The following is a 144,179-nucleotide window of genomic DNA, read 5'->3' as shown; positions in this document are numbered from 1 at the left end:
AAACCTCGAAAAAAAGCTGCATACTCCTGGAACCAGATGCTGTTTACAGATGTAACCAAGATGTACATATACCAGAATGACGTGAAGAGAATAGTATGGAGAAGATGGGCTTCTGAATCAAATCATACCACATCAAACACTGTGGAGGCGGTTTCCGTGAGCCCATAGACCTTGATTGGAGTGGCAGGAGACACGTGACCACCGCTCTATTCAAACTCCTCAGTGCACTTGTGCAGGGAGGAGGAATGGGGAGCCTCTGACCGGTTCTACTGATGGTGGGGCCCTGAGCTATAAGACGTATCACCTAAATGTTCATCGTGGGATAACCCCTTTCAAAGCTGAAACTTTGGACTTTAACCCCTTAGTGACCAACAATACGCCTTTTCACGTTGGTCACTAAGGGGCCTTAGGCTAGGCTGACGCCTTTTCACGTGAGCCTAGTCTAAGTCCTGCACGGGTCTCCCGTGCAGGCAGGAGCCGGGGCTCTGCTGTCTGATGACAGCTGAGCTCCTGCTCCAACGTCCGCGATCGCAGTTTACTTGATCGCGGCCGTTTAACCTGTTAAATGCCGTCGTCAATTTCGCGGCTTTTAACTTGTTTACAGAGGGAGTGAGCTCCCTCTGTCACCCATCGGCGGCCCGCAAATGCAATCGCGGGTCTCCGATGGGTTGTCATGACAGCCGGGGGCTTGATAAAAGCCCCCAGGTCTGCCCTGGACATATGCCTGTTAGGACGCGCCGGAGGCATGTCCTAATAGATTGCCTGTCAGATTTACACTGAAAGGCAATAATGCTCTGGTATACGAAGTATACCAGAGCATTATAGCAGCGATCTGAAGATCGCACAGTAAATTCCCCTAGTGGGACTAGTGAAATAAATAATAAATGTGAAATAAAGATTATTAATAAAAATTACAGTAAAAAAATAAATAATTTTTTTTCCATAAAAAGTGGTTTTATTTAGTAAAAGTGTAAAAAATAAATAAAAGTACACATATGTGGTATCGCTGCGACCGTAATGACTCCATTAATAAAGTTAACATGTAATTTAAACCGCAAGGTGAACACCGTAAAAAAAAACGCAAAAAACAATGGCGAAATTGAAATTTTTTTTTCATTGCCCCCCAAAAAAGTCATAATAAAAATGAATCAATAAGTCTCATGCACCCCAAAGCAGTACCAATCAAAACTACGTCTTGTCCCGCAGAAAACAAGCCCAAAAAATCGCTACATTGATGGAAACATAAAAAAGTTACGGCTCTTGGAAAGCGACGATGCAAAAACAAATTATTTTAGTTCAAAAGTGTTTTTATTGTGCAAAAGTCGTAAAACATAAAAAACCTCTACATATGTGGTATCGCCGTAATCGTACCGACCCATAGAATAAAGGTAACATGTTATTTACGCCGCACAGTGAACGGCGTCAATTTAAAAACGCATAGAACAATGGCGGAATTTCAGTTTTTTTTTATAATCCCCCCCCCAAAAAAGTTAATAAAAAAAATATGTACCCTAAAATGGTGCTATTAAAAAGTACAACTAATCCCGCAAAAAACAAGTCCTCATACAGCTATGTAGACGAAAAAATAAACAAGTTATAGCTCTTTCAATGCGACTATAGAAAAACAAATAAAATAGCTTGGTCATTAGGGCCTAAAATGGGCTGGTCACTAAGGGGTTAATTACATCTTGATTACTTTTGCTAAATTATAAAAATTGTGTCCCTGTCAAAATAGTTCCCAATAGCAGAGAATCAAGACCCTTTAAAGCCTACATACACGTTATTTTTTTTTAAAATTGCCTATCAAAAGGTTTCAGTGTGTTTTGTGTAACTTTGTAAATACTTTTTATTAAAAATTCATTTTACTTTTTTAAATACAGCTACTCTGTATTCTCTACATCTATCACACCTAAGTTCATAACTTAGATGTGATAGTTTACAGGTGGATCCTGCGTGTAAGAGACACGCAGGATCCGCTGACACTGAACCCGTCAGGTCCGCGGGACTGACTGATTCAGTGAATAGCAATAGATACCGCTGCTCTGTATAGAGAATACAGAGTAGCTGTACCTATAAAATAAAAAAGTAAAACTCATTTTTTACAAGTATTTACGAAGACACTGATACACCTTTTTATGTAAAAAAAATTGCCTTTCAAAGGTTTACATAGACTTTAAAGAGGCTCTGTCACCACATTATAAGTGGCCTATATTGTACATGTGATTGGCGCTGTAATGTAGATTAACAGTGTTTTTTATTTAGAAAAATGATCATTTTTGATGGAGTTATGACCTATATTAGCTTTATGCTAATGAGTTTCTTAATGAACAACTAGGCGTGTTTTTACTTTTTGGCCAAGTGGGCGTTGTACAGAGGAGTGTATGACGCTGACCAATCAGCGTCATACACTACTCTCCATTCATTTACACAGCACATAGCGATATAGCTATATCGCTATGTGCAGCCACATAAACACACTATAACGTTACTGCAGTGTCCTGACAATGAATATGCATTACCTCCAGCCAGGACGGGATGTGTATTCAGAATGTGGTGAAATAAAAAATTATTTTTTTTAACAAATAGTTTTTACTTTGTAAAACAGGTAAAATATAAAAAAATATATAAATTTGGTATCACCGTATGTCGCAGAAGTTGTTGTTTTTACTGCATCGTGAAAGCATTAATAACAAAACCCAAAAAACAAAGGATTTTATTTTCAGTTTCCCAGTACATTAAATGGTACTTTATTTTTTTTCTTTATCAAGAATTTTATTAGAATATAAAACAGAGCATATAAAACATCTCGCGAAATTTCAAAAGTTTGCACGCAGTGCAATAATGTCAAACTGTAGAAAATGTTACAGAGACATAAGAACAATGGTAGGAGGTAGCCTCCCAAACATCAAAAAATAAAAAGGAAGAAATAATAAAATGTAATGGTAAGTAACAGTACAATAACCAAAGCAAAGTAGTGCAATATGTAGGGAAACCAGTCCCAAAAACGAGTAGTAATGACATTTTTAAGTGTTAATTTCAACACAAAGTTACACAAACACAAGACAACAGAGGGAAACACAAACAGAGAAAAGCACACAAAATTGGCGATATGAGCGTTCAAAAGAGGCCATCCAACTAGAGAGACAGATCAGCGCCACCCCAAAATCCAGACCATACTGACCATGTTTAAACAAAGATCTTGGATTTACCCTGATCAGCAGACATCAACTCCTCCATTCTCATAATCCCATTCATTTCAGTTACCCATTCCTGTAAAGAAGGCACAGTACTGGACTTCCAATGACGTGGGATTACCGTTATAGCTGCAGTCAGAAAATGCCTAAAGACACCCTTTTTGATGTGTGGGAGTGATCCAGGAACCATGGAAAGCAATCCAACAGAAGGCGAAGTAGGAACGTCCGTGTCAAAAACATTGTTTCCAAGATCAAAAATTTTCCCCCAAAAGGGACGGAGCTTTGGGCAATCCCACCAAATATGCAACATAGTTCCAGGAGCCTCCCCACACCTCCAACAATCAGCAGACACATCAGGAAATATCTTATGTAAAAAGGAACCACAACGGTACCATCTGGTAAGTATTTTATAGTTTTTCTCCTGAGCAAAACAAGAAGTCGGTAACTTAAGAACCAAGAAGAAAGAAGTCCCCCAATCCTCAGAGTGTCGAACCCCCATTTCCTCATCCCAAGCTGTAGTGAATGTCAACTGAGAATAAGAGTAACCAGGTCGGAGGATCCCATTTAAATAGGACAGCATATGAGAAGGAGCAGAAGTCAAAGACAGATAATGTTCCAAAGGAGTCTTATCCTGGAGCAACACAAGACAATCACCCATGGAAGAGAAATATGAACGCAGCTGAAAATAGGACCACCATATTGAACGTCTCTCCGGGCAAGCCTCAGAGACCGCAGTAAGCGACAAAATTGCACCATCAGGTGTAAGGGTCTGAGACAAATATCCGTCGTCCTGTCTCCCCCAACAGAGGAATGTGTCCACACCCACCGCCGGAGGGAAGGAAGGGTTATCAAAAAGAGGAGTCAAAGGACCCGGACGGTGAGCAAGGTCCAGAGTACCAATGATCCGTTCCCAAACTACAAGAAACTGATGTGTGAGGAAAGGCAGAGAAGACGTTGGTCGCTGGGAGCCAGTCAACCAAGGCAAAGAGGACAATGCAAGAGAAGACATACCTTTCTCAATGCGCACCCATTGCTTACCCGCCTCTGAGCGGAACCAGTCCACCAATCTCATGAGGATCGCAGCTTCATGGTAACGTATGAAGTCCGGCAAACCCGCGACCCCCTCCACTTTCGACTGGCTAAGGACAGAAAATCTAATGCGAGGCTTAGAAGAGCCCCACACAAATTTGGTTATGGCCCTATGTAAAGTCTGGAAGAAAACCGCTGGCGCCACAATAGGGATGGTCTGAAATATGTACAGAAATTTGGGCAATATATCCATTTTAACAGCGTTAATACGCCCAAACCATGACATGCGACTCCCTCAATACGCCACCAACTCCCGTAAGGTACGCTGTAGGACAGGTGTGTAATTCAAGGCAAACAAATCAGACAAATGTGTGGGGATATGTATCCCTAAGTATTTTAACCTCTTCCCGCGCTGCTCCGCAATAGTACGTCCTGCAGAGGGGTTAGTTCCCGCATCCAGACGTACTATTGCGGAGTAGTTCCCGGCGCACACTGTCCTAACGGACAGTGTCCGGGAACCGGGACGTCAGCTGTCCCCGACAGCTGACACTCCAGCCTTGCCGGTCAGTGGACCATCGCCGCTGATTTCGGCAATTAACCCCATAAATGCGGCGACGGATTGCCGTCGTCGCATTTAAGTGGTTTGAAGCACATCGGCAGCCTCCACGAAGTGATCGTGGGGGCTACCGATGCTTGTCGTGGCAATCGGAGGTCAGACAATGACCTCCGGGTTGCCATGTACGGAAGCCTCGGAGGAGCAGCCTCCTGCCGCTCCTCCGAGACTTCCTGTCAGTGTGACTGTCACGTCACAATGACAGTTGGAGTGCATTACACTACGTGTGTAGTGTAATGCATTCCAGTAGCGATCAGAGCTGCAAGTCTAAGTGTCCCCTAGTGGGACAAGTGAAAAAAGTAAAATAAAAATAATAAAAATGTTTTAAAAAAGTGTAAAAATAAAAGTTATAAGTTATAAACAAACACTTCATTTTTTTCCTATAATGAGTCTTTCATTATAGGAAAAAAATGAACACGTTAAAAAAAATACACACATCTGATATCACCGCGTTCGTAACGACCCCAACTATAAAACGATAATGTTATTTTTCCCGCACGATGAACACCCCAAAAAAAATCAATAAAAAACGACACCAGAATCGCTATTTTTTGGTCACCACCCCTCCCAAAAAGAGAATAAAAAGTGATCAAAAAGTCGCATGTACCCGAAAATAATACCGATAAAAACTACAACCCGTCCCGCAAAAAACAAGCCCTTACACCGCTTTTTTGACTAAAAAATAAAAAAGTTACGGCTCTCAGAATATGGTGACACAGAAAATAAATTATTTTATAAAAAAGATTTTATTGCGCAAACGCTGCAAAACATAAAAAAAACCTATATACATATGGTATCGCCGTAATCGTACCGACCCGCAGAATAAAATATAATGGTCATTTATAGTGCACGGTGAACGCAGCAAAAAATAAAACTAAAAAACATTGTCAGAATTGCTTGTTTTTAGTCACCCGGCTTGCAAAAAACTTTAATAAAAAGTGATCAAAAAAATCGCATGTATCCCAAAATGGTACCAATGAAAAGTACAGATTGTCCCGCAACAAATAAGCCCTCACGCAGCTCCGGTGGTGAAAAAATAAAGAAGTTCTGGATCTCAGAATATGGCGATGCAAAATGTGCAGTGTTTTCTAAAAGCGGGTAACATCCGACACCATTTATCAGTGCGACACCAGCCACACATCTATCAATTATTATTTATTTACCACATTTTTATACCCTCTTATTATGCCCTGATGTTCTCCGCACAGATTACATATGCCCCCAAATTATAAACTGAAATACCTGCAAAACCCAAAACAGAAAAACTACCAAGCAAAATCTGCGCTCCAAAAGCAAAATGGCGCTCCCTCCCTTCTGAGCCTTGCAGCGTCCCCAAACAGCAGTTTGCGCCCACATATATGGCATCGCCATACCCGGAAGAACCCGCTTAACGTTTTATGAGGTATTTGTCTTCAGTGGCACAAACTGGGCACAACATATTATGCACTAAAATGGCACATCAGTGCAAAATTGCAATATTCACTCCATCCGCTGTGCATTAACCCCTTTGAGCACTATGACTTAATAGCACATCATGGTGCGGGGGTTGATGTATGGAGCGGGCTCACGTGCTGAGATCGCTCCATACGTTGCGGGCGTCGGCTGTGTATTAGAGCTGACACCCAGGACTAACGGACAGGAACAGCGATCGTGCGGTTACAGAAGCCTGTAAGAATAACAATATACTGCAATACATTAGTATCGCAGCATATTGTACCCGCGATCCAATGATCGCTGGTGTAATTCCCTTAAGGGGACTAATAACTTTAATTATTCTACACATTTTATTAGTAGTGAGAAAGAAAAAAAAAAGTTAAAAAAAAAACCTTTTCCCATTTTTCTTCAAAAGTAATGTAAAAAAATAAACAGAATTGCTATCGCTACGTCCATAAAAGGCCGAACTATTACAATATACCATTATTTAACTCGCACGGTGAACACCGTAAAAAACGTAAATAATTTAAACCTCCAGAATCGCTGTAGTTTTCGTTTTTACCGCACGGCGAAAGCTGTAAAAACGAAAACCCCAAAAAATGTAATCAGATTTTTTTCCTATCTTCCTATATTTTCCTATTTTTTTTCAGTTTCCCAGTACTTTTTATGGCACTTTAAATGGTATCAATAGAAACTACAATTCCTCCCGCAAGAAATAAGCCCTCACATCACTCTACTGATGGAAAAAGAAAAAAGTTATGGCGGGTAGGGAAAAACGAAAATAAGAAAGCAAAAAATGGATCAGTCCTGAAAGGGTTAATTAATTTCTAATGAAAAAAATGTATGACCCCATGTGGGGTATTTCCGTACCCGGGAGAAATTGCTTTATAAAAATTGGTTGTTTATTTCTCCTTTATCCCTTGTGAAAATGAGAAAATTCAACATTTTAGTGGAAAAAAATTGTGATATTAATTTTCTCCGCCTAATTCTAATAAATTCTGCAAAAGATCCGTGGAGTCTAAATTCTCACTATACCCCTAGAAAAATTCCTTGAGGGGGGTTTCCAAAATGGGGTAACTTGGGGGGCTTCCACTGTTTTGGTCTCTCCTGGGCGTTGCAAAGGCGGCATGGCACCGAAAAACAATCCATCAAAATCCATGCTCCAAAATCCAAATGGCGCTACTTACCTTCTGAGCGCTGCCGTGGGTCCAATCCGCAGTTTATTACCACATATCGGGTATTGCCGTAATCAGGAGAAAATGCTTTACAAATGTTGTGGTTCTTTTTTTCCTTTATTCCTTGTAAAAATTTAACATTTCTATGCTTTTTCAGAAAAAAAGTCGATTTTCATTTTCACTGCCTAATTCCACTAAATTCTGCAAAAAACCTGTGTGGTCAAAATGCTAACTATACCCCTAGATAAATTCCTTGAGAGGTGTCGTTTCCAAAATGGGGTCACTTTTGGGGGGTTTCCCCTGTTTTGGTCTCTCCATGGCGTTGCAAACGCGACATGGCACCGAAAACCAATCCAGCAAAATCTGTGCTCCAAAATCCAAATGGCACTCCTTCCCTTCTGAGCCCTGCTGTGGGTCCAATCAGCAGTTTATTACCACATATGGGATATTGCTGTAATCAGGAGACATTGCTTTACAAATGTTGGGGTGATTTTCTTCATTATTCCTCGTGAATATTACAAATTTCTTTGTTTTTTCAGGAAAAAAAGTAGATTTTCATTTTGACAGACTAATTCCAATATATTTAGCGAAAAACCTGTATGGTCAAAATGCTAACTATACCCCTAGAAAAATTCCTTGATAGGTGTCGTTTCCAAAATGGGGTCACTTTTGGAGGGTTTCCCCTGTTTTGGTCCCTCCAGGGGGTTGCAAACGCGACATGGAACCGAAAACCAATCCAGCAAAATCCATGCTCCAAAATCCAAATGGCGCTCCTTCCCTTCTGAGCCTTGCTGTGGGTCCAATCAGCAGTTTATTACCACATATGGGATATTACCGTAATCGGGAGACATTGCTTTACATATGTTGGGGTGCATTTTCTTTATTATTTCTTGTAAATATTAAAAATTTCTATGTTTTTTCAGAAAAAAGTAGATTTTCATTTTTACAGACTAATTCTAAAAAATTTAGCGAAAAACCTGTGCGGTCAAAATGCTAACTATACACCTAGATAAATTCCTTGAGGGGTGTAGTTTCCAAAATGAGGTAACTTTTGGGGTGTTTCCACTGTTTTGGCACCACAAGACCTCTTCAAACCTGACAAGGTGCCTATAATATATTCTAAAAAAAAAGGAGACCCAAAATCCACTAGGTGCTTCTGAGGCCGGTGCTTCAGTCCATTATCACACTAGGGCCACATGTGGGATATTTCTAAAAACTGCAGAATCTGGGCAATAAATATTGAGTTGCAATTCTCTGGTAAAACCTTCTGTGTTACAAAAAAAAAATGTATTAGAAATTAATTTCTGCAAAAAAAATTAAATTTGTAAATTTCACCTCTACTTTGCTTTAATTCCTGTGAAACGCCTAAAGGGTTAAAACACTTTGTGAATGCTGATTCGAATACCTTGAGGGGTGCAGTTTTCAAAATGGGGTGACTTCTGGGGATTTTCTAATATGCCCTCAAAGCCACCTCAGACTGAACTGGTCCCTGAAAAAATAGCCTTTTGAATTTTTTTTTAAAATAAGAGAAATTGCTGCTAAAGTTCTAAGCCTTGTAACGTTTTAGAAAAATAAAAGGACGTTCAAAAAATGATGCAAACATAAAGTAGACATATGGGAAATGTTAACTAGTAACTATTTTGTGTGGTATTACTATCTGTTTCACAAGCAGATACGTTTAAATTTAGAAAAATGCTAATTTTTGCAAATTTTTTTCTAAATTGTTGTGTTTTTCAGAAATAAATACCGAAATTATCGACAAAATTTTTTCACTAAAATAAAGTACAACATGTCACGAGAAAACAGTCTCAGAATCGCTTGGATAGGTAAAAGCATTCCAACGTTATTACCACATAAAGTAACACGTCAGATTTGAAAAAATCGGCTGGGTCCTGAAGGCCATAACAGGCTGGGTCCTGAAGGGGTTAAGGACGTGGATTGCCACTTAAACGGGAAAACCCGAGCGAGATGATCAGCAAGAGGGGCGTCTAGAGATATATTCAATGCCTCCGATTTAGAGTATTTAACTTTTAAATTACTCAAATGACCAAATCGCTCAAACTCCGCAGTCAAAAATGGCAAGGAAATCATAGGAGTCGTGATGTACACGAGAAGATCATCAGCGTAGAGTGCTAGTTTGTGATGCTGTGCACCAACACAAATGCCATTGATGCTAGGGTTATTCCGTAGTGCCACATCCTGGTGCTCCAAGACCAAAACATATAACAGAGGCGAGAGTGGGCACCACCTGTCTCGTACCATTTGTAATAGGCAGAGTCAGACAAAAGACCATTAACTCTAACTCGAGTTGTAGGCCCGTGGTATAATGTTAAATGGTACTTTAAATGGTGTCAATAGAAACTACAACTCCTCCCGCAAGAAATAAGCCCAAACACCACTCTGTTGACGGAAAAATAAAAAAGTTATGGCTCTTGGAAAGCGGGGAGGAGAAAAAGAAAAAGCAAAAAATGGATCAGTCCGGAAAGGATTAATTAATTTCTAAAAAAATAAATAAATTATGACTGCATATGGGGTATTGCCATACTCGGGGATAATTGCTTTACCAATGTTGGGGTGCTTTTTACCCCTTTATGAAAATTAAAAAATTCAACATTTTAGTGGAAATAATGTTGATATTCATTTTCACGGCCTAATTCTAATAAATTCTGAAAAAGACCTGTGGGGTCTAAATGCGCACTATAACCCTAGATAGATTCCTTAAGTGGTGTCGTTTTCCAAATGGGGTCACTTTTGGGGGTTTCCACTGTTTTGGTCCCTCAAGGGCTTTGCAAATGCGACTTGGCACCGAAAACCATTTCCGCTAAATTTGAGCCCCCAAAGCCGAATAGCGCTCCTTCCCTTCTAAGCCCTTCTGTGGGTCTAAACAGCAGTTTATTACCACATATGGTGCATTGCTGTAATCGGGAGAAATTGCTTTACAAATGTTGGGGTGCTTTTTCTCCTTTATTCCTTGTAAAAAATTAAAATTTCTACGTTTTTTTCAGAAAAGTAGATTTTCATCTTCAAAGACTAATAACAAAGAATTCAGCAAAAAAACAAAAACAAACAAACAACCTGTGTGATCAAAATACTCACTATACCCCTAGATAAATTCCTTGAGGGGTGTAGTTTCCAAAATAGGGTCACTTTTGGGGAGTTTTTACTGTTTTGGCACCACAAGACCTCTTCAAACCTGCCATGGTGCCTAAAATATATTCTAAAAAAAAAGGAGGCCCCAAAATCCACTAGGTGCTCCTTTGTTTCTGAGGCCTGTCTATCAGTCCAAAGGATACTTTGAGGGGTGCATTTTTCAAAATGGGGTGATTTATGGGTCTTTCTAATATATAAGGCCCTCAAAGTCACTTCAGAACTGAACTGGTCCCTGAAAAAATAGCCTTTTGAAATTTTCTTGAAAATATGAGGAATTGCTAAGTCCTAGAAAAATAAAAGAATATTAAAAAAACATTGCAAACCTAAAGTAGACATATAGAATATATGAAATAGTAACTATTTTTTGTGGTATTACTAGCTGTCTTACAAAGAAATACATTTAAATGTAGAAAAATGCAAATTTTTGCACATTTTTCAACATTCAATATTAAATTTATCGACCAAATGTTTTTTTACTAACAAAGTACAATATGCGAGGAGAAAATAATCTCAGAATCACTTGGATATATAAAATCATTCCAAAGTTATTACCAAATAGAGTGGCACATGTCAAATTTGAAAAAATCAGCTTCGTCCTCAAGGCCAAAACAGGCCAAAAAATGACTGTCGAAACCACCAAATATGTAACTAACAAACCTAAAAAGGAACAGTTATATTATTTTCCAATCAATAAAGACGGAGTTGTTCCCTCCCATCCTGTTGTCACAGATTTGTTACAGAAAGATTGGGATAAGCCAGAGAAACGAGTGGAACAAGGGGCCAAGTTTAAGAACATCTATAAGACGGATCCAAAATTCAGTGCTGACTGGGATTATCCGCCAACCGTTGAACTCGCTATGGCAAAATTATCAAAAAAAATTGTGTTTTCATCAGAAGAATTCTCACTCTTAAAGGATCCAATGGATCGCAGAGCCAACTCTACAGGGTGGGCCATTTATATGGATACACCTAAATAAAATGGGAATGGTTGGTGATATTAACTTCCTGTTTGTGGCACATTAGTATATGGGAGGGGGGAAACTTTTCAAGCTGCGTGTTGACCATGGCGGCAATTTTGAAGTCGGACATTTTGTATCCAACTTTCGTTTTTTCAATGGGAAGAGGGTCATGTGACACATCAAACTTATCGAGAATTTCACAAGAAAAACAATGGTGTGCTTGGTTTTAACGTTACTTTATTCTTTCATGAGTTATTTATGTCATTATGGGTGTCAAGTCCGAGCATTCCTAGATGAACAGTTTCCTGGATTGGTCGTCGTGGGCCAGTTGAATGGCCCCCTAGGTCTCCCGATCTGACCCCCTTAGACTTTTATCTTTGGGGTCATCTGAAGGCAATTGTCTATGCTGTGAAGATACGAGATGTGCAGCAACTGAAACTACGGATACTGGAAGCCTGTGCTAGCATTTCTTCTGCGGTGTTGCTATCACCAAGCACATCATTGTTTTTCTTGTAAAATTCTCGATAAGTTTGATGTGTCACATGACCCTCTTCCCATTGAAAAAACTAAAATTGGATACAAAATGTCCGACTTCAAAATGGCCGTCATGGTCAACACCCAGCTTGAAAAGTTTCCCCCCTCCCATATACTAATGTGCCACAAACAGGAAGTTAATATCACCAACCACTCCCATTTATTTAGGTGTATCCATATAAATGGCCCACCCTGTATATTAAAGAAAGCACATTTATCCGCTGCAGCGGCTTGCAAAGTGACATCATCCTCAATCCCTCTTGCCAGAGCTCTCCAAACTCCCTCAAGATTTGAAGGATGGAGTGCCCAGAGTAAAGATTTTAGATAACATTCCTCTCATGAAGACAGTTGCTGAATTTTTATGTGGTGTACCTCTGGATGTCTTGAAATTTTCTTTCAGATCACTAGCACTCTCAAATGTGGCTCGCAGAGTTCTTTGGCCCAAACAATGGACAGAAGACCTTCCATCCAAGAATCATTTTTGTTCCCTACCGTTCCATCCTTCCTCCCGGTTTGGTCCACAATTAGAGGTAATCCTAAAATATATTAATGATGAAAAAGGAATATCATTTCCACGCTCTTCAAAGAGACCACCATTCAGATCCTTTCTAAGCCGTTCAAGAAGGTTACCTAAATTACAGAGGAATTTTTTGTACCAGACAAGTAGCGACGATTTAAAAGCAAGCAGGTGTCCAATCCTCCTTTCAAGAAAAAGTATCCCTTTCGAAAAAAAAATCTAACATGACGCCGAGATACAGAATTTTCCAGTAAGCGGAAGTCTAAAAGAATTTGTTCATCTATGGTTAAAAACTTCCCTAGATACCTGTTTCGTATCCACCATCCAGAATGGCTATTCGCTGGAACTAAACACCATTCCAAAGAACCGATTTTTCATAAACAGTGGAGTATAATCTATAGTACTCAATCTCATTCAAGACTTTATAAGGAAAGAAGCATTAGAGGAAGATTCTTATCAACGAGGTCAAGGGGTATCGCCTGTATTAGCTGTTCCAGTAAAAGTAGACAAATAGCGCTTGGTAATAGACCTAACGTACTTGAACATATTCTTTGTGAAAAGAAAATTAAAAATGGAATCCATACAATCAGTAATAACTATTATTCAAGAAGGAGATTATTTGGGCACTATCGTCCTGCAAGACACATACCTGCACATTCTGGTACTAAAAGCAAACATTAAATTTCTACAGGTTACTATTCTTCTTCATCATCAAGTAATATATCTTCAATTCACCTGCCTACCTTTTGGCATAAAATCAGCCCCTCAGGTTTTTACGAAGGTGGCAGTGGTCCTTTCTGCAGCCCTGCGTTTTACAGGGATCTTCATATGTCCTTACCTAGACAATTGGCGGGTGAGACACTCTCATGCCAATATCTTCAGCTGTGAAACAGGATCTACAGTGGTGGCTGGTACCATTTCAAGCCAGGCATGTCTCTGAGGCCAGCTCGTCAGATTCACCACACTACGGATGCCTTAGACTCAGGCTGGGGTACACATGTAGGAACTTCATGGATACAGAAGAAATGGTCCAAGTTGGAGAGTCATCTGTTGTCCAACATGAAACTACTCTGGGATATCAAATTAGCCCTATTTCACTTCCAGAATCTCCTTCATCATCACGTAGTCCAAATTCAGTCAGAGAATCTCCCCGCTGATTTTTTATATAAACAAGCAGGGAGGCTCCAAGAGCAATTTTTTGAAGAGAGAGTGCAGAATGCGCTGTGTAGAGTGCAACCTGAAGTCCATTTCTGCAGTCAACTTCTGAGGAGCTATGAACCTGAAGGCAGATGTGCTGAGCAGGAACCTTGTCCACCCGGGAGAATGGAGCATGAAAGTCTTACTTCAAATTACCAAGAGAATGGGCAGGCCAACTCTAGATGTCATGGCAACAGCAGAGAATTCCAAATTCAAAAAAATTCTGCTCCCTTAGCAGAGCAAATCACACATATTATGCCATAGACCAGGGGTGTCAAACTCATTTTCACACATGGCCACATCAGCCGTAGTGCCAATTGGAATTGTAAGACTGTATAAATGTAACAGCTCGCCTAACTGTTAAGGAGTAGTTACATTTATACAATTACAATATGTGTATATATGTGTGTGTGTGTATATATATATATATATTACACCAGGGCTTCTCTCCTATACACGGTGATGGGCTCCAAGTGTCATACAAAGCAGGAGGAAAAACCACATTGCTAGTTTTTCTCCATGTTGTGTGTAAGGTATGGAAATTGGAGCTCAGAGGTGTTGTAGTGTCCTGGGTGGGATGAAGCCTCCATTCCTAGTCCAGTTCCTATTTTCCTCTGCATTGTCCTCATTAGTAAATGCAGCTGTAGTGAGGCCTATTTAACCCCGCGCTGCACTGTGTAATTCTCTCTGTGCAGAGCGGTGTTGCTGCTCACAAGCTGCGTACAAGCGGAAGGTACAGGTTGATGCTATATTGTCTGTAAGACAGAGGGGGAACTTATACTGTTTAGTCAGTGCTTCCACACGCAGGATTTTATTTGTTTTGTTTTATTTTGTGCAACCTGTATATTTCTTCACACCTACGCTGTCAATATAAGCCGGAAAGGACCTGAGCTTTGGACATTTGAAACCTGTCTGTGTCTTTGTAAAGTCTGACTTCGCTCTGGTTAGTGAGCTAAATTCCCACATATGGTGTTTTGGATTTGGGCAGAATCCTTAAAGAGACAGTGCACTTAAAGGACGGGTTTCGCGGAAATTTTTTGTGCGTTTGTGTTTTACTTTTTTCTAACTTTTTTACTTCACTATGGGGGCTGCCATTTTGTTTTTCATCTCTGTATGTGTCGATTAACGACACATACAGAGATGGAATACGGCAGCTACAATGCATAGGAGTCAATGAACGGGAGCCGTTCCATTGACTCTGCTCTATGGCTCTGTACTGCGCAGACGCAGGTCAGAGTCACACAGCAGTGCAGCTGTTTGCAGGGAGATAGCAGGCGCCATACTGAAGACCAGCTGCACTGCAGGTAAGATGTGTGTCTCTGTCTGTCCCTCTCTCTCTCACACAGACCGCCGCTCTCGTGACCCCTAACGCCCCCCCTCCCCGATGGGCCCCCCCTGTATGAAGGACACATGATGCAACTGTACAGGGAAAGCCCTGAACGGTAAATCTCTCTAGTTGTGCTGAGACTGAGAGGTTCATTAGTCACATCCCCAAACAGCAAAACTAGAGAGATTTACCATTCAGGGGTCTGGGAAAGCTGGGGGTGACCACCATTACCCCTCCTACTGGAGTGTGAGAGGTTCATTAGTCACATCCCCAAACACACTCCAGTAGGAGGGGTAATGGTGGTCACCCAGCTTTCCCAGACCCCTGAACGATAAATCTCTCTAGTTGTGCTGAGACTGAGAGGTTCATTAGTCACATCCCCAAACAGACTCAGCACAACGAGAGATTTACCGCTCAGGGCTCTGGGAAAGCTGGGTGAACACCATTACCCCTCCTACTGGAGAGTGAGAGGTTCATTAGTCACATCCCCAAACACTCCAGTAGGAGGGGTAATGGTGGTCACCCAGCTTTCCCAGAAGCAGATATAACCAGGAAAGGGCTGGATGGACAGTCTGAGGGTGCACAGGGCTTTTGGTGATCCCCCTCTGTCATGTGATCGGACCTAGGTTACCGGTTCATCAGATGGGGTTCATGTGACTATAAATCTGTCCATAACAAGAGACAGTGCACTCAGGACAAGCCCTGCCCTCATGCCGTAGTTTGTGGTTCTGTCTGCAGTGATGGCGGTGGGTGGCTCTGACACCCGCCTCCCCCGTCGGGTCATCTCAGGACAGAAGGGCTGTCCGGATTGGAGACACAGCGCCGCACCTGTCCTCAGGTTGTGTCTGGTATTGCAGTTCACATCCATTGAAGTGCATAGGACAGAGCTGTAATACCACACACGACCTGAGGACAGGTGCAGCACCATGTTTTCCTGGACGACCCCTTTAAGACTTTTCCCGTGTGTGTGTGGCAGAGCGGAGTGTGCACGGGCACCGCTGATACTTCATAGCCGCTTATCAGCTGCTTTGAAGAATCAGCGGCGAGCACCCGCCCCCCCCCACACACACAAACACACAAACACACAAATCCCCCCAAACACACAAAATCAAGTGTGATCAAGCGTTTTTTTTAATGTGTTTTTTTGCACGTAAAATGTGCAAAAAAGAAAAAACGTATCAAATACACAGCGTGTGAACCGGTCAACTGAAAAGTCATTCACTTCCCTTTCATCATTCTAAGGGCTCATTTACACGAGCGTGTTATACGTCCGTGCGACGCACGTGATTTTCACGCGCCTCACAGGGACCTATATTAGTCTATGGGGCCGTGCAGACAGGTGCGTGAATTTCATGCATTGTGAGTCCGCTGCGTAAAAGTCACGACATGTCCGTTCTTTGAGCGTTTTTCGCGTATCACGCACCCATTGAAGTCAATGGGTGCGTGAAAACCACGCATGTCGCACGGAAGCACTTCCGTGGGACGCGCGTGATTCGCGCAACAGCAGTGAAAAGGATGAATTAAAACAGAAAAGCACCACGTGCTTTTCTGTTTACAAACATCCAAATGGAGTGTCATAAAGATGGCGGCTGCGCGAAAATCACGCAGCCGCGCATCATATGCGGCTGACACACGGAGCTGTTAAGTGCCTTTTGCGCGCGCAAAACGCACACGCTAGTGTAAACCCGGCCTAAGGCTGGATTCACACGAGCGTGTGCTTTTTGCGCACGCAAAAAACACGCCGTTTTGCCTGCGCAAAAGGCACTTAACAGCTCTGTGTGTCAGCAGCGCATGATGCACGGCTGCGTGATTTTCGCGCAGCCGCCATCATTATGACACTCCGTTTCGATGTTTGTAAACAGAAAAGCACGTGGTGCTTTTCTGTTTTCATTCATCCTTTCACTGTTGTTGCGCGAATCACGCGCGTCACACGAAAGTGCTTCCGTGCGACATGCGTTGTTTTCACGCACCCATTGACTTCAATTGGTGCGTGATGCGCGAAAAACGCTCAAAGAACGGACATGTCATGACTTTTACGCAGCGGACTAACGCTGCGTAAAAATCACGCAACTGTCTGCACAGCCCAATAGACTAATATAGGTCCGTGCAACGCGCGTGAAAATCACGCGCGTTGCACGGACGTATATCCCGTTTGTCTGAATAAGCCCTAAGGGTGAGGCCACACACAATGTTTACAGCTGAAAAATCGGAAGCAGAACGCCTACAAGCATCTGCCCATTGATTTCAATGGGAAATACGGCATTCTGTTCCGACAGGGCGTTTTTTACGTGGTCGTTTTCCAAAACCGGCACGTAAAAAGACGCCCACCAAAATGAAGTGCACATCACTTCTTGGGACGTTTTTGGAGCCGTTTTTCATTGACTTTATAGAAAAACAGCTCCAAAAATGGCCGTTAAAAAACGAGAGTTTGATTAAAAAATGGCTGAAAATCATGAGCTGGTTTCCCTTTGTTTAGTAAGCGTGTGAACATACCCTTAGCCTTTTGGTGTGTCCTATAACACACCCAAAATGGCTGCCGGACACTGCTTAGCAATTTGAAGACACCTTTTCCTGGCTTGTGGGAGGGGGGGGGATGATATTCCCTCCCACATTTACAGCAGCTGTGAGTCAGGTTGCTTTGCCTTATTCACCTTGCTGTAATTCTGGGAAGTGCTCCCCCTGGTGGCCAACATAGGAAAACATGTCAAATTATTATTTGATTTTTAATACTTTCCACCATATGGAAGAAAAAAAAAATACAGCAAAAAACTTAAATGAAATAAGTAACGACACTTAAAAAAAAAGGTTTAATTCACGACACATTCCCTTTAATAGACAGAAACCTGTTTATGTGGCAAACATGGAGGAACTTATAAAGCAGCTTGTGCAGGCTAATGTCAACCTTCAACAGGCTCATGATGCTTGGCAACAAGCTAATTACCAGGTGCATGATGAAGCCATGAACGCCCAAAGTGAGACTAATCGTTTGTTGGTTAAAACTCACCAAGCCTCTGTAAAAGAACAGCAGCAGGTGAACAAATCTCTGCAGCAGCAGTTACAAGCCTTGTCAGAGAGACCTGAAGTGTCTCCAGGACCACAGCCTTCCCCCCGGCAGTTGGTGCAGAATGCCTTGAGAAAGATGGTTAAAGAAGATGACATAGAATCTTATCTGGGTACCTTTGAAAGGATTGCGGAGAGTGAAAGGCTTCCTGAGGAAAAAAATAGAACCAAGATCCAGCGCTGGGTGTGGGTTAAAAAGGAACTCCTGTTCCAATTTTATTGATATAACAAAAGTTAAAATGATTGAACTATATAGAATAGTTCTGTGGCAGAGTACAGAAATGAATGTTAGGTGAAGGATTGCAGTAAGCCCTGTTCAAATGTGCCTACGCGTTTCTGACACGTCTGTGTCCTTATTCATGGCATGCATGAATGCATCCTGAGGACCAGTGGGCGGAGGTGCTGGCCCCCTTCCTAACAGGGGAACCCAAAAAAACTTACTTTCACCTGAGGGTGCAGGATGCCAAGGTGTATACCAAGCTCAAAGCTGAAATTCTAGCCAGGCTGGGGGTTACCCTAGCAGTCCGAGCGCAGAGATTCTACACTTGGAAATATGATCCTGACAAACTAGCCAGATCACAAATGTATGATCTCTTCCCCCTCACTAGGAAATGGTTGAAACCTGAGGAACTCACTTCAGCCCAAATTGTGGAACGAGTTGTTTGTAACAGTTTTATCCGTGCCCTGCCTGTGAGGATACTGCGCTGCATCAGGTACACTGACCCAAAAAATGTGGATTAGCTGGTGTTCGTTGTGGACACTTCTGTATACTTCTACAGAGGAGTACCTCCAGGAGTTACACTCCACATGGTCAGCCCCTAGAAAAAAGAAGAGAAGACCATCTATGGGAAAGACTGTTCCTTCTTCAAAGGGGTGATACTGTATCCTAAAGAAGAGGTTGGGACACACTCAGGTTGCAAATATGAAAGGCCACCAAGTCCAAAAAGGGGCATTTTACTTAATGCCCGGGGCCAAGTAGTCTGCTAGCGATGCCAAGGACTGGGACATGTGGCTGATAATTGCCCGGTGCTAGCAGAACCTATGGAATTTAACTTGGGAAAGCGTATGTCATTATTTGCTAAGCCTTCTTATACAGCTCACGTGGACAGTATGACCGAAAGACAGGTTTGTCCGGTCTAAATAGAAGGACATTCTGTAATGTCATTGCTGGACTCTGGGAGTCTGGTGACTTTGGTACATGCCAGTCTTGTGGACTCTGACAGACTCAAGACCCACCGGTTGGGGGTTGTGTGCATTCATGGCAACACTAAGGACTATCACACTACATTGCTAACAGTGCAAACTCTTTGTGGGTCAGTGAGCCATGAAGTGGGCTTGGTTAAAAGCTTGTTACAGTGTTATAATTGGCTGTCATTTTCCATTGTTCTGGAAAATAAGAAGCCCATTGGATGTGACGGTAAACATAATGTAGATGTAAGTGAAACTGTTAATGCTGTAGCACTGGTACAAGGGGAACCTGATAATTTCCCTTTAGAAGTCTTGGCTGGGGACTCAGCGGAGACTCAACCTGAAATAGGATTTTCTAACTTGCAAGTTTCTAGGGGAATCTCTGGTACAGAACAGCTGTAGGATCCTAATATAGTGAATGCCTGGAAAAATTTCAAAGTAATTAATGGTATTTCACAAGATCTAGACAGTGATTTGCAGTATCCCCACTTTCGGTACATAATGATTTACTTTACAGGGTAAAGAAAACAGAAACAGGGTTTATAGATCAGCTTATCGTACCCTAGTTTCATGTCCACATAGTATTGGAACTGGCTCATTCACATGTTCTAGGGGGACATTTAAGGGCAGAGAAAACAAAAGAGCGTATTAAGCAAAGCTTCTTCTGGCCAGGCATCTATAAAGCTGTAGAGAATTTTTGTCAAACTTGTCCAGAGTGTCAAGTTAATACACCTCGGCCACATTTTCGTAACCCTCTAATCCCGCTACCTATAATTGAGGTTTTGAGCTCATTGCTATGGATCTGGTTGGACCACTTCCCAAGTCTGCCACGGGCCAGCAGCACATCTTAGTGGTCCTTGACTATGCCACCCATCCTTTATACAGAAGCAATACCTCTCAGGAACACCTCTAAAGTTATTGCAAAATAACAGTTTCAAATGTTTACCGGTACAGGTATCCCAAGAAAAATTTTAACAGACCAGGGGACACATTTTATGTTAAAAAATTGCTAAAGAGCGGTGTCGGCTATTAAAAATTACCCATTTACGTACTTCAGTATACCACCCCCAGACCGATGGTCTGGTGGAAAGGTTTAACAGAACACTGAAAGGGATGCTAAAAAAAGGTGGTTGGTAAAGATGGAAAGGACTGGGATTCTCTTTTACCTTGTTTTAATGTTTTCAATTCGAGAGGTTCCACACGCAGGGTTTTCCCCATTTGAACTTTAGTATGGTCGACATCCCAGGTGGCTCTTGGACATAGCTAAAGAGACATGGGAACAAGAACATACACCTCACAGAAGTGTAATTTAAAATATTGCTCAAATGCAGGACAGAATTGCAGCAGTTATGCCGATTGTCTGAGAACATATGCAGCAGGCCCAAGAAGCCCAGGCCAGAATTTACAATAGGTCTGCTAAGGTCAGAACCTTTCAACCAGGCGACCGAGTGTTAGTTTTGGTGCCAACAGTTGAGAGGTCGTTTTTGGCAAAATGGCAGGGCCCCTACGAGGTCCGTGAAAAAGTAAAAGAGGTAAATTATAAGGTTTTTCAACAAGGGAAAAAAAAGCCTCTTCAACTATATCACGTCAATTTAATCAAACCCTGGAAGGTCTGTGAGGTTCCTTCTGCTATAAATCAGCCCAGGGAGTCATCTAGCAATAGTTTACCAGACGTTCGTATCTCAGAAACCTTATCTGCAGTCCAGAATCAAGAGGCTAGAGAATTTGTACAAAAAAATAGAGAAACGTTTTCTGAAGTACCAGGCAGGACTTGTGTCATAAAGCATGACATTGTGACTGAAAAGTTGTCTCTAGGGGGAATAGAAAAGTCACAAAGCAGCTGGTTAAGACCAATAGTACTCATTCCAAAGCCAGATGGCAGTCTGAGATTTTGTAAAGATTTCCAAAAGCTAAATTAAATATCAAAATTTGATGCCTATCCTATGCCAAGGGTTGATGAGTTGATTGAAAGATTAGGAACTTCCAGGTACATAACTACTCTTGACCTCACAAAACGCTATAGGCAGGTCCCACTAACTGAAGAGGCTAAGGAAAAAACGGCTTTTTCCACACAAAGTGACGTTTTTCAATACGTTGTTCTCCCATTTGGCCTACATGGTGCCCCGGCCATTTTCCAGAGGTTAATGGACCTTATTTTACTGCCCCATAAAGAATATGCAGCCGCATATCTAGACGATGTGGCTACCTTTAGCTCAGATTGGGAATCTCATCTGGCAAACGTACAAGCAGACCTGGACTCAATTCGGGAGGCTGGCTTAAACGCCAACCCAAACAAATGTGCCATAGTCCTTGAAGAGGCCTTTTACATAGGTTATAACATTGGGCGAGGACTCATTAAACCCAAAATTGAGGCTATTAAAAACTGGCCTCAAGCAGTGTCCTTCTTAGGGATAGCTGGATATTATAGAAGGTTTGTACTTAATTTTGCCACGATAGCGGCTCCTCTCACTGACCTGGGGTCAAAGTCCACCATGGTAAAATGGAGTGAGAAGGCAGAATAGGCTTTCCAAAAGTTGAAAGAGACATTGTGTAAGAGACCTGTATTGATTGCTCCCAACTTCCAAAAATAATTTTTGGTACAATTCGATGCCTCTAATGTTGGGCTAGGGGCTGTCCTCTCTCAGGTGATTAATGGGGAAGAACATCCATTAAGTTACCTCAGCAGAAAGTTGAGTACCGCAAAAAATAACTATTTAATTTTTAGAAAATGAATGCCTTGCCCTTAAGTGGGCCATCGAGTCACTAAGGTATTATCTACTGGGGAGACAATTCAGGTTAATTACAGATCACTCGCCATTAAAATGGATGGCCCAAAATAAAGGAAAGAATGGAAGAGTAACTAGGTGGTTTTTGGCCTTGCAAGACTTTAGGTTTTATGTAAATAGGTTCTCAGCAGGGCACTGCGGATGTGTTGACAGGTGTTCACTGTTTAGGGGCGCAATGTGCTCCTCCCCACAGGTCTGAGCAGAGGGGGGGGGGGGTATGTAGGGAAGTGACTGGAAAGGTGGTAGATGGTGTCTATACTGTGTAACGTCTCTCTGTGCATTGCGGTGTTGCTGCTCACAAGCTCCGTACAAACTGAAGGTACAGGTTGATGCTATATTGTCTGTAAGACAGAGGGGGAACTTATACTGTTCAGTCAGTGCTTCCACAAGCAGGATTTTGTTTATGTTTTGTTTTACTTTGTGCAACCTGTATATTTCTTCAAAAGCACCTATGCTGTCAATAAAAACCGGAAAGGACCCGAGCTTCGGACACTTGAAAACGGTCTGTGTCTTTGAAAGTCTGACTTCGCACTGGCAAGTGAGCTAAATCCCCACAATACACACACAAATTATATATATATATATATATATATATGTATATATATATATATATATATATATATATATATGTATATATATATATATATATATATATATATGTGTATATACAGTGGAGGAAATAAGTATTTGATCCCTTGCTGATTTTGTAAGTTTGCCCACTGTCAAAGTCATGAACAGTCTAGAATTTTTAGGCTAGGTTAATTTTACCAGTGAGAGATAGATTATATATATATATAAAAAAAAAAAAAAGAAAATCACATTGTCAAAATTATATATATTTATTTGCATTGTGCACAGAGAAATAAGTATTTGATCGCCTACCAACCATTAAGAGTTCAGCCTCCTCCAGACCAGTTACACGCTCCAAATCAACTTGGTGCCTGCATTAAAGACAGCTGTCTTAAATGGTCACCTGTATAAAAGACTCCTGTCCACAGACTCAATGAATCAGTCTGACTCTAACCTCTACAACATGGGCAAGACCAAAGAGCTTTCTAAGGATGTCAGGGACAAGATCATAGACCTGCACAAGGCTGGAATGGGCTACAAAACCATAAGTAAGACGCTGGGTGAGAAGGAGACAACTGTTGGTGCAATAGTAAGAAAATGGAAGACATACAAAATGACTGTCAATCGACATCGATCTGGGGCTCCATGCAAAATCTCACCTCGTGGGGTATCCTTGATCCTGAGGAAGGTGAGAGCTCAGCCGAAAACTACACGGGGGGGACTTGTTAATGATCTCAAGGCAGCTGGGACCACAGTCACCAAGAAAACCATTGGTAACACATTACGCCGTAATGGATTAAAATCCTGCAGTGCCCGCAAGGTCCCCCTGCTCAAGAAGGCACATGTACAGGCCCGTCTGAAGTTTGCAAATGAACATCTGGATGATTCTGAGAGTGATTGGGAGAAGGTGCTGTGGTCAGATGAGACTAAAATTGAGCTCTTTGGCATTAACTCAACTCGCCGTGTTTGGAGGAAGAGAAATGCTGCCTATGACCCAAAGAACACCGTCCCCACTGTCAAGCATGGAGGTGGAAACATTATGTTTTGGGGGTGTTTCTCTGCTAAGGGCACAGGACTACTTCACCGCATCAATGGGAGAATGGATGGAGCCATGTACCGTCAAATCCTGAGTGGCAACCTCCTCCCCTCCACCAGGACATTAAAAGTGGCTCGTGGCTGAGTCTTCCAGCACGACAATGACCCGAAACATACAGCCAAGGCAACAAAGGAGTGTCTCAAAAAGAAGCACATTAAGGTCATGGAGTGGCCTAGCCAGTCTCCAGACCTTAATCCCATCGAAAACTTATAGAGGGAGCTGAAGATCCGAGTTGCCAAGCGACAGCCTCGAAATCTTAATGATTTACAGATGATCTGCAAAGAGGAGTGGGACAAAATTCCATTGTGTCGGCCACATCGGCACCAGAGGCTAGAGTTGATTATGCAGCAGCATCAGCGTTTGCAGGTAAGTAGCTACATCGACTTACCTGCAAACGCCGATGCTGCTGCAGAATCATCTGTAGCCTCTGGTGCCGATGTGTCCTCGCTCGTCCGACACGATGCAGGACCTGGGGCAGGAAGTGAGTGACGTGACAGCGTGATCTCTCGAGAACACGCTGTGTCTGCACTGCCAGAAGCTGGGCGTTCTGGAGAGAAGTGGATGATACTTCTCGTCAGAACGCCCAGCTAGTAAAAGTAGTAAAAACGCCCCGATGTACGCACATAATACACGCCCAGTTGGACTTTTACTTTAAACACGCCCACTTGGACTTTTGCAAGCCTCATTTGCATAAATACAAAAATGGTCATAACTTGGCCAAAAATGCTCGTTTAAAAAAAATAAAAACGTTACTGTAATCTACATTGCAGCGCCTATCTGCTGCAATAGTAGATAGGGGTTGCAAAATCTGGTGACAGAGCCTCTTTAAAGGAACAGTGTCATCACAAATTTATTTTTAATATGTTAAAGATGTTAGTGCTTTATTAAAAACGTTTATATTTATTTGTGTGTTTGTGTTTTACTTTTTCTTATTTTTACACTTTTTCTTCCCTATGGGGGCTGCCATTTTTTGTTCCATTTCTGTATGTGTCGATTAACGACACATACAGACATGGAATACGGCAGCCACAGTCCCATAGGGACTGCGAACGGCTCCCGTCCCATCCACTTCTGTGTACGCCGTCTGTGTGGGAACTGCGCATGCGCCGCTCCCACACAGTCCAATTTGAAATTGGCGCCGTCCGGCGCCATTTTCCTGTGGACCGGAAGTCGCGGCTGGACAGTAAGATTACTACTTCCGGTCGCGGCTTCCGGACTTGTGCACTTGGACCAGCGGCAGCAGACGGAGCGGACGGGCCGGAGGGAGCCGCGGCGGCAGGAGCAGGTAAGAGATTTCAATGTATGTTCGTGTTTGTGTACGTTTACTATTGTATGTTAACCTTCTACACTGTGTGTTAGCTAAAAAAATGGCGACACACAGTGTAGGAGGTTAGACCGTTCAAACCCCTCGTTTATCCCGGCACTAGCCAGGATAAAGGAGGGGGGGATGCTGAGAGCTCACTAGAGCGAGGGCTTTTTACCCAATTTTGCAGCATAAAGCAATGTGGTTGCTTTACCACATGCAATGCTGCAATTTTGGGAATAGCTCCATCTAGTGACCAGCAATGGGAAATATTATAAATTAGAATCTAATTTATAATATTTCCTGACTCGTGAAAAAAATTAAAAAAATTTGAACAATGTTTAATCACCTACACACTAAATGCTTAATTAAAAAAAAACAAAAAACATGTTTTTCTGGCAACACATTCCCTTTAAGCATGTCCCACATCTCTAGGGAGGAGATATTTGTGTTTCTTTGTTCAATAAAGTTTAGTCTTTACTTCCTACTTCACGGAGGGAGGATCTGTACCAACATTTGTCTGCCTGGTATAATTCTTCCACACATGCCCTCAGTTTCCAATTTACAGAGGTGGCTATTCGGTGTGAAATAACAGGGAAAAGGAAGTTTACCCTAACAGCACTATATAGGGGCACTATCTACAGGGGACACTGGCACTATCTACATGGTCACTGTGGGCACTACGTGGATTCTGTGGCACTATCTATGTGGGCACTGGCACTAGGGGCAGCTAAGGGGCATTATACTGTATGGGGGCAGGTATGGGGCATTATACAGTATGGGGGAAGCTATAGGGGCATTATACTTTATGGGGCAGCTGTGGGGGAATTATAGTGTATGGTGGCAGCTAAGGGGGATTATACTGTATGGGGGCATTATAATGTATGGGGGCATTATGGTGTATGGGGGCAGCTATAGGGGCATTATGCCGTATACGAGCATCTATTCGGCATTATGATGTATGGAGGCATCTGTGTGGACATTATACAGTATGGAAAAATCTGTGTGGGCATTATACTGTATGGGGGCCTCTGTGTGGGCATTATACAGTATGGAAGAATCTATGTGGGCATTATGCTGTATGGGTGCATCTATGGGGGCATTATGCTGTATGGCGGCAGCTAGAGGGCATTATACTGTGTGGGGGCAGCTATTTGGTATTATACTGTGTGGGAGGCACTATGGGCGCTGTGTGGGCTGAACCAGGTGTGTATGGGTGGGGATTGGAGGCGTGGTTTAAAAGAAATTTTTTTTCGACGCGCATGACATCGGTTGTCCCTCTTTGTCATACTTGGAAGTTGGGAGGTATGATGAACCACTTGCCCACAGCCCACTACAGTAGAGCACAAGAGTGGTCAAGAGGCAGAAGAGTTGCCCATAGCAACCAATCAGATCATTGATTTTATTTTCCAATCTCCACTAGTAAAATGACAGCTAAAGTCTGATTGGTTAGTACACGGTCTTTCTAAATGTTTACATTAAAGAAACCAGGAAGTGTTACTAAACAGCAGCTTTGCCTTTGAAAATTCTTCCATTTCAATAAAGATAGTCTGAAAGTTCTCTGCACAAGTATTAACATTCTACAAAATTAAAAGAGAAATCTCAAAAAGTTGTAAACACAGAAAAACCGAAACATTGCAGCATAGAACAAATCTGCAACAAAAGTGCACCTATTACGCATGCGCATTGCAGATGCTCGAAATCAGGCTTTTCCTAAGTCGCCTATGTTGTCCGAGTGCTTGCAGCTACAGGCATTGCGCAGAACAGCTCTTGTACTTGGGTCCTCACCAGGGACGAATCAGGCGCTTTCCTCAGTCTGCTCTTCTGGTGGGGTCCTTGATGCGGCCGAAGCAGTCAGGAGGAGGAGGAGAAGATGGCGGACGTGCTGAGCGTTCTGCGTCAGTACAACATCCAGAAGAAGGAAATTAACGTCAAGGGAGATGAAGTTATATTCGGAGAGTTTTCTTGGCCGAAGAACGTCAAGACCAACTATGTTATCTGGGGGTGAGTGATGGCGGACGGCAGAGAAGGCGCTACGTCTGTGGAAATAGTGATGGCTGTGACATGTGGTTTGTAATTGTAAAGTACAGGTGAAGTTGTGTTCCCGTCTCTGTACTTAGCCTGTTGGGTGTATTGATTTGCACTGGTTACTTATGTGTCCTTTACGGGCTAATAGGAAATTGTTTCTGTGCTGCTTTCTTCTGTAGTCCGCTGGACAGTCACCGGAAGGGTCCTATATATGAGTTGCACAACTTGTTTTGGTAGTGTCGTTTCCATTGACTTCTATGGATTGTGTAGGATAGTGCTAAGATGACGGTCAGATGAGGCTCTCGGTTGATTTCTCTAATCTATCACTCGTTGTGTTATTGGTCCTGCCTGTAGATGACCAAGCTGGAGATTTACTATGGCTGCTTATCTGAGAGCAAGTACACTGAATGTCTTCCTCCCCGACAGGTAGCACAAATGGAGAACCGTGGTAACAGCTGGTGTCATTGGGGAAGAGTTATCAAAACTAGTGCTAAATGTGGGGCAGTTGCCCATGGCAACAAATCCGGCCACTATGTTCATTTGCCAGCAGGTCTTTGAAAAAGGAGCTGAATCTACGGTATATGGACCGCTCCGCTTTCCTTCGCCATAGTGTTTTTTAAAAAAAAACTACCGCAGTAACAGATCTGTATCCGTACGTGGCACGCTATTGTATTTGCTATTACAACCGTTTCTGGGGTAGATGTACCGCAGATGTAGGATCACGCAGCAATTTTAAAATACCCTTTTAACAAGCTGATGTAGATATGGCTTTCGTGGCTGTATATAGGCCAGACTAGTTGAGGTGAGTGCGGCATACACTTATATGTTCAATGTCGCCTGCTTTTGACCAATCTCGGGGACTGCGAATACAGCGTTCCCAGGGGAGAGTATGTGTATGCATCTGTGGCCGGACGTTATATAAACAAACCGCGCTCCTTCTACCTACAGTCCCTGAGATCTACTATTGGGGACTTTAGTAATGAGGGCAATACACCACTTCTGATGACATAGTTGTGGTCTTGTTGCCCGTAGCTGCCAATCAGACCTCTTTTAAGGACGTGGCCTAGTTTGGGTCTTAGAGCATCAGACTATTCTGCCCTAGGTAAGAGCAGCATAGTGTGGGGACAGGTCCGGTCTCGGATCAGCCAAAACGGCACAAAAAATAGTGTGGTGTTTGGCTAATAAGAGCGATCAGAGAATATACCAGATACATAGCTATGAGGTTGGAGCGCTCCCCCCGCCTTCTTCAGTGATACACGTCGGCCTGCCGTCCATAACCGAGGCGGAGGGAACGCTCCCCTCATGAATACACAGGACTCAAAACTGTGTCCAGTGCATCCTCTGATCCTTCATATTATTATTCTGTGCCATTTTGGCTAACAGGGCAATGGACCTCTTCCAGTACTATGCTGCCCTTGCCTAGCTAGGGAAGCATAGTCCGATGACCGATCCGCTTTAAGGATGCAGCAATTTTTTTAGGTCCCCTTTGCATTCCAAAAGCTATAAATTCCTGCACTGTGCTGTAAATGTTCGGAAGTCGCATGGTGCAGACTTGTAAACTAAGCCACTGCCATCCGCAGCAGGTGTCCGCTGTGACAGCCAAGATCCGAAATAGCTCAGTTTTCGGGTGTTTCACAGTCTAGATGCTGCAGTCATAATGACCGCAGCATCTAAGGCGTTTGACAGAGGGAAGAGAACGCCCTCTGTCAGCCCATTGGCACCCCCACAACAAGATCACGGGGTGCCAATAGGTTTCCATAGGAGTAGGGAGCTTTAAAAAAGGCCCCCATGTCTGTCATGAATGTGAGTCAGAGGCACACGGCAGCGTTTGGTCCGTGATATACGGACTGTATATCGGCCGCTTTTCCCGGACTAAACACCGTTCAGGGAGCTGGAGTTCCCAGCATCAGTTATGTATGATGCTCGGAGTCCCTGCCTCCCCGCGGAAATACTGTCCCGTACTGAAAACATGATTACAGTCATATATAACTCTGATGCTGGGAACTCCAAATCACTGAACTGTGTTCGGTCTGTGAAATGCGGAGCTTTCCCGATGTACTCGCTAAACACAGGGCCAAAATGTGATGTGAAGCAGGCATTAAAAATACAACTTGTGCTGCCATAAACAAGCCTTCACAAAAGTTATGGCTCTTGAAATGCAGCGATGAAGACTACTGGTGTCTTTAGGCAAAAACTCGCTGCTTCATCAAAGGGGTTAATGGTGCCGTTTTAATGTGCCCACCAAACTGTTGGCAGAGCTGCGTTGGTCCTGTGGAGTTTAGTCTAAATGTATCTCTATTGCGATCGTAATGCGCTGAAAAAAGAGAAAATAAAGTTCTGATCCCTTAAACACCGCATTCAAATGAGCAAACAATTCCTGAAAGCCTGAAGTTTCCTGCCTCTTCTGCTGTAATTCTCACCTTTTGTTTGTGTTGTCACTTTGTCTTCTGGGTAATGAAATATCAGACATTGTGCCTGGGCTGTTAGCATATCAACGATGCAGGAATGCACCAAATGTTCGGAGCCCTGTGTATTCTGCGGTTGTCACTGAATCTCCTCCAGGCTGCTTATTAAAGACCTAAGACTATTGCCAACCAATTGTCTCTCTCCCTACCTGCAGTGGGCTGGTGTTTTTGTGCTGCTAGTATTGCGGCACCTTCAGAGCGGCGCTCCCGGCCACCTGCTGTACAGGGGACTGCAGCACGGCCACATCCACCTGAATAGAGCTGTGTGCCCTGCACGTCGGGTGGGACTGCAACGCTATGTGTCGATGTGCTACCACTTTCTGGGATAGGAAAACCCCTTTAAGTTTTATTCTTGGATATACACACACACACTGTTCTAGTGAAGAAAGTATTATAGGTATATTTTTATCTATATCGTAGCTGGAGAAATCCCTGCAACCCGGTTACAAGTAGCATGCATCTGGACACTGAAGCTAGGGCTACTCAGGAACTTTGGCTACAACACAGGTCGCACGACCCAAGATCGCTGTGTCCCGCTGCCTGCATCGCAAGTTGCGTTGCAACCCGCAAGTTAACGCGACACGACAGTCGCAAGAAATCCAGCAGGTTTGGATTTCTTGCAACTGTTTTGCGCCAACCTACTGGTCACAACGCAGCCGCATTGACTTTTATTACTTGAGACTACAGAGCAGCTGTATCTAAAAAATAAATAAATACAAATACATTTTATAAAAAATTATTTGTACAATTTGCCCCAAACAAACAAACCACCTTTTTATATAAAAAGAGCCTTTCAAAGGTTTCTATAGCTTTTTATCTGCAAAATAATCGTCTCTGTTTAACCATAACAAATACATGTAGTTTGCACAACCCGCATCTTCACTCTCAGGCCTTCACTCTCAGGTCGTGCCTGTAATCACGGCCTGCGATTGCGAGCACGGTCGGCTGCCGCGGGCCACATTTTACATACAAAGTATGGGAGCACGGCCCGTAAAAATCAAAAAGTAGGACATGCCCCATAATTCCCGGCAAGGTTCTACGGCACGGACACCCTTCCGTAGCACTACGGAAGGGTGTCCGTGGCCAATAGAACCGTGTGGGTCTGTAATTGCGGACCTTATTGCGCTCCGCAATTAGGCTTCATGCACACGACCGTAGTGTATTTCTGGTCCGCAAATTCCAGGACCGTGTTCCGTGAAATGTAATCCGCAGTTCATCCATATGTAATCCGCAGTTCATCCGTATGTAATCCGCAGTTCATCCGTATGTAATCCGCAAAATGCGGATGAAAAAAAAAAAGCCTAGGTAAAACAGGATGACGACATAACTCATTCCCGGTCGTCGCCTAGCAACATTTCCGCAAATCCGCAAACTGCGGATGACACACGGAGGTGTATCCGCAATTTCCACGGGCCCATTGACTTCTATTGGCATGTCCGCATCGAATTTGCGGCCCGTAATAAGACATGTCCTGAGTTTCTGCGGCACGGATTTGCGGACATGCGGAGACCCGTGAAAACACGGATAGTGTGTATGGGCCCAAAAACACGGTCATGTGCATGGGGCCTAAGAATTTTTTTTGTTTTTTTTTTACGGTCGTGTGCATGGGGCCTCTAAGGCCTCATGCACACGACCAGTATTTTTCATCAGTTATTACTGACCGTAATTACGGACCCATTTATTTCTATTGGCCGCGGACACCTGTCAGTATTTTTACTGATGGGTGTCCGTGCTGAAACCATTATAGAACCTGTCTTATTCTTGTCAGTAATTACGGCAAGGACTGTCCCATAGAAGTCTATGGGAGCTTTCGTAAATGCGGATGGCTACGGATGTGCATCCATAAACCGTCCGTATTTACGGAAGCGTTGCTCTGCAATATGCTGGTGACATCATTTGCATCCTCCCTCTTCTTCTTTTTTTTTTTTCTTTTTTTTATACGGATTTGTACTTACGAATGCAATATGGACCATATTTACGGACACCCTTCCGTATATACGGCTGAAATACGGACAGTATTTCTGAACAGTATTTCGGGATAGATGAACATACGGTCGTGTGCATGGGGCCTAACACCCGGGAACACAGGTCTCTATTTTTTTCTAGTTCACCACCTGCAATTAGATGGTATAGGGGATCTGTAAACGTGTACAAAGCACTTGTGTGCAGAAACTTTTATTGTAGGCTTTAAGAGAACCTTTCACCTCCCCAAAAATGTGCAGCATGTTATAGGAAAGGCTTCACAAACCCTTTCTCGCGTAAAATTATTTTTCTAACTCCCTCCGTTGTTTACATATCGAAGCTGTTCTATTTGGCGCCCGATATATAAATAAGCCCCTGAACAGTCAATGGGGCGTTTCTAACTAACTAAAAGACAAGGGGGCGTGATGTCTCCGCTCTGACATTGTCCAATCAGCTGCGGACAGTGTCCTGGCGGCTTGCACTGTGTTCCCTCCTGCGAGAACACACACAGACTTGGTGTTTGTGCTGCAGATAGCGTGCGCGTGCCCTCACGCATGCAAGCACGGCCGTTTGCTCGCATATCGATGTCACCACTCCCGCCGCCACGGAACGAGAAGCAGAGACAAGGAGAAGTAGACGAGGAGGAGATCTACTTACATCCGTCGAAGTGCGCGCAAACGGCCATGCGCGCCAACGGCCGTGCGCGTGTACGTGTGCGCCCACGCTATCTGCAGCACAACCACCAAGTTTGTGTGTTCTCATGGGAGGGAACACAGCGCAAGCCGCCCTGACACTGTCCGCAGCTGATTGGACAGTGTCAGAGCGGAGACATCACGCCCCTTGCCTTTTAGTTAGTTAGAAACGCCCCATTGACTGTTCAGGGGCTTATTTACATATCGGGTGCCAAATATAACGGCACCGATATGTAAATAACGGAGGGAGTTAGAAAAATAATTTTACGCGAGACCGGGTTTGTGAAGCCTTTCCTATAACATGCTGCACGTGTTTGGGGAGGTGAAAGGTTCTCTTTAAGAGCAGATAGGGTCAGGGCTTGGGAGGCAGGTAATAATTTGTGTGGATTTGATATAAAATCTATTCTGTGATGAGGACTCTTTAATGATATATGGGTGCATGTAAATTGTGCCCTTGTCACAGAGGATGGCCCTTGGTGCTGTGGGTGGGTTGAGGCTCAGGGTTAGAATTTATTTTTTTTTCCCATGCTTTTTATTTATTTTTTGTGCTTTTTCCCTTGGGTTTGGAGGGAGCTAGGATAACATAATCTAATGCCTGCTGACCATTAGCTCACTATTAGCCGGGATCTGCATACAGCGCAATGCTGGGAGGACACAGATCGTGTCCTTCCAGCATTCAACTCTCCCCTATGTGAGAGTTACAGGTCTGTGATGTCATTGCGACAACACAGGTTTCCATGACAACAGTTCAAATGGTAAACAACGCTCACTTTGAGCACTGTATTTTTTCTTTTTTTTTTTTTTTTTTGTGGTGAAGCTGATACGTTCCGCTCTCTGTCAGCCCGATCTCTAATCGCAAAGCGCTATACGATGCAATCTGCCATTAAAGAGCGCCTTGTATTTTATGTTTTAGCTGCCCCGGGGCATCAGCAGGGACGTAAATATAGGTATTGTCTTCTAGGGGCTAAAGACATATATCAAGAGATTTTCCCTGGTGGGAACAGAGCCTATGTTGCCTGCTGGTTACTAACAAAATGATTGACCTACAAATGCCTGGAAAATTTGCTGTTAGGCTCTATTCACATCTGCGTTGCGGTCCTGTTCTGACGTTCCGTCTGAGGTTTCCGACAGAACGGAACCCTGAGCAGACGTAAACTGACACCGATGGAAACCAGAGGTTTCTGTTTCCCTCACCATTTATTTCTATGGTGACGGATCCGGTGCCCGTGGTTTCCGTTTGTGTCTGTTGTGCACTGGATCCGTCGTTTTGATGGCATCAATACCACAGTTGACTACGCTATTCATTCCGTCAAAACAACGGAATCCTTGCACGATGGAGGCAAACAGAAATCATTTGCATCGTATACGTCCCCATTGAAATCAATGGCGATGCAAACGGGAACCTATGGTTTCCGTTTGTTTCAGTCAGGGTTCTGTTCATGGGTTCCCCTGACGGAAAGCTCAGACAGAACGCCTGAACGGAGCCCTGACGCCGATGTGAACGAAGCCTTATTTGACAGTAAAGGAACAGAAATCACGAATATGGCCATGTAAACAAGCTATGTAACGCTGTCCTGGCCCTATCTGATTTTGATTTGTGGCCCTTCGAGTAAATGCCCTGAATGTGGCAGGTTTACCTATCATTCATTTATTTTAATGCGATGCCCGCAATTCTTTTACAGACACCGATTAAAACTAGTTGAAAGGAAAACTGGATCATTTGGGTAGAACTACCAACTTTGCGCTTTTAGGCTATGTTCACACGGAGTATTTTGCAGGAGGAATATCTGCCTCAAAATTCAGTTTGGAAGTTTGAGGCAGATTTTCCTCTCCCTGCACGCCGATTTTCGCTGCGTTTTTCGGCCGCGGCCATTGAGCGCGGCGGGCATAAAACACCATTAAATACGCTTTCTCTGCCTCCCATTGAAGTCAATGAGAGGTCAGAGGCGGAAACGCCTGAAGATAGGGCATGTCGCTTCTTTTTCCCGCGAGGCAATTTTACTGCTCGCGGGAAAAAGACTCCGACGCCACCCATTGAAATCAATGGGAGGCATTTTTGGGCCGTTTTTGACAAGTTTTGTGACGCGGTTTCCGCATCAAAAAACTCGTCAAATTACTCCGTGTGAACATAGCTATAGTAAGCTAGAATGGAAACTAGTGCAGTAGAGAGTGACTGCACATAGGCAGCCAACTCTCTGTTGGGGCTAGGGCAGGCGTTTCTTGAGAGTATTCAGGGTCCCAGCATTTGTACCCCAACTGATCAGACGTTTAGGGATCACAGATATGATATACATTTTAACCCAATTGTTCATATGTTAATAAATGAATTAGTGAAATAGTTTAAATTAGTTTTCTCGGTCTTGACACGTTGGGATTTTTCTCTGGCATTACACATCTCTTCTATGCTTAAATCTGGATACTATGAACAGCAATTCTGACGTCATTGTATGAATTAGTATTTTATGCCCTGTCCACGGGCTTCAGAAAAAAACTGAACGGAATAATCACATAGTGAATTTTATAATCTACAGCGAGTTCATTATTCATGCGGACGTCACTTGGAGAAGCTGCTGGTTAGCTCAATGTAGTTAATGTACGTGCGTTTCTGCATAGAAATTCACAGGAGAAATCCGTTATTTTTCGGGTGATTATGAGGATATAGACATAAGAAGCATGTAAGAACTTGTCAAAGCAAACTTTACTTACTTTTTAATTTACTTATATTTTTCATACAGGACTGGAAAGGAAGGGCAGCCAAGAGAATACTACACTCTTGACTCGATCTTGTTTTTGCTTAACAATGTCCATCTTTCCCATCCTGTGTATGTCCGGCGAGCTGCAGTAAGTATTGCATCATTTTATGTTTGAAATGTCATTAAATATTGTTTATTGCTTTTTAAAGTGTAGCTAAACGTTTGACAAACTTCTGACATGTCCTAGTGACATGTCAGAAGTTTGAATTGGTGGGGGTCCGAGCGCTGAGACCCCCCCCCCCACCAGTCTCTAGAACAAAGCAGCTGAAGTGTTCGTGTGAGCGCTCAGCTGCCTCGTTTCTGTTCTGCTTTTTCCGGAAAGCCGATGTATCGGAGTACGAGCTCATAGACTTTCTATTGAGTCCATACACCGATACATTTATTTCCAGAAAAAGCCGAACAGGCACGAAGCGGCTGAGCGCTCACATGAAAGCTTCAGCTGCTTTGTTCTAGAGACTGGTGGGGGTCTCAGTGCTCGGTCCCCCACCAATCCAAACTTCTGACATGTCAGATGTTTGCACTCAAAATGCAAAGACTTAGTGTAGCTAAACGTTTGACAGTTACCTTCACATGTTGTAGGGTCTTATTGTTTTTAGATTTTGCCTAAGCTGTCGGACTGATGTCCTAGGTGATGGCTATTTCCTAAAATTAGAGACCTTTGAAATATTTCGACGGAAAAGTGAGGCCCCGTTCACATCACATTTTTTGCCATACACTTCTGGTTTACATCAGGAAAAGCTCTTGACATATACGTTAGACTGTGACTAATGCCATACAGTGGAATCCATCAGCCATAGGCTATTATGGCATCCGTTTTACATTGTCATGAGCTTTTCATTTTTCTATTGGAGACCAATGCATCCTGGGTTGGGCTGGGCGATTATGACCTAAATCAATATCATGATTGATTTAAACATTTAACCTAGATTACGATTAATGAACGTTTTTAGGCCACGTCCCTCTTGTATGCCACACCCCCTATTTGCATGCTGTGCCATTGAATTAATATAGATCACCTGAACCTTCTGCATACTACGGTATATAATATACCCCCCGACACCGCCCATAAACGTACGGTGCTCCCCACATAGTATAATGCCCCTATAGCTGCCCCACACACAGTATAATGTCCCTATAGCTTCCCCAATAGCGCCTAATAAAAATAATAAAATTCATACTCCCCTAACCGCGTTCCAATGACTAGTGGGGGAGAACCCTCTGCTCCTCCGGTCTCTGTGACTCTGCGCATATTTTCAGATTCCGCTGGGCTTCTGCCATATACCGGCATTATGGTATCCTATTGGTCCATGGTGTCCCCAATGCCCGCCCCATATTTTTTTTTTTTCGCCTAGATGCCCACCCCATTTGCTTCTTGTTTAGACTCCGACACACGCGCCATGTTGAGCAGACGGTGCCCGCTGCAATGGTAGATACACGGATGATGGTGGGCTGCTGTATATTACCCATGGTGGGCCGCTGTATATTACCCCCATCGTCCCTTTATATAATCACCCTCAACCCTGTATATTACCTCATCAACCCTTTAGATAATCCCCATCTCTATATACAGTTGGGGCGGGCACTGCCCGCTGGGCAGTGCTCGGTGGCTCCCTGGTGGTGGGCCCGAGGACGCAGATATAGTTAAAAAAAACAACCGAAATGCTCAAGATGACATTGGTTACCTGCGCTGAACTTCGGTTTCCTTTTTTTTTTCGATTAATTGCCCATCTATAATCAGCTATTGTGTAATATTTCATGTACGTTTATCAGAGTCTGTTAACACAGATATCAAGGCTTCCATTTCTGATCGATCGAAACAAAAGCCTAACAGACCAGATTGACTATCGGTTATATTTCCTTTTTTTTTTTTTTTCTCCCGTCTATGGATTGTATAATAGTGTAGCAGGCAAATGCCATTCTGCTTTCAAATGCGATAGAACAGAGATTCAGCCTTCTAATGGTACAAAAAGCCTATTGAAGTAAATACATACCGTAGCTTTAAATCTTTTTTTTTTTTTTGTTTTCTAAACCTGATGGGAAAGAAATGCATAGAGAAAATCCACTGTGTGAACAGATCTGTACTCCTACCCATGTGATGTGTTTTTTTTTCAGCTGCCTGATTTAGGTGGATGCTTTTGTTTCCTTTGCCATATTCCACGTGTCTGTGTTCTCTGCCTTGTTTATATTTAAATCTGGCCTGTTTCTTGAGAAAATAATCCTGCTATGAAATGAAATAAGGGAGACTTCTAAACTCTGAAGTGAAAACTTTCTGATGACCAGATGCAGTGACGAGTTCTCAGAGTCCTTTTATAAATGAAAACCACAACCTGATTGTCAGCTCTAAACATTTATACAGTTTTTCTCTCCCCCACTCTGTCCCAATATGTTGGTTTTGTAGATTATGGCTTAGAGACTCAGGGCACTTATAATGTGGTGACAATCTCCCACATAAGGAGATGAGCGCTATAATGTAGGTGACAGCAGTGCTTTTTATTTAGAAAAACAATCTATTTTTACCACGTTAGGAGCGATTTTTAGTTTTATGCTAATTAGTTTCTTAATGCCCAAGTGGGCGTGTTTTTACTTTAGACCAAGTGGGCGTTGTGCAGAGGAGTGTATGACGCTGACCAATCAGTGACCAATCAGCGTCATGCACTTCTCCACATTCATTTAGTCAGCGCATAGTGACACTGTGTTGTTCACGATGTGCTGTCTTATACTGACACATTAACGTTACTGAAGTGTTAAGACAGTGAGTAGACATTCCTTCCAGCCAGGACGGGATGTCTGTTCACAATCCCGGAACTTCGTTAACGTTTGTTTGGTACTTACAGCAGAGCAAAGCGTAATCTCGTGAGATCTCGCTGTAAATGATAGGTTACAGCGAGATTACGCTTTGCTCTGCTGGAAGTACCAAACAAACGTTAACGAAGTTCCGGGATTGTGAATAGACATCCCGTCCTGGCTGGAAGAAATGTCTACTCACTGTCTTAACACTTCAGTAACGTTAATGTGTCAGTATAAGACAGCACATCGTGAACAACACAGTGTCACTATGCGCTGACTAAATGAATGTGAAGTGCATGACGCTGATTGGTCTGCATCATACACTCCCCTGTACAACGCCCACATGGTCCGCGTCATACACTCCTCTGTACAACGCCTACGTGGTCAGCGTCATACACTCCTCTGTGCAACGCCCACGTGGTCAGCGTCATACACTCCTCTGTGCAACGCCCACGTGGTCAGCGTCATACACTCCTCTGCGTAACGCCCACGTGGTCAGCGTCATACACTCCTCTGCGCAACACCCACGTGGTCAGCGTCGTACACTCCTCTGCGCAACACTCACGTGGTCAGCGTCGTACACTCCTCTGCACAACGCCCACGTGGTCAGCGTCGTACACTCCTCTGCGTAACGCCCACGTGGTCAGCGTCATACACTCCTCTGCGCAACACCCACGTGGTCAGCGTCGTACACTCCTCTGCGCAACACTCACGTGGTCAGCGTCGTACACTCCTCTGCACAACGCCCACGTGGTCAGCGTCGTACACTCCTCTGCGCAACGCCCACGTGGTCAGCGTCATACACTCCTCTGCGCAACGCCCACGTGGTCAGCGTCATACACTCCTCTGCGCAACGCCCACGTGGGCATTAAGAAACTAATTAGCACAAAGCTAAAATCGCTCCTAACGTGGTAAAAATAGATTGTTTTTCTAAATAAAAAGCACTGCTGTCACCTACATTATAGCGCCGATCTCCTTATGTGGGCGATAGGGCACTTATAATGTGGTGACAGTCTCTTTAAAGTGGTTTTCCTATCAGAGACTTTTGACGTATTTGCAGGATATGTCATAAATGTCAGATGCGGGTCCCACCTCTGGGACCCGCACCTCTCTAGAACGGGGCCCCCTAAACCCCGTTTTACCCCTCCTGTGTTGTGGCTGAAGCAGTAGATTTCCAACCATGAAGAAGCTGAGCTACGCTGTTTTCGGAAGTCTCATAGAACTGAATGGTAGTTACAAAAACATCGTAGCTCGCATGCTACGCTGCTTCCGTAACTGCCATTCACTAGTATGGAACTTATGGAAACAGCGTAGCTCAGTGAAGTGGCCGAGCGGCAGCGAAAATAGGGTAGAACGGGGATTAGGGGGCCCCATTCTAGAGATAGGTGTGGGACCCGCGTCTGTCTCACGTTTATGATCTAGCCTGTGGATATGTCATAAATGTCCCTGATGGGAAAACTCCTTTTAAATGGGTTTTCTGGTCTTTAAAAATTGTCTACAAATGGTAAATTAGATTAGTTGCTTATCAATGTTCTGCTGAAATGTCTCTGTAAGGCGATGTTCACACTACGTTTTTTTGATATATGTTTAGCATGTATGGCAGGAAAACTTCCAATATAAATGCTAAAAGTATCTTAAGGTTTACATAAGCCTGGCTGGTATACCGCCAAAAAAAGAACTAAATAGCATAGTGAACAAATTATTTAATTTTTTTTAGCTTTTATTTTGTTCTTGAACTTCACTTTTTTTCCCCCCCACCCCCCTCAGACAGAAAACATTCCTGTTGTCAGAAGACCTGACAGAAAAGACCTTCTTGCCTACCTAAATGGGGAGACATGTAAGTAAGATTTTGAGGTAAGATTGTCACGATACCAGAATTTGGGCTTCAATACCGATGCTTAGAGTAGTATTGAGATACTCGATAACAAAATGATTAATTTGCCAACAATAAAAAAAAAAATATACAAAAATAGTCCTTCCATTTTTTTTATTTTTTATATGAGGCACACCATTATGACTGTGTGAAGTACTTGTGTTAATGTGAGGGGAAGTGATGGGGTTAATTACTATTAGGCCTTATTCACATGGCTGAGTACAGTCCGTGAGATACAGACCGTATGTCGTCCGCATTTCCCAGACCGAACACTGTTGAGGAAGCCGGGCCCCCCATACATGACGCTGAGAGTCCCTGCCGGACTACCGCCCCATATTGAAAACCTGATTACAGTACTGGACAGTATTCCTGCGGGTAGGTAGGGACTCCTAGCATCATACATCACTATGGTGCTAGAAGCCCGGCTTCCTGAACTGTTAGGTCCGGGAAATGCGGGCGACCTACGGTCTGTATATCACGGACCAAACACAGCCATGTGAATTAACCTCCTCATTTCCCTCGCACATTAACCCAATTTCCCGTTATAATCATCATACTAAGTTATCCCATCAAGTACCTCGCTCAGTCATAATGGGCAACATTGGGTTAATGTGTGAGGTACATGATGGGGTTAAATGGAGTCTGTCACCAGAATGTCCGAGTTAAACTAGTAACGGTATTTAACCCCTTGCGTACCTTCGCCGTAATAGTACGTCGCTGGCCGCATATGCCAGCGTACCTTCGCCGTACTATTACGTCGAAGGATCAAACTGTCACTCTGTGAAATCACAAAGTGATAGCGACATGGCGGCAGCTGTCAGTGATAGCTGACCGCCTCTGTTGCCGTGCTGGGGACAGATCTGCATGCCCCGATGTCGGCGATTGCTGTGATTGGTCAGTCTTTAGAGACTGACCAATGACAGCTATCTATGACGTAGGAAACCGGAGAAAGCTCCTGTCAGCGTCTCTGATCTCCTCATTTCTGTGAGAACTGTGAGGAGATCGGAGAGTGACAGAACTACAGTGGAAAACAGTGGAAAAACAGCGTTTTTAGTGCCCATCTGCCCTTTATAGTGCCCATCTGCCCTTTATAGTTCCCATCTGCCCTTTATAGTGCCCATCATCCCTCAGAATATAACTAATAATATTCTTTAGTGCCCATTAGGGCCCAGCAGCCCTCTCCAGTGCCCACCAGCCATCTTTAGTACCCACCAGCCATTTTAGTGCCCACCAGCAATCTTTAGTGCCCACCAGCCCCCTTTGCTGCTCATTATAGTGCCCATCAGTCCTCCCTAGTAACAATCAAACCTATATAATACTCTTCTTTAGTGCCCATCAGTATATTAGCCCCCTTTAGTGCCCAGCAGCCCTCTCCAGTGCCCACCAGCCATCTTTAGTACCCACCAGCCATTTTAGTGCCCACCAGCAATCTTTAGTGCCCACCAGCCCCCTTTGCTGCTCATTATAGTTCCCATCAGTCCTCCCTAGTAACAATCAAACCTATATAATACTTTTCTTTAGTGCCCATCAGTATATTAGCCCCCTTTAGTGCCCATCAGCCCTCTTTACTGCCCTATCCTTTAGTTCTTCATAAAAAAAATATAAAAAAACAAAAAAAAACAAAAAAAAAAAATACAAAAAAAGTTTTAGTAATTTAGTAATACTGTTCAGGAATTTAGTTTTGCACGTCAGGGTTAGTGCAGTGTTATTACACACTCGTAATGTCTCGTCTATTTAGCGTGGAGGAGGCATATGCCATTTTATGTTCAGATACAGATAGCGCCAGTGAGGGTGGATCTGAGTTTGTGTTATCCTCCTCCAGTGATGAGGAACCCCCTCAGAAACGAAGCAGGGCTAGTGATCCGAATGAGCCCAGCACAAGTGACCCCAGCACCAGTGACCCCAGCACCAGTGACCCCATATGGCTACCGCCTACCTCTTACACACCTGAAATTCCTGCGTTTACCTCTGCCCCTGGCATAAAAATAAATCCAACTGACTTTCAGGAAATAGATTTTTTTAAATGTTTTTTTTCGGATACTTTAGTTGACCTAATGGTTGTGCAAACAAATTTATATGCACAACAATTCTTAGGCAAAAATCCGACATCCCATTATGCCAGAACCCAAGCTTGGCACCCAACCAATGCAAATGAAATTGCAACCTTCTGGGGGCTCTTGCTCCACATGGGCCTTGTAAAAAAGCCCACCATCAAATCGTATTGGTCCACAGATATTTTGTACGATACACCTGTATTCCGTGCTGTGATGCCGCGAAAACGTTTTGAGGCCCTTTTAAAGTTTTTGCACTTTGCTGACAATGAGCAGTGCCCCACCCCGGATCATCCAAATTTTGATAGGCTGTTCAAAATTAGGCCCATCATCACATATTTTAATTTGGTTTTTGCAGAAGTTTATGTTCCTGAAAAAAACATAGCCATTGATGAATCGTTAGTCCATTTCAAAGGACGGCTTCATTTCCGACAATACTTGCCAAACAAAAGAGCCAGATATGGCATAAAAATATATAAACTGTCCGAGAGCCAGTCTGGATACACACACTCCTTTCGTGTGTATGAGGGGAAAGACAAACAGATTAGTCCCCCAGAGTGCCCCCCAGTTCTTGGCACAAACGGTAAAATAGTGTGGGACCTGCTGCATCCTCTGATGGATAAGGGGTACCACCTATACCTCGACAACTTTTATACCAGCGTTCCGCTTTTTAAGTGCCTTGTTGAAAGGAAAACAATGGCCTGTGGCACTGCTCGCAGGAATCTAAAATACCTCCCAAAGCCTTTTCTTGCTGAGAAACTGTCAGTTGGCGAAACCAGGGCACGATATGATGAAAATGTGCTCCTGGTAAAATTCAGGGACAAAAAAGAGGTCCTCATGCTCTCCACCATGCATGGCAACACCACAAGCCCAGTTTCAGTGCGTGGAACAAGCACCACTGTTTCAAAGCCTGTATGCATACAGGCCTACAACAAGCATATGGGAGGGGTGGATTTGGGAGATCAACTAATGAAGCCATACTGTGCCATGCGAAAGACGAAAGTATGGTACAAAAAACTGTCCGTATATTTAATTGAAATGGCCCTCCTCAATTCTTTTATTTTGTACCGAAGTGCTGGCAATCGTTCTAGGTACCTCGAGTACCTTGAAAAAGTAATTAAAAAATTAATTTTTAAAGACCAAGAGGAAGGAGCGAGTAGCAGGGCTTCAGGAAGTGAGGCAAATAGAATTGTCCCTGGCCAGCACTTCCCCAGTGAAGTCCCCCCAACCGAAAAAAAGAGCCATCCACAAAAACGATGTCGCGTGTGCGCGAAGAGGGGTATCCGAAAGGATACAATATATCAATGCAGCACTTGCCCCTCCAAACCAGGGCTTTGCATGAAAGAATGTTTCAGAATTTACCATTCTTCAGTGGACTACTAATTTTTTTCATGCCATTTTCAGGATGTCCATATAAACTTCATCTTAAATTTTATGTCACCTTCATTTAAAAATTGTCCACTTGTGCACCAATTGGATATATAAAACAAAACAAAAAATCATTATACCCCTAGATGAATACCACCATGGTGGCCCAAAATCACACAAGCAAAAACTAGGCCTTGAAGAGCCTCATGGTACACCTTCACTTCCGGGCCTCACCGTGTGCCTCAATACAAAAAGGTCCTATATAGGGTATCAATGAACACAGGAAAAAAAAATGAATGAATTGTGAGTTCTTTTTTTTCTCATTGGTGCTTGATACATCCCCAAAATGTTTCATCAAACCCACGCGTTTGTAAAATAAATAAAAATTAAAATTCTACCAATTTTGTTTTAATTCCTAATCTGAAAAGTAAAATTTCTCACTATACCACTAGATGAATACCTTGAGCGGTGTCGTTTTCTTAATTGGGTCACATCTTGTGAGTTTCCTCTATATTGGTACCTCATGGGCTCTGAAAACACAATATGATGCCTGAAAAATATTCCAGCAGAATCTGTGATCAAAAACCAAATGGTGCTCCCTCCTTTCTGACCCTTGCCATGTGCACATATAGCAGTTTACAGCCACATATGGGATATTGCTGTAATCAAGAGAAAATGGGTAACAAATTGAGCAGTGCTCTTTCTCCTATTGCCCCTTGTATAAATGAAAAGTTTGGGGCTTAATCAACTTTTTATTGGAAAAAATGCAAATTTTCACTTTCACTGCCCAATGTTTATGACTTCTATGAAACATCTGTGGAGTCCAAATGCTCACTACACCCCTAAAACAAAATCCTCAATGGGTGTAGTTTCCAAAATGGGGTCACTTCTTGGGGGTTTCCACTGTACTAATACCTCAGGGGCTCTTCAAATGCAACATGGCGCCTGAAAACCATTCCAGCAAAATCTGCGCTCCAAAATCCAAATGGTGCTCCTTCCCTTCTGAGCAGAAGTTTATGACCACATATGGGGTATTTCCGTAATCAGGAGAAATTGCTTTACAAATGTTGGGGTGCTTTTTCTCCCTTTTTCCTTGTAAAAATGTGAAAATTCTATGTTTTTTCAGAAAAAAAGTATATTTTCATCTTCACAGACTAATTTCAATAAATGCAGCGAAAAACCTGTGGGGTCAAAATGCTAACTATACCGCTAGAAAAATTCCTTGAGGGGTATAGTTTCCAAAATGGGGTCACTTTTGGGGGGTTTCCACTGTTTAGGTCCCTCCAGGGCATTGCACACATAACACGGCACCGAAAACCATTCCAGTAAAATCAGCACTCCAAAATCCAAATGGCGTTCCTTCCCTTCTGAGCCCTGCTGTGGGTCCAAACAACAGTTTATGACCACATATGGGGTATTGCCGTAATCGGGAGAAATTGCTTTACAAATGTTGGGGTGCTTTTTGTCCTTTATTCCTTGCAAAAATTCGAAATTTCTACGTTTTTCAGAAAAAAAAGTATATTTTCATCTTCACAGACTAATTCCAATAAATGCAGCGAAAAACCTGTGGGGTCAAAATGCTAACTATACCACTAGAAAAATTCCTTGAGGGGTATAGTTTCCAAAATGGGGTCACTTTTGGGGGGTTTCCACTGTTTAGGTCCCTCCAGGGCATTGCAAACATAACACGGCACCGAAAACCATTCCAGTAAAATCAGCACTCCAAAATCCAAATGGCGTTCCTTCCCTTCTGAGCCCTGCTGTGGGTCCAAACAACAGTTTATGACCACATATGGGGTATTGCCGTAATCGGGAGAAATTGCTTTACAAATGTTGGGGTGCTTTTTGTCCTTTATTCCTTGCAAAAAGTCGAAATTTCTACGTTTTTCAGAAAAAAAAGTATATTTTCATCTTCACAGACTAATTCCAATAAATGCAGCGAAAAACCTGTGGGGTCAAAATGCTAACTATACCACTAGAAAAATTCCTTGAGGGGTATAGTTTCCAAAATGGGGTCACTTTTGGGGGGTTTCCACTGTTTAGGTCCCTCCAGGGCATTGCAAACATAACACGGCACCGAAAACCATTCCAGTAAAATCAGCACTCCAAAATCCAAATGGCGTTCCTTCCCTTCTGAGCCCTGCTGTGGGTCCAAACAACAGTTTATGACCACATATTGGGTATTGCCGTAATCGGGAGAAATTGCTTTACAAATGTTAGGGTGTTTTTTGTCCTTTATTCCTTGAAAAAATTCGAAATTTCTACGTTTTTCCAGAAAAAAAGTAGATTTTCATTTTCACAGACTAACTCCAATAAACATAGCAAAATACCTGTGGGGTCAAAATGCTAACTATACCCCTAGATAAATTCCCTGAGGGGTGTAGTTTAAAAAATAGGGTCACTTTTGGGTGTTTCCACTGTTTTGACACCACAAGACCTTTTCAAACCTGACATGGTGCCTAAAATATATTCTAAAAAAAGCAGGCCCCAAAATCCACTAGGTGCTCCTTTGCTTCTGAGGCCTGTGTTTCAGTCCATTATCACACTAGGGCCACATGTGGGATATTTCTAAAAACTGCAGAATCTGGGCAATAAATATTGAGTTGCGTTTCTCAGGTAAAACCTTCTGTGGTACAGAAAAAAATGTATTACAAATGAATTTTGTAAAAAAAAATGAAATTTTCAAATTTCAGCTCTACTTTCCTTCAATTCCTGTAAGACGCCTAAAGGGTTGAAACACTTTCTGAATGCTGTTTTGAATACTTTGAGGGGTGCAGTTTTCAAAATGGGGTGTTTTATGGGGGTTTCTAATATATAGGGCACTCAAAACCACTTCAGAACTGAACTGGCCCCTGTAAAAATAGTCTTTTGAAATTTTATTGAAAATTTGAGAAATTGCTGCTAAAGTTCTAAGCCTTGTAACGTCGTAGAAAAATAAAAGGATGTTCAAAAAACGATGCAAACATAAAGTAGACATATGGGAAATGTGAAATAGTAACTATTTTGTGTGGTATTACTATCTGTTTTACAAGCAGATAGATTTAAAATGTGAAAAATCATAATTTCTTCATATTTTCTCTAAATTTTGGTGTTTTTCACAAATAAGCAATAAATTTATCGACAAAATTTTTTCACTAACCTAAAGTACAATATGTCACGAGAAAACAATCTCAGAATCAATTGGATAGGTAAAAGCATTCCGGAGTTATTACCACATAAAGTGACACATGTCAGATTTGAAAAAATGGGTCTGGTCCTCAAGGCCAAAATGAGCTGGGTACTCAAGGGGTTAAGAGGACACTAACCGGTTTCTAACGTTTATTTACATTTTCTGCTTACTGCCTCCTTTGTAGAGAAATACATTTTAAGTTTATGCTAATGAGCATTTAGGTGCAATGAGGGCGTTACCATTGCAACTAAATTCTCTTACTTCGCTCCCCAGTTCAACCCCCCCTACATCCCTTCTTACATTAATTTGCAGGCCAGGCAGCGTAATCTACGCATTAGCGCCTGGCGCCGTACTATCTGTAACGCGCGCGCCACTGCTCTTCACTCGGCGCATGCGCAGTATGATCCTTCTGCTCGACGTTCTAAGCTGCAGTACTGTGCATGTGCCGAATAAAGAGCAGGGACGCTGCGCGTGCGCAGTACTGCCGATTAGAACGTCGATCAGAAAGATCGTACTGCGCATGCGCCATGTGAAGAGCAGGGATGCGCGCATTACAGATAGTACGAGGCTAGGCATAAACGCGCTGATTACGCTGCCTGGCCCCTGTCAATCAATGTAAGAAGGGAGGGAGGGGGGTTGAACTGGGGAGCGAGGTAAGAGCATTTAGGTGCAATGGTAACGCCCTCGTTGCACCTGAATGCTCATTAACATAAAGTTAATAAAACTTATTTCTCTACAAAGGAGGCAGTAAGCAGAAAATAAACGTTAGAAACTTGTTAGTCTCCTCTACAATACCCGGTTACTAGTTTAATACGGACATTCTGGTGACCGACTCCATTTAATTACTATTAATGTGAGGAAAATAGTGTTTTGAATTTAGTACCTCTGTGACTCACATAATGGCAATTTTGTGGGTTAATCTGGGTCACATTAACACCAAATGTTCCTCAGTGCAGGCTGCAAAAAATACTAGTTCCTACTCTAGTGCCTTTTATTTCAAGCTTTTCCCCTGCTCTAACTAATACCTGTCTGGGAATGGTCTGTCACTGTACAATGCGGCGCGGTCCTGATTCCACGCTTGGGTGCGTTAGCAACACAGGCACGTCATCATTAACCGTGTGCCACTCACGACATTCTCCTCCCTCCCTGCCCCTTCTCACATACTCGGATAATCGTTGGTGGCAGAAGAGAAAGGAGAGGAGCGTTCCTTCCTCCTACTGTGGGCACTAAAGACGAGTGGAGCAGTTACTGAAGGAAGAGAATGTCGCGGGGGTTGTACAGTGCGTGTGTCCCGTGTTCCTTTCATTTATTTCAATACTAAGCTTTACTGCCATACAGCTTTGTAGTGAAAAACATAAATTTACGGTATCTGTTTTCCCCCGCACAGCATCTTTCTACTTTTCACAGCCCAGCAACACAGCATGATCTTATAGTATACAGCTTCCATTCTCAACTGTGTTTTCTACTGGTGATACCTCCGATTGTTTCACAGCTAGAACTGTGATTAGAATCTCCTCTTTCATATGTCACCAAAACCGCTGTTCTAGGTGGTCCACAGCCCGAGATATGGCTATTTGAAGTGATCCACCTTCCCTCCAGCCTCCTTCTCTCATACTGTGTGAAGCAGCTTCATGCTGATAGGACGGCGTCCGAGGCTGTAAGGGAGGTCCACCTCAGGAGCATCGCTGGTGTTGACGCCCGTTTATCAAGATTAGCCTCATTTGCATATTTAGAGAAAAGCTCATAACTTTTAAAATAAAAGTTTTAGGACACAATTTTCACTATCCTTATCAGTGTGACCGCGCCTATCGGATTAGCTAGGAGATATGGCATTACTAAACTAGTGACCGATCCTCTAAGGGTTTTGGTATTATTTTAAAGGGTTTAACCATGTAATGTATTGAATGTTTGTTTTTTTTTTCTCTCTGCAGCGACTTCTGCCAGTATAGACAGAAGTGCTCCACTGGAAATTGGTCTTCAAAGATCTTCACAGGGTATGCATAAATTCTGTTTCTGTAGGGTACCTTTTTTTCTGGAATTCAAAATATAAAAGTAACTTTTGCATTTCTTTTCTAGTGAAGAGAGCTACAGATGAAATATTAGCTGAAGCAAAGAAACCAAGAATAGAGGTAAAGTATGATGCATCGAAATATCGATACCATTTAGATTCTCTGCCCCCGCAAATGGTTCAATACCGTTAATTCATGTTTTTAGTCACTATCCTGATGTGATGCAGCCGGCGCCGCACTAATGAGCAGCGACGCCGGCCCTGATGACATAGAACATTGTGTGCGCACTGCAAAGGGCCACCATGTTCTGTCTTCAGTGCCCGCCGCCCATTAGTGCTGCGTCAGCCGCATCAAATCATGCTGATTGTGCGTGTGTGTTTAGAAGCATTGCAATGGCTGTAATGTACAGCTGTGGCCCCGTTCTAATTGCAAAGATTAGAGAAACCCCTTTCCAAAGTTATCCCCCTGAATGCCGCGATCAAAGCTGACCGGGGCATTCAAAGGGAAAATGAGAATACCGTACCCCCCTTATGACCACATCACAGAGCAATACAAATCAATATTTATTGCCCAGATTCTGCAGTTTTTAGAAATATCCCAGATGTGGCCCTAGTGTGCTACTGGTCTGAAGCACAGGCCTGAGAAGCAAAGGAGCGCCTAGAGGATTTTGGGGCCTCCTTTTTATTAGAATATATTTTAGGCACCATGCCATGCTTGAAGTCTTCTACCAAAACAAAGGAAATACACAATTTTCGAAACGACACTCCCCAAGGAATTAATCTAAGGGTGCAAGTGAGCATTTTAACCCCACTTATATTTTTTCTTGCTGAATTTCTTGGAATTATGGCGTAAAAAGAAAAGTCTAAATTTTTTCCCGCAAAAAGTCGTTTTAGCTCACATTTTTTTTTTCCGCAAAGAATAAAGGAGAAACAGCACCCCATTCTTTTTAAAGCTATTTCTTCCCAAGTACAGTAATACCCCATATGTGTTTATGAACTGGGGTTTGAACACACGGCAGGGCTCAGGAGGGAAGGAGGATTGTTTGGCTTTTGGAGCTCAAATTTAGCTGTAATGGGTTTTGAGTGTCATGTCGCGTTTGCAAAGCCTTGAGGGACCAAAACTGTGGGAACTCCCCAATAGTGACTTGCAGCAATTCGAGCAGGGGAAAAAACAAAACACTATTTGGCGAGGATTTCTGTTACAGATTTACCAGCATTTTTTCTAGAGATTCTGCTGCAAATTTGCTGTTGCAGAAAATCTGCAGAGTATCCTGTGTGTGGGAACATACTCTAAATGTCTGATAGATGCGGGTCCCAGCTCTTGGACCCACACCTAGATCGAGATCAGGGGTTACACGACCCTGGCTACGACTGGTGCGGCAAGCCGATTCCAGGTGGAAACTAGTGAAAGGGGGGGGGGGGGGGCACACATGCATGCGGCTCTCTGAAATTCTGTACGATGAGAGATACAGGGTTCAGCCCCATGCACACGACCGTGCCTGCAATCACGGCCTGCGGGCACGGCCGGCCGCCGACTGCCATCCGCATTTTCGGGTCCTGCTCCCATACAAAGTATGGGTTTTGAGTGTCATGTCGCGTTTGCAAAGCCCTGAGCACGGGAGTATGGGAGCACGGCCCGCAAAATGCAAAAGAACGTACATGTTCCATAATTTTCGGAACATTTCTACGGCACACACACCCACCCGTAGCGCTACGGAAATGCGTCCGTGTTCAATGAAAGTGAATGGGTCTATTTTTGCGGACCGCAGTTGCGGTCCGCAAAAACAGAGATTTTTTACGGTCGTGTGCATGGGGCCTTCTCCGGGACTTTTATATTCACGGCCTATCCTTAGGATAGGTCATCAATATCAACAACATACACTACCAGCCAGGACGTGATGTCTATTCAGAATCCTGACACTTCGGTAACGTTTGTGCAAGGATTCTGAATAGGATAGGCCGTCAATATAAAAGTCCCCGAGAACCCTGTAACTCTCATTGCATAGAATTTCAGAGAGCCGCATGCATGTGTGGCCCCCCCCCCCCTCTTCACTAGTTTCCACCTGGAATCGGCAGCTTGTGGCTGCTGCACCAGTCGTAGCCAGGGTCGTGTAACTTCTGATCTCAATCTAGAAAAAAATGCTGGTAAATCTGTCGCACAAATCCGCAACAAATAAGTGTTTTTTTTCCCCAGCTCGAATTGCTGCAAGTATATGTGCACCTGCGGTTTTTACTGCGTTTCTACTGCGTAAACGCAGTAAAAGCCGCAACAACCTAGATCTGTTCCAGAGTTTATGCTTCCCATTGAAGTCTAGGGGCCAAACACGCAGAAACTCTGCACAGAACACGTAGCATAAATTGACATCCTGCGGAATTTAAAAATACTTACCGCAGAACACTTTCTGCACGACTTTAGTGCATTTTTTTCCCCCGTAGAGTGGGCATAAGATTTTCTAAACCTCATTCACTTTGTTGCTACTATAAATTCTGTGGAATTTCCTGCACAGAATTCTGTTGTGGAAATCCTGCAGCGTTTACGCTACATGGGAACCCGGCGTTCTGGTATATCCACAGGATACCCTAAATGTTTAATTTGGGGCTAACTCTTTTAATTGAAATACTTTTTGCAAATTCGCTTTTGAAGAAGTTCTTAACAAGAGGTTTAAATAATTTTTCTCCATTCACTGTGGATATTTATGAACTGTGCTCCATAAAAGACGCTTTCCCATTTGTGTGTTTATTAAGGCTCTATTACATCGGCCGATTTTGGCCGGTGCAGTGAGCACCAATTAACGAGACAGCTTGTTGATCGGAGCTCATCTGCTCCTGTCACAAGGAGCTATGTATGGAGATGAGTGCTCGTTACTCCGATCACTCGTTCCCATACATTATCATGTCGGCCGCTCGTCTCCCTGTTTACGCAGGGAGATGCGCTGCCGACAATGATATTTAACTTCTTTAATACGATCCGATCAGCAGATGAACGAGCGTTTGCTAGTTCATCTGCTGATCGCTGCCCTGTTTACTCAGGGCAATTATTGGCAGCGAGAGTTCTATGAACGATCGCTTGCCCGATAATTGCCCAGTGTAAAACCCCCTTTCGTTTATGTAACTATAAGTTCACATTTTGTTAGTAATCCATGCAGAAGTCCAGGTAATTCTGATCACTTTTTCTTGTAATCCTTCGCTTTATACGCAGCATCTGTACATGATTGGTAGATCCAAGAGTAGACCTTTTTTGGCAAAATTTCAATCGCCAATTAAGCAAACGTTCTTCTTTTTTGTAATCACAGTCTCTATTTGCTGTTGTCATGGCATCTTGGGGCCTAGTAAAAAGCCCACAGTTCTGCCATGTTAGTCCTCCTATTAACTCCACCAAAGGGTGTGCTTAATAGAACGGTCAAAAAAAACAAAACGTTAAAAACCCTATCTATGTAAATCAAGTTTTGTTCCGAACAGGTTTCCACAATCCCTTAAAGGGGGTTGTCCCAGAATCGAAAATTAACACCTATCCACAGATTAGGTAATCCCTTTCTAGTCACTGGGGGGCCCCCACTGCTGAGACCCCATCAATCGTGAGAACGTGGATCGCAAACCCCCAGAACCTTCTCACTGCATCTCTCCGCATTGAGAAGCTGCTTGAATGGTGCGTCACTCAAGCGTGCACCCGCCATTCTATTCAATGTCTGTTTGTCTTTCCTTTGACTTTGAATAGAGCGGCAGTGCGCGTGCTTGACCGCTGCTCATTTCATTGTCCTCGACCGCATTTAGGATGAAGTACGGGACCCCCTGTTTTTGCGATTAGTGGTTGTCCAAACGGTGGGGACCCCAGGGATATGAAACAAATGCTGTCAATAGGTGATAATTGTCCATTCTGTGTAAACCCCATTTAACATATGTCATGGTTATAAACCATTGTTTTAAATTGGGGAATCTACCAATCCTAAACTGGTGGGTGTAAAAGCACCTGTCGAACTGGCCCTTAATTCCTGATCAATAGGTTGTAAGGAAGGGTTTTGCAGTTTGTAATATATCCTTATTGCTCTTTGGCCAAGAGAGGCCATCTGACTGACTGGTTGGAAGGGACATAAAGTAACATACCGTGCCCACTTCCTTACAGCCCTCATTTAGGCGTTTGGGTGTACTGGAGAATATAACGCTTCTATTTTTTTAGGGCGGTTAAGCCTATTTGGGGTTAGCTTTTCAGTTGTGATCAGTACTCGGTAATGAATGGCAGGTTGTTACTTTGGTTAAACTTCAAAAAAAAAAATTCCCTCTCAGTGTACATCTGGCTAAACAAATGACATGGCGTAGTTAATCTAGGCTTTATGGGTATTTGCTATCTTCCTAGGATGAAGAACGTGTCCGTCTTGACAAAGAGAGACTGGCTGCTAGACTGGAAGGCCATAAAGAAGGCATTGTGCAGACGGAGCAAATTCGGTAAGCTGTGTTTTTCACATAATTGTACCGTTTTGGTATTGAATCTTGTTGTAGCATGCACCATGTCATAAGGGGTATTCTATATTTAACAACCTGTACTCAAACTACGTAATCTTTTCTGTAACTTCATATTTCCTCAAAACAATTATGTACATACAGTGTGTATTTGAACGCATTTAGTACCAATCACATTAAAGGGAGTCTGTAACTTGTCCCCCCAATCTGCCTGCACCGCTGGTCTGGTATTTTGAAAAGCATTGTCTGCATACGTTTTATTACATGTCTTGGTTATTGCAAAATAGCAAAAATCAACTCTAATGCCTCTACGTACTGTATTCTTGAAGCACAGCGAGTTCTCCGTACCAGGAAGTGTCCGGTGCTTTTTGACTCCTCCCGTTCTCTATAATTCTCTGCCAAACTGCTGCGTGATCCGCTTCATCCAGGGAGGGGAACAAGGGGGCCGTGAAAATAAATGCCTATTTGTATATAAGTATTTAGATGTTGATGTGAAACTTTATTAATTTTTTTTTTAAATCCATGTTTTCAGTTCCCTCTCAGAAGCCATGTCCGTTGAAAAAATTGCTGCCATCAAAGCCAAAATTATGGCAAAAAGAAAAACCACAATCAAAACCGATTTGGATGATGATATAACCGCCTTAAAACAGAGGAGTTTTGTGGATGCAGAAGTGGATGTTACCAGGGATATTGTGAGTAGGGAGCGAGTATGGAGAACAAGAACGACTATACTGCAGAGTACAGGAAAAGTGAGTGTTCCAATTACGATGTCAAGCTTCACTCTTGTATTGATGATTTTTTGTTTCATAAACCTTTCTACACATAAAAGTCTTGTTACTGCTCTAGGAGTTAACCTTTCACTCGATCAATTACTGTTAAAGGAAATCTGAGCCCCAAATTCTCTTATACCGCTAATACAGATTACTGTGTTTTTTTGGGGTAAGACTCTTTTTCTCGCATGAAACAAGTTTTTGAGGAGCATGTCCGCCTTATATCCAAGGGAAGGAAGTCAAGGGTGACAGTCCTCTCTAAACACTTAGGAGACATGACTTGTAAACCACAGAACACCGGGTATTCACACCATCACTACCCTAGACCACTGGCAGTCCTGTATTGTGTATTTTTTTTCCCACTCAATATAATTGAATGACGGTTAACGGATTGTATGTGATGCTTTTTAAGAATTCTCAAACCGTTGTTCTCATGCATCCATGTTGCAGAAATTTTCTGCGACATAAAATCAGTTACTTTTATCTGAATGAAATGTGCTGAAATCTGTTCTTGCTGCAGAAACAACCCCATTCAGAAGAATAGAACAGATTTTCAGTTGCAGAAATTTCTGCAACAAAATTTGCAATGTGTGATTTTATCCTAATAGGGGTGCTGCCTGTAGGGTTTGATCCGCGAGACACCCTCTAATCACGAGCTCAAAGGGGCATCTTCAGCTTTCACCAAGCACAGCATCATTCATTTTGTGCGTTGTCTCTAAAATTGCAGCTCGCCTCCTTCTCAATTTTTTTTTTTTTTTGTGGCTATCTTGCATATTAAAGGGATTTTCTTTTGATTATCCTTTATAACCTATCCATATGATAGGTGATAAATCTCTGATTTAACGTTTCTTTTATCTGTGGGGGTCTGATAGCTAAGAACCCCACAGATTCTGAGGATGTGTTTTTTTGAGTGACTTATGCGAATAGAGCGGAACTGCACATCCTTGGCCATAGCTCCATGGACTGTCTATGGGGCTACCGGGATAGGTCACCTCGGGACCCTTATTTTCATGATCAGACATTGATCACCTATCCACAGGGTAGGGGATAAAGGATCATAATAAGAAAACCTCTTTAAACCTTTTGCTGCTGGGGCAACCCTTTGACATACACAGATAAAACCTGAATTATAAAATAAAAATAAAAAAATCATATTATGCCCCCATACACATATATTTTTTACAGTAGACACCCGGAACGCTGTGAAAATGCCACCCAGCACTGCATGCCATTTTGCATAAAAACTTTTTGTATTACAAAAAAAACAAAACGTAACATTTTCGGTCTCCACAAATTGTATGATTAGGTTCAGGGAGGGTTTCTGCCTATTTTTTGCTTTCTAAATGCATTCATGCATATATATATATATTTTTATATCCGGGTGCCAATGGCGATCACAAATAAAAGGTCTATTTTAGAGTAAAAGTAGATTACCAAAAAAACTGCTAAAAAGTAAAGAAAAAAAAACTGCTTTTTTTTTTACTATTTTCAAACTTTAAGCCTAAAATAGCAAAAGATGTGTCTAAGAATTATAACAAAAAGAAACCTGCATGGTCTACAGGGGAAATATAAAACGAAAAGAAATTGCGTCGCTAGCCCAACAAATAAAAAAAAAAAAGTTAGCGATATTTAACGCTTGCTAAATGGTTAACGGTACTTGGTCCTGGAGGTTTAAAATAGCACGGTCCTGAACCGGACGCACACTCGCGCACACACACTCGCGCGCACACACACTCTCTGCTGACAGGATCACAGGCTGTGGGCGGAGCTTCCTCCTCTGCTCCTCGCACCTGTTTACTCAGTGTGTGTAAATAAGAGCAGAGCCCGGTGGCGCCCACTACATGCTAGGAGGGTGCAGCGCCCTGTGCACTCGCACACCACTAAGGCCCCACTTTTTTTTTTTTTCTTAACCATTTTCCATATTTCTTTTCAGAATTTTGCCAAAAACATTTTTGCAATACTTCAAAATGTGAAAGCACGAGAAGAGGGTCGTGCACCGGAGCCAAGACCAGTACAAACAACTGCACCAACGGTAGGGGACTTCATTTGCTTAGCTAAAATATATAACTGCCTCTACTAAATACTTGAAGGATGTAAATAGTTATAAATGACCGGTTACACCGAGATTACGCTTTGCTCTGCTGTAAGTACCAAACAAACGTTACCGAAGTGTCGGGATGTCTATTCACAATCCCGTCCTGGCTGGAAGGAACGTCTAGTCACTGTCCAAACACTTCAGTAACGTTAATATGTCAGTATAAGACAGCACATAGTGAACAACGCAGTGTCACTATGCGCTGACTAAATGAATGGAGAGAAGTGCATGACGCTGATTGGTCAGCGTCATACACTCCTCTGCACAACGCCCACTTGGTCTAAAGTAAAAACACGCCCACTGGGGCCTTAAGAAACTAATTAGCATAAAGCTAAAATCGCTCCTAACGTGGTAAAACTAGATGGTTTTTTAAAATAAAAAGCACTGCTATCACCTACATTATAGCGCCCATCTCCTTATGTAGGAGACAGGGCACTTATAATGTGGTGACCGAGTCTCTTTAAAGAGGCTCTGTCACCACATTATAAGTGCCCTATCTCCTACATAAGGAGATGGGCGCTATAATGTAGGTGACCGTAATGCTTTTTATTTAAAAAAAATCTATTTTTAACACTTTATTAGAGTTTTTAGATTTATGCTAATGAGTTGCTTAATGCTCAAGTGGGCGTATTTTCACTTTAGACCAAGTGGACGTTGTACAGAGGAGTGTATGACGCTGACCAATCAGCATCATACACTTCTCTCCATTCATTTAGGCAGCGCATAGGGATCCTGTTAGATCCTTATGTGCTGTCTTATACTAACACATTAACAATACTGAAGTGTTTAGACAGTGAATAGACATTCCACGGGATGTCTATTCACAATCTCTGCACTTTGTTAGTGTTTCTATGGTAGTTACAGCCGAGGAAGCGTGATCTCGTTGTAACCTGTCATTTACCACGTAATCTCGCGAGATTACACGTCCTCGGCTGTAACTACCACAGACAGAGTAACAAAGTACAGAGATTGTGAATAGACATCCCGTGGAATGTCTATTCACTGTCTAAACACGTCAGTATTGTTAATGTGTAAGTATAAGACAGCACATAAGGATCTAACAGGATCCCTATGCGCTGTGTAAATGAATTGAGAGGAGTGCATGATGCTGATTGGTCAGTGTCATACACTCCCCTGTACAACGCCCACTTGGGCATTAAGCAACTCGTTAGCATAAATATAAAACCGCTAATAAAGTGGTAAAAATAGATCGTTTTTTTTAAAATAAAAAGCACTGCTGTCACCTACATCATAGCGCCGATCTCCTTATCTAGGAGATAGGGCACTTCTAATGTGTTGGCAGAGCCTCTTTTAAGCCAGGTCTAATATTCATATAGTGATGGCAGGCCTGGCTTAGTGTCCTTTGTTAGTCCCCTGGCTGCTATGGCAACCATCGACACCAGCAAATCTCCAGGGCCCCCCCCCCCAAACCGCCACACCTTCCCGTGATTCAAGGTACATTATATTTTTGTAATATTGCATGATTCGAATATTACTTTGAGGAATGTTTTAACGTTAATGGTGAATATTTATTAATATCTACTGCAGATAATATACAAATGAACACTTTATTAAAGTATTCACTGGGGGACACTGTACCATGGGTAATATAAAAAAAAGTGTGGCTCTGCCAAGTGGGCTATACCCTCTGCTGAGCACTCGCCTTTTTAGATTTAGCCTAATGTCCGTAGGAGGCAGAAATGTCAAATTCTGTTAGTTTTTTTTACTTGGTGACACTCCAGCAGGCGCTGGGCGAAAGGAATTACCACATGCCTGCCATTCTGGCGGATGCTCTTCCCACCTTAGTCATGCATTCCCCTATTATCACTGCACCGGCAGCTGAGGATGCTGCACAGCCACACTACGTGTGCACCTTAAGATGATTGACAGCTAATCGTGCCCCCCCCCCGGGATCTGCTGTGGTGGTGGAACAATTCAGACAATCTGAGCGTGCTTGCGGCATTCGATATAGATGGGGCACTTTATTCTGAGGTGTCTTGTAACGCTTAAGTGCTGGCAAACCTTTTTCAGCATTTATCTTCTGTTCTTTACTTAAGACTGGCCTCGCAGAGTAAACTGTGGTGTTTCGCCGGCGCTACCAATAATTTAGTTCCCAGCTTTGGTTCATTGCTAGGCCACAAGCTGGTCACGCCCTCTCACGCTACAGCTTGCTCTCCTCCCGTCTTGCCGTTTTGGCTGGAAGGGGAGGGGTTATTCTGTTCCCCCTCAGATGCTTCCCCCTATGACCGGTAATGAATGCCATAGTACACGGAGTGGTGTACGGAGGTCATACAGCACTGCCAACGTTCCTGCTTTACAGAGGACACAGCAACTAGGGGGTCTGGTAGGATAGCCATTGGCTATAGTGTTTTTATTGTAAAAGGCTCTTAAAGAGGCTCTGTCACCAATTTATAAGTGCCCTATCTCCTGCATAATGAGAGAGGCGCTATAATGTAGGTGACAGCAGTGCTTTTTATTGAAAAAAACCTATCTATTTTCACCACTTTATTACCAATTTTAGATTTATGCGAATGAGTTTCTCAATGGACAACTGGGCTTGTTTTACTATTGACCAAGTGGGCGTTGTACAGAGGAGTGTATGACGCTGACCAATCAGCATCATACACTTCTCTCCATTCATTTAGGCAGCGCATAGGGATCCTTTTAGATCAGTATGTGCTGTCTTATACTAACACATTAACGATACTGAAGTGTTTAGACTGTGAATAGACATCCCGTGGAATGTCTATTCACTATCTCTGCACTTCGTTACTGTTTCTATGGTAGTTACAGCAGAGGAAGCGTAATCTCGCTGTAACCTGTCATTTACAGCGTAATCTTGCAGGATTACGCTTGCTCTGCTGTAACTACCACAGAAACCGTAACAAAGTGCAGGGATTGGGAAGACATCCCGTGGAATGTCTATTCACTCTCTAAACACTTCAGTATCGTTAATGTGTTCGCATAAGACAGCACATACTGATGTAAAAGGATCCCTATGCGCTGAGTGAATGGAGGGGAGTGCATGACTGATTGGTCAGCGTCCTACACTCCTCTGTACAACGCCCACTTGGTCAATAGTAAAACACTCCCAGTTGTCCATTGAGAAACATTAGTATAAAGCTAAAATCGCTAATAACATGGTGAAAATAGATAGTTTTTTTTAAATAAAAAGCACTGCTGTCACCTACATGATAGCGCTGATCTCCTTATGTAGGTGATAGGGCACTTATAATGTGGTGACAGAGCCTCTTTAATATGTCTTCAAAGGGAATAGCTCCTAAGACCCAAACCCTCTCCTGTCATTGTAACGCACTTTGCATGTATGTGGTGCAGTACGAAGTTTCCATGTGGGCAGGCTGACCCAGTCTGTGTTCAATGCCCTCCGCCTAAAGCATCACAGGACTCCCAAGCGCCCATGGTTAGTGAGCACATTACCCCCCAAAGGGCGACTTCCCTCACCCAGGTGGTAGATAATCTTGCCCGCCCCTCTCAAGCCACGGCGGATGCCTTAGAACTCCTTCCTCAGCAGTTAGCGTCCCAATTGTCTAACCCCTCTCCGGCAGTACAGTCCATTCAGTCCCCCAGACACTCTTCCCTGGATTGCACTCGTTCTAGTTCTCCCAGTACATCCCGCAAGCGGGTCGGGTAATCAAGCAGATATCATTCTTCCTCCGATTGCTCTTTGGACAAAAATGCTGCAGGCATCTTTCACTCCTTTCATTCTAGAGCTATATCTGAACCAGCTTCTTCAGGGAAGGTCCCTCCCTCCGACTCAGAGTTTCAGTGTAACAGAAGCGAACCCATTCTTCCTGTGAAGGATCTCATTCAGACAGTGAGAGATATACTTTAGATTGTGGATGATCCTGCTTAATCCCCTCAGAATTAGTTATTGCATCTGCCACAGGCGACCCCCCCCCCCCCCCCCCTCTTGTCTTTCCAGATCCATAAGGATTTTGACATTCTGATGCATGGAAACACCCTGACCAGCCTATGCATGTGTCCAAGAGTGCGGACTATGTTTCCGTTCTCTGATGAGTGTATTACCAAACGGTCATCTCACCCCGAGGTAGATGCTCCCATTGCCCAGCTTTATGAAAATACTACCTTATCAGTTGCAGATGCTTCCACCTTAAAGGATCCAGTCAATGCCAAAATGGAGTCTGTCAAAAGCCACTTTCAGCGCGGCTGCAGCTTCAGTCAGACCCTCTTTTGAAGCATATTGGTTTAGCTGATCTAGTTTAGCTACTCAACTACAGGACGGTATTGATTCAGTGGAATTTTAAGTGGATACTCCCCTGATAGCTGCACAGCTTTTGCAGATGTCTAAATAGATCTGTGACGTCTCTGTCCAAGCTGCCTAACGGTCGGCTAAGGCGGTAGCTGTCCACAGGGCCATTTGGACTAGGAACTGGGATACCTGACAGTCTCTCTAGAAAGGTTTTCGCCCTTCCATTTGCACAGGATCTCCTTTATGGCCCCGACATGGTTCAACTCATTTCTGAGGCTACAGTAGGAAGGAGCACTTTACTTCCATAACGTCACCAAAGGCGACACCCATGTCCCTCAGTCAGAAGACAAAGGTGGTTTCGTTCATTTTGGTACTCTGTTCCACGTCCGAGGCAGAGCTCACGTGACTCCCCGTCCCTTCTGAGTACAGAGACCTCCCTTTTGTCCCAGAAGCTCCTGGCAGTCCCGCAACAGACCCACTAGACCTGCTCTGGCACAGCGGGCTTCCACAGCCTGAAAATTTGCCCTCACCCGAGGTGCTCCCTCTGGTGGGGGCGGAGCAACTGCTCTCCTTCCAGTAGATCTGGCTCAAAAACATCGTAGACGCTTGGGTGCGGGAGGTTGTGTCGTCGGGCTACAAAATAGTGTTTTCTTCTCGCCCCCCCCCCAGGGTGTTTTTTCCTGTCAATGCCCCTTCGGTGCCCCTCTGGAGCCCAGGCTCTTTCTAAAGCCATTCAAAGCCTTTTCCTCAAGGAGTTATTGTCCCCAGTACTAGCTCCAGAACTATTCAAGGGGTTTTTATTCAAACCTTTTCACAGTACGAAAGAAGGACTGATCTCTTCGTCCCATTTTGGATCTAAAATTGCTCAATTGACAGGTGACGATTTGAGGGTTACGCATGGAGTCTCTGCGATCGGTGGTTGTTTCCTTGGAGGTTGACGAGTTCCTGTCTGTAATATACATCTAGGATGCCTATCTTCTTGTTCCCATTGCTCAGGTTCATCAGCGTATCCTGTGATTTGCAGTAGGTTTCGAGCATTTCCAGTTTGTGGCCCCCCCCCCCCTTCGTGCTGGCCACAGCTCCAAGGGTCTTTACCAAGATCATGGCTCTCCTCAGATCCAAGGGGATTGCGGTTAGCCCATACTTGGACCATCTTCTGGTTAAGGCACCTTCCAAACAGGTCAACTTAGACCATTACACTAGATTGTCTTTGCAATTTGGATGGCTGATCAACAGCACAAAGTCATCTCCCTACTTCTCGGAGAATGGAGTTTCTAGGAATGGTCCTGGATATGTTCTCACCCATGTATTCTTACCCAAGGACAAGATCACCGCTCTCCGACAGAATGACCGTACTCTGCAAGATTGTTCCTTGCTTCATCTGCTTCTGCATGAAAGTCCTGGGGATGATGGTCGCCACTTTCTAGGCAGTCCCATTTGCTCAATTTCACTTCTGATCTCTACAACTGGCAATGCTATCTCGTTGGGAGAAGTCTCTAGGATCCTTGGATCTGATGATCTGTCTGCCCTTTCAGTCAAGAAGGAGCTGCTTTTGTGGATGTCTTTCCCAAACATCTCTCAGGGAAAACTCTTCACGACTCTCTACTGGCAATCATCACAATGGACGCAATTTTGTATGGCTGGTGGGCGGTCATCGGCTGCCACACAGTCCAGGGCACCTGGTACGACCCAGAAGCTCTGCTCCAGATCAACATCTTGGAGCTGAGGGCCACCTTCCTGGTCCTGTCTCACTGGACGTCTCATCAACCGGGTCTTCCGATGCAAATACAGACAGACAGCTCTACAGCAGTGGCGTACCTCAATCCGCTAACAAGGACGATTTATCTCGGCTTCGTTTGACAGCTTGACTGTTGAAACCGTGGTCTTGAAGTTTAAAATTTCTCTGACCTGGTTATTCAGACCAAGAATCAATCCCATAGGATTTACATCGTACTTGGTTGGCTTATTTTAGGTGGTGTGAATCCCTTCAACTCCACCCCCTCAGTTTTTCCATCCCGCGTATTCTGGCCTTCCTCTAGGTCAGTTTGGATCAGAGACTCAGTTTGGCTACTTTAAAGGGGCAGGTTTCAGCTTCTGTCCTTTTCCAATGCATGTTGCCTTTCCGCGCTCCAATTAAGACACTCTTTTTTGCAGGGAGTCGCACATTGTGCTATTCCTTATCGGTGTCCCCTGGAATCTTGGGACCTCAATCTGGTCCTAGGCTGCACCCTTTGAACATTTTGCGGGAAGTTTCTGTCAGGATCTTATCCTGGAATGTAGTTTTCTTTGTGGCGACCACGTCGATCTAAAGAGTTTCTGAGCTGGCGGTTGTATCCTGCAAACCTCCGTTTACGGTTTTTCATAGGGACAAGGTGGTGCGGTGTCCGGTGGTTTCCTCCCATCTTAATGAAGACATTTTGTCTTAAACCTTCTCGTCCATGAGAACTTGCCTTACATTGCTTAGATATCGTTAGAGCCCTTCGGGTCTACATTGCAGCTAAGAAGTACTTCTGGAAGACACTCACTATTTGCTATTCCTGAGGGTCCTCATAAGGGTTGCCTGACCTCAAAGGCCATCATTGCTAGCTGGATTCGTTTGGCCGTTAAAAGCCCTATTCTTCTAGGTCACTGCTCATTCTACTTGGGCAGTTTGGGTCCTCTTGGGCGGTGCGTCATCAGGCTTCTGCCCTTTAGGTCTGTAAAGCCGTCACCTGGTCCTTGTCCCTTTTTTTTCAAGGTATTACCGGATCCATTCTTTGACCTCTGCTGATGCCAGTTTGGGTTAGATAATGTTGCAGTCAGATGTGGTTTAGGCTGCTCGCATGTCTATGATTCTGTTTTCCCACCCTAAGGGACTATTTTAGGACGTCCCATGGTACTGTGACCCCAGTGAATACTTTAACGAGGAAACCGTGTTTTTGTACTTGCCAGTAAGATCCCTCTCTCATTGAATTCACTGGGATACCAGTCCCGCCCTATTTATTTATTATATTTTTGGGCTGCTTGAGGTTGCTCTTCTCATTGGAAACCTTGTGTTAAACCTTCTCTGCTCAGCAGAGGGTATAGCCCACTGGGCGGAGCCATGTATTTTTAATTTTTTTTAATATTTACCTACAGTCAGCGGCCTATACCCATGGTACTGTGTTCCCTATTGAATACAATGAGACTTTTGTAATACCAGTAAAATTCCTATTTCTGACAATCCGCGTAAGTTCACATGGCAGATTTGTTTCAAAATTTCCGACTGTCCCTTTCATCGGAATGATTTTTACAGAATTTCATGCACAAGCTGTAGAAACGTACCTATTCAGATGCAGAAATGTTGACTTAAAGAGGCTCTGTCACCAGATTTTGCAACCCCTATCTGCTATTGCAGTAGATAGGCGCTGCAATGTAGATTACAGTAACGTTTTTATTTTTAAAAAACGAGCCTTTTTGGCCAAGTTATGACCATTTTTGTATTTATGCAAATGAGGCTTGCAAAAGCCCAAGTGGGCGTGTTTAAAGTAAAAGTCCAACTGGGCGTATATTATGTGCGTACATCGGGGCGTTTTTACTACTTTTACTAGCTGGGCGTTCTGACGAGAAGTATCATCCACTTCTCTTCAGAACGCCCAGCTTCTGGCAGTGCAGACACACAGCGTGTTCTCGAGAGATCACGCTGTGACGTCACTCACTTCCTGCCCCAGGTCCTGCATCGTGTCGGCCACATCGGCACCAGAGGCTACAGTTGATTCTGCAGCAGCATCGGCGTTTGCAGGTAAGTAGCTACATCGACTTACCTGCAAACGCCGATGCTGCTGCAGAATCAACTGTAGCCTCTGGTGCCGATGTGTCCTCGCTCGTCCGACACGATGCAGGACCCGTGAGTGACGTCACAGCGTGATCTCTCGAACACGCTCTGTGTCTGCACTGCCAGAAGCTGGGCATTCTGAAGAGAAGTGGATGATACTTCTCATCAGAACGCCCAGCTAGTAAAAGTAGTAAAAACGCCCCGATGAACGCACATAATACACGCCCAGTTGGACTTTTACTTTAAACACGCCCACTTGGACTTTTGCAAGCCTCATTTGCATAAATACAAACATGGTCATAACTTGGCCGAAAATGCTAGTTTTTTTAAAATAAAAACGTTACTGTAATCTACATTGCAGCGCCGATCTGCTGCAATAGCAGACAGGGGTTGCAAAATCTGGTGACAGAGCCTCTTTAAGTAGTCCTCTAGATGTGAATAAGCCCTAACTTTGTCTCTGGAATTTCAAAGCATGATCTGCCATTTGAGTCTAGTGCTAAATAAAACCTTTTGTGTTTTGTAGGACCCAACACTGAGAAACAAACAGCCAGCTCCACAGATCTACAATCGATACGATCAGGAAAGGTTCAAAGGGAAAGAAGGTACGTGATTAAGTGAAATATAGAAGTTACGTTTTCTTAGCATGTTTGTACAGTCTAGTTCTGAGTTTTGTTCTTTAATGTATTAAACCGGTTATCACTGAATTATAGTATTCTTAAAGGGAATGTGGCGCTAGAATTTTTTTTTTAATTTTTTTTAGTTAAACAGTTAGTAAATACATGATTAGACAGTGTTCTATTTTTTTAAATTTTTTCACAAGTCAGGAAATATAATAAATTAGATTCTAATTTATAACATTTCCATGTGCTGGTCACTAGAGGGAGCAATTCCCAAAATTGCAGCATTGGCATGTGGTAAAGTAACCACATTGCTTTATGCTGCAAAATTTGAGAAGACACTCGCTCTAGTGTGCTCAATTAATCCCCCTCCTTTATCCTGGCTAGTGCCGGGAGAAAGGAGGGGGTTGAATGTTCAAACCTCCTACACTGTGTGCCGCCATTTTTTGAGCGAATGCACAGTGTAGTAGGCTGACATACAGTGGTAATCACACACTAAAACACGAACAGACATAACTTAACTGCTCCTGCCGCCGGTACGTCCGCTCCTAGTGCTTGCTTCTGAACACATGTCCGGAAGCCGCGACCGGAAGTAGTCATCTTACTGTCCGGCCGCGGCTTCCGGTCCACATGAAAATGGCGCCGGATGTCGCTGGGCCGAAGACCTTCCTTTTGGACTGTGTGGGAGCGGAGCATGCGCCGTTCCCACACAGACGGCGTACACCATAGTGAATGGAACGGCTCCCGTTCGCATTCTCTATGGGGATGTATGTGCCGTATTCCATCTCTGTATGTGTCATTAATCGACACATACAGAGATGAAAAAAAAAACGGCAGCCCCCATAGAGAAGTAAAAGTAAGAAAAAGAAAAAAAAAAGTAAAACACACACAAGTAAAATTTATTTTAATAAAACACAAAAAGCAAATTGATATAAAATATATTTTTTTTTCGCGACACCTGTCCTTTAACCCCTTCCGGCTCCTGGACGTACTAGTAGGTCATGGCAGCTGTATCGTTCGCGCGCCATGACCTAATAGTACGTCTCGGGAGTAACGGCCGTTTCGGCCGTCCTCCCGACACATACAGGAGATGTGACAGCTGCTGTCTCGTACAGCAGCTGTCACAGCTCCTACAGCGGGGACCGATCGCTGTGTCCCCGCTGATTTAACCCCTTAAAAGCCGCGTTCTATAGAGATCGCGGCTTTTTAGGGGTTAAGCTGCCATCGCCGGCCTGCTACGCGATAGCAGCCGGCGATGGTGACTATGGCAACCGGACACCAAACAATGCTTGCTGTCAGTGAGTAGCTGACAGCTCTAATACACTGCACTACACATGTAGTGCAGTGTATTAGAATAGCGATCAGGGCCTCCTGCCCTCAAGTCCCCTAGTGGGACAAAGTAATAAAGTTAAAAAAAGATGTGTAAAAATAAGAAAATAAAAGTTTTAAAAGTAAAAATCCCCCTTTTTCCCTTATCAGTTATTTATTATTAATAAAAATATATAAACAAACAAATAAACTATACATAATTGGTATCGCCGCGTCCGTAACGGCCTGAACTACAAAAATATTTAGTTATTTATCCCGCACGGTGAACGCTGTAAAAGAAAATAATAATAAACCGAACCACAATCACAATTGTTTGGTCACTTCACCTCCCAAAAAATGGAATAAAAAGAGATCAAAAAGTCGCATGTGCCTAAAAATGGTCCTGATCGAAACTACAGTTCGTTACGCAAAAAATAAGTCCTCGCACGGCTTTATTGATTGAAAAATAAAAAAGTTCTGGCTCTTAGAATAAGGTAACACAAAAAGTGAATGATTGTTTACAAAATGTATTTTATTGTGCAAACGCCATAAGACATAAAAAAAACCTATAAATATCTGGTATCGCCGTAATCGTATCGCCCCGCAGAATAAAGTGAATATGTCATTTATAGCGCACGGTGAACGCTGTAAAAAACAAAAAAATAAAAAAACAATAGTAGAATTGCTGTTTTTTAGTCACCACGCCACCTAAAAATAGAATAAAAACTGATCAAAAAGCCACATGCACCCCAAGAAAACTACAATGGATTCCTCAAGGGGTCTAGTTTCCAAATTGGGGTCACTTTTGGGGGGTTCCCAATGTTTTGGCACCACAAGACCTCTTCAAACCGGACATGGTGCCTAATAAAAAAGAGGCCTCAAAATCCGCTAGGTGCTCCTTTGCTTCGGAGGCCGGTGCTTCAGTCCATTACCGCACTAGGGCCACATGTGGGACATTTCTCAAAACTGCAGAATCTGGGCAATAAGTATTGAGTTGCGTTTCTCTGATAAATCCTTTTGTGTTATAAAAAAAATGATATAAAGAGGATTTTCTGACAAAAAAAAAAAAAATGTAAATTTCACCTCTACTTTGCTCTACATTCCTGTGAAACAGCTAAAGGGTTCATAAACTTTCTAAATGCTGTTGTGAATACTTTGAGGGGTCTAGTTTCTAAAATGGGATGTTTCATAGGGGTTTCTAATATATGGGCCCCTCAAAGCAACTTCAGAACTGAACAGGAACCTAAAAAAATAAATATATGAGGCAATACTTCGCTTCTTACATTATACTGATAATGAGCCGTGCCCACCCCGAGATGACCCCAGTTTTGACCGTTTGTATAAACGGAGACCCCTATTAGACCGTTCCAGTGCCCGGTTTTTCCAAGCATACACCCCCGAGAAGTGTATTTCTATTGATGAGTCCCTGGTACATTTTAAAGGGAGGGTTCAATTCCGCGAGTACCTGCCGGGTAAGAGGGCAAGGTATGGTGTGAAGATGTATAAGCTGTGCGAGAGTGCATCAGGGTATACCTACAGGTTTAGGATATATGAAGGAAAGGCCACCCCCAAACCAGACTGCATACTGGACTACAATAGGTACATGGGAGGGATGGACTTGTAAGATCAAATCCTGAAGCCCTACAGCGCCATGCGGTGTGGTATAAGAAGCTGGCCGTGCACATCATACAGATGGCATTGTACAATGTGTACGTGCTACGTCGATGTGCAGGCCAGACGGGAACTTTCCTGGAATTTCAAGAGGTGATTATCAAGAACCTAATCTTTAGGGACCAAGAAGGGGGGGCACCCAGTACTTCTGGAAGCGGGGCCACACGCATCGTACCAGGGCGGCAACACTTTCCAGGAGAAGTTCCCCAAACTGGCAAGAAGGGAAAAAGTCAAAAGAGGTGCAACGTCTGCTATAAGAGGGCGATAAGGGATGACACAATATATCAATGTGACACGTGTCCCGACTAACCAGAGCTCTGTATGAAAGTGTTTTAAAATTAATCATACATCCCTTGGTTTATAATTTACCCCAATTTTACTTACCCTAATGCACTCCGCACAGCTTATCCCCCTCGTCTTTCCCCTCTGAGCCCTGCTGTATGCCCAGGCAGCTGATAACAGCCACATGTAGGTTATTGCCATACCCGGGAGAACCCACATTACAGTTTATGGGGTGTAGGTCTCCGGTCAAAATGCTCACTACACCTCTAGATGAAGGCCTTAAGGGTGTCGTTTTTAAAACGTGGTCACTTCTTGCGGGTTTCAACTGTACTGGTACCTCAGGTGCTTCTGCATACATGACTTCGCACTAGAAAATCCCCAGTAGGCCAAATGGTGGTCCTTTCCTTCTGAGCCCTCCCATGGGCCCAAACGGCAGTTTATCACAACAAATGGGGTATTGCGGCACTCAGAACAAATTGCGCAACAGAATGGGGTATTTTGTTTCTTGTGAAAATAAGAAATTTTCAGCCAAAACGACATATTTGAAAAAAATAATTTTGTTTTCATTCCCAGCCCAATTCAAATAAGTTATGTGAAAAAACTATGGGGTCAAAATGGTCACAACACCCATAAATGAATTCCTTGAGGGGTGTAGTTTCCAAAATGGGGTCACTTCTGGTGGGTTTCCATTGCTTTGATACCTCTGGGGCTCTGCAAATGCGACATGCCACCCGAAAACCAAACCAGCAAAATCTGTACTCCAAAGAACACACAGCGCTCCTTCCCTTCTGAGGCCTCCCATGGGCCCAAACGGCAGTTTATTGCCACAAATGGGGTATTGCTGCACTCAGGAGAAATTGGGCAACAAAATTGAGTATTTTTTTTTCCCTGTGAAATTAAGAAATTTTGATAAAAAATTACATCTTATTGGAAAAAATTTCATTTTTTTAATGTCACAGCCCAATTGAAATAGGTGCTGTGAAAAAACTGTGTGGTCAAAATGCTAACAACCATAAATGAATTCCTTGAGGGGTGTAGTTTCCATAATGGGGTCACTTTTGGGGGATTCCTACCGTTTTGGCACCTCAACACCTCTTCAAACCTGGCATGCTGCCTAAAATATATTCTAATAAAAAAAGAGGCCTCAAAATGCACTAGGTGCTTCTTTGCTTCTAGGGCTTGTGTTTTAGTCCACGAGCGCAGTAGGGCCACATGTGGGACATTTCTAAAAACTGCAGAATCTGGACAATACATATTTAGTAGTGTTTCTCTGGTAAAACCTTCTCTGTTACAGAAAAAAAAATGAATAGAATAGAAATTCGGCAAGAAAAATGAAATTTGCAAATTTCACCTCCACTTTGCTTTAATTCCTGTGAAATGCCTGAAGGGTTAAACTTTCTAAATGCTGTTTTGAATACTTTGAGGGGGTCTAGTTTTTAAAATGGGGTGTTTTATCAGGGTTTCTAATACATAGGCCCCACAAAGCCACTTCAGAACTGAACATGTACCTTAAAAAAAAGGCTTTTGAAATTTTCTTAAAAATATGAGAAATTGCTGTTTATGTTCTAAGCCTTGTAATGTCCAAGAAAAATAAAAGAATGTTCAAAAAACGATGCCAATCTAAAGTAGACATATGGGAAATGTGAACTAGTAACTATTTTGGGTGGTATAACCGTCTGTTTTACAAGCAGATGCATTTTGAATTCTGAAAAATGCTATTTTTTCAAAATTTTCTCTACATTTTTCACCAATAAACACTGAATATATCGACCAAATTTTACCACGAACATGAAGCCCAATGTGTCACGAGAAAACAATCTCAGAATCGCTTGGGTAGGTTTAAGCATTCCGACTTTATTACCACATAAAGTGAAATATGTCAGATTTGAAAAATGGGCTCTGAGCCTTAAGGCCAAAACTAGGCTGCGTCCTTAAGGAGTTAAAGGGTTTGTCCCATCTTATAACGTGATGGCATATCGCTAGGACATGCCATCCCTTTATAATTAGTGGGAGTCCAACCCCTTCTAATCCTGAGAACAAAGCAGCCACAGTGCTGATTTTAGTTCTGCGTCTCCTTCACTGTTTTATTCTGCACAGTGGTTCCTCGGCCACCCTCTGTGTAGGGAACTGCAGCACGGGGCTGAGATCTGATGATGGATTTGCAAAATATGAAACCACATCTTCGGTAAATGGATTTTCCGTATAAAGTAACAGTAAATGCGCCTTTATCATCAGATCTCAGCCCCGTGGATTGTCTGAGTCTGTGAGGCCAAGTCATATAAGGGGAAAATGAAAAATACCCAACATGACCCACATTACAGCGGTCACCCAGCTTTTCTAGGGTCCTGAAGAGCAAATCTACTTAGTCATATAGTGATGCTATACATGGCAATTTTTAAATGTCGAGTGGCCATTCAGAGTTGTGGAGAGCCCCGTGGGAGCTGAGATGGCAGCCATATTTGTTGTACCTGTATTCTCTTATTGAAGCCACTCAGATCAGAGCAGTAGAGAGCGCTTTAAACCAGGACATCAATGCTCCCTGTAAGTGAAATCCTTAATTTCAGAACGGGGCTGACGGGAAGGTGGCAGCATATGTTAAGGGGGTTTTGAGGTTTCCAAAAACATGACTGCTTTCAGAAACAGCGCCTCTCCTGTGCATGGGTGGTGTCTGGTATTGCAGCTTAGTCACACTGAGATGATCACCTGACCATGGACAGGAGCGGCGCTGTGTTTAGTCCTCAATCGACTCGCATGATCTTTTTTTAATAGAATCGGGTAGAGTGCCGCCTCATGCTTATTACTATATGTAGTGTAGCTCACTTCATTTCAACACTCCCCCCCCCCCCCCCCCACGTACCCCCGTATGCTTCAAGATGTCGTCCAAAACCATAGACTCCCTATTAGTCAGACATAAAGCATTTATAATATATCCTAGATCAGGGGAAAACACCCTTCGCTACTCCATCAGTTGTAATACTACAACTCCCGACGACAAGGTTGAAGGACCTGTGGGTGACGTCACGCTGTATTTCTGCAGTGAAAGAAGCTGGGTGGGAACGATGAGAAGTGTATGATGCTGATTCGTCAGCGTCATACACTTGTATTCACAACGCCCAGTTGGTAAAAACACAATACACGCCCAGTTGGTAAAAACACAATACACGCCCAGTTGGTAAAAACACAATACACGCCCAGTTGGTAAAAACACAATACACGCCCAGTTGGTAAAAACACAATACACGCCCAGTTGGTAAAAACACAATACACGCCCAGTTGGTAAAAACACAATACACGCCCAGTTGGTAAAAACACAATACACGCCCAGTTGGTAAAAACACAATACACGCCCAGTTGGTAAAAACACAATACACGCCCAGTTGGTAAAAACACAATACACGCCCAGTTGGTAAAAACACAATACACGCCCAGTTGGTAAAAACACAATACACGCCCAGTTGGTAAAAACACAATACACGCCCAGTTGGTAAAAACACAATACACGCCCAGTTGGTAAAAACACAATACACGCCCAGTTGGTAAAAACACAATACACGCCCAGTTGGTAAAAACACAATACACGCCCAGTTGGTAAAAACACAATACACGCCCAGTTGGTAAAAACACAATACACGCCCAGTTGGTAAAAACACAATACACGCCCAGTTGGTAAAAACACAATACACGCCCAGTTGGTAAAAACACAATACACGCCCAGTTGGTAAAAACACAATACACGCCCAGTTGGTAAAAACACAATACACGCCCAGTTGGTAAAAACACAATACACGCCCAGTTGGTAAAAACACAATACACGCCCAGTTGGTAAAAACACAATACACGCCCAGTTGGAAATATGAAAAAAAAAACACGCCCAGTTGGAAATATGAAAAAAAAACACGCCCAGTTGGAAATATGAAAAAAAAAAACACGCCCAGTTGGAAATATGAAAAAAAAAACACGCCCAGTTGTCCATTTCAAAGCTCATTTGCATAAATATAAAATTGCTCATAACTTGGCCAAAAATGATCGTTTTTCAAAAACAAAAAACAAAAACGTTACTGTTCTCTACATTGCAGCGCCGATCACATGCAATAGGAGATAGGGATTTGAGAATCTGGTGACAGAGCCTCTTGAACTCCCATACGACAGAATGAAGAGAGCTGCACGCATGCGTAGTCCCATCCTGGAACTAACAGCTTAGTGCAGTGTATTAGAATAGCGATCAGGGCCTCCTGCCCTCAAGTCCCCTAGTGGGACAAATTAATAAAGTTAAAAAAAGATGTGTAAAAATAAGAAAATAAAAGTAATAAAAGTCAAAATCCCCCTTTTTCCCTTATCAGTCCTTTATTATTAATAAAAATATATAAACAAACTATACATAATTGGTATCGCCGCATCCGTAACGGCCTGAACTACAAAATTATTTTGTTTATCCCGCGCAGTGAACGCCGTAAAAGAACATAATAATAAACCGTACCAGAATCACAATTGTTTGGTCACTTCACCTCCCAAAAAATGGAATAAAAAGAGATCAAAAAGTCGCATGTGCCTAAAAATGGTCCTGATCGAAACTACAGTTCGTTACACAAAAAATAAGTCCTCGCACGGTTTTATTGATGGAAAAATAAAACGGTTCTGGCTCTTAGAATAAGGCAACACAAAAAGTGAATGATTTTTTACAAAAAGTCTTTTATTGTGCAAACGCCATAAGACTTAAAAAAACTATAAACATCTGGTATCGCCGTAATCGTATCGCCCCGCAGAATAAAGTCAATGTGTCATTTATAGCGCACGGTTAACTCTGTAAAAAAAATAGAATAAAAAAACAATAGTAGAATTGCTGTTTTTTAGTCACCACGCCACTTAAAAACTGATCAAAAAGTCGCATGCACCCCAAGAAAACTGCAATGAATTCCTCAAGGGGTCTAGTTTCCAAAATGGGGTCACTTTTGGGGGTTTCCACTGTTTTGGCAGCACAAGACCTCTTCAAACCGGACATGGTGCCTAATAAAAAGGAGGCCCCAAAATCCACTAGGTGCTCCTTTGCTTCGGAGGCCGGTGCTTCAGTCCATTACCGCACTAGGGCCACATGTGGGATATTTCTCAAAACTGCAGGATCCGGGCAATACGTATTAAGTTGCATTTCTGTGATAAATCCTTTTGTGTTATAGAAAAAATGGTATAAAGAGGATTTTCTGACCAAAAAAAAAATATTTAAATTTCACCTCTACTTTGCTCTAAATTCCCGTGAAAAACACCTAAAGGGTTCATAAACTTTCTAAATGCTGTTGTGAATACTTTGAGGGGTCTAGTTTCTAAAATGGGGTGTTTGATAGGGGTTTCTAATATATGGGCCCCTCAAAGCAACTTCAGAACTGAACTGGAACCTAAAAAAATAAATAAATGAGGCAATACTTCGCTTCTTACATTATACTGATAATGAGCCGTGCCCACCCCGAGATGACCCCAGTTTTGACCGTTTGTATAAACGTAGACCCCTATTAGACCGTTTCAGTGCCCGGTTTTCCCAAGCATTCACCCCCGAGAAGTGTATTTCTATTGATGAGTCCTTGGTAGATTTTAAAGGGAGGGTTCAATTCCACGAGTACCTGCCGGGTAAGAAGGCAAGGTATGGCGTGAAGATGTATAAGCTGTGCGAGAGTGCATCAGGGTATACATACAAATTTAGGATATATAAAGGGAAGGACACCAGTAGTCAACCCCCATAATGCCCCCCCCCCCTTACTGGGAGTTAATGCAAAAATTGTGTGGGATTTGGTGCACCCACGGCTGGACCAGGGTTACCACCTCTACCTGGATAATTTTTATACCAGCATCCCACTCTTCAACTGCCTCACTCCCAGAAGTCCTGCGGCATGCGGCACTGCTAGAAGAAATCTGAGAGGCCTCCCTAAGACTCTGCAGGGCAAACAAGAAGGTGTGAGAGCAGGGCACAATCCAGCAGCAACATATTGTGTGTCAAGTACAAGACAAGGGAGATGCCACACCAGTACCCATGTACCTGTACGAGGTACCAGTACAGAGACCCCCAAACCAGACTGCATCCTGGACTACAATAGGTACATGGGAGGGGTGGACTTGTCAGATCAAGTCCTGAAGCCCTACAGCGCCATGCGGTGTGGTATAAGAAGCTGGCCGTGCACATCATACAGATGGCATTGTACAATGTGTACGTGCTACGTCGATGTACAGGCCAGAGGGGAACTTTCCTGGAATTTCAAGAGGTGATTATCAAGAACCTAATCTTTAGGGACCAGGAAGGGGGGGAGGCACCCAGTACTTCTGGAAGCGGGGCCACACACATCGTACCAGGGCAACACTTTCCAGGAGAAGTTCCCCAAACTGGCAAGAAGGGAAAAAGTCAAAAGAGGTGCAAAGTCTGCTATAAGAGGGGGATAAGGGAGGACACAATATAACAATGCGACGCGTGTCCCGAAAAACCAGAGCTCTGTATGAAAGAGTGTTTTAAAATTGATCATACATCCCTTGGTTTATAATTTACCCCAATTTTACTTACCCTGATGCACTCCGCACAGCTTATGCCCCTCATCTTTCCCTTCTGAGCCCTGCTGTGTGCCCAGGCAGCTGATAACAGCCACATTGAGGGTATTGCCGTACCCGGGAGAACCCACATTACAGTTTATGGGGTGTATGTCTCCGGTCAAAATGCTCACTACACCTCTAGATGAATGCCTTAAGGGTGTCGTTTTTATAACGGGGTCACTTCTTGCGGGTTTCAACTGTACTGGTACCTCAGGGGCTTCTGCATACATGAGCCCTCCCATGGGCCCAAACGGCAGTTTATCACCACAAATGGGGCAACAGAATGGGGTATTTTATTTATTGTGAAAATAAGAAATTTTCAGCCAAAACTACATATTATTGGAAAACATTTTTTGTTTTAATTCCCAGCCCAATTAAAATAAGTTCTGTGAAGAAACTATGGTGTCTAAATGGTCACATTACCCATAAATGAATTCCTTGAGGGGTGTAGTTTCCAAAATGGGGTCACTTCTGGTGGGTTTCCATTGCTTTGATACCTCTGGGGCTCTGCAAATGCGACATGGCACCCGAAAACCAATCCAGCAAAATCTGGACTCCAACAAACACATAGCGCTCTTTTCCTTCTGAGCCCTCCCATAGGCCCAAACGGCAGTTTATCACCACAAATGGGGTATTGCCGCACTGAGGACAAATTGGGCAACAAAATGGGGTATTTTGTTCCCTGTGAAAATAAGAAATTTTGATAAAAAAATTATATCATATTGGAAAAAATTACATTTTTTTTAATTTCACAGCCCAATTCAAATAGGTTCTGTGAAAAAACTGTGAGGTCAAAATGGTAACCACAACCATAAATGAATTCCTTGAGGGGTGCAGTTTCCAAAATGGGGTCACTATTGGGGGATTCCTACTGTTTTGGCACCTCAACACCTCTTCAAACCTGGCATGCTGCCTATAATATATTCTAATAAAAAAGAGGCCTCAAAATGCACTAGGTGCTTCTTTGCTTCTGGGGCTGGTGTTTTAGTCCACGAGCGCACTAAAGCCACATGTGGGACATTTCTAAAAACTGCAGAATCTGGACAATACATATTTAGTAGTGTTTCTCTGGTAAAACCTTCTGTGTTACAGAAAAAAAATGAATTGTGCAAATGTCACCTCCACTTTGCTTTAATTCTTGTGAAATGCCTGAAGGGTTAAAAAACTTTCTAAATGCTGTTTTGAATACTTTGAGGGGTCTAGTTTTTAAAATGGGGTGTTTTATCAGGGTTTATAATACATAGGCCCCTCAAAGCCACTTCAGAACTGAACATGTACCTTAAAAAAAAGGCTTTTGAAATTTTCTTAAAAATATGAGAAATTGCTGTTTATGTTCTAAGCCTTGTAACGTCCAAGAAAAATAAGAGTGTTCAAAAAACGATGCCAATCTAAAGTAGACTTATGGGAAATGTGAACTAGTAACTATTTTGAGTGGTGTAACAGTCTGTTTTACAAGCAAATTCTGAAAAATGCTACTTTTTCCAAATTTTCTCAAAATGTGGCAATTTTTCACCAATGAACACTGAATATATCGACCAAATTTTACCACGAACATGAAGCCCAATGTGTCAAGAGAAAACAATCTCAGAATCGCTTGGATAGGTTTAAGCATGCCGACGTTATTACCATATAAAGTGAAATATGTCAGATTTAAAAAATGGGCTCTGAGCCTTAAGGCCAAAACAAGCCTGCGTCCTTAAGGGGTTAAGCAGCTGAAACGTTGCATCATCTCTGTTTCACAGGGGGGTTTGCTATCTTCAGACAGGGGCGTGCGATCTACAAGACTGAAGTCCCCGGCCAGAGATCTTGCGATGCTCTGGCCGGGGATTTCATTGTTGAAAGCCCTGAATTTGATGTCCTTATATGGACCATAATGTCAAGGCCTTCTCCGCGCTCAGCGCTCAAAGTAGTGCTGTGTATGGGGAGTCCATGGATGGCCAGGATCCGTTTTTACCGGCTGTTATAAGGATTGTTTCCTAAAAAACGGCCTGTAAAAACGGATCTATTGACTTCCATTGGAGCCGTTTTTCACTGTCGTGTGGATGTAGCCTTACAGCTATCACATGGATGACTCATTGGCCCACATTTACTAATTCTGTTAGACCGTGTAAACTTAGGCCGGGCAGGCACAAAATGCGCCCAGTTTATCAAATTGGTTTGTGTTACTTGATCATTTTGGCACATTTTGCATGATCTGTTAGACATTTTTAGAGGGTTTTTTCTCTCCAATTTTGATTTTGGCTTACTTGGGAAAAAAACCCAAAACCTGGCACTAAATTTTGGTGCACACATTGGCATATTTTAAGCCACTCCCCTTTTCAGAAGTTGACAGCCCTGTTTTGGAATGTTTCTAAAATGTGTAATGAGGTGCAAACGTCTAAAATTGCATCAATTTGGCGCATTTCTTGACAATTTCTAGACACCGTAGTACATCTGCCCCTTTTACTTCAATGGGAAAGTATTGTGTGACCTGTGCAGAGAGAGAGGGGGGAGGAGGTGAGTTGTCCCGTCCACCTATTGTCAATGGTATTTTCTATATATTGGTTACCTTTCATTGTAATCCTGCCTATGATGGTAATGTGATGACTGATCTCTACAGATCAGGAAGTGTCAGTCTATTGTGAAGCTCGGTGGCCAGCGTGAAAACTGCAAGATGTTACTAATTGTTTTTAATATCGATAGTTACATGGGAAAAAATAGTTTAACAAAAACTTTCAGCGGTATTCATATGATCATTTGGGGTCAGACTGCTGGACCCCCACCGAACACGAGAATGGGCTAACCTCGCCGATCCTGGGAGCCCTATATGAATGAAGCAGTCGTGCGCTTTCTCGATCACTGCTCTAATTTTTATGTGTCTGCCAAGCGCCATCTTCAGCAGCCGAATGAATGAAGCGATGGATAAGCATGCACACTTCCGCTCCATTCCTATGGGGCTCTCGTGATCGGTGCGGGTTCCAGCAGTCGGACCCCCACCAATCAAATATTTATCACCTATCCACAGGATAGGTGATAAATATGGATTATGTCAAAACCCTTTTAAACCAGATCATTTTCTGGCAATACATGCACTTTAATGGAGTACAGTGTTGAGAATGGAGTTTTGTTTCGTAACTCTTAATTTTCCCTTAGTATTGTGCTCAACTCTGTGTAGCCGGGTTAGAAAAAAAAAAAAATAGCTATAGTATAAGTTTTTTTTTCTTTAAAGCGGTTACAGCATTGCTTTTGGATCTGCGTCTCTTTTTTGTGTCTTCTTTATAAAATAAAAAACACACAAGAACCTCTTTACATTGTGTAATTTTTTTTTCTTTTGCAGAAACGGAAGGCTTTAAAATTGACACTATGGGAACATACCATGGAATGACACTGAAATCTGTGACTGTAAGTTTGACCGAGTTAATTTTGCCGAAAAATAGAATTTTAAGCATTACGAGTCTTGTTAATTATGAAGATGCTGAAATGTTTCTGCTTTTTATATTTGTATTTCTTAACTGTTCCTGGGCTTTCTTGCTACAGTTTTCTATAGGTCTATTATTTCAACTGCAGAAGGGGTGGTTGTTTATGCGCACGTAATAATAACCCTTGTAAAAAGAACTGGAAATGCATGGGGCTATTATCACAGGTTTGCAGAATTTCACTGTTTTTCTCAATCTTTATGTACCACCGTTTAGGAACGTGATGCTATAAGAATATTTTTTCTGTAGGTGCAGTGCTGCATTTTAATTGTGCGTTTTTATTCCTTCTGTGCGCTTCTCCGATTAAATTATTCTAGGCCCTACAATGACATGCTGCTGAAATTAGGTGATACACTAGCTCTAATTAATAAGTTTCCTTTCGGCAAAAAATATTTTGGGACTTGTGTTCTTGATAGGAAGATGAACGGTAATGACCTCTTTTAGAAAGTGAGGATTGTGTTTGCACAGGGGACAAAAAGTCAGACGGCAAACTATAGGTCGGGAAATTTCACCGGTATTGTGGGTACAATGTTTGAAGATTTTCTTAGAGATCCAATCCTGGAGTATCTTAATGAGAATAAAGGCATAACTCTATATCGGCATGGGTTTGTGGGATCAGTCCTATCAAAATAATCTGATCAGCTTCTATGAGAAGATTTGCGCTAGACTGGACCTGGGTAAGTCATTGGATGTCTTATGTTTTGATTTTTCCAAAGCATTAGATACTGTGCCACTTAAAAGATTGGTACATAAAATGAGAATGCTGGGACTGGGAGAAAATGTGTGTAAGTAACTGGCTCAGTGATGGATAACAGGGTGGTTATTAACGAGCGTTTGTTTGTCGTCTGATCACTGCCCTGTTTACTTGGGCCAATAATCGGGAAAGAGTATTCGTAAGAACGTTTCTTCAGCCGATAACACGCCTATGTTAATGGGCCTTTAGCCGTAGCAACCAGTGTCAGGCAGCTCCTGCCAAGGCAAATAAGATCAAGGTGCATAGATGCAGAGGACGAGCACATTGTTCTACCGCTTTATACATTTCTAGCAAGACGTCACAATGGGTATTGTGTATAGTTTTGGGCACCAGTGCACAAAGACCTAGTAGAGCTTGAGTGGCTCCAAGTGCAGTCAACTAAAGTAATAAATGGAATTGGTGGACTTCAGTTCTCAGAAGGATAATTAAAATTAGGGTTATTTCGTTTAGGACTATTACTAGAATAAGGGTGGCATTCTCTACGACTAGAGGAAAGAAGGTTTCTACACAAACATAGATGGGGATTTTTTTTTTGCAGTAAAAGCAGTGGGACCATGGAACTCTCTGCCAGAGAAGTTGCCATGGTGAATTCACTAAAAGAGTTCAGTAGGATTGTAGATGTATATCGGATATAGTGATCTGATACAGTGTGATTTAAAAATAACAAAAGGTAAATGGTTCAATCCCACCCATTCAGTGAGATGGGACTTCAAAGGTATTCACCACTGGTTACTATGTGTTCAGGGGGACACGTCCACTGTCCCCATTAAGCCCCGAACCAGAAACTAGTCAATATCCCTGTGACATAACCACAGAACTACTGCCCTAAAAGGGGAAACCTCATCCAGAACCTGCCCCTAAGCTGAAAAGACCAAGTCTCGCTAGCTCGTGTGCTCTCATTCACAGAAACCTTACCGAAGTTTCTGGAGTGTTGAATAGACATCGCGTTCCGACTGGAGGCGATGTCTATTCACTCTCAAGACACTTCGGTAAAGTTAATATGGGAGTATGTGACTGCACAGCATGATCTCGCGAGATCATGCGGTGTTGCGAGTACTGCTAAAAATGAATGGAGAGAAGTGTATGACGCTGATTGGTCAGCGTCATACACTTCTCTGTACAAAGTCCAGTTGGTAAAAAAGTAAAAACACGCCAAGTTGTCTATTCAAGTAATTAGCATAAAACTAAAATTGTGCATAACTTGCTCAAAATGGATCGTTTTTCACAATAAAAAACACTTCTACATTACAGCGCCGATCACGTTATGTAGGAGATAGGGCACTTATAATCTGGTGACAGTCTCTCTAAAATCCACACCAAGTCAAATTCTGCATGTGTAATTTTGCATTGCATGTTGATCAGATTTTGTAAAATCTCATTGATTTGTCTGTTACTGTAATCCGCTGCAGATTTTACCTGTGCAAATCCGCAAGTAAAATCTGCAACATTTCCGACGTGTGTTTACTTGGCAGAGGATTCTCTGGTCTGCATACAGATGTATCCACCTCTGGGTGAAGTGACCGATACCAAGAAGTAATGCAAAATTGATATTCCTTCCTTCTATGTAAAATTATGTCCTTCGCCTTTGTCTACGGAGGACATTTACTGCCGGCTTAGTAAAGAACAGTTAGGAGGATTTATCTAAACAAGTGGGGAAAAAAAGTAGAAGGGTTGACAATAGCAACCAACCAGGCATGACGTTTCCCAAAGAGCTCTGAAAACTAAGCGCTGGAATTTAATTGGTTGCTACGGGCAACCTATCCACTTTTCTTTTGTTCAGGTTTCAGCTTTAGTGATGGTTATGATCGCAGCTTGATTCATAGTGGTTTGAAAGAACAGAAGGTTGAGTCCATTTTTCCCCCTTTTTTATATTTCTCTTATCCTAGACTATTTAGTTTTCCGTACATGTTCTGCTGCAGGATTGTTCACACATTGTGGTTATTCTGGCAAATTAAAAATCCATTGCACACGCTGCGTTTTATCGAGCCATGGAATTTTTCTGTCTTGAGTTCTCTCCTATTGACTTCAAGGGCAAATAAATTTGTCGAGGAAAAACCATGTTGTGCTCTGTTCACACTGCTGTTTTGTTTTTTTTTTGTTTTTTTTTTGCATGCTTTTGAAAGGTACTTTTTATTTTTTATAAAGATTAGAACGAACGGTACTTTTTTTAAAAAAACGGATGCATATCATGTTGCCATTGACTTTTTTTTTTATTGTTAAAAAAAAAAAAAAATCCTTTTGGTTTGTTCTTTAACAGGACAGAAAAAAAACCCTGTATCATTTGTGTCCAGTTTCATTCTGTTTTAAAGATAAATTTGACCCCAAAAATTAAATAGTACCTTTCAATAGGAAGCAAAAAAATGTGGTGTGAACATGGCCTTAGAATCTGTTCCAGAAGCATTTCTGTGGAAATTACCACCTCTGGGACCCGCACCTATCTATAGAACAGGGCTCCTTGACCCCCGTCCTACTTACCCCCCACTGTTGCTGGGCTCCAGCCGCTGCGTTATGAGGTGACCAGAAGTATGAATGACTATCTACTCTGAGATGGAAATAACCCTTTCACTATTAGAAAAAAAATGTTTAAGCCGTAGAAATTTGGTGAAGATTCTTATAGCTGGGTAACCTGCAAGTCTATAAATGATGTATCCGTTTACGAAGATGGGACCTTAGTATGCTAACGTAGTAGAAATCCAGTGTATACCCTCTTGCATTTGATAAGTAGCAGCTACTCTTGTATATTATGTAATCCTATTCCCCGTTGCTGCAAGGAAATTTTTCAACCACTATCTAAATCCTGCCTTTAAGTACTAGACAGATATTGTGCACATCCCATTACGTCTGGAAATCACCAGCAGCAGTGAATGCATTAGTACATCGTGAATTTAGTATCTTGCGCCGCTAAACAAAGCCGTGCTATCGTTCAGGATCCGTCTTCTCTTCGGGTTGTTGCAATTTAAATACACTGCAGATAGCTCTTAGAACCGTTTCCATGGTAATTTTTGTAAAATTCCACAATGGCTTTCATCTGAGCATTTACTCTTGAATATTTTACTATTTGTTCTTTACCAACATACACCTATCTTTCAATAAGGCCCGGGCGAATGCCGGAATATACAAGTTGTCTGAAAGTTGCTCTGCATATTCAAATGGCACCTCTTCTGGCTTCAAGTGTCCACTATTGCTTATTTATTCTAGCTAGAAGCTGCACATTCTCCTATGACTTCTAGAGAAGTGCTGTATTCAACCCGAGATGTCGCCACATATGCAGTAACCTCATCGTTTGATGTGAAGCAATTTGGAAAATAGCAGTTTGTATTGTGGCACTTATGGACAGTCAAACCATATACACTATTGGGACACCTACACATTAGGCCTACAGGAGCTTTAATGACATCCCACTCTGGATCCATAGGCATTAATATGGTGTTGGTTCCCCATTTGCAGCTAAATCCGCTTACACTCTTCTGTGAAGGCTTTTGTACGAGATTTTGAGTGTCTGAATTTTTGCCCGTTTGTCCAGAAGAGCATTTGTGAGGTCAGACACTGATGTTTGAGCAGAGGCCCGGGCTCGCAATCTCCGTTCTAGTTCATCCAAAAGGTATTTGGGGTTGAGGATAGGATTCTGTGTGGGCCAGTCAAGTTCTTCCACACCAAACTCACCCATCCATGTCTTTACGGACCTTGCTTTGTGCACTGGCGCACAGTCATGATGGAACAGAAAAAGGCCTTCCCCAAACTGTTCCCACAAAGTTGGAAGCGTACAATTGTTCAAAATGTCTTGGTATTCCGAAGCATTAAGATTTCCCTCCACTGAAACTAAGGGGCCTAGGCCAACCCCTGAAAAACAACCCCATAGAATTATTCCTCGTCCACCAAAATTTACAGTTGGCACATTGCAGTCAGGCAGGTAACGTTCTCCTGGCATTCGCCAAACCCAGACTCGTCCATCAGACTGCCAGATAGAGAAGGGTAATTCATCACTCCACAGAACACGTTTCCACTGCTCCTGAGTCCAGTGGCGGTGTTCTTTACACCAATGTGTCTGACGCTTGGCATTGTGCTTGGTGATGTAAGGCTTGCATGCAGCTGCCCGGCCCTGGAAACCCATGCCATGAAGCTCCCGGCACACAGGTTTTTTTTCGGATGTTAATGGCAGAGGGGTTTCGGATCTCTGCAGTTATTTAGTCAGCAGAGCATTGGTTACTTTTATGCACTATGCGCCTCAGCGCTCAATGACTCTGCTCTGTAACTTTTCGTGGTTTGCCACTACTTGGCTGAGTTGCTGTGGTTCCTAAACGCTTCCACTTTGCAGTTATACCACTTTTGTTCGTGAATTATCTAGGAGGGAAGAAGTTTCACTGAGTGACTTGTTACAACGGTGGAGATTGAAAGAAAAAAAAGGGGGGGGGGGGGAGTATTTTTGGATTTTTATTTTTACTCTTTCATACTGCAGTGTCTTATGCCTGCAAGCTTTAAAGGCCCACATACATGGCAGACTTTTCAGCCGGGGTTAAGCAGCCACAATCTACGTTATTTGACATGTGCTGATTGTGTGAGAAGGGGGTTAAAGAAGTTCTAGTTATGTTCTATAGTAAGGCCCTGATCACACAAATGTTTTACACGTCCATGTGTTCGTTTTAAGTAAGACCGCACACTGACTAATACAATTCAATTCAACACGGACCGCACATGGACAACATCGGTGTGCTGTCCGTTTTTCACGCATCCATTGCTAAAGAAATGCAGAAGAAAAAAAATTGCAGGGGAGAAACACGTATGAGTAAAATGCCAAATGCATGAGAACCTTTTTTTGCGGCCGCAAATCGGACACACGTGTGAGGAAGGCTTAAAAAGTAAAGCTGCACTTTTTATTGGGGAAGCCACAACTGCAACCGAAATCTATTCAATGGGGTGGAGGAAATTTTTTTTTTTTTAATAAAAATAGATAAATTAAAAAAAGTGTCACGAATATAGCGTGCAAAAATTAAGCACTGCATTCCTTTTTAAAAAAAATAAATAAACAACTTGTGGTATTGAATTATAGTCTAAACAGAAATTAGTAAAATTGAATTTGCAATATATTGTCTGGCCACTCACTCTAAGGCTGCATTCACACAACCGTTTGTGTTTTGCGGACCATAAACCGTGGATGTGCAAAAAAAAATAGGGCATATGGATAGCATCCCTGTGCGGTCTGGTTTTCACGTTGCCAAAGACTTGAATGGACGAGACCGAGCCTCAAACACGGACAGGAATAGGACCTGCTGAGTTTTGCGAGCCGGTTCCACGGCCTCCACACGGATCCGTGAAAAACACGGTAGTGTGCATGGGACCATAGAAACGAATGCTGTAGTGTTTTAAAAAGAAAACAAAAAACAGAGAGCCTACTGCCAAAAACAAGTCGTTGGCTTGTAGCCTTAGTAATCTTCCACCATGTGAAAAACCCAGGAAAAATATTTACTTGCATGCACTAGCTCGTGTTCTAAATCCTTCTTCTTTTTAATTTTTTTTTAAATTTAATTTATTTTTTGAAATAATTATACTTCCATACCTTTTTAAGATTTACCAAAGAAAATTTTGAAAGGCTCTGTTCACACTGGCATCTTACTTGTCTTTTTACAGTAACTATGACTGTCCAATAGTGACTGAATCCTTGCATGAAAGAAAAGTATTTTGAGTTAGGCTTAAGCTCGAGTACCAGAATTACAGAATTGAATGTCATTTAGTTGTATGAATTTCACTGGCCGGATTAGCAATTCTCCTAGTGTGTGAATGTATATGTGTATCTAATATGTAAGGACTAGCGGCACGTTTTCTATTGCTTTTGGTGTCCTTTTGGTATCTACTACTACTTCTTCTTTGTGAACTAAGGATGGAAATACAGGAATAATCTAGAAGATTCTGTAACACTAAGGCCCCATGCACACGAACGTGCTTTTGCGGCCGCAATTCCCCCGAAAATCTACGGGAGAATTGCGGCCCCATACATTCCCATGGGGCCATGCACACGACCATGGTTTCCCCGGTCCGTGCATGGCCCCGGAGCCCGGACCGCAGAAAGAACGGGCATGTCTTATTACGGCCATGTTCTGCAGTCCAGGCTTATAGGAAATAATGCATGTGCGCGGCCCACGATTTGTAGGCGGCTTGCGGGTGACCTTCCGCCCCCAGCCGACCCGAAAATCACGGCATGAGGCCTAAAGGCCTTTTTACACGGGGCAATGATCGAGTGACTGAGCAAATACATTGGGAAGAACGATCGTAGTAATGATGATTCCACCATACTTAAAGATCATTTGAATGGAGCAAAGGAGTGCCGATCGACAAGCTGTATTGTCCGGCGCTCGTTTAAGGTAGTAAACACATTCGAATATGCCATGCAGCGCTCCATGTCCTATGTCATGAGGACAACATCCATAGTGGCAATAAACTTTAGTGTTTATTAACACATCCCAAATATACAAGAGGCTATGTATCGACCCCGCTGGAGTCTTTTTCAAGCAAGTGTTAAACACTATAGTTTTTTGCCGCTATGGATGCTGTCTTAGGGTATGTTCACACGCTGAGCCAAAAACGTCTGAAAATACGGAGCTGTTTTCAAGGGAAAACAGCACCTGATTTTCAGACGTTTTTTGAGCAACTCGCGGTTTTTGGTGGCGTTTTCGCGCCGTTTTTTCGGCCGTTTTTGGAGCTGTTTTCAATAGTCTATTAGAAAACAGCTACAAAAACGTCCCTTTTGACGAGGCTGTAATTTTACGCGTCGTCTTTTGACAGCTGTCAAACGACGACGCGTAAATTACAGGTCGTCGGCACAGTACGTCGGCAAACCCATTCAAATAAATGGGCAGATGTTTGCCGACGTATTGGAGCCGTATTTTCAGGCGTAAATCGAGTCATAATACGCCTCGTTTACACCTGAAAATAGGTCGTGTGAACCCAGCCTTAAGCTTTTCACCATTTAAGGTTTGTCTGGATGGGATTTCTGGATATAGAATTTACAGCCCCTTTGCCTTATGAGTGGAGAGTTCCTGGTGCATGTGGAAACTTTTTCTTACATACAACATCCTGACGCTGCTTGGCATCAATACATTGTGTGAGCTGCATTATGCCTTGAGTGCCTGGAGTGACCCAGAGGTGAGACCATGGGGTCTCTATCTTGCTATGCCCTACAGAGTGAAATATGTGCCAGCTTGAAATAGATTTGGCTTGATTATAATAAATTTGTTGGGCTCTAATGGCGCATGTATATCTCTATTGTGGGGTAGCGCATAATGCTAAAAAGTCGCAATTTCGACTTTTGTGCCCTTTTGCGACTGATAAATTCACCTCCATAGTTCTGTATTTTTCCCACTTAATGATAGCTTCCCTGTCGCATGATATATGGAGATTGTAATTTAATCCCTTCGTTCTTCCAGTGGTTGAACCGTCTTGAAATGTGACACAGAATATTCCTAGAATTACTAATGAGCAAAGGATTTAAGTGATTTAGGGCAGTGTAAACGAGTGCCTATCAACGAGACAGCATGTTGGCCAGAGCTAGTTTGCTCCTTTCACAAGTATGGGGGACGAGTGCTTGTTACTCCGATTGCTCGTACCCATACATTTCTATCATGTCGGCAGCGCGTCTCCCTCTTTACATAGAGAGATGTCCTGCTGACCAACGATAATTTTTTTTATTCTGCCTAAGGGCCATTTTACACTGGCCAATTATCGGGCAAATAAGCGTTCAGAGAATGCTCGCTCCTGGTAATTGCCCTGCGTAAACAGGGATACGATTAGCCGATGAACGAGCAAAGGCTCGTACATCGGCTGAGCGTTTTAAATAAGGAAACTATTCTCATTGTTGGCAGCACATCTCCCTGTGTAGACACTTGTACGTGCTGCCGACCTAATAGAACTGTATGGAGACGAGTGATCGTAGTAACGAGCGCTCGTCTCCACACTAGCTCCTTGTAAAAGGAGCAAACTAGCGCTGATCAACGAGCTGTCTCGTTGATCGGCGCTCATTTACATAGCCCATGTTGGGCCGTGTAATAGCATCCTAACTGATACCATCAGCCAATGAACAAGCGTTTTGCTTGTTCATCGGCTGATCGTTGTCCTGTTTACACAGGGCAATTATCAGGAACGAGCATTTTGTGAAAGCTCGTTTGCCCGATAATTGGCCAGTGTAAAAGAGCTTTTAAAGTCTAGTATAATTGCATGCCCATTCATATTGTTGCTAGGCCCAGCGTGCAGAGTCCAATACAAGCGCAGCTTGCCGACACTTGTAGTTTTGATGTCATAGTAAAGAAATAAAATGCATGAATTTCTACATTAAATCCCCCTGTTTACTAGTATCACAGTTGCAGGCATCCTGATCTGGGAACGTTTCATCGGTGTCCGATCCTGCGTTGGCTTCTTGCTAGATAACCGGTTAATTGGAGTGTTAAGACTTCTGTTGTTTACAGTAATATATTCTTAAAATAGCTACAATCTGGTATATACAGAACTTGAGTGTTGTGAGTGGTAGTGCATAATTTAGCATATAACAGGGTTCGTAATCGACTTTGTAATCTGCTGTAAGAAAACCATGTCCAACCATCTAAAATTGGAGCAATTCTTTGGATGAACCCAAGTTTACAGCCGTAGGCAGTTTGTAGTTGAGGGGGAGGTTGTTGAGGTGTAGGGTAAGCGAGAAGATTATACTGCAAATGACAAAGGATGGCTCAGCCAAATGTCTCCGTTAACACTTTATTAATTGAAAACTAGTTTTGCAGTTTAACGATGTCAACATTGTGTCGTTTTAATAATGTGAACGGTTGGCAATGGAATACTTGCGCCGCGATACTCAGACAGCAAACATGGGACATGTAACTCCGTAATGGCTCGAATGCCACATGCAGTGATATATGGAATTTTTGGTTTGTTAAAATGTGTAAACCATACCAGCTTCACTTTAAACTGCACTGCATTTTGTTAGTGTATGAGAGTATTTTTATTACCCCCACAGTAAAGGCACTGCACAAAGCAAAATGTATTAGAAGGAAGTGCACGTACATCTAGGGTGAATTTTTGTGCGAAACTTGTCCAATTGGATTTTATTGGCACATAAAGTAGCAGCTGTACCACTGAATTGTGCATGCGTCTTATTGCACAGATTAAACACAACATTTTTATTAACGCAGGGTTTCATTTTTTTCCACTTGATTTCCCCCACATACTTTTATTTTATTTTTTTATATGCCTTTTGAATTAAAAAAATAATTTCTCCTCCCGTTTACAGCCTAGATAAGTTTGCCACTGCACATGCTTTCATATCTGTTAATTGCACATTAAATAGTCCGTCATTTCAGTTGTCCCTTTTTAGTGCATTTTGCGATGCCGATACCTACTGGCTTTTTCCTTGGCTGCATTGGCACAGGCATTGTGCTTGTTCTGTTGTAAGTGATTCCAGTATTTGATCAGTTCGCCGGGCTGGAACTGATGGGAGGTAATTAGGTGGCTATATTTACAGCTAGAATAGGAAACTCTCCAGTGATTGAATACAAACTCATTGGGTGGGGGTATAGGGTCAATACGTAGTTTAGCCAGACAGATGCCGACATACACATCCTCCAAGTGTAATCGTCTAATACTTAAAGACACTTTAAATATTTTCTCTGCTAGGTCTCCAGAAAACACATAACCAGTCCCAGAACAAAACACGGGGTAGCGTTCGCTTGGGTACAGATCGGGCGACATGTACCATTTGCTGTCTTTGTTACGGTTCGGTGCATAGCCTCGCATCAAATACCCTGTAAAGTAGTTGGTTCTTGGTGGTTGGTCAGGCTTCAGTAGTTTGTTTATCAAGTACTCGGTGTTCACAAACATGTCACTGTCTGTCTTCATGACATATGGGACATGTGGGCAGTATGTTGCTACCCAGTTCATGCCCATAAGGGTCTTAATGGTCAGATTATAATAAGTATCTAAATATTCCTGTTGGATGATATCGTGGTATTGCCGGCTTTCATCCACAATAGCCTGTTCAATTAACCCGTTAATCTTGGTGTGCAAACCCAAGAGAAAAAGTCTCACAATATGAATTCCTGGTGCCAGGCTCTCGTTCCCCCAGGTCTGTCGTATGGCCTGTCGCGCTTCTATTTGTCGAGGCTCTGCCGCTATCAGCAGTATGAGGAAAGGCGTTTTGTCTTGACATTTTTCCGGCTCGTTTATAATGTATTTGTAATGGTATAAGTTTTGGTGACCAAAGCCCTTTTCACTGTAAATACTGCCATTGGTGCTCAAGGTATTCTCCAAGCCGGTCACACCTTGATGTTGGGATTCAGTGTTACTTAAATTGGATGAGGTGTGTGGTCGGAGAGTCTGCGGGATGGTGTCCTTCCAGATACTCCTTAGCGAGCTGTTGGTTTCACTTTTTGTTGCTTTAAATCCACGTATTGCATGAGTCACTGGATTTTCTTTCATTCCGACCCGACCGGTGAATGAGTTGTGGTGATTGAAGAACAGAAACATGGCAAACAAAAACACAAGTGACAAGAGCCCGGTGAGATGGGTCCGAAAGAGAGAGCGCTTGCTATTCCAGGTCATCTTGGCGAGGCAGCAGTGACGTCTCCTCCACTGAAGCATACTTCAGAAATCCTGATGCAGTTCTACTGCATCTGCTCCAATTCCCAGTTTATTAATCCACACCAACCAGTGTGGCAGCACTTCGAAGTTGGCGGCCTTCTATCTTTAGCATTTGTTTAACCATTTCCTAGAGGAGAACCTATAGACAACAAAAAATGAATTAATAGGTTAGAAATCATTAACATCCTTACCACCTCATCTACTAATCTTTCACTTGAGAGGTGGAGGGGGTTACGTAACCACTTCTTCTGCGCTCATGACCCGCTGTTAACCCTCATCATGATCAAGTTGAGCTGAAATGAAATGTTACCCTGATTGGCACCACCTGAAGGTCGATTGCGCGCTGCCAGATACGATTTAATAGCGTGTCCGATAGATTTGCTAGATGCAGTATTTTTAATGAAACTCCATCCTGCCAGTTGCGTGGTAAGAGTTACTTTAGAAAGGTTGATTGGAGCGCCCATGTCTTGGTCACACTACGCTGCTTGGCATGTGTTCTCTGAAGGACAGTGGGTTTTAAAAAGTCAATGAGAAGATTCTGCTGTCAAAATAAATTTTCACACTTCAGTAACTGTTTTAAATGACATTCTATTTAGAGCTTTGCTTTGCTTTTACTGGGTAAACAATTGGTGTTTTTTCATTTTGTGTTTATACTAAAATTGGCCTGCAATGTTTTTATCTGCACTCGCGGAGTATTAGAATAATTGATTAATGGTTTTGATTTATCCACTAGGTGGTGCTAGAACCATATAATTTACACACGCGTCTCGCTATCGGGGCACTCTAGATCTAGGACACGGTAGTGACTGTGAGCATGAATTCTGTTAACTAGTGTCTGAAATGAACTGCACTCTGCATAGGAGTCTATAAACAAGTTTTACCATCAAATATTGCTTTATCATTGCTGTGCCGGTTAGACGCCCTACTGACCAGACCCGCATGATATCTAGATAGTCTTCAGATGTTCATTTTTATTTTATTTTTTTATATACTAATCTGACTCTGCTATACCTCACTTTATATGGTTTATAAAATAAATAAATATATATATATATATATATATATATATATATATATATATATATATATGCGCAACTGTTTACCAACTTTTTGAATTTTTATTTTTTTTAGAAATGTGACCCTCGTCTATCACTTTCAGAATGTTCAATCATTAAAGAAAAACTATGCAATTTGGCAATTAAAAAAACGAATCTATATTAATATTTTGTTTAGTGTGACTGATATTTTTACGTGAGGAAAAATAGCGTTTTCTAAGTAAATGTATATCCTTTTATATAGACATTTTGACGCCTTTTTTAGTTTGTGTTCTTTCAACAATTCCACAGTGACTTTAGTCCAGTATTCACATTGTTTTATGGATTTGTATGTTGAATCCTATTGTGTATATTCTGTCAATGTTACGAGTTAAATATTTAGTCCCAATATAACTTGTTTCAGCTGAATTCCCGAGTATACGAACTTCCAAAGGGCCAAATGGTTTAGTGTTAAAAAAAACAAATAAATAATTGCTGCTTTTTTTTTTTTATTTTTTTTTTCTTCGCTTTCTTGTAGATTGTATTGTACATATTTATTTGTATATTCTTAACTTTCATATATTTTCTGCAGCAAAAGGTTTTATTCTGCCAATGACCTGTTTTAATCAGTGTCTCCAAATATCCCTCCCGAGCCTGTAGGATTTTTGTACTGTAAAACCATTTTCATTACCAGCTAGCTGTGCCCAGGGCGAAGTAAGCACATTTTATATTGGCTACACTTGCATGATTTATTGTACCCTGGTAACACTGAGGATTAATGCTATTTCTGCAGTGCGTTGCATGTGATATTTACATCGCTGAAATGGAAAATAAGACAATTTAGAATGTAATTGTGGTTTAATCATTCTGTATGTTTACTATTCTCTCAGGCAGTTTGAGGAGGTGGATCATGGAGGAGACGGGTGTATGCGATAAAAATGTATACACTTATTCGGATAGAGATTCACTGATCTTTTCAGCTGGCTTGTTCCAGTGCAGGCTGAAGATTACTTTTAGATAAGGATTAAATATGACCTACTTTATAAGAGGATTTACTTCTTTTAATATTGCAGCATTTCCCCTCTTCTCCCAGAATCCCAAATGCAATATCTTTTTTTTTTTTTTTTTTTGTCATCCCATGTGTGTACGTTAAATGTACAAGTCATCTCTGCAGACAATCTGCTACCCCAAATCAGCCCATACAAATCTATAGCTAAAGAATAGAATTTAATAAGAAGGAATATGGTAACGTACCTTTTTGTTTTTTTTGTGTTTTTTTTTTTTAAATCGACAGCTTTCGAATACACCTATTGAGAATAGTTTTGGCACGTAATCATTTGGAGGGGGGGATGGAACATGCGCACTTGCATCAGAAAATCTCCCTTCTGTGTATGTTTCTGCCTACTGACCGTCTGTAAGCTTCTTGCCCTCTCTCCTGTTCCAGTCATGGGCATTCCGTATATCTCTCCATCAGCAGAGTGAAAATATTCCCAGTATTTGTCTTCTCCGCTCAGAGATGGTCTGGCAGCTCCCTCTGCATTGAAAGCTTTCACATATCATTCCTTTTGTCCCTAATGCAGTGCTCAACCGTCTGTATCCATGCCAATGCCGACTGATCTCAGCAGCGTAGAGGAAAACGCCAAAAGAACATGGTAGTCCTGCTGACTTGGAGAGGATTTAGCTCCTTTCTTGTTGCTAGGCAGCTTGTGCAGAAGACGGAGCTGGCCGTTAGAAGGATGGGGTGTAGAGAATCCAGCAGGCAGCTTCCCAGGCTACTGCTGCCTCTCTCGGAGGCAGTGCTTTATATGTGGGCTTTGACAGATGCTGTCTTCTGACAGAGCCGAATTCAACGTCACCGCCTGGATAAAGCTCACGTGACACTTTGCATTCATTTCTCCTGCTCTGGAGGCAGGCAGCATCTACGCTTTCTATTCAGGATGATTATTACTGGGACTGTTGGGATCCCTGTGTATGTAAAGCTGCCGTATTTCCTAGGTGATATCGTGTATATTCACATCAAACCTTTATGGAATTTAGCAGAAAAGCACAGTAAATAACCCTGTTCACTGTGCCATCCATATGACCGTGCTGGTCTCATTCTAGTTTATGGCTGACATGCTGCAGTATTAATGTCTGTGTCCACGGCGTGCCTTTCTAGCTGCACAGTTTTATAGTGCTGGAGGCTAAAGCACATGACGCATGTCAGTCTATACTGAATATACGCTGGCCGGCTGTCTAGTTGTATAATGCAGGCGACCACTAGAGTCAGGCTTGACTGCTTTTAACATTTTAGCTTTTATTCATTCATGATCTGAGCCGTAACTTTTTTTCCTTTTTTAAATACTCCAACTATTGGGTTCGCCTCAAATTGGTTCAGGAATGTTTGAGAAAATCTGATGTATTTTGTCACCAATACAGACACATGTGAATGGGCACTATTTTTAGCGAACTGAAATGAATTTTGCTACCAGCAGGGTTAACATTCTAATATATAGGTAGATTTTACGTGCTTTATATCTAGCTATGTTTAGAACATGTTCCCCTTTTTTTGGGGGGCGGGGTGGGGGGGGGGTGTTATGTCTAATATTGTATGTGGGTGGTATAAAGGAGTCTGTTACTTATGGGGTATCCTTGTGACTGCCCAGTTTTGTTGGACATTTTATCTTCCAAATCCCAAACACAATCGTCATATTGTTGGGACATGAACATTAGACGAGACCTGTCCCAGACCTGCCTAGAATCACCTTGTAAATTGTTTCCATGCATCACAAACAGTGTCTGGAAAACAATAGTTTCTAGTTGCATTATAAAGGGTACATTGGTTGAACTGTCTTTTAGTAGTTGTGCTTTGCTGGTTTAGGTTGTATTCGGCCTAGCGCGCTCCTTTTTTCATTTTTGAATCTCTTATTATGGAAACTATTCCTAGCATAGGGAATGGCGGAAATTTCCAAACTTGCTCATTCCATGTGCACGCATTTTAACCATTACATAGAGTAGTCTGGTGGATTTGCTGTTGGAGAAATCCATAAAACAAGCTGCAAGATATACGTTCATATTTTGGCATGGGTTTCACCTGTTTCAGAACAATGGAGGAAACCTAGGGCAAGTCTGCAGTGTGCTGTCAGATCCGCAGTTTTTTTTTTTTTCTCTCTGCAAAATGTGAATTGGGTATTGTAAAACCTCGTTCACATACATCTGACAAATCCACAACGTGTGCGCGTGGTCTGTGCTTTTTCACCCAGACTTTATGTCCCATTTTCCCCCATCGTTGCGGTTCTATTCATTGATCTAATGCATTTCTAAACGTGAAAAATTTAATTCCACAATGTGAACAGTTTGCCGAGCAAAGGTTACCATATGACCAAAAGAAGTTGTGCGTTTCTTCGAAAAAGTGGATTTTTACATTTATAATATGAAATCTATTTACCAAGGCGAATATCCGCTAATCACGTGTTTGATCATTTCACAGGAGTTTGGTAGAATACACACGATCGCTCTTCCTTGAACCTTTTGTTGTTTCTTTAGCATTATTTCCTTTTGTATTGTAGGAAGGGGCTTCAGCCAGGAAGACTCCGGCTCCTGCCGCACAGCCAGTACCAAGACCAGGTAATGAGAACAGAGTTCTGCGTCTGCAGCTTTCTAAAAAAAATCCATCAACATTTTCCCTTTTGATTATTCGCCAAGTCATTGAGCATGTTAAAATGATAGCTGGAAGTGCATTGGTAAGTACAGTGGGTGGTTTACAATGGTGCATGTTAGACAGGCCCATTATTGTATAGAAGCCTTGTAATATGCTTTCCAGGTCTGAACGGAGAATGTGGTTCTGGCACATGACGGACTTCATTTTATTAAACAGCCATTTATTGTTTCCTAAGCTAACCAAGCCTCGTGTACACGGCGCCATGTCGTATAAAGCCATAGAGGTGCACGGGGCCTTACTGTACCCCTGTATGCCTCTGCAGCACATGGAGTTAGGGGACTCTGCATATTAGGCCTTGGGGATGTTATTTTCATTGTAGTGGAGCATAGGAAAGCGTTTACACCCCCCCCCCCCCCAAGATGTAGCCAGATCTTATTGAAACGTCTTATCACGCATTCAGCTCTAAAGTGTAAGCAGCTAGAACGTCCAGGTTTCACTAGTGTTTATTTAGGAATTGTATAGAGATTTGAAGCAATTCTATTTACACAGGGGTGGGGGGAGGTTAGACCATACAAATTCATGGCTGCAGGGAACTCGGACACAGCTGTCATGCTTCTAGCAAAGCCGTAGGGAATTAAAATCCCCTTCCCCCGATTTTTTTTATTTTTTTTTTCGGTTCTTTTCAATTTCTATTGCCCCTTAATTCTAATAAGTGAATGTCTGTTTTGTAGACTGTGCATATTTTTAGCCGTGGAGCGTTATCCTGAAATCTTTAGTTGCTTTGGAAAAAAAAGAATGAGGCATTGGATGGAATAGGAGGGAGTTGATGAGCAGCGTGATAAAACAGTGAAATTAGAGCACGCTTTTAATAAAACTACCAGTCTGAAACAAAATCTTTTTTACTTGCTGTGTGAATGAATTGTACCTTATTTTAGGTCCAGTTTTATGCAGGACTTGTAAACAGGCCTTTTACCCTTTCACTGCCGCGACAGGGTTCACACTTTTGACTTGAACAAATAACCTCAATTCGAAAAATCCTATTATCCCCCCCCCCCAACCCCCCCGTATCCAAATATTTTACAAAAGTATAGACCTCTTACACATTGTGAAAATGCATTACAAAGTCATGTTTGTGGCTAATCCCTCAGTCACACTTGCAGTAATTCATCAGTATTTGGAAGCCAAAACCAGGATTGGAACATAAAAAGAGAAAAAGTATAATGGAAACCGCTTGTGTGTTTTGGATCTTCACCTGGTTTTAGCTTACAAATACAAATGCAGATGACTGACCAAACTTCACAAGTGTGAAAGAATCCAAAGTCTGACCCAAAGTAGAAATAGGGCGCGGCGCCTTGTCCTACGTTTCAGGTCCCTATCGTACTGGTTGAAAGGACTGTTAGAAAGCGGCTCCACCTGATGGAGAAAAATAATGCGCATGGGGAGGAGGAGTGACTGCTGTGTGCAAGTCTCCTGCCCAGATATTGAATGAAAATCTGAGCTGCTTGTTAGCCAGTGGATCAAGATAAAAAATGTTTTATTATATACATGAGGTTTCTCTTCTGTCTGCCGTTGCAGCTGGGCTGTGACTGTGTATTACAGCCGTTGTCCCACTCCTAATCGCGCCAGCGCACACTGGACGAGAATGCTCATCCTGTATCGGCAACCAGTTAATGTATTAGGGATTTTGTATTGTAAGCACTGATTTATCTAGATTTTTTTATTTAATTTTCTTTTTCCTTTTTTTTTTAATTACAAAAAAAAAATAAAAAAAAAAATTCAGATTCCCTACATGCACATGTCTTCACACATTTACCAAACTGAGGAAATTTGTAGCTGCTTATCTTCTCATCCCTGTAGTAGGAAAGACAGACCTATGTTTAGTATAATCTGTAAGCTAACTGGAGCGGTACCATATTATCGGGGAGTTGCAATTTTAAGAATTTCCTTGATATATTTGTGAGTGGCTTCAGTCTTGTCAGAGTGCCACTTGGATGTAGATTTATTAAACGTATTTATTTGATCTTTGATGCAAAGTTGTCAATCAGACTATATATTTAATAAACCTGTAACAAGTGCTACGATTGCATGATGAATGGAACTGAAATATACAGGCAAATCGCGCCGCTTTTCAGAGCTTCCTGTTTTGAATTGTTAGAAGTAATATCCTCGGCTGCTCTTCATAATTGGGCTTTTTCACACTCTGGAATAAGACTAAAGACAGAATAACCATAAGCTCGGTCATGAAAATGTGATTGTGATTGCTGCAGGAAAATTGAGACGCCGCTTTATCATTATATCTAAATTGAAAGGGATATGAAGCGTCTCGTAAAATATTCAGTTTAATCCAGATGTGAAATATCTGGATAGTCTTGTGCACCACATATTCCCTTCTATGAAAACCCATCTTAAATGTTTGTTGTGTTATTCTGTTCCTGTGCTTTTTCACTTTACTACCACTATACAATGTGTACCAGACTTTGAAAGGTCATTGGCGGGGAAATAAAACGCTGGAGTAAGACGCAACTAATTTATAAAGAGGCTCATCTGTTGCATCTTCGGCTGTCCGTGTGCTACTGAATGAAATCTATGGCAGTCAGAGGCTGTAATTCACAGGTTTCTGGCGTTCATTATAGTAAAGGCATTTTTTTTAATTTTATTGGCGACTTTTATATAGGAAAGCGCCATCTATCACTTTTGCTGGGACTATCACTTTAAAGAGGCTCCGTCACCAGATTATAGGTGCCCTATCTCCTACATAATCTGATCGGCGCTGTAATGTAGATAACAGTGGTTTTTATTTTGAAAAACGATCATTTTTGAGCAATTTTAGCGTGTTTTTAGTTTTTACCAACTGGGCGTTGCACAGAGGAGTGTATGACGCTGACCAATCAGTGACCAATCAGCGTCATACACTTCTCATTGTTCCAGCCCAGCTTCTTTCACTGCACAATCCTGCTGGGCTGGAACAATGAGAAGTGTATGACGCTGATTGGTCACTGATTGGTCAGCGTCATACTCTCCTCTGTGCAACGCCCAGTTGGTAAAAAGTAAAAACACGCTAAAATTGCTCAAAAATCATCGTTTTTCAAAATAAAAATCACTGTTATCTACATTACAGCGCCGATCAGATTATGTAGGAGATAGGGCATTTATAATGTGTTGACAGAGCCTATTTAATGTGGTGTGGTTTATGTTGTGCGCAGCATCAAGTTACCCATCAAGCACTTTAATTTTTCCCCCTTTTCTACAGTACTAATTACTGTACAATTTGTTTATAATCTAAACTTCACAAAGAGGTAGAAAAGGTCTTCTACAGTGCAGCCTGAGCAGAGCTTCCTCTTCATTGCAATACACAATATTCGACGCCTTACGCATCATGCATTCTCCTAACTAGTCATATTGCAGGCGTTCTGGTTATACAAAGTCTTGTTGGAAGGACATTCACATAATGAAGTAGAGGAGAGCTAGTCTATCTTTTAAGGACTGAATTCACACATGATCTCCTTTCTTGGGATGTGGTGGTCCCTGGAAGAAACACTACATAAAAGGTGCACCTGGGCATCCTTTATGGGTTTGTCAATGCTAAGCGGTAGAGACTAATTGTTGAAGGGCCTGCTCAAGCGAGCGCTCCCAAAAGTGGTGCAGACATGTATTTTTTTTTATTTTTTACTGAAGTGTTTAGATTTGAAATCATTTCCTCCCCTTAATGGCCTATTGAATCACCTGCTCCTAGATTTCCTTGTAAAGGCCACCGGCAGGACCTAGAATCGAATCTGTTCACCTCGCTCTAATGAGCGACTTTATACTCTGGAACATTTCTTTCTTTGTTTTGGTATCCACACTAATGATGATTAAGATGTGTAAAACCCAATGTCATAGCATGGACAGTCATTATGATGCATTCTCTAAGATTCACTCATTTCTACCTTTATCCCCTCCCCCCTCCCCATCTAGTATCGCAAGCAAGACCACCCCCTAACCAGAAGAAAGGTAAGATATGAAATGCTTAACAATTGTAGACCTCCTTACTGCAACAAAATGGACGTGGCATATAATAATTTTTTAAAACCTTTGTGCAGGTTCAAGAACGCCCATTATTATTATTCCAGCGGCTACCACATCCCTAATAACCATGCTAAATTCTAAAGATCTCCTGCAGGATCTGAAGTAAGTAATGGTCAGTGAGAATGATTCCGTTTTTTCCCATCAATCCGTTTGTCCACGGAGATCTATAAAAAATGGGACAAGTGTAATACCCTGTGTAAACAGGGGCAGCGATCAGCCGACGAACGAGTAAACAAATCCTTTATGCTGCCCTAAAAATCGTGGGTGTGCTGTATGGGGACGGAAAGATTATTTTTAAAATAATTTGTTCAATTTGTGTAAGGGCCTTTAAATGAGCAGTGATCACCCTGTAATGATTACTGCTTGTTATGGGCACATCTGCCCATGTAAACCCACCGTAACTTGCAATAGTCATTCCTCCAGGGGGCCAAATTTAATGTGGTATGCTGATCGAAGAGCTCATGCCCACTTTTGCATTAATAAGCATGGAGATTACTCATGTTGGCTCCTCCCACCTGTATAGACTCCCAGTATTTCTTTGTGCACCCATGAAGATCTTTGTTAGGGCCATAGCACAACCGATTCTGTCTGAAGAGAGAACCCTTTTTACGGATCGGTAATATACAGTATATTACAGAAGATATTTTACTGACCGCGTTATAAGAAATAGCCCAAAATTGTCTTGCAGTGTTTTATCCCTGAGCACTATATTACCGTTTACATATCGATAGGATCTATATTAAAAGTTCAAGAGTTTTGTGAAATGCATTGCATTACGTCTCTTGGGAGATTTCAACTCTGAAGACTGCAGAATTATGAATACAGTTTTGGGTTATGGTACAGATTGGATTAGTACACGATAAATAATTAAACGGATTTGCTATAGATACAGTGCTGGCTGTAATGTAGAGCCGATATCCCGCTACAATGGGTGTTGGCGGAGTATACCAAAACCTTATAGTGACGATCAAACGATCGCACAGCGTGGTCCTGTAGTGGGACTAAATAATTAAAGTTTAAAAAAAAAAAGAGAAAAGTTTAGGGGGAAAAAATATTTTCAAAGTTAGGAAAAGTGAAACCAGTAAGTTATATGTACCTCAAAAGGAAGCCATTGAAAAATACAACTCGTCCCGCAAAATAGCATGCTCTTCTACAGCTACATTGATGGAAAAATAGAATAAAGTTATGGGTCTCGAAATATGGTGATGCAAAAGAAAAAAAAAATGATCCTTCGGTCCTGAACGCCCAAATAGGCTTGGTTCTTAAGGGGGTAAATTCGATCCGTTTATGATTTCATACACACAGCCATAGTATGGCTACATCTTATATGGGGTCTTGCATACCAATTTCATAAAAAGGCATATAGATGGGTTCTTTTACTGTCCGATTCAATACAAATCTGACAAAAAACAAAAGCTTTTTTGGATATCACCGGATGGGTAGCCTTGCCAAAAACAGATTGACCAGGGTAATGGGATGAATCGTAGCTGAAAAGTACTACGGAGAACAAAAACAAATCGTGTTATTCCCTGAAACACCTTGAGATTAGAAGTATTAAATCTGATCACTGGAATTTAAGGACGTTCTGGTTTCTTCATTTAAAACCTTAAAAGGGTTTTCCACTTTCTGACAACTGATGGCCTATCCATCGGATAGGTCATCAGTACATGATCTGTGGGGGATCTGACACCCGAACCCCGCAGAGATCAGCTGGTCCGGTGCTTCCCTGCATCGGACGTACATGCCAGAAGCATCTGTTTCCGGCCATGGAATAGCGGCCGAGAAATTGAATAGAAGCAGAGTTTCAGTACTGCAGAACACGAGCAGACCTGCAGTTCAGAAGGCATGGCCACTATGCTATGTACGGAGCCAACTGGTTCCGGGAGCCGTACATAGCATTACGTGCCATAACATCCGGTGCCGCATGCCACCGGAGCGGCTTAACGGTGCGGGGTCCGGGTGTCAGACCCGCACCGGTGATATCCTGATGGCCTATCTGGTAGATAGGTCATCAGTTGTGAGTCGGTGGAAAACGCCTTTAAATTCTATAGGCGATCCTGGACGTATATCTCCTAAGGATATCTTCCCCCTCACGTTGTGAGTCGCTTCTATTAGATTTGTTCAAGTCCTTATATATTTCTTTATCGACAGCACCCTCCTTTGTTTTGTTTTTAGTTCTCCATTACACCTACTAATTTTGAAGTGTTTAGAAAAATTGTGCGGCTAATGTACTGAGGACATGCTCCATTACACCAGCTAATAGCGGTTAGGAAGGTCAACATGCCTAGCGAGTTGTGCCAAATTTATCGACTAAAGTCCTACTGTACCTCACTACTGAAGAATCTACCCCAATTCATATTTATATTTACAGGTCGATTAAATTGCTTTTCAGAAATGGATATTGGGTTTTTAGTAGTTCCCATTTTTTTACTGAATGCTTTTATTTTACTTAAGGTTTGTTTCATCAGAAGAAAAGAAGAAACAAGGCTGTCCGAGAGAAAACGAAGTTTTAATTCAGAGACGAAAGGACCAAATGCAGCCTGGTGGTACAAGTATAAGTGTAACGGTACCATACAGAGTAATTGATCAGCCACTGAAGCTGCTGCCACAAGATTGGTATGTCCACCACTCTGTGTGTTGATGATTACATGTACCCTTAGGTCTGATTCACACGAGCGCTGTCACGCATCCCCCATAGTTGAGTCTATGGAGTGATGCGTGAAAAGAACGGACATGTCCTATTTTCCCACAGACACTTCACACGGTCTGTGGAAACAACGGCTGTGTGAACGGCCACATTGAATTACATAGGTCCGTGGGACGGCCGCTGTCTCAACGGCCGTCCCGCGAACGTTTAACACGTTCGTGTAAATAAGGCCTTCGACTGACTACGTTTTTCTGTAGATCGTTTGTTCCTTTTCTCAATGTCTAAAGCAAGTTGACAGTCCAGTTTTGCGTTCACCTTTAAAAAGTATTACACTTTATCTAAAACCCAATGTCCCCGTATTCTTAAGAGCATCTTCAAAATGGTATGTACTTTAATAGGGTGCAATTCTGAGTTGACCGAGGGATGTCTACCATGACCATGTGGTACCTCTAGGCCAATCAGGACTTGCAGTGTGCACCTTTTTAAATGCCACCCTGAAATGGAAATTGGAACGGTGTTTAGTGGGTGCAATTGCATCTGCTGAAGTCACGGTACTATGAACCTCTTATAGATACCTTTTCTTTAATACATGGCTGATTTCTTCTAGAAACCGCACCACACCTGTCCATAATTTGTCTGGTATTGCTGTTTGGCTTTATAAGGCTATGTTCACACTGAGTTTTTTGCAGGCGGAATTTCTGCCTCCAAAATTCCGTTTGGACGTTTGGGCCAGATTTTCCTCTCCCTGCACGCCGATTTTGATGTCAATGGGAGGTCAGAGGCGTAAATGCCCGAAGATAGGGCATGTCGCTTCTTTTTCCTGCGAGGCGGTTTTACCGCTCGCGGGAGAAAACCGTCCCAGTCTCCCATTGAAATCAATGGGAGGCATTTTAGGGCCGTTTTTGACGAGTTTTGCGACGCGGCTCCCGCATCAAAAAACTCTGTGTGAACATAGCCTTAAAGTGATGGGGCTGAGCTGCAATACCATATACAACCTGTCAGACATCTGGATAAGCTGTTCGTTATAGTTCTCATTAACTTCCATAGTGAAAAATAACTTCTTCATTGATTCAGAGCAGATAACAAAAAGTAAACATGGCCTAACAATTATGTATCATGAAGAGGAATAATTTCAGTATTATATATTTTTTTAAATAATTATTGGGTTTATGCTGTCAACACACGTTCCTAATTCAGCAGTGAGACTGTAATTTTAATTACCAAATTGTTGTTCGTATTAGTTTGGATAATGTGGTGAATAGCGCAGTGTTTCTAGACTTTTATTTATGTTGTGTAACAAAACGTGCTCCTTCGCTCTCTCTAGGGATCGTGTGGTAGCAGTGTTTGTTCAAGGTCCCGCTTGGCAATTTAAAGGCTGGCCGTGGCTCTTGCCTGATGGATCCCCTGTAGATATCTTTGCTAAAAGTAAGCCTATTGAAGTTTCAATTCAAAACCATTACTAGCTAAAACACATCAAGGCACTCGAAAGGATTGGTTGACTGTAGGTGTTTGGCTCCATTTTCTGAATTTCCTTGGTAAAATGAGAACTGTGGGTCTGTTTAGTCCATGAGGACAATCCCTTTTTTTCACCTCCGTGCAGACACGGAGGTGATCAGGTGACTGCCGCTCAACCGGCAAGTGTAACCTACAGCGATCTGTTATTATTGTTCGGGGAAGCTGCTGGCTGCTGCACAATGTAATCAAAGTCCCCCAGTGCAGGGACCACACTTTCGTGGTATAAGACACGTAGTTTTTTTTTGCAGGCAGAAAAATCAGCCTCAAAATGCCTTCGGGAATTTTGAGGCAGATTTTAACCTACCTGCACTTCCTTGCTGCGGTTTTAGCAACGTTTTTGGCCGCGGCCATTAAGCGCCGCAAAGATTGCTCTGCCTCCCATTGATTTCAATAGGAAGTCGGGTGGAACCTCGGCAAGAAGAGCATGGCACTTTTTTTTTTTATCGCAAGCGGCTAATAACAGCCGCGTAAAACGCTTCCGCCTCCCATTGAAATTGATCGGAGGCGGTTTCGGACATATTTTGCCGCTGAGGTCGACGCTGAAATTCTGCGCAAAAAAACTAACTATGAATTGCGCCTTAAGTCCACATGGCCTAATAGGGCATAAGCAAAATAGATTTTCTACTGAGACAGTACATAATGTATGATATTTTACACTACTGAAAATGTATAGATCAGAAATTACATGAATACACATTAGGCCTTGTGACTGTTAGGCTGGGTTCACACGAGCACATTAACGTCCGTAATGGACGGACGTATTTCGGCCGGAAGTCCCGGACCGAACTCGTTGCAGGGAGCCGGGCTCCTAGCATCGTAGTTATGTATGACGCTAGGAGTCCCTGCCTCTCTGTGGAACTACTGTCCCGTACTGAAAACATGATTACAGTACGGGACAGTTGTCCTGCAGAGAGGCAGGGACTCCTAGCATCGTACATAATTATGATGCTAGGAGCCCGGCTCCCTGCACTGAGTTCGGTCCGGGACTTCCGGCCGAAATACGTCCCGTCCATTACGGACGTTAATGTGCTCGTGTGAACCCAGCCTAAGCCATACAAAGGTATCAAAGCCCATGTTTACATTTCCCTTTGAACTATTGTTGCTTTTTCTGTAGTGTTTTCAACCTATGGCACATTATTATTGTGACTTTTCCATAAACCTTCCAAACACATATTTGATCTTGACTTATGCAGTTAAAGCCTTCCACCTTAAGTATGATGAAGTTCGGCTTGATCCCAATGTACAGAAATGGGATGTAACCGTGTTGGAGTTAAGTTACCATAAAAGACATTTGGACAGACCCGTATTCCTGCGTTTCTGGGAAACACTGGACAGGTAATAACTGCTACTCTAGCCTTCTTATTTTGGATTTATTTCTTTTTACGGCTAAAACAATGTTAAAAAGGAATTTTGTCACCAGAAAATATTGTTTAAATACAGTTTTGTTTTAAACACATTTTTTAGGAATTTCTTGTTTTTTTTTTTCCTTTTTCTTTTTTTTTTTGTGTCTATTTAAAAAAATAATCCTAAAATCTTAGTTTGCACTCTGGCCTCTTAGCCTCACAATAGACTGACCCTTCTTGTTCTGTAGAGATCATTTCTCAGAAGTCATCTCATCAGAGGTGTTACACCTTTCATTGTAATCCTTCCTATGTATGTATATAACACAGGATCCACCATTGACGATAGGTCATGTACTCAGCTCCCCTCCTATCCCTTCCTGCACAATGACCTCTGTACAGGTCACAGAGCATGCCTAGAAAACTATCCCATAGAAGTCAATGGGTCAGATCCAGACTATTGTTTCCTATGGTCCACGTGGCTGCAGAAAAGCATATCTAAAACTGGTAACATACACACAGCTGTTAACAGGAGCTAAGGCAAGATGGCCGCCCTATAATCATGTACAGAAAATGGATTAAAAAAAATCTACAATCAAAAAACAAAAACAGATTGGAAAAAAAGGTTATTTTCACTTTCTGGATTTAATTTATAGTGATCTAGGTGAAACGTTCCCTTTGACATGTCCGTGTCTCTCTCTTTCTTTCTGGAGTGATTTTATCAAGAATGATCTGTTGTGCAATCCTGACAATGTTATGAGGGAGCATCAAAGCGGTGGCAACAAATTTTTGTGGCGATCAATTTACACTTCATTATAAATGTATTTGTTTATCTTACCTGTTTATCGAAACCATTGTTTCTGGTTATCGTTGCAAATTCTGCAAGTTTAACCCTTTTTTTTTTTTTCTCCCCCCTTTAGGTATATGGTGAAGCACAAATCCCATTTGCGATTCTGAGGAGCAGGATTGCTTTGTTTTCTGCGTTTGGATGGCTAATTGTGGCTTCACTCTCACCTAGAGCATGGAAGTCTGTTCAGAATAGCAAAATGAATTTACCTTGATTGACCCATGATCTGTTTGGTCCAAGGAGAGAGTGCCATTTATTTACATCCGGAATGAACAGTGTACTATTTTTTAAATATTTGCATAATGTCTGCAATTCAAATTGTATATTTTGATAGTAAGAAATTCTTTCTTTTAAAACAGCATTTTGGTTAGATCTTGTTTACAGAAGCCACCAGACTGTATGTGCGTTCTCTCTCAAGTTATTATTATTTTTATTTTTTCTCCTCCCTTCTTGTGCATAAATCTGTTTTCCATAGAAAGTCTACTGCCCGTTTAGCATGCGGTGTTGCCAGACTGGTAAAATATGGGAGTGATAAAATGGCGCAGTGGGAGGATGGTATGATAAGACTGCTAGTCGGGAATAATAAGCTCTTTATTTTTTGTTTATGTAAAAACAAACTTGATAAACTTTACCATTTTGAACATTAATGTTTGCGTTCTTCTTTTCCACAAACCAGTATGAAAAAATAAGAATCAATAAAAATAGAGCTTCATCTGTGCGTTGATCTGTAAAAACTGTTTTGTTTGTCGCAATAACTGTAGTGTTTTTTTTCAGCTGAACTGTTAACAAGTAAAGGCCGTATACACTGACATTGCTCCGAGTGTGCTATAAATAAGATGCATTACTTCTTGTGGTAAGCTTTTTCATGTAGCGGTCATGGAGGTGGTTTTCTCACTTGAGTTTAGTGGGCCGGACAAATTGTTTCTAAATGTTTAGAACTGCTGGAATATAGCAGTATAACTGCCTTTAACTGGTTCCCGACCGCTGGCTGTGTTTTTACGGCCAGCGGTCAGGGTCCTTAAAACCCGAGCCATAGACTTTTTACGGCTCGGGTTTTAACTTGCTGCCCGAGCTATCGGGCAGCTGAATGTCGGGTCTCCGGCAGTCAGTAACTCCCAGGGACCCTGAGGAGAAAATAGAAGCAGCTTTCGCTGCTTCTGTCTTCTATGATCACTTGTACACAGCGCTCAATGAACGCTGTGTATAGGAATAGAGGCAGCAGCCGCGCCGCTGTCTCTATTGCTCCCAATGTTCATGTGACTGGTCACGTGATCGCCGGGTGCCGTTACTGACAGACTGCTGCTGGGTCTTACTAGACCCAGCACAGTCCTATTAGTGACAATCGTCACTACGAGAGGGCTGATTTCCCCTGTAACTGGGGCTGCTACGGAAAAAACATCGCAAAAGTCACGTAGTTAACCCAACAAGTAAAAAAGTTATAGCCATTTAAGTAACACGGGCTAAACGGTGTCTGGTCCTGAAGGCTCAAAATAGCCCGGTCCTGAACTGGTTAAAGAGGCTCTGTCACCACATTATAAGTGCCCTATATTATACATGATGTGATTGGCTCTAATGTAGATTTACAACAGGGTTTTTTATTTAGAAAAACTCATTTTTGACGGAGTTATGAACGATTTTAGCATTATGCTAATGAGTTTGCCAAACTGGGCGTGTTTTACTTTTTGACCAAGTGGGCGTTGTGGAGAGAAGTGTATGACGCTGACCAATCAGTGACCAATCAGCGTCATACACTTCTCTCCATTCATTTACACACCACCTAGTAATCTTACTAGATCACGATGTGCAGCCACATACACACACATTAACATTACTCAAGTGTCCTGACAGTAAATATACATTACCTCCAGGCAGGACGTTATGTCTATTCAGAATCCTGACACTTCGCTAACACAATCCCGACACTACAGCACAGCAAGCGTAGTCTCTCGAGATTACACTGTAAACTGTCATTTACAGCAAGATTACGCTTGCTGTGCAGTAGTGTCGGGATTGTGATCGCGAAGTGTCAGGATTCTGAATAGACATCACGTCCTGATTGGAGGTAATGTATATTCACTGTCAGGACACTTGAGTAACGTTAATGTGTGTGTATGTGGGTGCACATGGTAATCTTACTAGATCACTATGTGCTGTGTATGACGCTGATTGGTCAGAGTCATACACTACTCTCCACAACGCCCACTAGTTAAAAAAGTAAAACACGCCCAGTTGGGCATTAAGAAACTCATTGGCATGAAGCTAAAATCGTTCATAACTTCGTCAAAAATGATAGTTTTTCTAAATAAAAAACACTGCTGTAATCTACATTACAGCGCCGATCACATTATGTGCAATATAGGGCACTTATAATGTGCTGACAGAGCATCTTTAAAGGGATTGTCGCAAATTAAACCTTTTTTTTTTTTAAGTGTCGTTACTTATTTCTATTATATTTTTTACGTTTTTGCTGTATTTATTTTTTTTTTCCGTATGGTGGAAAGTATTAAAAATTAAATAATAATTTGACATGTTTTCCAATGTTGGCCACCAGGGGGAGCACTTCCCAGAATTACAGCAAGGTGAATAAGGCAAAGCAACCTGACTCACAGCTGCTGTAAATGTGGGAGGGAACCTCACCCCCCCCCCCCCCTCTCACAAGCCAGGTAAAGGTGTCTTCAAATTGCTAAGCAGTGTCTGGCAGCCATATTGGGTGTGATTCTGCAGCTGGAAGAAGTTATAGGACACACCAAAAGGCTAAGTGTATGTTCACACGCTTACTAAACAAAGGGAAAACCGATCCTGATTTTCAGCCATTTTTTAATCAAACTCGCGTTTTTTTAACGGCCGTTTTTGGAGCTGTTTTTCTATAAAGTCAATGAAAAACTGCTCCAAAAACGTCCCAAGAAGTGATGTGCACTTCATTTTGGTCGGGCGTCTTTTTACGTGCCGTTTTTGGAAAACTAGCACGTAAAAAACGCCCTGTCGGAACAGAACGCCGTATTTCCCATTGAAACCAATGGGCAGATGCTTGTAGGCGTTCTGCTTCCGATTTTTCAGCTGAAAACATTGTGTGTGAACATACCCCTAGGGTATGTGCACACACTAACTGCATTTACGTCTGAAATGACGGAGCTGTTTTCAGGAGAAAACAGCTCCGTCATTTCAGACGTAATTGCTCGTACTCGCGTTTTGTGAGGCGTCAATTACGGCCGTAATTTGGAGCTGTTCTTCATTGAATTCAATGAAAAACGGCTCAAATTACGTCCCAAGAAGTGTCCTGCATATAATGTATATAAGTGTCCTGCACTTCTTTGCCGAGGCTGTTATTTTACGTGCCGTCTTTTGAAAGTGACGCGTAAAATTACAGGTCGTCGGCACAGTACGTCGGCAAACCCATTCAAATGAATGGGCAGATGTTTGCCGACGTATTGGAGCCGTCCTTTTCAGGCGTAAAACGCCTCGTTTACGCCTGAAAATAGGTCGTGTGAACCCAGCCTTAGAATGATGAAAGTGAAGTGAATGACTTTTCAGTTGACCGGTTCACACGCCGTGTACTTGACATGTTTTTTTTTGCACATTTTACGTGCATAAAAAAACGCTTGATTACACTTGATTTTGTGTGTGTGTGTGTGTGTGTGTGTGTGTTCTTTCCGCTAATTCTTCAAAACAGCTGATAAGCGGCTATGAAGTATCAGCGGCGCCCGTGCACACTCAACTCTGACACACACACACACACACACACACACACACACACACACACACACACACACACACACACACACACACACACACACTCTCTCTCTTAAAGGGGTCGTCCAGGAAAACATGGCGCCGCACCTGTCCTCAGGTCGTGTGTGGTATTACAGCTCTGTCCTATTCACTTCAATGGAGGTGAACTGCAATACCAGACACAACCTGAGGACAGGTGCGGCGCTGTCTCCAATCCGGACACCCCTTCTGTCCTGAGATGACCCGACGGGGGAGGCGGGTGCCACCCACCGCCATCACCGCAGACAGAACCACACAACTATGGCATGAGGGCAGGGCTTGTCCTGAGTGCACTGTCTCTTGTTATGGACAGAGTTATAGTCACATGAACCCCGTCTGATGAACCGGTAACCTAGGTCCGATCACATGACAGAGGGGGTCACCAAAAACCCTGTGCACCCTCAGCCTGTCCATCCAGCCCTTTCCTGGTTATATCTGCGTCTGGGAAAGCTGGGTGACCACCATTACCCCTCATGCTGGAGTGTTTAGGGATGTGACTAATGAACCTCTCACACTCCAGTAGGAGGGGTAATGGTGGTCACCCAGCTTTCTCAGACCCCTGAACGGTAAATTTCTCTAGTTGTCCTGAGACTGTTTGGGGATGTGACTAATGAACCTCTCAGTCTCAGCACAACTAGAGAGATTTATCATTCGGGGGTCTGGGAAAGCTGGGTGACCACCATTACCCCTCCTAGTGGAGTGTGTTTGGGGATGTGACTAATGAATATCACACTCCAGTAGGTGGGGGTAATGGTGGTCACCCAGCTTTCCCAGACCCCTGAACGGTAAATCTCTCTAATTGTGCTGAGACAGAGGTTCATTAGTCACATCCCCAAACAGTCTCAGCACAACTAGAGAGATTTACCGTTCAGGGCTTTCCCAGTACAGTTTAATCGTGTGTCCTTCACACAAGGGAGGGGGGGGGGCGGGGGCTGTTTCGGGGGGGGGGGGCCCGTCGGGGGTCACAAGAGCGGGGGTCTGTGAGGTAGAGAGTGGGACATGCAGAGACACACATCTTACCTGCAGTGCAGCTGGTCTTCAAGATGGCGCCTGCTCTCTCCCTGCAAACAGCTGCTCTGTCTGGCTCTGACCTGCGTCTGCGCAGGACAGAGACATAGTGCAAAGTCAATGGGATGGGTCCCGTTCATTGACTCCTATGGACTGGAGCTGCCGTATTCCATGTCTGTATGTGTCGTTAATCGACACATTCAGAAATGGAAAAAAAAATGGCAGCCCCATAGGGAAGAAAAAGTGTACAAATAATAAAAAGTAACACACAAATAAATACAAACGTTTTTAATAAAACACTAACATCAAACTGATATTAAAAATTTTTTTTTTGGTGACACTGTTCCTTTAAGGCTCAGTTCACCCAGAATTTTTGCCGCATAAACTGCGTCTGAATCGGCAGCAAGGAAAAACCACATGTGCCAATGCACATAAATACCCAGCTTTCCCAGCTATCAATAGATGTCTAGGAATAAAATGTAACTTTTATTAAGTCTGACTAAAAGGACAATGATGGGACATACAACGTGTAATTTAAAATTAACCAATGCAGACCAGCAAGAAATAGTAGAGTGAGACGTAGACAAGGTAAGTGAAACGAGTGCAACTAAGCACAGGTATAACAAACCAGCGGCAGTCGTACGTTCTACCGCTGGCAGTAGTAGTTGAATTGCAGGCCTAACATTGAAATAAAAGCACTAAACCCCCCCCCCCCCCGACATGTTTCGCTACACACTCCGCATCCGTAGGGGTATAATGGGGGGGGGGCTTTAGTGCTTTTATTTCAATGTTAGGCCTGCAATTCAACTACTACTGCCAGCGGTAGAACGTACGACTGCCGCTGGTTTGTTATACCTGTGCTTAGTTGCACTCGTTTCACTTACCTTGTCTACGTCTCTGTATACTATTTCTTGCTTTGGTTACTTTTAAAGAGGCTCTGTCACCAGATTAGAAGTGCCCTATCTATTTCATAATCTGATTGGTGCTGTAATGTATAGAACAGCACTGGTTTTTATTTTGAAAAACTAATTTTTGAGCAAGTTATGAGCAATTTTAGATTTATGCTAATTCGTTTCTTAATGACCAACTGGGCATGGTTTACTTTTTACCAAGTGGGCGTTGTAAAGAGGAGTGTATGACGCTGACCAATCAGCGTCATACACTTCTCATTGTTCCAACCCAGCTCCTTTCGCTGCACAATCACACTGTACTGTGGATCATGCTGAGCTGGAACAATGAAGTGTATGGCGCTTTCTCTGCCTCTCATTGATGTCAATGGGAGGTCAGAGACGTAAATGCCCGAAGATAGGGTGTGTCGCTTCTTTTTCCCGCGAGACGGTTTTTCCACTCGCGGAGAAAAAACGCCTCCACCTCCCATTGAAATAAATAGGAGGCATTTTGTCAATTTTTTTTTGGCGTGTTTTCCGACGCAGTTTCCGCGTAAAAAGAACTCTGCAGTATATAATAGTCTTGTGCAGTGTTAGGCTATGTTCACACGGGGTCTTTTGCCGAGTTTTTTGACGCGGAAACCGCGTCGCAAAACTCGGCAGAAACGGCCCGAGAACGCCTCCCATTGATTTCAATGGGAGGCGTCGGCGTCTTTTTCCCGCGAGCAGTAAAACTGCCTCGCGGGAAAAAGAAGCGACATGCCCTATCTTCGGGCGCTTCCGCCTCCGACCTCCCATTGACTTCAATGGGAGGCAGGAGAAAGCGTGTTTTCTGCCCGCGGCGCTCAATGGCCGCGGGCGAAAAACGGCGCGATCATTGCTATTCACACGGAGTATTTTGGGGGAGGAATATCTGCCTCAAAATTCCGTTTGGAGCTTTGAGGCAGATATTCCTCCCCCAAAATACTCCGTGTGAACATAGCCTAAGGGTAAATTCACACAGTTTTACCGCTGTGGGAAAAAAATATATATCTGGATTTATCTTCCCACCTAAACTTTCTAAGTTTGCAGCATTCCAGATGGCACAGAATAAAAAAAAAGACAATGGAATTCCATTGTAAGCAATGTATAGTGGGGAAAGGTTTACTAGTAAAGTCTGCGATATACAAATCTTTAATTTAAGGATTCAGAATAAATCTGTATGAGCGTAAGGTTCGAGTCACACGGACCTATATAATTCAATGTGGCAATTCACACGGCCGTTGTTTCAACGGACCATGTGAAGGGTCCGTGAGAAAATAGGACATGTCCTATTTTTTCACGCTTCCCTCCATAGACTGTGGGGATGCGTGATATCGCATCCGGCAGAGCATGGATGCACCGGATGCGCAACACCCGTGTGAATCTCGCCCAACGTACATAACCTTTTACACTAAACTCCAGCATTCTTTAAAGGTCCGTTTTAAATATCGTATTGTGCATTCTTTATTACAGCAAATTAATTAAAAACATAAGTTTTATTTAGGAAATGGCTTTCAAACCTTGAAATTTAGGCTTCGTTCACGTCTGCTTCATGGCACTGTTCCGACGGAGCTTTCCGTAGAAACGGAGCCCTGACTGACACAAACGGACACCATAGGTTTCCATTTCCATCACAATCGATTTCAATGACGCCGGATCCGGTGCCAATGGTTTCAGTTTGTCTCAGTTGTGCAAGGGTTCAGTCATTTTGACGGAATCAATAGCGCAGTCAACTACGCTATTGATTCTGTCAAAACGACGTAACCCTGTCACAACGGTGACAGACGGAAACCATTAGCTTGGTTTCACTCACCATTGAGTTCAATGGTGAGGGAAACGGAAGCTGAGGATTCCGTTTGTCTTTCTGCTGAGTGGTTAACCCAATGCAAACCTCAGATGGAACCCCTCAGCGGAAACTAATGCTGATGTGAACACACCCTTAAAGGGGTTTTGTGAGATTTAAAAATAAATAAATAAGTCTGCTTTTTTCAGAAACCGTGGCACTCTTGTTCATGGGCTGTGTCTGGTATTGCTTCTCATTGTTCCAGCCCAGCTTCTTTCACTACACAATCGGGGTATGTGCACACACACTAATTACGTCCGTAATTGACGGACGTATTTCGGCCGCAAGTACCGGACCGAACACAGTGCAGGGAGCCGGGCTCCTAGCATCATACTTATGTACGATGCTAGGAGTCCCTGCCTCGCTGCAGGACAACTGTCCCGTACTGTAATCATGTTTTCAGTACGGGACAGTAGTTCCACGGAGAGGCAGGGACTCCTAGCATCGTACATAAGTATGATGCTAGGAGCCCGGCTCCCTGCACTGTGTTCGGTCCACTACTTGCGGCCGAAATACGTCCGTCAATTACGGACGTAATTAGTGTGTGTGCACATACCCTCACACTGTGCTGTGGATCATGCTGGGCTGGAACAATGAGGAGTGTATGACGCTGATTGGTCAGCGTCATACACTCCCCTGTACAACGCCCAGTTGGTAAAAAAGTTAATATACGCCCAGTTGGTCATTAAAGAGGCTCTGTCACCAGATTTTGCAACCCCTATCTGCTATTGCAGCAGATAGGTGCTGCAATGTAGATTACACTAACGTTTTTATTTTTAAAAAACTAGCATTTTTGGCCAAGTTATGGCCATTTTTGTATTTATGCAAATGAGGCTTGCAAAAGTACAACTGGGCGTGTTGAAAAGTAAAAGTACAACTGGGCGTGTATTATGTGCGTACATCGGGGCGTGTTTACTACTTTTACTAGCTGGGCGTTCTGATAAGTATCATCTACTTCTCTTCAGAACGCCCAGCTTCTGGCAGTGCAGATCTGTGACGTCACTCACAGGTCCTGCATCGTGTCGGCCACATCGGCACCAGAGGCTACAGTTGATTCTGCAGCAGCATCAGCGTTTGCAGGTAAGTAGCTACATCGATTTACCTGCAAACGCTGATGCTGCTGCAGAATCATCTGTAGCCTCTGGTGCCGATGTGTCCTCGCTCGTCTGACACTATGCAGGACCTGGGGAAGTGACGTCACAGCGTGATCTCTCGAGAACACGGCTGTGTCTGCACTGCCAGAAGCTGGGCGTTCTGAAGAGAAGTGGATGATACTTCTATACACAACGCCCAGCTAGTAAAAGTAGTAAACACGCCCCGATGTAACACACACAATACACGCCCAGTTGTACTTTTACTTTTCAACACGCCCAGTTGTACTTTTGCAAGCCTCATTTGCATAAATACAAAAATGGTCATAACTTGGCCAAAAATGCTCGTTTTTAAAAAAAATAAAAACGTTACTGTAATCTACATTGTAGCGCCTATCTGCTGCAATAGCAGATAGGGGTTGCAAAATCTGGTGACAGCCTCTTTAAGAAACTAATTAGCATCAATCTAAAATTGCTCATAACTTGCTCAAAAATGATTGTTTTTCAAAATAAAAACCACTGTTATCTACATTACAGCGCCGATCAGATTATGTAGAAGATAGGGAATTTATAATCTGGTGACAGAGCCTCTTTAAAGAGGCTCTGTCACCAGATTTTCAAACCCCTATCTCGTATTGCAGCAGATCAGCGCTGCAATGTAGATTACAGTAACGTTTTTTGTTTTTTTCCCAAAAACGAGCATTTTTGGCCAAGTTATGAGCATTTTTATATTTACGCAAATGAGCCTTTCTTAAGTACAACTGGGCGTGTTTATAGTTAAGTCCAAGTGGGCGTGTATTGTGTGTGTACATCTGGGCGTTTTTACTTGTTTTACTAGCTGGGCGTTGTGAATAGAAGTGTATGATGCTGACGAATCAGCATCATCCTTCTCTTCGTTAACACCCAGCTTCTGGCAGTGCACAGACACACAACGTGTTCTCGAGAGAGATCGCTGTGACGTCACTTCCTGCCCCAGGTCCTGCATCGTGTCGGACGAGCGAGGACACAACGGCACCAGGCGACAGAGGCGACAGTTGATTCTGCAGCAGCATCGGCGTTTGCAGGTAAGTCGATGTAGCCTCTGGTGCCGATGTGTCCTCGCTCGTCCGACACGATGCAGGACCTGGGACAGGAAGTGACGTCACAGCGTGATCTCTCGAGAACACGCTTTGTGTCTGTGCACTGCCAGAAGCTGGGTGTTAACGAAGAGAAGTGGATGATGCTGATTCGTCAGCATCATACACTTCTATTCACAGCGCCCAGCTAGTAAAACAAGTAAAAACGCCCAGATGTACACACACAATACACGCCCACTTGGACTCAACTTCTATTGCATTGAGCACCATTGTGAATGAAAAAAATTTCTTTACATATGCAATATTGTCAAAGTATTCACCCCTTAGGGTATGTGCACGCGATAACTTTAATTACATCTGAAAATACGGAGCTGTTTTCAAGGGAAAACAGCCTCTGATTTCCAGACGTTTTTTGAGCAACTCGCGTTTTTCACGTCCGTTTTTGGAGCGGTTTTCATTGGAGTCTATGAGAAAACTGCTCCCAAAACGTCCAAAGAAGTGTCCTGCACTTCTTTGACAAGGCAGTCATTTTACTCGTCGTCGTTTGACAGCTGTCAAACGACGACGCGTAAATTACAGGTAGTTGGCACAGAACGTTGGCAAACCCATTCAAATGAATGGGCAGATGTTTGCCGACGTATTGGAGCCGTATTTTCAGGCGTAAATCGAGGCATAATACGACTCGTTTACGTCTGAAAATAGGTCGTGTGAACCCAGCCTTAGTATTTTTCCTGCTTTGCTGCATTACAACGTTGACTTAAACAGGCTCTGTCACCACATTATAAGTTGCCTATATTGTACACGATGTGATCGGCGCTGTAATGTAGATTACAGCAGTGTTTGTTTTATTTAGAAAAACGATCATTTTTGACGCAGTTATGACCTATGTTAGCGTTATGCTAATGAGTTTCTTAATGAACAACTGGGCGTGTTTTACTTTTTGGCCAAGTAGGCGTTTGGTCAGCATCATACACTCCTCTGTAAATCAGCGTCATACACTTCTCCCCGTTCATTTACCCTGCAGATAGCGATATAGCTATATCGCTATGTGCAGCCACATAAACACACTATAACATTACTGCAGTGTCCTGACAATGAATAGACATTACCTCCAGCCAAGACGGGATGTGTATTCAGAATCCTGACACTTGTCTGCGATTTACAGCATAGCAGGTGTAGTCTCGCTGTAAGCTGGCATTTACAGTGAAATCTCGCTGTGCTTTGCTGTAGTCTCACACAGATGCTACAGAAGTGGTCAGGATTTTGAATACACACCCCGTCCTGGCTGGAGGTAATGTCTATTCATTGTCAGAACGCTTTATTAACGTTTAATGTTTGTGTATGTGGCTGCACATAACGATATAGCTATATCGCTATGTGCTTTGTATGGAGAGAAGTGTATGACGCTGATTGGTCAGCGTCATACACTCCTCTAAAATGCCCACTTGGCCAAAAAGTAAAACACGCCCAGTTGTTCATTAAGAAACTCATTAGCATAAATCTAATATAGGTCATAACTCCGTCAAATGATTGTTTTTCTAAATAAAAAAACCACTGCTGTAATCTACATTACATCGCCGATCACATTACGTACAAGATAGGGCACTTATAATGCGGGGCGTGTTACCATTTGATTTACACAATGTATCTACTACTTTGAGGGTAGGAACGCACTGGACGTAAACTGGATTTTCTGCAACGGATTTCATTGTGGAAAATCCAATGAGGTATAGCAGCAGCAGTGTGGATAACATTTGAACAAATTTCATCTACACGCAGGGCAACAGATGTGCCAAAAAAAAAAAAAAAAGTTCATGAATTAAGCTGTAGTGTGTTTTTTTTTTAAATCCACTGCATAAAAAGTGATTTTACAGAGTCTCAAAAGTTCAGCAGCTTAATGGAAAATTCCAATACTGTTATGCTGGTGGTTTTAGACTTTTCAAATAACTCTACAAAACCTCATCTAGTGCCATTGATCAAGCAGTGATTGACTCTCAGGGCTTGCTGACTTTCGGCTGTGATCAGCGGTCCTTGTCAGTCTGAAGATGGCTTACATAGATGTTCTATGTAGGCTTCATCCCAGTTCTGGGTGTATGTGCAGCATAGGGACCCACCTTACAGAGGATTCCTTGTTGTGGCAGGTGGGCTCACACAATTTGATAAAAATGTGCGCTAAGAACCTCACTATTGAAAGTAGATTCAGCAGTAATGCATATTTATTGTGTTTAGGTGCCAGTGGTGTTCGCAGTGTTCTGTTCTATATAAGCCGTCTTCAGCCTAACAGGGAGCGACTATCATAGCCAAAGGCGCAAAGCACTCTGTTCCACCCAGTGGTCAGCAGAGGAGTAATTGGGGTGCGTTCTGTGCTAAAGAGAGGAAGCTTAGTAGCTGGTGTGGAAGCTGTAAGAGGCTGATGGAGAGTCAACAGCATGTCACTGGGCTTGTGGCAGAGGTTCTGGAGCGAATTGTGGGTTGTTAGCCGAGTCTCCCCACGGTTTGTGCACGATTGTGTTAGTAGGGGTGGGTGTGGCAAGAGCGCAGTTTGCTGATATGCCAGTCCACACCTCTGTATCAGATGGATGCTTTTGGCCCTGTCTGCAACCGTACAACAGCCCACCAATCATATGTCTACCTGACCTGTGTCTAAATACGTGCCGCCCTCATTGGGAAGATTTGAAGTTCTCGTGTGGCCGTGTGTGCCAACTGTGCCGGCCTGAAAATAAAAGTTACGTTGTCGCAAGAACACCTGATTTGTACGATCTTTGCTGCTATACTCGAGCACCACCGAGTTGACACCTTACATCTGCCTAGCCATCCTCTGTTCACTGCAGAGCAGCCAATGGGAATAGCTTTCTGCCCTGCTTGTCAGGGAAGAAGCAGAGCCTCTGCAGTAGCATGGCAGAATAGCTAAGAAGACTCCTCCCTCTGCAGAGGACAAAAGAAGGGACTATATTGTCTGCTGCCAGAGGTGGGAGGAGACTGATTCTGCTCAGAGCCTCTCCTCCCACCAAGAGTAACACATGGAAACTGGAAATTCTGAAAGTTTTTTTTATTTTTTATTTTTTTAATTCTTATTCTAGAAACACTGCAAGTAACTATAAAACTATAAGATTCATGGGGTAACTGCTTTACATTTGTATAATAAAAGCGCATGCATGTCCAACTAATCTGTAGCATTTGAAAACAAAAAGTTCCAAACCTAGTGGTGCTCATAAGAGCAGTGTAATTTTTCAACTGGTCAATTGCCATATCTAAAAGACATTTGATATTTTTAACTTCTGTTTTTGTTGATACATACAATTCCTTGGTCGTAACTAAGAGCTGCTCGCACTGATAATGAACTCCGTAAAGTACAGTTCCAGCTACTCAGATTGAGTAACAATGTTTCTGCGAGCAGCTGAATTTAGCCTGTGTACTATTATTTGTTAGAATCCCTTTTTTTATTTTTATTTCTGAAGGCCGGATTCACACGAGCGTGTGCGTTTTGCGCGCGCAAAAAATGCGGTGTTTTGCGTGCGCAAAAGGTACATAACAGCTCTGTGTGTCAGCAGCAAATGATGTGTGGCTGTGTGATTTTCACGCAGCCGCCATCATTATGACACTACGTTTGTAAACCGAAAAGCACGTGGTGCTTTTCTGTTTTCATTCATAGTTTTTACTGCTGTTGCACGAATCACGCGCGCACCCGGAAGTGCTGTGTGCGTGATGCGCGAGAAACGCACAAATATAGGATATGTCGTGAGTTTTACACAGCGGACACACGCTGTGTAAAAATCACTGACTGTCTGAACGGCCCCATTGACTAACATAGGTCCGTGCAAGGCGCGTGAAAATCACGCGCGTTGCACGGACGTATATCACGTTCGTCTGAATAAGCCTTAACTCTGTACTTTCTATGAATAATATGAATCTTGCTATTAGAATGTTGGATGGATTCGACCCTCCATGGTCTCAGATGTGAATGATGAGAAACCACAAAAAATAGTTCCATTACAAATAAATTTTGCTGGAAGGGGAGAGAAGGGAACAAGATGTGTGGTTATAAATACATGATGTAAATATGTCTATTTTAGGCCCTAATGACCAAGCTTTTTTTCCCGTTTTTGTACAGTCACGTTCAAAGAGCTATAACTTTTTTTTATTCTTCCGTCAACCTAGCTGTATGAGGACCTGTTTTTTGCAGGATTTTTTTTTTTGAACATTGATTTTTTTTTTTTTTGCTGAAAAATAAAACAATACAGCCTTATACACAGCAGCCGGAGAAATAGCAAACAGAAAACAACAACAACAAAAAAAGAATATAAAGCGTTATCCTTACAATATTTCAATACATCATTTACAACAAACCTCTGGCACCGCAGAGTACAAGAACAGCATCCGAGTAGAAAGTACAGGCAGAGCATAACACAGGTAAATATCTCTGTATGAGAAACTTAAATACAGCTATGGAAAAATACAGATATAGACATGGGTACCACGGTGACCAGGACCACGCCCAATCAGAATTAGGGTATGTGCACACGAGAACTGGCTTTTACGTCTGAAAAGACACTGTTTTCAGGAGAAAACAGCTGCGTCGTTTCAGACGTAAAAGCTCCTCGCATTTTCCGAGGCGTCTTTGACACCCGTAATCTTGAGCTGCTCTTCATTGACTTCAATGAAGAATGGCTCAAATTACGTTGCAAAGAAGTGTCCTGCACTTCTTTGCCGAGGCAGTCATTTTACGCGTCGTCGTTTGACAGCTGTCAAACGACAATGCGTAAATGACAGGTCGTCGGCACAGTACGTCGGCAAACCCATTCAAATGAATGGCCAGATGTTTGCCGACGTATTGTAGCCGTATTTTCAGACGTAAAACGAGGCATAATACGCCTCGTTTATGCCTGAAAATAGGTCGTGTGAACCTAGCCTTATAATCCTATAAAACACATACCGTTTATCAGAGAGAGGATAATAAAACAACCCAGTGTTCCCTGGAGATGTAAATTTTGTACCAGTACAGACCCCTATCTATGGAGGAGAAATGCAGCACCTCCATCCACTCCTATCAGGAGGAAGTCCTGCCCTAAGACCAATGTACGCTAAACCCATATGCCCAGGGGTGTCACTCATACACCACCGAGGCAGTATTTTATAGTTAATTTCCTGTGCTTTACAGGAAATGGAGAATTTATGGCATAAGATGAGTGCTTTAGACCAGTCTTCCACCGAAGTGGGGGGGGGGGGGGGGTCACGAGTTTCCTATCAACTCTCAGGACTTGTATTGTAAATAAGTGAGATAGTTTTGGTTGGAGTTATAGGCGACAAACACAATTGCTCCATTAGTGTCAAGTCTCTATGTAAATGCAGCAATGTTTTATTGTCGTTAGAAGGGTATGTTCACACGGCCTATTTTCAGCCGTTTTTCGGGCCGTAAACGGCCGAAAAATCTGCAGCAGATGGAGCGTTTTTCGTGGCGTTTTTTTAGGCGTAAAAAAACGGCCATGAAAAGGAAGTGCAGGACACTTCTTGGGACGTTTTTGGAGCCGTTTTCCATAGACTCTATAGAAAAAAAGCTCCAAAATCGTGAGTGGCACAAAAAACGTCTGAAAATCAGGAGCTGTTTTCTCTTGAAACAGCTCCGTATTTTGAGACGTTTTTGCTCTTTGTGTGTGAACATACCCTAAAAGTCTTGTAACTGCAGCAGATCCCAACGTCGAATCAACGAACGCTCTGGTTCTGGGATGATTGAATCAAAGGGTTGAAGTCTTCGAGTTGTTAACAGATGATAAAATGTCAAAGGGACGGTCTAGATGAGTAAACTAAAAAAGTGAGATCGGAAACCAACGGACAATCTGGTGGTATCAATATCAACTGACCCCCAAATCTTTTATATGTGTTAACTACTTGACCTGCAATTAATAAGTTGGGCGTTTTTACTCGGTGTGTAATATTGTGCTCTATGCAAGGGAATGGTGGTTAGCGGGACAGGTTCTAATGTCGCCTCAAGAAGTATCCACAACTTTGATGTCTTATATTGGAACCAGACCAGTATTCTAGCCCTCACCGCTGCAAAATAGTAGGATTAACAATCAGGTAACCCTAATCCACCTTGTGGCTTCCTCTTAGCAAGAGTAACCTTTGCAATCCTGGGAGGTCTAGCACGCCAGATGAACCTGTTTAATGCTTTATTTAACAAAATAAAGAATTGTCTGGGTAGCGTACATGGTGTTGTCTGAAATAATTACATCAGGCGGGGAAGAACATTCATTTTCACTACATTTATTCTGCCTAGCCAGGAGAAGTCTTTATTTTCCATTTGGATAAATCAGTTCTAAGAGACTGAAGAATTGGTATGTAGTTGAGAGGGTAGCAATCTGCAAGATCCACTGGTATTTTAACCCCAAGGTATTTAAGAGAATCAACCTTCCATGAGATGGGATAATTATGACATAATTGTCCTACATCAGGGGCTTTTAAAGTGATGTTGAGGGCCTCACTCTTGGATAGATTCATCTTATAATTACTAAAATAACTATATGTATGTATGTATGTATTTTAGCAGGGATGGTAGAGATATGTGCGGTTGTGTGATATAAAACAAATCATCCGCAAAAGCTGAGACATTAAACTGAGCTTCACCCATCCAAATTCCCCTTATGTCACTATTGTGTCTAACTGCCACTAAGAGATGTTCCATAACTAGGGTGAAAAGTAAGGGGAAAGCGGGCATCCCTGCCTTGTACCATTCCCAATTATAAACGGAGCAGATAATGATCTGTTAATTCTAATTCGCGCTTGAGGCCGGTTATATAGAGGAATTATGCGCCCCTTCGTCAATTGGCCCACCCCAATCTGAAGCAGAGCCGCCTCCAGGATCCCCCAGTCCACCTGATCAAAGTCCTTCTCAGCAGCTAAAGACAGAAACATACAAGGAATGTGTTTCTGCTTAACGTGATGTAGTAGAGAGAACGTCTTCAAAGTATCTCTCCCCTCTCGTTTTGGTACAAAACCCAACTTGATCTAGGTGGACTAAGGAGCCCAGGAACCCGCCGAGTCTGTTTGCTATTAATTTAGCATACATCTTGGCATCGGTATTGATGAGAGAAATAGGTCGAAAGTTAGCGCAATTTTGCGGATCCCTACCCTCCTTTGGTATGCCTGATGTGAGCTTGCAAAGACTAATCAGGAAATCGAATATAATCCGATATAGAGTTGAATGACTCCAACAATGGGGGCACAAGTTCCTTCATCAAGGATTTGTAAAAACCTGATGTATAACCATCGGGTCCAGGACTCTTCCCTGCAGGCAATGCTTTAATAACCTGAACCATCTCCTCTGAGGTAAACGGAGAGTCTAAGCGTATGTGGACACGACCTCTTTTCAGACGTAATGGAGGCGTTTTATGCCTCGAATTACGCCTGAAAAGACGGCTCCAATACGTCAGCAAACATCTGCCCATTGCTTGCAATGTGTCTTACGATGTTCTGAGCTGTCATTTTACGCGTCGCTGTCAAAATAGGGCGGGTAAAATGAAGGCTCGTCAAAAGAAGTGCAGGACACTTCTTGGGACGTTTTTGGTGCCGTTTTCTCATAGACTCCAATGAAAACAGCTCCAAAAACGGCCGTAAAAAATGCAGCGAAATACGCGAGTTGCTCAAAAAACTTCTGAAAATCAGCTCCGTATTTTGAGACGTTTTTGACACTGCGTGTGAACGTTACCCTAAGTATGTAGCATCTTCTTGAAAAAGTGTTGGCAACACAGTATCGTGTATATACTCCGGTTATCAATGGATTGGGCGGGGCATTACCGATATAAGGTGGGGGCAAATTGTATAGTGAGGAGTAATACGCACAAAAGGAGGACGCTACGTCAGGTAGTCCAAGTTACCTGATGCATTTCTTATGGAGGGGATATATGAAAGAGTCCAACCTGTAGTCTTAGGGTATGTTCACACGCAGAGTCAAAAGCCTCTCAAAATACGGAGCTGTTTTCAAGAGAAAACAGCTCCTGATTTTCAGACGTTTTTTGTTCCACTCGCGATTTTCGGCTGCGTTTTTTACGACCGTTTTTGGCGCTTTTTAAATTAGAGTCTATGGAAAACTGCTTCAAAAACGTCCCAAGAAGTGTCTTGCACTTCTTTTTCACGGCCGTTTTTTTACGTGTAAAAAAAGCTGCGAAAAACGCTCTATTGGAACAGAATGCCGTAATTCCCATTGCAATCAATGGGCAGATGTTTGGAGGTGTTCTGCTTCCGATTTTTCTGCAGTTTTTCGGGCGTTTACCTCTTAGGACACATTTAAGAGCTTCCCACTTAATTGCCGGAACCGAGGGATCCTGTGCATGATCCGTAGTGAAATTCTCAATAGTTTGCTATAGTTCTGACATACACAACAAATCATTCAATAAAGACTCATTCAGTCGCCATGTGAACCCTCTACGTTGCTGTCGTGAAAATCTGAGTTCACAATATTTTGGGTCATGATCCGATAGAAACACATTACCTATGGAGGTGTCAACTACTGAGGGGAGTAGGTTATGATGTAACAAGATATAATCTATCCTGCTGTAAGAGTTATGGGCAAATGAAAAGAAAAATCCCTGTCATCACAGAGTTGCATGTCTTGGAACCTCTTCCTCAGAAGGAAGGAAATAGGAAGTCCCAATGAGAAGGTACTCAGCTCATCTAGTACTTTGAGGAAAAAGGTTACCTGATTAACATTAGGAGCGAATACATTAGCTATCGTAATTGTGTGGTCATCCAACTCACATTTTAGAAAAATATATCTCGCCTCTGCGTCCAGGCAACTATCATCAATCCTAACTTGAAATGACTTGTGTAGAAAAATAGATACTCCTCGGGCTTTACCATGCGGATTACTACAGTGATATCTTATCGTATAGTACTTATTTTTAAGCGTCGGCATATGCTCCGTGTAAAAATGGTTTTCCTGCAAACAGAGAACCTAGATTTTACGCTTATGAGAGGAATACAAGATCTGCGACCTCTTCTCAGGAACATTAATTCCCTTCACGTTCAGAGATGAAATATTGAAATCAACCATTGTCCAAGTGCGTGAAGGAAGCAATGATACTGCTATCAATAGAGTGAGAAGGGATCACATCTGTCATCGTGGTACCCAATATAATGTAAATAAGACTACTTCTACATCCAATACACAAGTCATAGAATGCGCACAAAGAGATCAGCATAATCAAATAAAAAAAATACAAGTAAAACATTCTGTCAAGAATAACTACTAGGTCTTGCCTTGAAGCACTTTTATCACTGTCGAGCACCCGCGAACTCTCAGGTGCAAGGAAGACAACCACTGAATAGAAAGAATATACTAGTAACAATAGGCCGCATGTAAGGGTCAACACTCCTTGGCCTAATAATTCGCATAAAGCTGAAAAGAGATTAAATAACAGTCATATGGGGAAAAAAAACATTGTAATAGCAAGATTATAAGCATTGGGAACTAAGGCAAACACGGGAAAGACCAACATCAAGTAATCGTTTGTATACTACTAACAAGAACATTAACAAATGGATAGAGTAAATTCTTCTTCCCCACCCAATGGATATCGATATGAGACTCTCCTAGACTCATAAGGGAAAGAAAACAATTATAGTCACCTCCCTGACGGGTACCTGTAGAGGATAAGCATTAAGACAGATGCATAATTCAAAGTTCACGATTTCCCAGAGGTGATGGTCTGTGTCTCCAATGTTGTCGTTGTGACAATGGAGAACTGGATATGACCCTTCGTGCAGGTCTGACATTCCCTCTGGATGTAGGTCCGGGCATAGGCAGACGATCCATTTAGAAGGTTTCCCAGTTTGGTATGGAGATGTCTGGAAGTCCAAGGACCTGCAGAAACTCTGGAAGGTCCGTGTGAGAGGACAACGAGATGGTCTTATCTTACAATCTAACATGCAAGGCGAAAGGGAAGTCCCATCTTTACGGTATGTTGTGATGCTGCAGTACAGACAGGAGGGGCCGTAGAAGTGCTCTTTGCCTGAGCGTACGTCTCGCCAAGCAGGGAAATAGGAGCAACTTAGCTCCATCAAAAACAATCTCGTTCTTCAGTCTCGCTTTTTGCATAATGTCCTCCTTCAGACCATAATAAGGAATGCGACAAATGACATCACGCGGTCTCGAGGCATCAGAAATCTTTGGCCTCAAGGCTCGATGTGCTCTATCAATTTCAATGTGGGTATCCACCGGTCGATTGAGCAAGGTGTTAAAAATACCCGTCAGCATCAGAATGAAATCTGGGGTACGAGTTGCCTCCGGCAGACCTCTAAGCCTTATGTTGTTACGTCGGTTCCTAATTTCTAAATCACCCGATTGAGATTGAAGTTGGGTCTGCTGTATAGAGGTGGTAGAATGAGTCTCTTTAAAGGAACAGTGTCATCACAAATAATTTTTTTATATGTTAAAGATGTTAGTGCTTTAATAAAAACGTTTATATTCATTTGTGTGTTTGTGTTTTACTGTTTCTTATTTTTACACTTTTTCTTCCCTATGGGGGCTGCCATTTTTTGTTCCATTTCTGTGTGTGTCGATTAACGACACACACAGACATGGAATACGGCAGCCACAGTCCCATAGGGACTGCGAACGGCTCCCGTCCCATTGACTGCCGTGTACGGCGTCTGTGTGGGAACTGCGCATGCGCCGCTCCCACACAGTCCTATTCGAAATTGGCGCCGTCCGGCGCCATTTTCCTGTGGACCGGAAGTCGCGGCCGGACAGTAATATTACTACTTCCGGTCGCGGCTTCCGGACTTGTGCACATGGAACAGCGGCAGCAAACGGAGCGGACGGGCCGGAGGGAGCGGCGGCGGCAGGAGCAGGTAAGAGATTTCAATGTATGTTAGTGTTTGTGTGTGTTTACTACTGTATGTAAACCTACTACACTGTGGGTTACCTCAAAAAATGGCGACACACAGTGTAGGAGGTTAAACCTTTCAAACCCCTCGTTTATCCCGGCACTAGCCAGGATAAAGGAGGGGGGGATGCTGAGAGCTCACTAGAGCGAGGGCTTTTAACCCAATGTTGCAATGCTGCAATTTTGGGAACTAGCTCCATCTAGTGACCAAAAATGGGTAGTATTATAAATTAGAAATAATTTATAATATTTCCTGACTCGCGAAAAAAATAAAAAAAATTTGAACAATGTTTAATCACCCACACACTAAATGTTTAATTTTTAAAAAAAAAACATGTTTTTCTGGCAACACATTCCCTTTAAGTTGTTGGATAGTGGCAGACATAGATTCTTGAAAGGATTCCAATTTCCCTACTTTAGATTGCAGGGTTGAAACCTCCGCTTTCACTTTATGTAAGTCACGTCTCCATGCCAGTTTTCAGTCATTAGCCAAGGCATCCATGTCTTGCTTTGAGGGAAGGAGAGATAAAAGAGCCTGCAACTTCGGATGACCCCTAAGAGTTTGGGCTGCAATTTCCAGCGGTGGGAGATCTGCGATAACAGGACTCCCATGGGAAGAGAATTTCTGTGAGGGGGCCCCTGAGGAAAAATCCCTAAGTCTGTTAGGAAAACATGTCAGCGGGGGGTCCACACCCTCATCCGATGAGGAAGCCTCCATGTCCTCGATGGTGCAGTGAGAGGTGCTTGGGGTCTGGGCAGAATCATCCAGGAACAGTCTTCCGGGCACAGGGGTATAACAATGCTCGTCCGAGCCCTCACCTTGTCCTGCCTGGCGATGGGTTGCTTCCGAGATGTCTCTCTCCTCACCTCCACTCCTCCACTCTGGCTGTCTGCTAACTTGAGACAACCGCGTGCGTTCTCCAGCACAGCGGGATGTAGGGCTCCCCGACCTCTCACTCAGATTAACGGGAACCAGGGCTGAGGGACTCTTTTCAACTTGGCCACCAGGCTCCATGGATATTGTCCCTACCTCCTGCAGAACGAGCTGTGCGGGCATCTTCTCTGCACTCCCTGTATGAAGTTGTGCAGGGGCGTCTGGCAATGGCGGCGTAGCGGGTCTGTCCGATCCCGAGTTGCTCTCATCGGTAAGTGGCTGGTCACACAGCGGCTGAAAAAATTTCGATATGGGCATATCAGATGCCCCTGTCGTCTGCGAACACTTAGATGCCTTTTTGGATCGAGTTTTCCCCATCAGTTAGCCGGTTTATCCCACAGAAGCTGAGGCCTATGCGGAGTATACCTCACACACGTCCACGCTCCAGCGCATCAAGTCACGTCCCCCTTAGTTGTACTTTTTAATGGCACTGTTTTGGGGTAGATATCATTTTTCTATTAACTTTTATCAACTTTTTTTGGGGGGGAATAGAAAAACCCCCTGCAGTATGTGAGTATACTCGCTAATATGCATTCCGGTCCCCCGTCACGCTGATTTTGACATTTTAATAGATTTTTACAGCGCTGTTCTGGGAACGGAAGTCTAGTGGCACAGTCTTCCTTGAAGGCGACACGACTCTTCGTCATGTAACCGGCCCCGCTGTACTTTATGTACAAGCAGTAGTAGTAAAATCTCATAATCAGCGCAACGGGGACCGGAATATATATTAGCAAGTGTACTCACTGCACTAAGTACACTGTTAATACTTTTCCCTCCCACATAACCCCTTTAACGTTAAGATACGTGCATATTGTGATTTAAAAATCTGTTAACATAGGTCATAGAAGGACAGTGTAAGTGACCCCCAGCTTCACACTTCCTGGCTTCTAATAAATATGTGAAATAGCAATATCTGTGGTGTGTTGTAATATAGTAGATATAGACTTTATTTATATATTCATACAGTCCATATAGCTGCCGTCATATATGCTATTAGTTATTCTCTAGGCGTAGCATATGTTTGTTCTCATCCACTCATATAATGGCATGGAAATGAAAATCCTACTATAATATTCGTATAGGTATGGTCCCAGTTAGACCATTAAGTACTTATAACCTGACCCATATATTACTGGTCATATAAAGGTCAGTTACTAAAACTGGGGCTGTTTGTTGTATACAGCAGTGAGTCCTACATTCTAGTGCAATACGATATAGGTAATGAGAATACTTTATTTGTTTATATGCTGAATTAGGTATTTGGACCCTACCACTCAATCCTAGATAATATATGCGATCTCACTAAGGACAGTGTCCCAAGTGTCAGGTGATTATATTAGTAAACACAATGGTAGAGAAGAAAACATGGACCGCACATTCACTTTGCTATACTTGATCTATTGCGGGTCAGCAAAAAAAAAATAATTGATGAACATGAGGTTATTAGTTTACATTTTGATCAAACTGTATAAGCTCCCTTGCCACTTCACGGCGACCTCTTTAAAGTGGGTCCCTACTCTATCAAGTGCAGTATTGCATGGCAACCAGTTCCGCTGCAACACAGCACCCACAGAGGGGGCAACCCAGAAGACAAACAGCACCCATGCTCCCAGTCTAAGCAACCTTGGCTCTGGACCACGTCCCCCTATAGACACAGCACTATAGCAACAAAGACCACCACACAACACCACAAAAAAGTGAACAAGTGGAAAAAGCTCACCTTTCCTTGTAGTCTCCGTGGCCGAACTGAGAACAAAATAGGTAGAAACCCTTATGCAGTCTCATGGGCGTAGCTAAAGGCTCATGGGCCCCGATGCAAAAATTCTTACTGGGCCCCCCCCCCCCCGCAAACTTCTCATGGCCGATGGTCCGCAGCTTTCAGCTGCATCGCTGGGTCTCCTAAGTGACCCAACAATGCAGCACTAGCAGCCGGGGGCGTCACTAAGGCTGGGTTCACACACACCATTTACGGACGTAATTCGGGCGTTTTAGCATTGAATTACGTCCGAAAATGCGGCTCAAAAGCGTTGGCAAACATCTGCCCATTCATTTGAATGGGTCTTACGATGTTCTGTGCCGACGGTCATTTTTTTTTACGCGCCACTGTCAAAAGGCGGCGCGTAAAAAAGCCGCCCGCGTCAAAGAAGTGCCTGTCACTTCTTCAGACGTAAATGGAGCCGTTTTCCATGGACTCCATAGAAAAACAGCTCCAATTACGTCCGTAATGGAAGCAGCGAAAGACGCCTGCACATGCCTTTACAGCTGAAATTACGGTGCTGTTTTCTCCTGAAAACAGCACCATAATTTCAGCCGTAACGGACGCTGCCGTGTGAACATACCCTCAGAGCTTAAAATGTCAGGGAAATAGCCCCAATACATATGTGTCCGCCCCCAAAAAAATGTGTATATGAGACAGCATAGCATATCTATAGCACTGCGACCCTATAAACTATGGATAGGATTAGATACAGTGGCTCAGCAGACAGTATCACACATGATAGTATTAGATACAGTGGCTCAGAAGGCAGTATCACACATGATAGGATTAGATACAGTGGCCCAGCAGACAGTATCACACATGATAGGATTAGATACAGTGGCCCAGCAGACAGTATCACACATGATAGGATTAGATACAGTGGCTCAGCAGACAGTACCACACATGATAGGATTAGATACAGTGGCTCAGCAGACAGTACCACACATGATAGAATTAGATACAGGACCCAGCAGACAGTATCACACATGATTGGATTAGATACACAGCTCAGCAGACAGTATCACACATGATTGGATTAGATCCAGGGCCCAGCAGACAGTATCACACATGATTGGATTAGATACACAGCTCAGCAGACAGTATCACACATGATTGGATTAGATACAGGACTCAGCTCGCTGACATTGCGTCTCCAGCGCTGGACCCAGGATAGGTAAGAATAATAATTTTGCTTCTTTATGTGTTACTGATTATTTTTGTGTGTTTGTGTTTTTTTTACAGGTTCGGTTGTTGGACTTTGGATTCGAGGACTTCAATGACGGCGTTTTTTTTATTCTCAATAAAATGGTTAATGGGGGTTGTGTTTTTTTATGGCTGATTGACAACCTCCATTACTAAGGCGAGGCTTAATGTTAGCCGGTGCAGAGGCTACACTAACCCCCATTATTACCCCCGGTACCCACCGCCACCAGGAGTACTGGGAAGAGCCGGGTACGAACCAGTACCCGACCATCTGTAGTGATGGGCAGGCACCGGGGTGGCCGCAGGCTGGTAGTATTAGGCTGGGGAAGGCCAAAAACAGTGGCCCTTCCCACCCTTGTAATGCTGCCTGCTGCTGCTGTGTTGTATCTGGCTGGTTATGAAAATTGGGGGGGACCCCACATCGTTCTTTCCAATTATTTTTTATTTTTTTAAATGACGTGGGGTCCCCCCCATTTTTCATAACCAGCCAGATACAATAAAGCAGCAGCAGCCTAGCATCACCAGGGTAGGAAGGGCCACTGTTTTTGGCCTTTCCCCTCCTGATAATACCAGCCTGCGGCCACCCCAGTGGCCGACCATCTCTACAGATGGTCAGGTACTGGATCGTACCCGGCTCTTCCCAACACCCCTGGTGGTGGTGGGTACCGGGGTAATAAAGGGGGTTAGTGTTAGCCTCTGCATCCGCTAACACTAAGCCCCGCCTTAGCAATGGATGCTGTCAATCAGCCGGCGGCCATTACTAAGGCGGTAGTAATATAGTTTAAAAAAAAACACAAAGACATAGAAAAAATATTTTATTGAAATAAAAAAAAAAACCCACACAGCCCTCATTAACCATTTTATTGATAATAAAAAAAAAAGCTGTCATCGAAGTAGTCCTGGAATCCGCCGTAGTCCAACGACCGAACCTGTAAGAAAACACACAAAAAATGATTAGTAACACGTGTGTTAGGCTTAGATACAGGGCCCATGTGTGATACTGTCTGTGGGACCCTGTATCTAAGCCTACCACAACGTAGGCTTAGATACAGGGTCCAGCAGACAGTAATCTTATACAGTATAAGATTACTGTGTGCTGGGGCCCTGTATCTAAACCTACAGTGTGGTAGGCTTATATACAGGGCCCAGCAGACAGGATCACGCATGGGCCATGTATCTAAGCCTACCATGTGATTGGCTTAGATACAGGGCCCAGCAGACAGGATCACGCATGGGCCATGTATCTAAGCCTACCATGTGATTGGCTTAGATACAGGGCCCAGCAGACAGGATCACGCATGGGCCATGTATCTAAGCCTACCATGTGATTGGCTTAGATACAGGGCCCAGCAGACAGGATCACGCATGGGCCATGTATCTAAGCCTACCATGTGATTGGCTTAGATACAGGGCCCAGCAGACAGGATCACGCATGGGCCATGTATCTAAGCCTACCATGTGATTGGCTTAGATACAGGGCCCAGCAGACAGGATCACGCATGGGCCATGTATCTAAGCCTACCATGTGATTGGCTTAGATACAGGGCCCAGCAGACAGGATCACGCATGGGCCATGTATTTAAGCCTACCATGTGATTGGCTTAGATACAGGGCCCAGCAGACAGGATCACGCATGGGCCATGTATCTAAGCCTACCATGTGATTGGCTTAGATACAGGGCCCAGCAGACAGGATCACACAATCTGTGATCCTGTCTCATGGGCCCCCTAAGCCTGCTACATCGTAGGCTTAGGGGTTGTACAGTCCCTAAACATTGATGGCCTATCCACAGGATAGGCCATCAATAGCTGATGTGTCTCTCGGGACCCGCAAATCAGCTGTTTTGAAGGGGCCGCAGCACTCGTTCGAGAGCTGCTTCCCCTTCATTTCACTACTCGCCCACACTGTGAATCGCCGACACGGATTCACAGTGTGACCGGAATGAAGTGACAGGAATGAAGGGGAGCAGCTCTCGTACGAGTGCTGCGGCCCCTTCAAAACAGCTGATTGGCCAGTCAGGGCTAAGCTTACCTTCCTCTTCGGCCGCGGCGGGAGTTCTGTCGTCTCGATGCTGTGCGCGGTGCATAGCGCTGTGACGTCATGCGCTGCGCACAACGCTTGACGTCAGGACCTCCGCTGCAATCCGGAACCAGGAAGGTAAGTAAAGTATATTACTATAGTAACAGGGGCCCGCGGCCCGAGTTACTATAGTAACTTTTTATTGATGTGGTGCGGGGGGCCATGGGCCCCCCTGGCTTCGGGGCCCGGTCGCAATTGCGACTGCTGCGACCCCTATAGCTATGCCAGTGTGCAGTCTCCTGCTATTTGATTATATTAGTAGCTTGGTGCCCTGGACTTCAGGCAGCACACTTAGTATATTACACAGTATGTTCAACCTCATCCAGCCTTAGTTATCGCTATGCTAAGGCGTTAGTGTGCTGGCAATTGCTCAGAACAGGGGGTAGCTGCACGTGACAGCTAAGATCGCTGTCTAACTCTGCTGCTGGATGATAGAGAGCAGATTGGTACTATCCCTGAGCTATGCTGTTTCCGTCGGGAATCACACGCTTCAACCGCAACACAGAGCAGTAGAAGGGGGTTTAGGGGGCCCCATTCTACAGATAGGTGGGACCCACATCTATCTGACATTTATGACATAGCCTGTGGATATCTTATAACTGTCTCTGATGGTAAAACCCCTTTAACGTAGCAGTAATACGAAATAATCGAAATACAGTGCATTTAGTGGTCTTAGATCTCGAAGAGTGCTGTTGCAATATTTATATATATATATATATATATATATATATATATGAAATTGTTGTACGGGTGCCCAGCAAGGCGTCCTGATCCTTGGACGAAATATCAAATATAGAAAGAGAAAACTTGCAGCACTCCAGTATGAAAAAATGGTGGTTTATTCAGTCAAACACACAGCAACGTTTCAATCCAACAATAGGACCTTTCTCTTTCTATATATTTATGTATGTATATCTATTATATATTTTCGAAAGTTTGTTTGAATCCCGTTTTTTCAATCAGATCGCTGCTTGGATTTTTAATACCTGCTTTGGAAATTATAAAAGCTTACCTGATTGGCTGCTGGTAGGGATGTAACAACCAGAGTGATGTCACACTGCTTCTGCTGACATCATAATCTGCCTCCCGGTACATTATTCAGAGACCAGACACACATCTAATACGCCGCCTGCTGCCACCAGACTCCACATCCAGAAGAGGACACACAATATTCCTCACAAGACTGTACTACATCTCCTGCTACAAAGAGAAGCCATCTCTGCTGTGTTTTCCTGGGACATGATCAGAACAACTAGTATATATAGGCAGGTTGTGTATTTTGGTATATTTGCCAACAACCTTGTTAATGCAAATTTGTGTTTTCAGGCAGAAAGGGGTCGAGTCATCAATGCTTTGCTACTATGGATTTGGGTTGATTGGTAATGATAAATAGTACGGGGGATGGGTATGAGTGAGATTATAATCTATTTTTTCATCCACACACTAACGCTCTGTGCAGTAACGGGACATCTCTGTAATTGAAATGTCTCCAGATTTATTTAGGACACAATCCATTATAACGTTCATTTTTATATCCATGTTACAATTCTTTTGGTTATTGGTATAAATTAGACTTTCAATGTTACTGTTTACTGAAAATTACAATGTTATATATGTCTCATGAGAGGCACTGTAGTTTATATGAGAAGAATGTGTTGTGCTGGTTACTATGGTGATAGCAGCCATCTTGGGGCTTATGTCAGAAGAATGCATTGTGCTGGTTGCTATGGTGATACCAGCCATCTTGTGCCTTATATGAGAACAATGTGTTGTGCTTGTTGCAATGGCAGACATCTTGGAACTTATGGGAGAAGATTGAACCTCATTTAACACAACTGTCTAATAGAAAAACTAGATTTGTTGACCATAGCAACCAATCACAGTGCAGCTTTCATATTTCCAGCGCAGTGGGAAAAAAAAAATGAAAGCTGAGCTTTGATTGGTTGCTATGGGCCACAGGATATGTTTTTCTGTTAAACAGTTTTGATAAATGTGGCTCAATGTGCTGTGCTGGTTACTATAGTGATGGCAGCCATCTTGTTACAGTCAAAGGCAAGTTGGTGTGAGCAGCCTGATACTGGATTAGAACTATATAAAGTTTGTTTGTTTGAAGCCCGATCAGGGAATAGCTATTTTTGATTGGACATTGAACAAAGTTTGCCTCCTTTTGCGATTATTGATTGGATTAAAAATTTGCTTTTACTGAAAGTCACTTTTACTGAAATTTACTGCCATTCACTTTTCAATTTGCATTGAAGTACACACTTGCCTGATCGTGATTCTTGATTGGTTGAAAAGCTAACCAATAGCGATTTTTGATTGGTTGAAAAACAAACCAACACGATTTTTGATTGGTTGGTAAAACAAACCAGTAGCGATTTTTGATTGGATTGGACATTTCACAAAGTTTGCCTCCTTTTGCAGATTTTGATTGGTTTAAAAGTCACTTTTACTGAAATTTACTTTTCACTGACCATGGCTCCCAAAAGAAAAACTCCTGAACAAAGAGAAGGTCGAAGAATACGTCGAGCAGCAGAAACGCCAGAAATGACCAATGCTCGGCTTGAAGATCAAAGATTGCGACAAGCGACCGCAAGAGCTGAAGAAACACCTCAAGCGACTGATTGTCGGTTTCGAGCACAAGGTGCAAGAAATATGGTTTCATGACTAACATCTTGGGATTGCATGAACAAAGCTGCTATGCAATACGACCCAACAATTGAATATGATCTGCACGACTTGGTCAATATTGGAAACATGGACACGACCTGTGAACATTGTGAAGCCCATAAGTGGAAGTCAGATCCACCTGGCATGTGCTGCTCTGCTGGCAATGTTCAACTACCCCCACTTACTGCACCACCAGAACCACTCAAGTCACTGATGACTGCGAACACTCCCCGAACCAAGCACTTTCTAGGAAATTTGAGGCGCTACAACTCTTGCTTTCAGATGACTGTTTGGTGTGAACGAAATTTGAGAGAGAGGCTTCATGCCCACCTTCAAAATTCAGGGACAAGTTTGCCATCGACTTGGATCACTCCTGCTATTGCCCAATGAACCACCAAAGTTTCTACAGATTTATTTAATGGGCGATGAAAAGCTTAAAGTTCAGCAACGACAGAGCAACGTCCCTGGAACTCGGGCCGAAATTTTGCTTGAACTGCAGCAGATACTTCACGAACATCACTGTTATGTCGAGATATTCAAGAGCTCTTTGGAAATGATGACTTCGGATAACTACAAAGTGGTCATCAAGGCTGACCAAAGGCCAACAGGAGAACATGAGCGGCGATACAACGCACCAACTGTCAATGAAGTTGCTGTCGTCATCGTTGGGGAATTAGAAAATCGGGATATTGTGCTGCAGAAGCTTGATAATCAACTGCAGAGAGTTTCTGAAACCCATCGATCATATGACGCACTTCAGTACCCACTGATCTTTTGGCAAGGCGAAGACGGATACGATATTCAAATCTTCCAAACAAATCCAAAGTACCAGAAATGTTACCGCTGGGAAAAAAGTTTCGTGCATGGCCTTCTACGCCTATCGAATTATGATGCGGGCGAGCCATTCAAATCCCCTCTTGATGTGCCGAAATCTTTTCCATCAGTTTTTGTTTGATATGTATGCCAAAATCGAAAAGGAGCGACTTCGCCTCATCCATTTCAATCAGAATGCACTTCGCGCTGAAAGCTATATCCACCTTCGAGATGCTGTCGTCAACGATGGAAACACGAGCAATGTTGGTCAGATGGTTATCTTGCCTTCCAGCTTCACAGGGAGCCCTCGACATATGCACGAATACACTCAACACTCCATGACATATGTGTGAAAATACGAAAGGCCTGACCTATTTATTACTTTTACGTGCAATCCAACATGGAAAGAAATTCGCCAAGAGCTCTTGCCAGAACAATCGGGGACTGATAGACACAATCTGGTAGCCCGAGTCTTTCGACAAAAGGTTATCAAGTTCATGAATGTCCTCATGAAGGGCAAGGTATTTGGAGAAACTCAATGCTTCATGTGCACAATCGAATGGCAAAAACGAGGTTTGCCTCACGTACATATACTGATCTGGCTGAAGGAGAAGATCCGACCAAATCAGATCGATTCTGTCATTTAGTTCAGAGATCCCAAATGCACAAGAAGATCAAAAGCTATTCTACATCATCATGAAGAACATGGTCCATGGACCATGTGGAAGACTGAATCCAAGCTCCCATGCATGAAAGATGGCTTCTGTACAAAGAGATTCCTAAGACAGCTGATCCATGAAACTCAGTCTGGAGATGATGGTTATCCACTTTAACGCAGAAGAAAAGTGGGAGAAGGCGGGTTCACTGCAGTGATGAAGATGAAGATTGGCAATAGTTACCAGGACATCGAGGTCAACAACAGATGGATTGTACCCTACTCGCCATTTTCTTTCCAAGACCTTTCAATCTCACGTCAATGTTGAATATTGAAACTCAGTTAAGGCGATCAAGTACATCTGCAAATATGTCAACAAAGGATCGGGTCAAGCAGCATTTGGCTTGGAAAGACAAGGAAGAACAACTGATGAAATCAATCACAAAGAAAGACAAGAAAGAACGATTGATGAAATCGATCGCTTCCAAACTGGACGTTACATCAGTAGCGACGAGGCTGTATGGCGAATTTTGGACTTTCCAATTTACGACCGCTATCCGACGGTAGTTCATCTCAACGTCCACTTGGAAAATGGACAGAGAGTCTACTTCACCGAGGAAACTGCTGCACAACAAGTTTTGCAACCCAAAGACACCACGCTGACAGCATTCTTCAAGCTTTGCCAACAAGATGACTTTGCAACGACACTCCTATACTGCGATGTTCCAAAGTATTATGCGTGGAATAAATCTACAAGAGTTTTCAAGCGAAGAGTCCAAGGAACACCAGTTGAAGGTCATGTTGGAATCAAGTCAAGTGATGCTCTTGGCAGAGTCTACACAGTGCACCCAAACAACCACGAGTGCTTCTTCCTCCGGTTGCTTCTTCACACAGTAGCAAGCCCGACATTGTTTGTTAGCCTCAAGACTGTTGGCGACCATGTTTGTACAACCTATCGGCAAACATGTCAAGAAAGGGGACTACTTGAGAGTGATTCTCATTGGGACAAGACTTTAGAGGAAGCAGCAACCTGCCTATTACCAGCAAGCTTACGAAACCTATTTGCTGACATACTCACGACGTGTGGACCATTCAAGCCACTTGAACTGTGGGAAAAGTACAAAGAGCACCTCTCGGAGGATGTTCTTCTGCAAGCACGACTGCAAAACCGGAACTCAAATTGGACAGCTGTACTCCGCAAATGTTCAACATTTCATTGATCCTACTTGAAGAAAAGACCCTCATGATGGTTGGAAAGAGACTTGAGCAACTGGGAATTCCCGCGACGGAAAGTAACAACGACAAAAGACTTGGACGGGAATTGCTTCGAGAAACAAGCTATGACATGAGCGTTCTGGAGACTTATCTTGCAACGAATGAACCTCTTTTGGTTGCTGACCAAACAACGGCGTACAATCAGATCTTGGACATGGTTGTGAGAAACACCGGTGGTATTGTCTACTTGGATGCTCCTGGCGGAACAGGAAAGACATTTCTCATAAACCTGTTGTTGGCAAAGATCCGACAACAATCCGGGATTGCTCTGGCTGTTGCTTCCTCAGGCATTGCGGCAACATTGCTTGATGGTGGCAGAACTGCCCATTCAGCGTTCAAATTACCGCTCAACTGTACTCGAGATGCGTCTCCTGTTTGTAACATCAGCAAAGGTACTGGTGTGGCAAAAGTCCTGCAAGAATGTTTGATGATTGTCTGGGATAAATGTACGATGGCACACAAGTTGGCGCTTGAAGCTCTGGATCGAACTCTGCAGGACTTGCGTGGAAGCAATACAGTCATGGCAGGTGTCGTTTTGGTGTTGGCCGGTGATTTCCGTCAGAAGTTGCCTATTGTTCTAAAGGGAATACCAGCAGACTAATTGAAAGCTTGCTTGAAGCAGTCCGTGTAGTGGAGGCATGTGAAGAAGATGAGTCTGACTACCAATATGCGAGTTCATCTGCATGGAGATGCCACAGCTGGTGAGTTTGCCAGCAGATTACTCAATCTGGGGAATGGAGATGTTCAAGTTGACAATGGGATGAATCTGATCAGCTTCCATGATGATTTCGCAAATTTTCCCAAGTCGGTGGAAGAGCTTACAAACAGTCTCTTTCCCAACATCGCCTTCAACTACAGAGATCATGAATTGTTATGTCAACGGGCAATACTGGCTCCAAAGAATGATTCTGTCAACGCCATCAATCAGCAAATTCAAATGACTCTGCCTGGTCAAGAAAAGTTGTACAAGTCCACCAACAGAGTTATTGACCCCGATCAGGCGGTGTACTATCTGACAGAATTTCTCAACTCTCTCGAGCCACCTGGCTTACCTGCTTATCGATTGATGTTGAAGGTTTGCTCACCTATCATGCTGTTGAGAAACATTGACGCTCCGAAACTTTGCAATGGGACGAGGCTGTGTGTCAAGAAGTTGATGGATCACGTCATCGAGGCCACAATACTAACAGGATGTGCCAAGGGGGAAGTTGTCTTTATTCCTCGCATTCCCCTCGCTCCAAATTATGTTCTTTTCGAGTTCAAGCGGCAATAGTTCCCAGTACGCCTAGCCTTCGCAATGACAATTAACAAGGCTCAATGTCAATCCCTGAAAGTGGCAGGAATACACCTTCAAAGGCCCTGTTTTTCCCATGGGCAACTATATGTTGCTTTCTCCAGAGTCGGCACTGGAAAGAATCTCTACATCTTGGCACCGGATCAAAAGACAAAAAACATTATTTACAAGAAAGCGTTGGAAAAGAAACATGCAGTCCTAAATCAATATAAAAATATGCCCACACTGTGCCCCTGAATAAAAATATGCCCTGCACTGTGCCCCTGAATACAAAATGCCTCACAATGTGTCCCTGAATAAAAAATGACACACAAAATGCCCACTGAATAAAATTGCCCAACACTATGACCCTGAATAAACAAAAATTATCCCTCAAAGTGCCCCTGAATAAAAAAACTTGCCCCTCAATGTGCAACTAAATTACCGCATGAAGGTATGTCTTTTTATATGTGTTGTGATATATTTCCTAAATTACTTCAATAGAGAAAAAGCATTTAAAAAAAAAAAGCACTGGAGATGCAATGCAGTTTTCTAAAGAAATTTTTAGAGAATCTATTCCTTTAGTTTAAATGTTTCTTAAATAATAACTATCCCAATGTTTATCAACTCCCAGGTGTGAATCAGGCATTCTATACTTTTTGCCAAAAACAAGCACAGATATTTCCTTGGGAGGTTCTTCTGCTCACCTTTGCTGAGCATGTGGACATCACAGAGGGGGTTCAAGCTCGGGACACCCTCTCTATGAGTCAAAGTGGGAAGCAACTAGGTAAGGGTATGTTCAAATGGTATATTTTCAAGCGACTTTCAGAGTGTAAAACGCTTGTATTACATTCCAAAATATAGTTGAAATATGCCTGCAAACCCATTGTTTTCAATACCAAATACACTGTGTAGTTCATATGAGATGTATTTTTACGTTGCAAAATTAAAAAGCGCCTCATAAAAATATGCTTCGCAGAAAAAAAGTGAAATATGCCTCAAATTACACTTCAAAAACGCTTTCAAAAATTCAAATACGCTTTGAAACTCAGTTCCAAAAAACACCTGGATTCAGAGGCTGTTTTCTCTTGAAATCAGCCTCATATTTTTCTGTTTCACACATATGCCGTGTGAACATACCCATAGTGGCAGACCCATTATTTGAATAGACAGCACATAATACTACATTTCCAGACGTATCTTTAGAGAAGGGGTTGTCTAAATGAGACAACACCCTTTAAAGATGAAGCAAGGTCCGACATGTTTTATTTTCCTTGTCTGCTTCATATTACAAATCCCGCAGTTCCAATGTGGTGTCTAGACTTTCTACAATCCTCAATGATTCCCTCTGAAATGATAAATCGACTTGAAATTCCCAGTGGAAGGTGATGTGGCACCCAAATATGAACATGTACCTGGTCACAGAGGTGCTAAGCTCCTCCAGTTTTGGGGATATCAAGCATCATAAAGGGTGAGGAGAAGTGTTTGACTTGGTTGTAGGTTTAACATTACGTTTTTCTATTACTACTCTGTGATCAATACACTTGTCACTGCATAATGCTTAAATACAAACCAAATATGTGGTTTTACCTGGTTAAGTTGCTTTTTGTTGCCCTATAAATCACTCTGAAGTTTTACAGCTATTTCTTGAAGTTTTTGCTATCTAGCCAGCAAATATCAGCAACATTTTCTTATCAATAGCAATTACCGAGCCTTTGTCTTAAAACCTCTTTAATAATGCATCACTTCCTAATGATTTAACGAGCATGACAGACACTGATGAATTTCAATGGCGGTCAGTATCTGCTATTGTATAAGTGGGTATTGAGTTACGTCAATCTGTGGAAGGAATTTTTTGCTCATTTGGAATTTCACCAAGGGTCTTTGGTTTCACATAAGTGTTAGTGGTCTCATTATTTGTTTAAGGATATAAATCTTTAGGGTTGATTTCCACCAAAACCCATCGTGTCCCTTAGCAGTAAATTTCATCGCTTATGTAATTTACATAAGATTCAGAACTGTGTGTTTTCTCTCTTTCTTTTTGTAAATTGCATATCCAGTGCTTTAACAACCATTTCTCCTCAAGCCTTCATGAAAGGAAGGCGGTTACAAAATGATAGATGATTATGGTAATTGTGGCAAATACATTTAACATATTCAAATGCCATATAATTCAGTCTGGGAAGGGAAGCCATATGATTAATGATTCCACCCACAATAAAGAATCTTGAGTGTCGTATTTGGTAACATAAAAAGAAAACAATGAAGCACAACAAAAGTGCGGATAGGGTTAAATTATGAAGAGAGTCGACAATAAATAGCTGAATAATTAGTGTAGTTATCTAGAATTTGTTTAGCACACTGTGTAATGTTTACAATTAGCAAATGTCCTCCATTAATGTGGATCTGAACTGTTGTTCTCTCATATGGGTGCACACGCATGATCCCTGATGTATCCTGATCCTTCAGTGACATAAAATGAAATAAAGCACGAAAACGCTTGTTGAATAATTTTGTATTCTGTGAGATTCATCCTGGACCATTGTCACTATTCAGTGTGTAAGGTACAGATGGACATACGACAAATGACTAGTTGTTACGATTAACTCTTTTTTCGCTGAAGTGAATGCAGCAAACAAACTTTAAAAGTGCAGGAACAACAGGTTGAATATATAAATTAGGGGTACTCAACTATGTTTAGTAAGGGTCCATTTACCTGGGTCTGCCATCAGGTGAAGGTTCAAGTTGAACACCAACAGTAAGGCTATATTTATACGGGTAGGCTATGGCATAAGCAATTCCGAAACGTGGATCTGCGGCAGAAATCCGAGGCTTATCTGCCCTCTGTAGATAGTGCCACAGAGTTCACCATGTATATAGTGCCACACAAAGTGCCCTTTGTAGATAGTTGCCATGCAGTGCCCCTTTTAGACAATGCCACACAATGCCACATCCCTTTTAGATCCAGACAATGTCCCTTGCAGATAGTGCCCTACAGTTCCCCCTAGTGCCACACAGCCCCCTGTAGATAGTGCCACACCGTCCCATTGTAGATAGTGCCACATAGCGCCCTATAGATAGTGCCACACACCCCTTGTATATAGTGCTACACACACACCGCTGCAAATAGTACCCCCCCCAAACAAATAAAACAAACATGTACTTACCTAGCCTCGTTTGCACAACGAACGGAGCTGCTCCACAGCCATGTTAGACCTGCAGTCTATGAGACACCAAGATGGGACCTCATCACGCCAGCCTGAGCAGATTCTAATATTGCCTATAGCATGGTGAATGATTGAGCAGGCAGTTAATATCTTCCTGCTACACCATAGTATTCAATTGTATCTGCATCCTGAGTTTGCAGATACAACTGAATGTCGCCCAGGGATCTGGGCCAAAAATCTGGGATTCTGCCCCGGATGCCTGGTGCTAGCGACACCACTGGTCTAGACAACTGGTGTCCGTGGTCCGGGTTTGGGCTGCCAGCTGCCAGTTGAGTACAACTGATATTGATTTTATGTATTTATATGCAGATGTATTATACATTGTGCTATAGAATCATTGAAACATGTTTCACACTGGGCTTATGACTGCCCCATTGAACTGGTTCCAAATGCGTCCCCTCCCCATGGATGGGTATACCCTCTGTCCTTGCCACAGAGTCAGTCTATGTTGGCATATATTAAGGAGAATCTGGAGAGGGGTTTCATACAAAATTCCTCATTCCCAGCCAGGCCAGGTTCTTCTTTGTCAAGAAAAAAGACGGATCTCTTCGGCCTTGCATTGACTAACATGGTCTCAATCAAATCACGGTCAAGAACAAATATCCGTTGCCACTAATTTCCAAACGATTTGACTGCATACAAGGAGCCAAGCTTTTTTCTAAATTAGACTTGCATGGGTCTTACGAATCCGTCAAAGTGACGAGTGGAAGACGGCGTTTAACACTCGAGACGGGCACAGCGAATACCTGGTGATGCCATTCAGTCTGTGTAGCGCTTCCAGGAATTCGTCAATGATATCTTCCCGAGATCTTCTCTATGTCTGTGTTGTTGTCTATCTTGATGATATTCTGATTTTCTCTCCAGATCCGACGACTCATCTTAGGCATGTTCGTCAAGTTCTACTGTGTTTAAGGGATAATCGTCTGTATGCCAAGCTGAAGCAGTGCGTCTTTGAACAAAACTCTCTGCGCTTCCTTGGCTACATCATCTCAGATCAAAGTCTCAAGATGGAGCCTGAGAAAGTAAAGTCTGTCCTGGAATGGCCATGTCCTCAGGGCCTGTGGTCCATACAGCTTTTTTGGGATTCGCCAACTTCTACCGGCAGTTTATACCAAACTTTTCATCATTGATGGTGTCACGAAGGGTCTGTGGACCCACTGGGCCGTACCGCCTTGGCGGTAAGGCATCTGGCCAACAGGGAGCAGGTGATTGTCTATAGTTCTATAGGTGCCTGTGGCAGCTCAGACAGCAGCAGGGCAAGCTCGGCTGGGACTTAGGTAGCAGGCGGACGTCAGGTGAGGTGAAGCAGGTCAGATGTGTATGAAGCACGGCACGACTTTGGCACAGCTCCGTGCTAGACCAGGAAGGTATGGATTGCTAGGAGCAGGAACTGGAAACAAGTATAGGTACAGGGACAGAGACTGGAACAGGAAACACACTAGGAGGCCATCACATAGACAAACTATAGGGAACACAACAACGCTGAGGCATAGAACTAGGGGGCTGGACCCCTCTTATAGTCCAGGGTACTCACGGGTCAAAGTTCGTCCATGAGGTCTGGTGCACGCGCTGCCCCTTTAAGTGCGGGCACGAGCGTGCGTGAGCACCTTACGGGATCCAGCAGAGGCAGAGAAGGCTGAGCCGAATGAATCCGCACCAGGCATCGACCTTGACACTCAGGGCCCCACTGGAGAACCTCTCCAGAATTTCAGTCCAGAACTGGGGCATGCAGTCAGAGCCAAGGCAGGCCCAGCAACACAGGGTTAACAGCTTTGGGCAGGACATAGAACGACAGAAGTTCGGAGTGAAGGGCTCCCACTTGGAGCCTCAGCGGCTTGGTCACGGCTATAACTGGGTCTGGCAGAGGTAGTCCATTTACTGAAGCAACTGTCAACGGGCTCTCCACAGTGGTGGTGGGCAATTGCAGAAGGTCCACTAGATCTCTACGGATGAAATTAGCAGCGGATCCAGATTCCAGATACGCAGAGACCTGATGCGTTTTCTCACCAGACACTATGGGCACAGGTATGGACAATTTAGACGGAAGTCCATCTATACCCAAGGTCGTCACTCCAAGCAACCCTAGGTTTTGGGATATTTGGGGGCACAGGCGCACAAGATGGACCATGGAGACCGCAATAAAGTTAGAGTCCAGATGTGCGTCTGCGTTGTCTCTCTTGAGTAGATAACTTACACTGGTCCGTTATTACCGACTTCTTAGGAGGATCGACATCGGGGGACAGCAGGGGTTGCTGCAAAGTAGGAACCAGACTAAGAAGGGCTCTCTCCCGTTGAACCTCTTGGAGGCGTTCACGGATCCGTATATCAATCCGGGCAGACAGAAGGATGAGGTCATCCAGGGTAGACGGCAGATCTCGGGCGGCAAGTTCGTCTTTAATTCTGGAAGATAGTCCATGCCAGAATGCAGCTACCAGAGCCTCATTGTTCCATAAGAGCTCTCCCGCCAGGGTGCGGAAGTGGATGGTGTACTCACTCACGGAAGTGTCTCCTTGGCGCAGGTTAATCAAAGAGGCCGCTGCAGATGAGACCCGTCCAGGCTCCTCAAACACCATACGAAAAGTCCGGAGGAAGGCAGGGAAGTCACGGGTCTCTGGTCCTTGTCTCTCCAAGATAGGGTTCGCCCATGCAAGAGCCTTGCCGGTGAGGAGAGAAATGATTAAAGTGACCCTGGCACCATCAGACGAAAAAGTCCTAGTATACAGGCTGAAATGGATCTGGCATTGATTAAGAAAACCACGACAGGTACTTGCTTCTCCATCATAGCGGTCAGGAAGTGGCAAAGAAACACGTCGGTCAATACTGCCAAGAGGTGTAGACTGAGGATCCACATTACCAGGAGGTGTAGTAGGAGGAACGGCAGCTTGTGCCTCCTGCCGAATGCAAGAATGTTCAATGCCTGGAGGAGCATGATAAAGATCCATTTATGTGTTGAAACATTGCAAGTGTTTTTATGCTTGGTGAATAAATCAAATACACTTCTTTGGATTATCTTGAGTGCTGCAGTTCCTTTCTTCGATTGCATATTGATTGTCTCCCTTGGACCTGGGATTTGCTGCGTGCACCACCCATGTTTGGGGAGTTGTCCTTTCCCACTGAAGAATTTTTGGTGGCTGTGCTGCTGTTTTCCTGAATATCTACGGAGAATTATCTACGACACTTCATCTCCATGCAGCTTTTTCCTTGGGCCGAGTTCTCATACAAAAACCACACAAGTGAGTCCACTGCTTCTACACCGTTCTTCATTGTCTACGGCCAACATCCACGGCCAACATCCATAAATTCCTCTTCCTCCTTCAGCTACATCCCAGGTGCCCACAGCTGACTCTGCATTCGGGGACTTTCTACAAATCTGGCAGCTAACCCGGTCCTCTATTCTGCTGGCAGCTGATCGCATGAAGCAAAAGGTGGATATAAGAAGAAGGGTGCCGACTCAGTATCGTCCGGGTACCAAAGTCTGGCTGCCTTCAAGGAATATCCATCTAAAGGTGCCTTCATACAAGTTTGCTCCCAGGTTCCTCGAACATTTTGATATCCTACAGCAAATTAACCCTGTCTCTTACAAACTTCAGCTGCCTTCTACCCTCAAGATCCCCAACTCCTTTCATGTTTCCCTCTTGAAGCCTGTGGTACTGAACCGCTACAAAAAAACGCCTAGCCCTGCAGTTTCTCCCAGTGGTCCTTCTGATGTGTTCGAGGTTAAGGAGATCCTGG

The 144,179-nt window shown here is 43.0% G+C and overlaps 2 protein-coding genes across 3 annotated transcripts; one reads left to right on the top strand and one right to left on the bottom strand.

Moving 5' to 3' along the window:
- Positions 1-26,862: 26,862 nt before the first annotated feature.
- CDC73 (cell division cycle 73) lies at positions 26,863-104,632 on the top strand. The gene is made up of 17 exons (XM_075833432.1): positions 26,863-27,136; positions 35,015-35,120; positions 39,587-39,656; positions 48,212-48,274; positions 48,357-48,409; positions 52,640-52,728; positions 53,276-53,492; positions 55,447-55,545; positions 64,156-64,234; positions 77,391-77,455; positions 93,480-93,537; positions 97,526-97,561; positions 97,651-97,738; positions 100,091-100,252; positions 101,608-101,708; positions 102,992-103,133; positions 104,059-104,632. Exons 1-17 carry the CDS (start codon positions 27,006-27,008, stop codon positions 104,093-104,095), a joined length of 1,596 nt encoding a protein of 531 aa, XP_075689547.1. The 5' UTR covers positions 26,863-27,005; the 3' UTR covers positions 104,096-104,632.
- On the bottom strand, positions 87,334-91,753 carry LOC142657906 (beta-1,3-galactosyltransferase 2). 2 transcript variants are annotated; one of them, XM_075833433.1, is made up of 2 exons: positions 91,186-91,753; positions 87,334-89,036 (listed from the first exon to the last, which is right to left on the bottom strand). In XM_075833433.1, the coding sequence occupies exon 2, from the start codon at positions 88,895-88,897 to the stop codon at positions 87,632-87,634; it is 1,266 nt and encodes a 421-aa protein (XP_075689548.1). In that variant the 5' UTR covers positions 88,898-89,036; positions 91,186-91,753; the 3' UTR covers positions 87,334-87,631. The 2 variants fall into 2 exon arrangements, with proteins under 2 accessions (XP_075689548.1, XP_075689550.1); XM_075833435.1 differs by having other exon boundaries at positions 91,341-91,753.
- Positions 104,633-144,179: the final 39,547 nt, after the last annotated feature.

Source organism: Rhinoderma darwinii, chromosome 7 (genome assembly GCF_050947455.1).
Source record: "Rhinoderma darwinii isolate aRhiDar2 chromosome 7, aRhiDar2.hap1, whole genome shotgun sequence".
In the NCBI taxonomy this organism is placed as follows: domain Eukaryota; kingdom Metazoa; phylum Chordata; class Amphibia; order Anura; family Rhinodermatidae; genus Rhinoderma; species Rhinoderma darwinii.
This window is presented reverse-complemented; position numbering and strand designations above follow the sequence as displayed.

What these genes read in the sequence shown, in the direction of transcription:
- CDC73 (XM_075833432.1), top strand. Translation starts at nt 27,006, where the DNA reads ATGGCGGACGTGCTGAGCGTTCTGCGTCAGTACAACATCCAGAAGAAG. An exon ending in CAAAGAAACCAAGAATAGAG is followed by an intron (nt 48,410 to 52,639) that starts GTAAAGTATGAT and finishes CTATCTTCCTAG; the next exon opens with GATGAAGAACGTGTCCGTCT. An exon ending in ACAGCCAGTACCAAGACCAG is followed by an intron (nt 93,538 to 97,525) that starts GTAATGAGAACA and finishes CTCCCCATCTAG; the next exon opens with TATCGCAAGCAAGACCACCC.
- LOC142657906 (XM_075833433.1), bottom strand. Translation starts at nt 88,897, where the DNA reads ATGCTTCAGTGGAGGAGACGTCACTGCTGCCTCGCCAAGATGACCTGG.